General features: G+C 45.9%; 1 protein-coding gene and 1 pseudogene across 13 annotated transcripts; both read left to right on the top strand.

The window, feature by feature from the left end:
- The first annotated feature begins 12,871 nt into the window (after positions 1-12,871).
- On the top strand, positions 12,872-17,264 carry LOC105074772 (evC complex member EVC pseudogene; annotated as a pseudogene).
- Positions 17,265-40,644: 23,380 nt separating this feature from the next.
- On the top strand, positions 40,645-136,243 carry LOC123617716 (uncharacterized). Of its 13 annotated transcripts, XM_074354294.1 has the most exons (33): positions 40,645-53,906; positions 54,573-54,643; positions 55,293-55,346; positions 55,495-55,636; positions 73,945-74,088; positions 76,737-76,866; positions 78,006-78,144; positions 78,762-78,850; positions 79,225-79,363; positions 103,810-103,941; positions 105,294-105,315; positions 106,826-106,914; positions 107,403-107,480; positions 107,569-107,676; positions 109,340-109,412; positions 111,495-111,633; positions 113,010-113,108; positions 113,795-113,855; positions 113,968-114,003; positions 114,079-114,191; positions 114,309-114,403; positions 115,590-115,660; positions 116,021-116,174; positions 117,115-117,173; positions 118,044-118,176; positions 118,475-118,548; positions 120,210-120,363; positions 122,510-122,684; positions 127,845-127,958; positions 128,237-128,365; positions 131,064-131,238; positions 134,069-134,980; positions 135,201-135,434. In XM_074354294.1, the coding sequence occupies exons 8-30, from the start codon at positions 78,783-78,785 to the stop codon at positions 128,250-128,252; spliced, it is 2,202 nt and encodes a 733-aa protein (XP_074210395.1). In that variant the 5' UTR covers positions 40,645-53,906; positions 54,573-54,643; positions 55,293-55,346; positions 55,495-55,636; positions 73,945-74,088; positions 76,737-76,866; positions 78,006-78,144; positions 78,762-78,782; the 3' UTR covers positions 128,253-128,365; positions 131,064-131,238; positions 134,069-134,980; positions 135,201-135,434. The 13 variants fall into 13 exon arrangements, with proteins under 13 accessions (XP_074210395.1, XP_074210396.1, XP_074210394.1 ...); XM_074354295.1 differs by lacking the exons at positions 40,645-53,906; positions 54,573-54,643; positions 55,293-55,346; positions 55,495-55,636; positions 73,945-74,088 and adding exons at positions 56,070-56,443; positions 135,960-136,243 and having other exon boundaries at positions 135,201-135,256; positions 135,356-135,434; XM_074354293.1 differs by lacking the exons at positions 40,645-53,906; positions 54,573-54,643; positions 55,293-55,346; positions 55,495-55,636 and adding exons at positions 56,070-56,443; positions 74,665-74,740.
- The last annotated feature ends 6,762 nt before the right edge of the window (positions 136,244-143,005 follow it).

Raw genomic sequence — 143,005 nt, 5'->3', positions numbered from 1 at the left:
CCTGCGCTCCGCACATGCAGGCCCCTTGCTCCTTGGCAGCCCTGAGTTGGGGGTTAGGTCCTCATTATCCAGTCAGGAGGACTTGGCTCCCGGACGCAGTGTTGCCCGAGGACACCCCGAGGGGCGATGAGGGCCCCGCAGGGCAGGCTCCCTCTCCCCCCAGCCAGCCTGCCTTCCCTCCCCAGGGTGGTTTTTCCAGGCTGATCTGGATGTGTATGTTGAACTTGAGGAGGGGGCACAGGGGATATGATGCGTTATGTTCAATTCTCCATGTCCCTAAGCCGGGGCCTCAACCGTGTCCGTCCTGAGGGACAGCCTCAGCCAAGATTCCTGTCAATTTGAAGCTGAGCGATTGTTTGGCATTTCCTGAATAGTATGAGGAATGGTGCTGATGGCTCCTCACCAGACTTGAAGGCCACCTGAAAGGAAGGCGATGCCTGTGGCTGAGCTCCTAGAGCGCCCTGGCTGCCACTGGCCATGAGACCCCGGCTCTGAGGGCCACTCCCAAACCCCTCAGTGCCTGCTGGGTCATCTCTGCCCCGCAGACACCATCTCCACACAGCCCCAGTGGTGGCACACGGCCAGCCTTGCAAATGACGAGGGACCTGTGAGGTGTCCAGCTAGTTCTAATTTCCAGGGAGCAATCAGGCTTCACAGAGGAGATGGGTGGGTCCTGAGCCAAACTTGAATAATAAAAGAAACGACTGCTGATGGCTGTTGTATCTTGGGTGCCAGCTGCATGCCAGGCATTCCGCACATTTAATCTTCACTGTTTAATAAGGTAGGCATCGTTGCTCCCACCTCACAGATGAGAAAACTAAGTCTCAGGGCCGGGAAGAGACAAATCCAAGGCTGCAGAACCGATCTTTAGATGAGAAGCGTTAGAAGGCGGAGAAGCAGAGAGAGGAGGTCATCTCAGACAAGGAGACTGCACAAGCAAAGGCCCGGGTCTGCAGGCTGAAACAGCACGTACGGGCAGCGACAAGAGCCGGGGGTGGGGGACGGGGAGGGCTGCCCGGAAAATGGGCAGAGGAAATGCAAGGAAGGGACTCAGCACCAGGTCCTGCCTGGGGCAGGGCTGCCACTGGGCTGGGGACTTGAGGTGCCTTGTTCCGCTCATTCCTGACAAGCCCTGAGGAGATAGAAGTCCCCTCTGTTTGTGGAGAGGTGAATGAGTCTCACACGGACAAAAATCACTTACCCAAAGTTACCGAAAGAGTAAGCGGCTGAGCCAGGCCCACATCTGTGTGCCTGACGCCACCCACCACCAGGGCTCTCCTCCACCCCCAGCGCCTCTGATGAGGCTCCGCTGTGCGGCCACAAGAAACACCACTGGCTGGAGACGAGAAGGGGAGGATCTGGTGGCCCTGGCCTTTGTTCAGCTTGGGGAGGCACCTGTTGCCCTGGGCTGCTTCCCTCCACCGTGGAAAGTGGGTAACTTGAGATACTCCACAGGGTCTCTTTCGGCCGTGACAGTGACCGCAGCCAGTGCTCAGCTCGGGAGCTGTCTGGATGCGTGGGCTTCACCCCGCCCGCAGAGCAAGCTTGGACAAGGTGACACGGGTTTTATCCCACGCATTGGTGGTGGAGAAGCACAGGCTGTCCTCGCCTTCCTACAGAATGGACCTGCCTGCCGAGGCTGAAACCGGCCCCAACTAGGAGCTGGTTCATCGCGATGCTAGGCTGGCCTGCTTTCCTATCATTCTTCCTGTTTACGAAATGTCTTCCTTCCGGGGAACCGTGGCGTGGACAAGCATGACCTCACTGTACCAGCCCCACCGGAAACCTGACAAGGACAGGCTGCCACGTGGATATTCTCCTTCAGGGTCTCTTAGCTTTTCTGTGGTTTGGTTTGTTTTTTCCAGACAAGCTTCTGCTGTGGGGGGAAGGGGAGAGTTGCATGGACAAAGAGGAAAGCAGGTGAGAACAATGAGTGACAAGTGGCTTTATCTGCCACAGATGACATCATGGATGAAGAATGGTTTGGGGTGAGGGCAAGTAGAACCACATTCACCCAGTTGGACATCTGGCTGCTGTGCAGTCCCGTCCCAAGCAGATGGTCAAGGTGAAACCCAGGGAGAAGCAGGTGGCTGGACACTAGGCAGACATTTCCGCCAACAGGAGCTGCTGGCAGAGACCCAGAGGTACTCTTGACTGTCTCCTCCTGCGCACTCAGCCCTGGCCCGATTCTGAGCCCAGCCCAGCCGAATCCACAGATCTTCCATGGTCAGCCATTTTTTCTAGAGCCTAAATGTGTCCAGTGGAAGCAAAATGACCTTTTGGGTGATGGAATGAATATGAGTCCACTCCCCTGCCCCCCGATGTGCCAGGTGCCTGTGCTTGCTTCTGGAATCATGGGGATAGTTATGAGCTGATCTGTGTTCCCCCAGATTTGTATGTACAAGCCTAACCCCCAGGACCTCAGAATATGATTGTACTTGGAGATAAGGTCTCAAAAATGGTGATTAATGTAAAGTGAAGTCATTAGGGGGGACCTAATCCCATAGGACTAGTGTTCTTCTAAGAGAGAGAGACATCAGGGCTGCACGCGCACAGAGGAAAGGCCTTGTGAAGACACAGTGAGAAGGCGGTTGTCTATAGTCCAAGGACTCGGGAGAAGCCATCCCTGCCAACACCCTGATCTTAGACCTCCAGCCTCTAGATCTGTGAGGAAGTGCATTCCTGTTGTTTAAGTCCCCAGATGGTGGCACCTTGTCACAGCAGCCCAAGAAAACTAACACAGACCAACAAGAAGCCACGTCGGGGCTCAGAGGCTCCCAGTCCAGCAGGAGACACTGACACCCAGGATGCACGAGGCCCTTCAGAAATGCAACGTGCTTTCCTCTGCTGCTCTGCCCCAGCTCCCACGCTGCTGGGGCCAGGATGCCTTCTCAGGCTGGTCAAGTGTGCATGGAAACTCTCTAGACAGAAGTGAACTGAGATGACCGTGGGGCTTCTAAACCTCCCTTCCATCCTAAAATTGCTAGGATCTAGATACTTCTTACTGGTAACATTCTAAAAGCAATCAACCACTCTCTCCCCATTTTGAGATCTCTTAAAAACCCATTATTAGAGAATGCTCACTCTGAAAACCCTCCAGAATGACTGCTCAGAGCTGTGCTCTGAGGACACCTGTGCGAGGTGAGGCAAACGCTTTTTGGAGGAGAGATTTATAGAACGGACTTGGTAACTGGTTTACTCTGTGAACAATTGAGAAAGATTGGTATTTCTTCAGACCTTGGATGGGATCCCCCTGTCCCTTGGCCTGTAATGTGATTCATCCTTGGCAAACTCCTACACATCTCTCAAAACTGAACCCAGGGTGTCATCTCCCCCAGGTTGAGCTGACTAGTCCATTATTAAAACTACCCCTCCTTGTTACACGTGAAGACCAGGTTGCTATGGATGGAATGTCTGTGTCCCCCCAAATCCATCTGCTAAAGCCCTACCCCCAGTGTGATAGTACTTGGAGGTGGGTCTTTGGGACGTGATTAGGTTACATGAGGTCATGAGGGTGGGCTCACGTGATGGAATCATCTCCCTTGAAGGCAGAGACTAGGCTGGCTCTCTCCACCGTGTGAGGACACAGTGAGAAGGTGGCCCTCTGTGAACCAGGAAGCAGCCTCTCACCAGACACCTGGTGATCTCAGAGTTCCATCCTCCAGAACCTGGAGAAACACACGTCTGTGTTTAGCACCCAGCGCCGCCCTTCAAGTCTGCGTTTGTTCTGGGAGCCCAGCTGACGGAGAGAGTGGATCGGGACCCCTTGCGGGAAGCAGTTGTCCCCTCTGCGTGTGGCACGGACACAGAAGGATTTCTGCAACACCAGGTGAAAGAATGAGCTGCCGGGACTCAGGGGATCCTGCCTGCAGGCCTGAAGCAAACAAGGGGCTATATGACAGAAACTTAGGGTGTTATTGTTCCAGTTTATTCTGGTTCACAGGCAGAAGCAGACAAACCGGTGGCATTTTAGGAGGTGAAGAAGAGCTTCCATTCCCCGTGTGGTAAGAAGACCGTTCTCACAGGTGATTGATGTAAAGTTCAGGGACGCTGGGGAAGTTCTTTCCTCACACCTCTCCCCAGGCCTTCCTGCTTTTCCCGGGACCTCAGCATCCTGCAGGTGCTGGCTGCTGAGGATGTCAGAGCCACAGACCCACTGAGCCAGCTCCTACCGCAGCCCCGCTACTCCCTGGGTGCCCAGCTAGAAGTCACCGCCATGTGCCCAGAAAGCGTTTCTACAGGGCAAGCCACAAAGGTGGCAGCTTTCCTACCCGTCAAGGGATGAGCCCACCTGAGGGGCTAAAGGGATTTATAACCAGCCTCCTAAACACAGTGAGTCCAGAGCCTGTTCTGTGGACCTGGAGGCACAAACAGCTTGGGGTTTCCTGTGGGGGATGGAGAAGCAGAAGGGCCAAATGCAGAAAAACAGTCGAACTGCACACTTCTGACTCTGGTCTCAGGTAGAAAGGAGCTGCTCCTGGCGACAGGTGTCGGGAGCCCCGTGGGTGGCTTCGGCGGAACCCAGAGTGAACTTCCTCCTAGTGGTGAGACTGTTTTCCCGGAAGACTTCTCCCTTTGTGGTCTTGTGATGACACTCAGGGACAGCATCCCAGCTTCTGTGACCTGGGAATTATTTTGGCTCCATTCTCTTTCCCAGACAGGCTTCGAGATTTAGTACATTTGCACTTGGCTTTCTTTTCTCTGTTCCATTGGAAATTCTCTTCTAGATTTGACTACCCTGTTCCTTTCTCGCTCCTACTTTGACTCCCAGCAAAAGTGGGACACAGGGACCCTCTCAGTGCGTGAGAGTCACAGACTGGGGATTGGGTGCCATCTTGTGGCCAGCAGAGAAATGACTGGCCACTGGAGGCTGAAGCTGTGCCTGGAAGTAATGACTGGGTGTGGATCCAAATTGCCGAGCTTAAGTAGGAAGATCAAGAGAACAAAACAACAGTAACACCAACAACAAGACATACTGTTAATGCGAAGGCACTTTGTAGCTGCTGTTGACTGAGAAAAAGACACAATCTGAAAGTTGAGAGTTACGTTTTACTTGGGGCTCATTTTGGAGGCCTTCTAGCCTGGAAAGAGCCTCTCAGATCTCTGTGCGGGACTGCTCTGAGAAGAAAAGGGAGGAGCCAGGATATATACGGATTTCTCAACAAAGACCAGGTAGGCAGAACATCAAAAGACTACTATTAATTAAAAACAAAAACAAAAACCCAAACAGATATCTCAGTTAAGGGATTTAGTGTTTCTATATGTGAGAAGATGCAAAAGACTGGGTTCGTTGACATCATTCCTTTGATTTGCCCTTAGGTGTCTAGGGCCAGCGTCCTGTTCTTCCCCACCTGGAGTCCCCACCGGTGGCGTGGTTGGGAGTGTCTGCAGAGTCTGGGCTGCCTGCTTGCCTGCATCCTGTTTTCCCTCTTGGCTCCCTCTCGGGCTGCACGTGGCAAGGTATGAAGAAGGTTGTGGGAAGAAATGCATTGTGGAATGTTATAAAATGGCTAAGGTCCCATGTATAAGCTGCAACAGATCATCGTTCTTCTTTAAAATTTTTAATTGAAGCATAGTCAGTTACAGTGCGTTGGTTTCCGGTGTACAGCACAGTGTCTCAGTCATACACAGACATGCATTTGTTGTCATGTTCTTTCTCATTATACGATACTGCAAGCTACTGAATATAGTTCCCTGAATTATACAGAAGAAACTTACCTATTTTATATATAGTAGTTAATATTTACATCTCTAACTTCCAGTTTATCCCTTCCCACCCCCTTTAGCCCCAGTAACCGTAAGTTTGTTTACCATGTCTGAGAGTCTGTTTCTGTTTTGCAGATGAGTTCATTAGTCTGTTTTGTCTGATATCAGTATTGCTACTCCTGCTTTCTTGTCATTTCCATTTGCATGAAACACCTTTTTCCATCTTCTCACTTTAAATCAATGTGTGTCCTTCACCTTAAAGTGGGTCTCTTGTATGCAGCATATTGTAGGCTCTTGTGTTATTATCCAGTCTGCCACTCTATGTCTTTTGATAGGAGCATTTAGTCGACTGACATTTACAGTAGTTACTGATAGATGTGTGTTTATTGCCATTTTGAACTTAATTTTCCAGTTGATTTGGTGTTTCATCTTCAGTCCTTTCTTTTTCTTTTTCTCTTTGTGGTTTGATAATTTTATTTTGTATTATCTTGGTTCCTTTTTGGTTTTTGTGATTCTATTGTGTGATTTTGATTTGTGGTTACCCTGTTTTTCAAGTATGTTAACCCATTAGTATGTCCGTTTGCTTTAAACTGATAGTCATAGAAGTTCAAACACATTCTAAAAGAACAAAAAAAAAAAAAAAAGAAATCTATACTTTCTTGTTCCCCTCTAGCAGCAGCATTAATGGTTTTGCTGTCCTCTTTTGCAGCTTTGTGTTTATTCTTTTGTAGCTCATTGCAGTTATCACATCTCCAATTATGGTTTTCTCCTTTCTATAGTGTCCTGCTGCTTTTCTATTTAGAGTAGATCTTTCAATATTTCTTTTAGCATGGGTTTACTATTGCTGAATTCTTTTCGTTTTTGCTTGTCTGTGAAAATCTTTATCTCTCCTTCTATTTTAAAAGATAGTCTTGCTAGATAGAGTATCCTAGTTTGCAGCTTTTTCTCATTCAGGACTTTGAATATATCTTGCCACTCCCTTCTGGCCTGTAGTGTTTGTGTAGAGAAATCAGCTGAGAGCCTTAAGGGGTTTCCCTTGTAACAAAATTCTTTGTTTTTCTTTTGCTGCCTTTAGAATCATTTCTTTATCTTTAACCTTGGCCTTCTTAATTATAATACGTCTTGGTGTAGGTCTATTTGGGTTCTTCCTGTTTGGGACCCTCTGGGATTCCTGCACTTAGATATCTGATTCCCTCCTTAGGTTGGGGAAGTTTTCAGTCATGATTTCTTCATGTATCTTTTCAATCCCCTTTTCTCTTTCTTCTCCTTCAGAGACCCCTATTGTGCCTGGTTGGTAAGCTTTGTATCATCCCCCAGGCCCCTTATACTGCTTTCATTAGTTTTCACTTGCTTTTCTGTCTGTTGTTCTGACTGGGTGATTTCTGTTGTCCCATCTTCTAGGCCACTTATTAAGTCCCTCAGCATCATCTAGTCTGCTTATGACTGGCTTTGTCTCAGCTCCTATCACAACCATTGAATTTTCTGTTTTTAAGTGGCTCCTCTTTATGGTTTCTATTTCCTTTTCACAGTATTCTCTGTCTCTGTCCATAGTCTGTCTTATTTACTTCAGTGCTTCCATCACTCCCCTGCTGAAGTCATGCTCTGTTAGGCTGCCGAGGTCTGCTTCACCGACTGGCCTTTCAGGGGACTTCTCTTGTGCTTTCACTGGGAGCGGTGTCTCTGCTTCTCCATCTCACTTCTCTCTCTGGATCTGTGGGTTAAGGAGTATCAGTTATCCACTGTGGCCTTTTATTAATGGGACGCATTCCTGTGTAGACTGTGTGCCTCTGTCACAAGGTCTGTTCTCAGCATGGATGTTTGTCATGACGTTCTTCACGTGTGTTGGCTGCTACCCTGTTGCCTGGGGATGTGGCCCGTGCTGTGGTGATCAGAGCCCTGGTTGTCGAGTGGGGCCTCCTTTTTATTCTGTGGTTGTCACAGCCCTGACAGGGGCCAGGTCTATTCCCTCTTTGTTAGAATGGAGGCTTCCAGACTCGTCCCTGAGCTACGGCCTGTGTCAGGTGGGATTTAAGTGCTCCGAGTGACTTGCTGATGCTGCACTTATTTGCGGTGTAGCTGCAGAATATCAGTATTCTGCTCTGGTGACCCCAGGTTCTCTGCTTCCAGAGCACATCCAACTCTTGGGTCTGCTGTACTGATCATGCAGTCACACACCTGCATCTGCAGTACACTATCGGGCCAGCACCACCCCCAGCGCCGTGTCTGCGTACAGTGCACAGGTCTGCTGAAAACGCTGCTCCTGCGCTCTCCCACGCTGTGTGCCAGAATCCACTCCTTGCTCATTTGTCTTAGAAGTGCAGGCCCACAAACGCACCCGTGCAGCAAATCAGTCCCTCCTGTCTGGGGCTGCAAGCAACCTCAGTTCCCCCTGTGAAGTGGCAGAGCCCTTCGTTATGGATTCATGTTTCGACCTCATCTCCATCTGAGAGCCATGCACCAGCAAATACGTCGACTATAGCTAAACCCTGCCTCTCTTCTCATGCTGTGGGCCACTGGAGACAGTGGCTATGGCAGAGCCACATTGCACGCCTCCCCACATATCACACCAGGATTGTTGCTTCTTTGATGGGGGACCACCCAGGCTGTTCTGTTCTGTGTACACTCCTAGCCATGGCCCACAGCACACTCCAGCCCCTGAGGCTGCCTCTGTACAGTTGGCCACAGCCCTCTTCCCGGCCAGGGCAGCCAGTCTTGGGCCACCCCCGCCGGCTCCTGTCTAGGGCTGGGGATCACAAGGACCCTCTGTGCTGACCTCTCAGTTCTGTCGGCCAAGCATCTGCTTTGCAATCCTCCCAGACTTGGAGGATCCCCCTCCAACCATGCTGGCCACTCTGTTGGAGATGGGGTGTCTCACCGTAAGAGAACTCTTCCTCTTTGCTACTCCCTTCCACTCGGGCAGGCCTTGCACTCATTTTCTTTTTCTTTTCTTTTTTTTTCTCCTACCAAATTTTGTGAGGAATATTGTCTTTTAAAGTACACAATGTTCTGTCGAAGTTCAGCAGGCGTTGTGAGTGAACGGGTGTGTCCGTGGGTGTCTCTCTTGGTGTGTTCGTGGGAGACGGTGAGCTAAGCGCATGCTTCTACTCCACCATCTTGGCACCCTGCATCTAGGGTCCACTCTTTTACTCTCGTAAAAGCTTATTGTCCTTGTAATAAATCTGTTAAAAATAAAAATAGTGTATTTTAATTACTCCATAGATGAGTAGTGAATGGACCTGACATAATATATGTTTTTAATCCTTTTAAAATTAGTAAAGCAATACAGAAACATTCTAAAAATTGAAATATCATGTAGAGGAGAAAAGAAGAGATTTGCAAATCCCAGCTGCAGAGGTGACCATCAGGGATGATTTGGTGCACATCTCTCAGTCTGCCTCTCTCATTCCGTCTCTTTCTGTCTCTCTCACACACACACACAATCAGATTCATTTACATCTATGCTGACTTCACGTCTGTATGGTCTTACAGATGGGCCCTTGCATGCAAGTGGTGGGTCCAAGTGCATCCACCCTGAGGGCCACCCGGCATCAGGTGGAGACTTTGCACCCACTTCTTCAGCTGCACAGCATTCATTCTTCCACGTGAACAAGAACTGACGGATCCCATCCCCTCTCCATGAACATGAGTGCTGCCGCAAACTCCCTACTACTTTAACCCGTGCTACAATAAAACCCCTGAAAAGTTATCTTTGAAAAATTTTGCAAGAACTTTAGTGGGATAAACTCTTAAGAATCAGCACTGCTAGGAAAGGGATGTACCTGTGAAACTTAATGAGTCCTGCACACTGTTCTCCCAGAGAGGAGTGTGCATTCACTTTTCCCTCCAGGGGATCTGCTGGGGCCTCTGCTTCCTCAGGTTGTCATCAGACTAAAAACATGTCAGTGTGATGGTGACCAGTGCAGTCTCCATAGTGTGTACATCTGCGTGCATCCTCACCTGTGGGTTGAGCATCTCTGACACGCACGGGCCACCTGCACTGCCTCTTGTTGGAACTGCCTGTGTTTGCTCTGTTTCTGTTCAGAACACTGGGTATGAAATAGCTTTGGTCCACAGGGTTGTGAAACCTTTCTCTGACCTCGGGTCATGAGGAACGCTTTTTCCAGGTTGTGGTTTGCCTTTCCAGTTGTCTTTCTTGGCTTTTGTTTGTTCTTTTGTTTGCTTTTATTTTCTTTTGCCACGAGAAGAGCTAAGCATCTCTTCTGTCTTCCGGCTCTGGTGTCACACTTAGAACAGCAGTGCCTCCCCTGATATTGTTACTGAGTCCAAACTTGTTTTGCTCGCCGCAGGACAGGCCAATAAATTGGGAGGTGAGGCGCTGGGGCAAGGAATAGTGACTTTATTTGGAAAGTCGCAGACCAAGAGGATGGCCGACTAATGTCCTGGAGAACCATCCTGCTCCAGTCAGAATACAGGCTCCTTTTATACAAAAAACAGGGGAGAGGGTGTGGTTCATTGTTGTAAACTTCTTGTTGCAGGAGTTCTTTATTCTTGCAGCCGTCCTTTCGGGTCAGGCCATGGTGTCCCTGTAAATCTCCAACAAAACAAAGGTTATTCTCTCCTTTGCAATTTGCCAGCTCTACATAAGCGTGGAAGTGCTGACATCCTTTAAGGTCAGAGCCCTGAGAATAGGCTCTCCTGTCTGTTTCAGGGTAAAGGCAACATTGTTTCCCAAAGGGTGCAGAGCTAGCAAGTTTGAGCCTGGAAAACAGGGCACAGTGGTCAAAACTAAAGGAGCAGAGCCAATATGCAGTCAGGTTTGTTCTCCTCTGTTCCAGTATTATGCACATAGTTACTAAAAGAGCTTCATTTTGTGCATTTCACCTTTAAGCTGTCTGGATTTCCCTTTCCAATAAAAAAATCTCTTCCAAGTAAAAACAAAAAGAATCATGAGTCTCTGCTTAAAATATGTGGGCAGGCACAAAAAGCCACCTTTTGTATGATTTCATTGATAAGAAACATCAAGGAGAGGCAAACACAGAGAAGAGGATTAGGTGTTATCAGGGGCTGGGGAGGATGGGGAGCACGTGCTTTTTTTTTAAAATTTTATTTTATTGTTTTATAGTCAGGTTACAATGTTGTATCAATTTCCAGTGTGGAGCACAATTTTTCAGTTATACATGAACATACATACATTCATTGTCACATTCTTTTTCACCGTGAACTACCACAGGATCTTGTATATATTTCTCTATGCCATACAGTATAACCTTGTTTATCTATTCTACATATGCCTGTCAGCATCTACAAATCTGGGGAGCATGTGCTTTTGATACAGACTTTTATTTTGAAGAATGGAACTGACAATAGAGAGTGGTGGTAACTGCATTGTGAACATCCTTAATGCTCCTGAATTCAAAGTTACTTAAGAAATGACCCATGCGACAGAGACACTTTCCACCTCCTCTGTGTCTTCCTAAAGCAGAAAGTAAGTCTCTCCCATGAACAGTTTATCACCTGTGGGCTGTGAGGTAAGAGCTGAGGGCTGCAGACAGGCTGGTTCCTGCAACTCAGTTCATTCTGGAGAACTTCGGTTGTGACCACCGAGGAGCCAGCTAGCTTTGTGTGACCAAAGACAACTCCTCGGCCTATTTCTGAGGAAAGCCCTGAGCCTGAGCTACTAGAGTCTCAGGATTTCTTGGCACAGGGACTGATCCACATCCTCCCATCCTGCTGGACCCCTTGTACAGACATTTCCACTTGCAGAGTGAGAGTCCTTTCACCTTACCCGGAAAATAAACAGCACCCTCGCCCAATACACAACAAGCAAGCAAACAGGTACCCAGCTGGTCCCCTTCTACCTCAGCCGCCTCGGAGAGCCACTGTCTTAGAAATCCTTTAAGCTCAAGGACATCCTGCCATCTGCCTTTCTCTGGCACAATGCCACCCCTGGATGAGCCCCACCGTGTGTTGGCCAGATGGCACCGCTCAGTGAGCCGGAGACAGTACCTCGAAGTGGGCCAATGGCAGCATCGTGCATTCAGAATGACCTGCAAACCGAAGCGGCCGTGAACATGGTGGTCCAGAGACCAGGGATGAGCATGTGCCTGTGATGAAACCACTGCTCAGCAGACGCCAGCACCTGTCACCAGTCTTCTCTGTGTTCTTCTGACCTCTGCTCTTCCTGTTGTCAGCAGATATCCTGCTAGACCATTCACGAAGTTAGATGCTGTGTGGCAAGAGCAGAACGGTCTTCCCAGCACATGACAAAAGAACAGGCATGGGCCTGCGCCCATCCTGTCCTCCTCTGCCTGCCCGGCCCATGATGTCAGAAAAATGTGTCCCTCCTCCTGTCAGAAGTGAAAACCTTGGGAACGGACTTAGAAGTGAAGGAAACCAGAATACAATTTCAAGCTTCAGTTACTTAAAAAAAGACAGCAAAAAGAAGACAAATAGCTCCCCATCCCCAGAGAAGCAGCAGGTGAAGAAGGGCACGCAGAGCTTTCTCCTCTTTCCTCCTGGAAACAGGAGGCAGCATATCCCCCCCAAACCGCCCCCCCGGAAGACTCTCCCCCTCCTAGGAGAGTGACACTGTTACCGTCCAGGGCAGAAACTTGAGAAGGAGAGAATTCTCTTCAAACAGACCTTGCTTCTCACCCTCCTCGGCCTCTGCACACAGTGCAGTTCCTTTCCCACAGTCGCCTCTCTGTGTTCAACCCAATAGAAAAGCACTTACGTTTTCCACTTCTCTGGATGTTTCTTCATTTCCTTAGCAGGGCGCCCTGTGTCACGCGAAACTTAAATAACTGCGTATGCTTCGCTCCTGTGGATCTGTCTTGTGTCCATTTACCTCTCAAGACCAGCTGTCAACTCTAAGCAGGCGGGGGGACGGTTTTGCCTCAGTGACATCTCTCTTGCTGGCATCTTTGAAATTTGTCCCCTTCATTGGCTTGATTATTCAGGATGCCAAGAAGCTCTCAGCTGCCATCTTCAGAGACTCTGTGAACACGGGCTGGGTCTTTGAAAATGAAACACATTCTCACGATACAATCCTTGGTATGGATGGACCCAGATGAGCTGAATGTTTATGTGTACACAGAAACCTGCACCGGGACATTTAGGGCAGCTTTATGCATACCTGCCAGAAGTTGGAAGCAACCAAGAAGTCCTTCAGGAGGTGAATGGGCACATAAACTGGGCTACACCCATGCAACAGAACGTTCTTCAGCACCAAAAAGAAATGCAGGACACACAGAGCCACGGGGAGACAGGTGGGGCACCTTGGATGCATAGCACTCTGAGAGAAGCCAGTCTGGAAAAATGGCATAACTTAGGGTACCAGCTACACATGGCATTTGGGAAAAGGCAAACCACAGAAAGGACGGAAGGACCAGTGCAACGCCAGGGGCTTGCTGTGGGATGGAGGGATGGTGCGTGATAAACAGGTCGTGCACAGAGGATTTTTAAGGCAGCGAAACTATGCGATGTGACACATTCGGGGTGAGGTACATTTGTCAGAACCCACAGAATGTGCATCACCAGGAGAAAACCTGACATAAGGCCTGGACTCTGGTGCCATGATGTGTTCATGCAGATTAATCAGTCATGACCAATACACAGAATGCTGTTGGGGAGCAGTAGGCTCTGAGCACCTGTGTGTGTGTCAGCGGATGGTGGGGTGGGGTGGGGAGCAGCAAGAACAGAGCAGGAGGGGTATGGGACCTCTCTGTACTCCACCCAATTTTGCTGTGAACTCAAAACTGCTTTATAAAATAATGAAGCCTATTTAAACAAAGACACCAGCATTCCAGTGGTATCCGATGGCTGCTCCTCTTCAGGTCCTCAGTTTGTCTCGGCCACCTGAGAGTGGAACTTTAGCAGACATTGTCCTGTCAGCTTGCACCCTTGCGAATTTTATCTGACATCTCTTTATTTCACTACACTCTTCTTTTTTTGATACTATTTTTTCTTCTTTTTTTTTAAAAAAATTGATGCATAATTAATGGAAAATATTATATTAGTCTTCTGATATACAACATAGTGATTCAGCATTTCTATACATGACAAAATGATCTCCAAGGTGAGTCTAGTTACCATTGGCCGCCATACAATGTTATTATGGACCCTATTATGGGACCTATTCCCTATGATGAACATCACAACCCCATGACATTTGTTTTATAACTGGAAGTTTGTACCTTTCAATCTTTCTCATCTATGGTACCCATGCCCCCCGCCCCGGCCACCAGCAGTGTGTTCCTGGGATCAGTGTGTCCACGTCTGTTTTGCTGTGTTCATTCATTTGTTTTGTTTTGTAGATTCTACATAAAAGTGACATCACAGGACATTTCTCTTTCTCTGTCTGACATATCTCACTTAGCATAATACCATCTAGGTCTGCTCATGTCACAAGATTTCATTCTCTTTTATGGCTGAGTCATAGTACATTCTGTGTGTGTGTGTGTGTGTGTGTGTGTGTGTGTGTGTGTATGAAACCTTATTTATCCATTCATCAATCAATGAACACTTTGGTGTCTTCTGTATCGTTGTCAGTAAAGCTGTCATGAACAATTTTTTGTTTCCTTCAGAATGATACCCCCAGGTGTAATCCCTGCCTCACATGGCAGCTCTGTTTTTAATTTTCTGAGGCACATTCGTGCTGTTTTCCACAGTGGCTGCGCCCATGAATGTTCCCAACAGAAGTGCACGAGGGTTCCTTTCTCTCCACATCCTCGCCTTGTTTGTTGTCCTTTGAATGATAGCCATTCTTTCAGGTGTGAGGGGATAATATCATTGCTGTTTTGGTTTGCATTCCCCTGACGATAGGTGATGTGGACTGTTTCACATGTTTGTGGCTACTCTGTGTATATTCTGTGGAAAAAATGCTTGGCCTTCTGCCAACGATTAAATTGGGGTTTTGTTTTGGGTGGTTGAGTTGTGTGAGTTCTTGGTCTGTTTTGGATATGAACCCCTTGTTAGATGTATTGTTTACAAATATTTTCTCATGTCCATTAGGCTGCCTTTTAGTTATGTGAATGGTTTTCTTTGCTGTTGAGAAGCTTTTTCAGTTGGATGGAGTCCCATTGGCCTCTTTAGTTTTTGTTTCCCTTGCTTGAGGAGACAGATCCAAAAAACATATCATTAAGACCAGTGTGAAAGCGTGTGCTGCCTACACTTTCTTCTAGGAGTTCTCTGGCTTCAGGTCTTACATTGAAGAATTTAATTTATTTTCAGGCTGTTTTTGTAGACTGTGCAAGGAAGGATGCCAATCTGACTCCTGGGCAGGTAGCTGTGCGGGTTTCCCCACACCACTTAGGGAAGAGGTTGTCTCTTCCCCTTTGTATATTCTCACCTCCTTTCTCATAGTGGCATTGACCACACAGGCGTGGGCTTATTTCTGGGTTCTTAATTCTGTCCCATGGACTTACCTGTGTCCCTTTTGTGCCAATACCATACTGTCTTGGTGAATATAGGCTTGCACTACAGTTTGATATCTCGGAGCATGATATGTCCAGATCTGTGCTTCTTTCTTAGTTGTGCTAATTATTTAGGCTCCTTTGTGTTTCCATACACATTTTAGATTATTGTCTGGCTCTTTGAAAAATTCCGTTGGTATTTTGATAGGAATGACATCAAATCTCCAGATTGGTTTAGGGTGTGGAATCCCTTTAGCAGTATGACTCCACAAGCACAGTGTATGTTTCCATTGTTTCTGTTGTCTTAAATTTCTTTCATCAGTGTGTTCAAGTTTTCTGAGTACAGTTATTTCACCTCCTGGGTTCGACGACATATTCCTAGTTATTTTATTTTTGTTAAGGTCTTTGGCAGTGGGTTGTTTACTTTGTATCTGATTCTGATAGTTTGCTGTGAGTGCATAGAAATGCAATCCAGGGGGAGGAGCAGGAGGAAGGGAGGCTGCACTGGCCGGAAAGGTCGGCAGAGCGCACCCCTGCGCCCCTGGCCCCACCAGGACCAAGTCCCGCACTGACGACCTGGCAGGGGCAGTGCACCGGGCAATGCGCGGGATGCAGCGGGCCGGCCGCCTGAGGCCCCCAATGGCCCGCCCTACTGGTCCCCGCCATGCTGCTGGGCGCTGCTTTGGACCCCGGCCTCAGCCTCAGCCTCTGGCTCTGCTGCCCCGCGGCCTGCCCGCGGCCACCACATCAGAAAGACAACACTCAGAGCCTGCTCAAGAATCTGGAGTCTCACGCACAGACCCGCTTGGAAACCAGCTCCCTATTCCGGAGGAGGAAGAGAGAAGAGCCCACGTCCAGGGACAGGAGGCTCTGGACGGATGTGAGCCATCTTTCAATGGCAATATCACAGCGTTTGCACTGAAGGCAAAAGTCGTCCATCTATCCCATCAGAAGTCCCAGCCTCTGGCCGACAGTTCCTCCAACCCACCTCTCCAGGAACACTTAAAAGCCGGTGGTCTTGCCGAACCAGCCGGTGGTGGTGTCCCCTTCCAGCAGCCTGGGGAGCCTGAGCCAGGCGGAGAAGGAAGACTGCAGCTCCTCGTCCAGCATCCACTCAGCTGCCAGCACGACCAGCTCCTCGGCCGCACCTTCCTCTGGGCGAGCAGCTTCCCTGAGGCAGTGACCTGCGAGAGTGTGTACCTTCGCTTGCGCATCTCCAACCTTCACTTGAGAGATGTGCTGCATCTGGACGCCGCGCTCAGGCAGGAGAAGCACCTGACGCTTATGCAGAATTTTTAAATGTGCCTCTTTGATCTTCTGCCTATAAAGAAGTCTGATGATGAATTACACCAGAGGATTCTTTCAAAACAAGAAAATAATTTGGAGGAATTGGAGAAGAGACTTCAGGTCAGACTCTGAAACACGGAGACGTTGGGTGCTGGTGACTGAATACATTGCCCTGGCAGACGTAGAAAAGAAAGAGCACGAATATTCTGAGCAGCTAATAGATAACATGGAAGCTTTCTGGAAACAGATGGAAAACATCCAGCACTTTGATGTGGACCAGTTGAAGTGTTCCACATCAAAGCCCGCCAGCTCCTGACGACTCCCACAGAAAGAATGATGGCAGCCAGAGGGCTTCCTCGTGATTCCCAGGACTTGCAGGCTCTGGACACCCTGGAGAGAACAGTGGGGTGGGCGCACATGGCAAAACCACTGAGTTCCTGAAGCTGCAAATCCAGGAGGAGACCATGTGCTGACTGGCCGCATCTCCCGCGGCCTGGAGCTGCTGACCCTCGAGGGCAGCTCTCCGGGTGGCACAAGGAGGAGCTGCTGGCCCAGCAGCACAAGCCCTTTGGGGAGGAGGCCGAGCACGTCCGCCAAGGCTTAGTCCAGCGAGGTGAAGACCTGGTCCAGGCCTCCCTGGTTCACCAGGCCGAGAGGGCGGAAAAGCTCACGCTGGCTCAGGAGGAGGAACCGAGGCGCATCCTGGCCAGGGGGCCGAGGACCGCTGACCCTGAGGAGTTCCTCCAGGCTTTTTACGAAGTCCTGGAGAAGCAGAGGCTGCAGCAGAGTGACCCAGAAGAGGAGAACATCAGAGCAACAGAGCCGTGGCCATGCTCAGCCAGGTTCGTGACCTCCAGGCGGGACTGGCAGAGAAACCCAGGATCTGGGCATGCATGAGAACCTCACGTCCTCCTGGGCCGGGGACCCCAAGACCCTGGCACTCTTTGGGTGACCTAGACAGAAGCCAGGGAGGTTGGTCCAGGTCATATCTGAGGCCTCTTCCACTTCTGAGATGCTCGGGACCCTCACCTCCAAATGTCCCTCCCTAGAGGCAAAGGTCTTTGGAAGTCAGTTGACCCATGATGGAAATAGGCCGTCTTTTGTGGGCATCGTGAGTGTAGAGCTGTGATGAGGAAGGAGGGTTGGGCTTGAAACAGAGGCCTGGGTTCAAGTGCCAGTGTCACCTCTTTCTCTTTGGGCAACCTCATGCAGCTCCGGAATGAGGGCTGGTTCTGAGAGAACAGGAGAGAGCAGCTGAGCCACTAGGGCTCCCAGGACATGTTGATGAGCAGGACAGACAGATCCCCAGCCTCAGGCAGCACCCAGAGCTGTTGGGAAGGCAGAAGTGGGGACCCAGTCAGGAAGGAAGGTGACAGGTGCCGCAGTGGTGACCAGGAGAAGGTCCAGCTGCACCCAGAGTGCCTGCACTCTGGCTCTCCTCCCTCTTTGCTTGTGGCCTCACTAGTTCTCAGTTTTCCCATCTGTGAAATGGGGCCAGTGATACCCTTCTTCTCAGTGGTGTTGTGAGCATGGAATATGTGTGAAGTCCTTGGATAGCAGCTGACACCCGGGACAATGTGCCCAATCTGAGCTGGCTCCCTTTATAACATCCCTGCTGACAGGTGCAGAGAGGAGGGGCAAGAGATGGCCGGGGGAGGGGCAGGTCAAGGACAGCCCTCCGCAGGAAGTGATGCCTGAGATGGGCTTTGAAGCAGGAGGCAGGCACCAAATGGACAGGAGTCAGGGGGCAGCCCTGGCAGACCTTGCGGAAGGGCAGGGAGTGCAGACCCTGTTTGATGGCAGCTGTGCTGGGCTCAGTGGCATCTGTGAATTTGCTGAGGCTACAGTGTCAAAGCCCCCTGGGTTGTACACACAGACATTGATTTCCTCTCTGTTCTGGAGTCTAGAAGTCCAAGATCAAGGTGTCATCAGCATTGGGTTCTAGTGCTCTTCCTGGTTTGCAGACGGCCGCCTTCTCCCTGCGTCCTCACAAGGCAGGGAGAGAGAACTCTGGTGCCTTCTCTTACAGGGACACCGGTCCTATCAGATTAGGACTTCACCTCGTGCCCTCATTTACCCTCAAGTGTCTCCTTAAAGACCCTATCTCCAAGTACAGTCCCACTGCGGGTTAGAGCTTTAGCATATGCATTTTGGAGGGACATGAGTCCATCTGCAACAGTGTACCCCCAAATTTCACATCCATCTGGAACCTCAGCATGTGAACTTATTTGGAAATGGGGGGCTTTGCAGGTGTAATTAGTTGAGAGAAATCATTTTGGATGTGCATGGGCCCAAATCTAATGACTGATGTCCTTATGAGAAGGTCACTGAAGTCACAGACACAGAGATGGGGCCATCTGAAGACAGAGGCCAAAACTGGGGCGATGCGGCCACAAGCCAAGGAATGCCTGGGGTCACTAGAAGCTGGAAGAGGCAAGGCAGGATCCCTCCAACCTCCAGAGCCCCCAGAGGGAGCTGACACCTTGGCCTCTGACTTCTGGCCTCCTTAAATGCGAGCGGGCCGATTTCTGCTGTTGTGGGGCTGTTACGGCAGCCACAGGAAGCTGACAGGGGAGCCAGTCCTTGTTCAGGGCCAGCCGGTGTTTTAAGTGCTCTCTGAGTCTTTGATCATTTCATCCTCATGAGCATCCTGTGAGGCAGAAAGTACATTTTCTTTCCTTCACAGACGAGGAGCCAGAAAAGGTTTTCTTGAGAAATGGGCAGGGTGGGACTCAGCTTGTCAAAGCCCCAGGCCTCAGGCAGGAAATGATCATCCTCCCTGGAGGAGTCAGGACTCAAATTCCTGGGCTGAGAGTGAGGATTCAGAGTTCCAGTCCCCGCCTGGGTGCTAACATGCTGTGTGACCTTGAGTTGGTTACATAACCTCTCTGGGCGGGCCCAACCCTCCTGCTCAGGTCCTCCAGGCAGCAAGCAGTGAGCTGGGATTTAAAGTAAGTCTTTCTAACGTCATCGCTGGCATCCTCACCTCGAGCGCGGGCTGTGAGGACAGCAGTGAAGACAAGCTCTGGAGCCAGATGGCCCAGGTTCCTGTCCCAGCCAAGCCAGCTGTGGAACTGGGAGCAGTTCTCCAACTTGTGCCTCAGTTTCCTCCATCTTAATAACATCGTGATGCACAGCAGAGTTTGAGGACCGCTGCCTTGAAGGGGCCAGGGTGAGAACCCAATGAGCTAATACTCATGGGCAGAGACTGGTGATGCCCAGGGCCCCATTGCCCACCTGAGCTCTCGTCCAGCAGGGGACAGTGTCCCGCAGGCTGACGCTGCCTCCTTTGAGCTGTGATAAGAATCTAAGGTCTTGGTCAACTAAACCCCACTTTCTTCCTCTGTCAAGCAAGGATAAAACACCCAGTTATTGTTACAAGGAGGCAACGTATGTAGAAATGCCTGGCCAGTCTCAGTGCGTGGCCTTGACTACATCCTTTTCAATAAAGTTTTGTTGGTGATGCAGATGTGACCGCAGCCTCGTCCCCCCAGCAGTGTCCTTAGGGTGTTAAGCATTTGGCTTTACTGTGGGTGGTCCAGCTGCCGGGCCCATAAAGTTTGGACCAAGGAAGTAAATACACCCTGGTGTGAGGGGCGATCCCTGCTGGACTCCGTCCCGGAGGAAGCACTCGGAAATGCCCCACTCTAGGAGGGGTCAGGGGCAAGTTGAGGGAGGACTGGCAGTTCCGTGCATCTGTGTGGGTGCTTTTTAAAAAAAATGGTAGTATTATTGGCAGATAATGAAATCTTGCTTTAATTTGCATTTTTTGATTACTGATGAGATTGAACATTTTAAACATTGTGTTCATGAGCCAGTGCTTTTTTTTTGTGTTCATGCTCCTAGGCTTGTGTCTCTGTTGTGTGTCTATGTGGGTATGTGTGTTTTTCCTTTACTTGTAGAAACATCTACCTGTGAGAGATAAGCTTTTGTCATCGCAAATTTTTTTTTGGTTGTGTTTGACATGTGATTTTACAATTTTTGGTATGGAAAGGTTTCAGATTTTTATGTATTTAAGTGTACCAATCTTCTCCTTGGTAATTTTGTTTTAACTGAGGTTGTGTGGAGACCATGCTCACTGACAGAAATAATTAACTTTGAAAAAATAAAGAAAAAAAAGAAATAGCCCAAGACCTGTGCCAGCTTCTCCCAGAGTTTAAAAAAAAGAAAGAGAGAGAGAGAGGGAGGAAGGAAGGAAGGAAGGAAGGAAGGAAGGAAGGAAGGAAGGAAGGGAAAGAAAAGAAATGCAATCCATTTCTGTCAAGTAATTTTGTATCCTGCAACCAAAATAAATTTTCTGAAGAGATCTATTTGCTCTTGGGTGGTCTTCAGAATTTTCTACATAGAATTATATCATGTCATCTACAAACAGTGACAGTGTTACTTTTCCCTCTTCCATAGGATTCCTTATTTAAAAAAAAAAATCTATTTACTATGGCTAGGACTTCCTAAACCATACTGAATCAAGTTGGCAAGAGGGGTCAGGGTTAGTTAGGTTTGTGTATAACTGGTCCTCTCCCCTTTCTCTTTCTACATCTGTCTGAGGTGCCCAGGATGGACAGGACTTAGTCGAGGCTCACACATGACTCAGGGAGCTGAGCTGGACTATTTTTCTGCCTCCCTTCCCCCCAAGTCCCAAGCATATTTTTGCCTACTATCTTTGTATCTTCTTTGGCCAGGTGTTCATTCAAATCTTTCCCTATTTTTAATGGGGCTGTTTGTGTTAGAGCTCTTTGTATATTTTGAGACAAATCCTTTATTAGCTGTGTGTTTGCAACTTTGCAACTATTTTTCTCCCAGTTTGTGACTTGTGTTTTTATTTTCTGAATAAGGTATTTCACAGAGTAGAAATAATCTTTTTTTAAAAAGTCCATGGTAGTCCTTGTTTTTCTGTCTGGATTGCCTTTTTGTGTTGTGTGCTAAAGCTCAAAGCTCATGATCTGCATGACCAAACCCAAGCTCATGTCGATTTTCTTCTGTTTTCTTCTATAGTTTTGAAAAGTTTTGCATTTAAAATTTGTCTATGAATACTTTTGAGTGAATTTACTGTAAGCTCTAAAGTTTGGGTCTGCCTTCATTTCATGCCTTATGGTTTCCATAACTATTTTGGAAAAGTTGTGGGACATTTGGCTCCATTCCAGTTTGAATTTCCACAGTTGAGTGGGTTCAGCGGGTCGGTGAACCAGTGGTGGATGGTGTCTCCACTGAGCTTGGCCTCCATTTCCCACACTGACCACAGGAGGCGCCAAGCCTGTGCCTCTGACCCACAGCACATGCGCATCTGGCCACAGACTCGGCTCTGTGGGCGACTGAGAGCAAATTGTGTCTCAGGCACCAGCTGGGCTTAGTGTTGGGACTCAGTGGGTCAGCGTCTATGCAGCAGAAGCTCAGTCTCCCCAGGACCCGCCAGGGCTGTGGCTTCAGGACCACACAGGGCTGCATCCACACTGACAGGAGCTGGGTTTCCTGATGACCCAGGTGCTTCCAGGAGGAAAAGGTGAGGAAAAGTGGGGAGAAGGACCCTGTGTTTGGCTGATGGCTGGAAGGGGCCTTTAGGGGACCCGGGAAGGGCTTGGTGTGGAAAACCAGGTTTTACTCAGTTTTGTGTGCACTGTAGACAGCATGTGGGGTCCAGCTTTCCCGTGACTGCTTCCTGTGGGAACTGTCCTCTCCCCTTTGTGAGTTCTTGGTCCCTTTGTCATAAATTAGCTGACCTTGTCCCCGTGGGTTTATTTCCAGTCTCTCTGTTCTGTTCCTCTGGTCCTGGCGCCTGTTTCTGTGCCAATTCCGTGCTGTTTTGGTGACGAGCTTTGTAGTTAGTGTGGAGTCAGGGAGGGAGATGCCCCAGCCTGTTCCCCTCTCTCAGGGCCGCTCTGGCTACTCCGGGTTCTTGGTGAGCAGCTCCGTTTCCCTGAAGAAGGCCACTGGGATTGTGGCAGGGGTGCATTCACTGTGTGCGTGGCTCTGGGTAGAAGGGACATTTTAACAGTATTAATTCTTCCATCCATGAGCATGGACTATCTTACTCTTTATTTGTGTCTTTTTCAATTTCTTCATTAATGTCTCAAAGTTTTCAGTGTGCAGAGCTTTCACGTCCTTTGTTCAATTTATTCCTAGGTATTTTAGTGTTTTTTTTTTTTATGCAGTTGTAAATAGGCTTGTTTTCTTTCTTTTCTGATGGTTCATCATTAGTGTTTAGAAATACAACTGTTCCCTTTCTATGAATTTTTTTAACTTTACTGAATTCACTTATTATTTCTCATAGATTTTTGGTGGAATGATGTGGGAAATTGGAAATTAAAAATCCTACTATTTCTACCACATCCAGACCATCCACAACACAGATGACTGTGGCTCCTAATGTGATCTTCCCACACCGCCTCTAAAGTATGTGTGCAATGGGTGAACCGGATCTCTATGTTGAAGTTCAATGTTTTCCCTTCTTCTCTGGCATGGTACTGACAGTGTTTTGAAAAGTAATTTACTTTCAAGTGATTTCAAACATGCAGACAACTTTGCCTGCATAAAGACAGTCATGTATCTTGATTAAATATATCCCTAAATATTAATGTTGACATTATTCAAAATGGAATTGTTTTCATAAATTCATTTTCAGACTATCTATTGCTAGTGTGTACATATAAGACAGACTTTTCATGAATTGATATTTTATTCTATAACTTTGCTGAATTAGTTGACTAGCTCAAATAATTTTTTCTTGATTTGAGGAAATGTTTTCTATAAGATGATGTGATCAGTGTTCTGTGAATAGCCAGAGTGTTAATTTTTCCATTCACGTGTGGATGCCTTATTCCTTTCCTCAAGACTCTGGGTAGGACTTCGAGCACACTGCTGGCAGCGGTGAGGGCTGGCCTCCTGGCCTTGTTCCTGATCTCAGGAGCACAGCTCTCAGTCTTCACCACTGCGCACGAGGACTGCTGTGGCTTGTAGACTGCTCTTTTCCACATTGAACCAATTTCCTTCTTTTCTTGCTTTCTTGAGTATTTATATCATGAAATAACACTGGATTTTGATGGTAGCTTTTTCTGCGATAACTGATAGGATCGTGTGTTTTGGCTCCACGCCTTTATTATGGTTTGATACATTGCTTAGTTTTAACACGTTGAACAGCCTGGAATATCTGGTGCGGGGGTGCTGGCTTATGGCGTCATCTCTTTAATGTTCTGTTGGTTTCATGTCTCTCTTGTGGGGGATCCTTCCATCCCTGTTTATAAGGGGTGCTGGTGCAGTTCTTTCTGTTACGTTTTGTGTGCGTTTATTAGATTCGGCTGGTATTAGTGGTGTGGGGGACTAGCATCAGGGCAGCCACTGACGTGGGGGTTGTGACAGAGGTATGTTTTGTGGTTTTGGTTACAGTTTAGGTTGTATGCTTATGACTTATTTATGTGTGTGGTTAATGAATACATTTCATGGTTAATGATTATGGTTTTGGTTATGGATATGGTTTTGTTTATTGGCTAAGGTTTATGGTTTTGGCCTCAGGCTGTCAGGGCCCTGAGTTAGAGTACGAGTGTTAGGGTTGGATTAGGGTTAGGGTTCAGGCAGGATATGAGATGAGTTGGGGCAAGGTGCAGGTTTAGGGCACAGGTTAGGGCTAAGGTTAGGTCAGGGCTTAGGGTCAGGGTCACAGGTTAGGGTCAGGGTCGAGGTTGAGCCTGGCCATTGTTTTTCTGCCCCTCCAGTCCTGGGCTCTGATAGACAATGATGAAATGTCTGCTCTGGTCATTCATTGTTTGAAATTGAACTCAGCCTCAGTCAAAGGTCATTAAGGCCTCAGAGATCACTCAGGGTTTCCCTCTGCCTTCCCATCTGGGAAGGGTGATGGTGGCACCTCTCTTCCTGGGCATCCCCAAGTCCAGCACAGCACTGACATGTAGGACACACAGCAGGCATGTTTTGATTTGCACAGGACTTGGTGCATCAAGCTGCCCGTCCCCAGGTGCTGCCTTCTTGAGGGCTGGGGGGCCCTCCTGGGACAGGATGAATCCTTTTCCCATCTGCTTGGGTGTGGGGACACTCAGGTCTCAGACCAGCCCTTGGCCTCTGGCCATCCAGGCAAACATCCATGGTCCTCCAGCTCAGGTCAGCCCTGGCCCCTCAAGCCCCTGTGGCCAGTTACTGAGCTGATTGCTCTGTTGAGTAACTGACCAGCTACCTGGGCAGCTTAGACCACCCCTTGGGATGTTTCAGTTCTCAACATCCATGTTGTTGAGACTAAATCCTCCACCCTCACAGCCTTTTAGCCTTCCAGGAGAAGTGATAACCCTCCAGTTGTTGCATGTAGCCCTGGTCATGACAAGTACATACAGATGGTGGCCCTGTAGTCCTTAGATCTCCTGGTTGTAACAAAGATTGACAGTCATATTCATTGAGAATCAAAGATATGGAAGCATTTGGGTTTCCCAAGAGGCAGTTTGACGTTGAGACCATATGGATGGGGAGCTATGTGCACCCTTGGCCCATACCCTGTGGTCTCTGGAGAGCCACCAACTGTGGTATCGTGTGTGGCATAGAATAATCCTTGAGACTCCCACTGCTTCACTGAGCAAGAGTTTCCTTACCACCCTAGCATTTGGTCTCTGATCTTTGTAAAGTAGGGAGAAGAGCCTGGAAAATGAGCAAATGTGTTCTCAGGTGGGTGACTAATGTGGCCAGAGGGAAGTCATGATGCCTGGGCTCCCGCCTCCCTGGGACAGGAGTGAGGTCCATGTGCCCTCCAAAGGCGCAGAGGCTGCAGGTTATTCCTGGCCAGCCCCTGAGCTGCGAGGGCCTGCTGCCCAAGGCAGGAGCCCTGAGTTTACTCCCCCAGCATGCTGCTTTTTCAGCCGGTGGAAGATATTCTCGCCATCCTGGGAGGACAGCAAGGGCACTGGATGGGCAGCTGCAGCCCTTGCCCCTAAGTGAAATTGCTCCTTCCTTAGGCGTCAGACCTACAGCTGTGCAGTGGGCTGTCAGTGACGTGGAATCTGCTGCTTTCCCCAAGCCGGCATCTGTCCTCAGCACCTCAGCTGCTGGGATTACATCTCACCTCCTTCTGGTCCACACACTGGCACTGTTGATCTCATAGTCCACCCACTTCAAAGATGAGTGTATGACCCTCGTCTAGCCATCCCCATGTTCCATCCTCATGGTGGTCTGATGGGTTCAAGGATGAGATGTGACCCAAGCCAAGCCAAAGGCATGTAAAAATATGAATTTTCATGGAACTCAAGGGAAGAAGCAAACTTTTCTGGTAAAGGGAAGATAAATATGTTTCCGGCTGGGGTTGCTGGGGGCCCAGATGCAGTGACAGAGACTGTATCTGTGAATGGAGCCACCGAAGGGTGCTTAGGAGGACAAATGGACCAGGTCACACTGTGAGAGTGTGACCCCTGTCCCTCCAGGCCCAAGTATTACTTTATTTCTATCTATAAGTACTTCTTGCAAGTATTATTCAAGTTCTGTCACTAAAAATGTACTAATTTATTTTACATCAGTCACTGTGTCCAGCCCCTTGCAATGAAAAGTCCTACCTGACCAATCAGAATCAATCATTGCTGAGATCCACGCACCCCCACAAGGAGTCCTCATCCAGTGGGGCTTGGGGGAAGGGGGTGAAGACAGCGGGAGGGGGCAGGTCTTAGGGCGCTGTCAGACATCTCTGTTCCTTTTCATGTTGGGGGGATACCCCAGAACAATGGGAGGACAACCAGCAGGGATAGAGGCTCCTGAGTGGCTAATTGGTCTGTTTGTATTTTCCTTATTTTAGGTTCATTTTGTTAATGAGTTTTTATTACAAAATCACCCATTTCCTCTACATTTCCAATTTGATACAATGGGTTTATTTTTTTGGCTTTCAATTTTCCTCTCTTTTAGCTTCCTGTAGAATTATCACAATGCATGAACAAGTATTGATATGTTGTTATTAACTGAAGTCCCTGTTTTATTCTGGTTCCCATGGTTCCTCCTGGGTTTGTTCCGGATCCCATCCCGTGCACGCATGACATGCAGTCATCATCTTTGTTTGGGCTCTTCTGGGCTCTGATGGTTTCTCGACTCTCCTTGTGTCTGTGACCTTGACACAGTTGAGGACTAGCCAGGTATTTTGTAGACTGTCCAGCACTGGAATTTACTTGGTATTTTTCTTGTGATTAGACTGGGTTTATGGATGTTGAGGGAGCAGATCACAGAGGCCAAATGCGTTCTGATCTCTTTGTGTCAAGGGAACAGCTCTCAGGGGAACTTATCACTGTTAATGTTAACTTTGGTCACGTGGCTGAGGGCATGCTGTCAGTTTTCCCTGTTGTGAAGTTAACTTTTTCCCTATGTTCACTCTGTGTGTCTTATTTAGGGGAAAGTCAGTATGTGGAGCCCACACTTCAGGGGAGGGGAGTTAGCCCATCTACTTGGCATACACTGGCTGTCTGCTGTGCTTCGAATGCTTCTACATGGGACACTTTTATTCAACCCAACTCCTAAAAAGTCTTTGCAATCATTTATCTCACTAGTGTGGACACCTATGCTTTTGGTTATAAGTCAGCGGTGCAGTATGTGATTGCTTAATTCATTCTTGCTCTGGATACTGAGAGATTTCTCCGTTGTCTCATTTGACACAGTTCCATCTTATGGGTTTTTCTTCTTTTTCAGTTCTGTTACATAGAATTACTACTGTTCGACTTCACATACACATTATATTGCATGTCAATACATATATACGACATACTGCACATTTTTTAGTGTGCATATATATATACCAATTATTATTTCTAAGAACAGATTAGAGCTTTAGCTTTTTTAAACTTACATAGTTATCAAAGGAATAAAGCCAAGTGCAGAATAAGAATTAACAGAATGCGGTAATCCAATCATCAAGGACAGTCAAAGGTTCTTACACAGTGTATTCAAGAAATCAGTCATCTTAGTTACAAATAATAAGTCATTCATTTCTGCCTTTATTATTGTTGTTGTTATTTTTTATATTCCTCATATAAATGATGTCATGTGGCATTTTTCTTTCTCTTTCTGGCCCACTTCACTCAGAATGACAATCTTCAGGTCCACCCATGCTGCTGCAAATGGCATTGTTTGACTCTTTTTTATGGCTGAGTAGTGTTCCATTGTCTATATGTACCACATCTTCTTTATCCAGTCATCTGTTGATGGCACCTTATGGGTTTTCATTTCTTGGTGCTTCTTTACCTTCTGATACTGGCTCATCGATTTACTAGCAGTCATTTAGTAGCAGCCATTTCTTCAAAGGCCCCTGTTTCCTTTTATTAGAGGATGGTATTATAAACTTACATTTGGAAGCTAAATGAACTCAGCTGACCTTGTGAGGGAATAGATGCATGTGTTCCAATCTATGCATGTACACCTAATTATATATGTTTCTATGTGGAACTGTCTTTAATCATGTTAGGCTAAAGATGAGTTTATATACATGTCACCAACCTGATCCATTATTACCTGGACATTGTAACCTTCTCGCTCTTTGCTTACCTGTAACTTCCTGCTTCCATCATCTGTCATTTATCGAATCCACTGCTTTCTCCCTTCTAGGTTGTAGGCATAGTGATTTCAGCATTCTTAGCCCTACCCCCAGGGTAAGAACTTTATAAAATAGAGTCCTCTGTTTAAGTACAAGTACATTTTGCCTTCAGTCTACAGATTCCATTTATATCCAAAGTTATTGAGGTCAGGACATTTTGTCCCACCACCAGAAGTGAGTTTTTTCCATGTATTTCTAAATCAGTTTTCTTTTAGTTCTGTAATGAATGCATCCTGTGGTACTCTCACATTGCAAATAACTAAATTTGAATATATTATGACTTATTTGTTGGGCTGTAAAAACCTATGGGTTTAGACTAATGCATAGTGGCAGGCATCCATCACTAAAGTATCATATGGAATATTTCAAACCCACCTGTTTACCATCTTTCTTTCACCTGTTCCAGAATGTCATATAAATGGAGTCATGCAGTGTGTAGCCTCCTCAGACTGGGTTCTTCACTTAGTAATACGTATATAAGATTCATCCTTGTTTTGTGCATGAGTTGATGCTCAATTTCTTTATATTTCTGAAGACAATTCCATTGCATGTGTAAGGAAGGAAAATATTTTCCTTTGTTCTTCATTGAGATCCCACTGTAATGAAAGGGAGCTAAACCAGAGAGAAATGATCAGAAGTTTAATGACATGTGTACCTCCTGTATGCATGGGAGCTAGCCAGGAAGACTGAGTGACTCCATGAAATGGCTCAGCTCATTGCCTACAATACTATTTTCATCTAGAAATAAAAAGAAGGAAGGGTATGGTTGTTGTGTAGATTTAAGTCTTAGCTTTCTCCACGGGTAAGAGTGTCTTGATATTTAGCCATCCTTCCACCCCTGGTATGGAGAGGGTAACAATCTTTCAAAAGGAGATTTTCCCTATAAATGTAAATTTCCTTTGCAAAAGGGCAACTTTGACATGGTTTTCAGACATTCTCTTGTATCTTCTTTAAAAAAAAAAAAGGCATCAGCTAAGAATAGCCCTTATGCCAACAGGCAAATTTTGGCACATTCTGCTCCCCTTGAAATGGACATGCCCCAGTGTGTTTATGCCTGTGCCGCTGAAGACATCCTGATTTCTTTGAGTTTGTAGCCATTATGAAAAGGAGTGTTATGCTTAATTACATTTTTGATTTTGTTTGGACAAAAATAGTTCTTCAAAGCAGTTGTCTCAGTACTGGAGGCACAGTGTTTGATCCTCAGATGAACCTTGTTTAGCTTTAGAAAAAATTTCCAACATGTCTTTCAAAAGTAGCTGCACATGCGTTTCATCATCAGTGAAGGGAAGTTCCTGTTTTTCCTCATACTCCATGAATCAGCAGTCTTTTTTTTTTTTTTTTTTAGTTTAGTATCTCTAATAGGTGCAAAGTGCTTTCTCATCGCTGCTGTAATTTGTAATTCCCTGATGGTGTATGGTGTTGCCCATATTTTTGTCTGCTTATTTACTATCTGTATATCATCTTATTCAGGTGTCTGTTCTGAGCTTTACCCATTTTTAATGGGGTTTCTTCTACTCTTCTTGGTGTAATTTGAGTGCAGATCCTTTATCAGATATGTATTTTGCAAATATATTTCTTTCAGTTTGTGGCTTGTGTTTTGGTTTTCTGAATAAGATACTTCATAGAGTTTAAAGTTTTAAATTTTTAAAGTTCATGTGTGTATTTTGTGTATAGACTTTTGGAATTTTGTGTCAAACTTCATAACCAAACCCAAGGTTATGTAAATTTTCTATATTTTTATCTACAATTTTTGTATTTTTGCATTTTAAATTTGCCTAATGGACAATTTCAAGTGAAGTTTGGTGTATGTTGTAGTTTGCGTCTAGATATTTGATTGCACATGATTTCCAATAAATTATTCTATAACTGTTTTTGGAGAAGTCAGGGGACATTTGGCTCCATTTCAATTTGAATTTTCAAGTTTATTGAATTCTGCAGGCTTGCCAGCTGGGAGCACAGCCTCCACTGAACTGAGCGGTTGTGGCCTGCAGTTCCCACCTGGCCAGCAGTTGGCACCATGACCACTTCTCTGACCCTCAAGGTGCATCTGTGTCTCACTGATGGAGGTGGCTCCTCATGCGGCTGATGGAGGCTGGGTCCCTTCAGGATCCACCATGGTTTCAGCTTCAGAACAATGCTTGACCGAGTTCATGCAGGCAGGAACCAGATGTCTTCAAGAATCACCAGGGGGCACCACCGCAGGAGTAAAAGGTGAGGGGAAAGTGGGGAGAAGCTTCTTGTGTGTGGTGACAGCAAGGGGGTTCCATTTTCAGAGGACCCAGCAGAGGAAGGGCTTGATGTGGAAAATTATGGATTTCAGTTTTGTGTGTGGTGTTGACAATGTCCAGTATTCTTACCTGGTGTGTGGTGTCCAGTTTTCTCAGCACCTTTTGGCTTGTATTGCTGGTTTTTTATGAGGGTTAGGTAATTAGGTTTCTTTATTTATTTCCGCTTGGAGGAGGTACCGGGGATTGAACCCGGGACCTCTTGTGTGCTGAGCATGCGCTCTACCACTTGAGCTAGACCCCTCCCCCAGCACCTTTTTATTTAGGGGACTGTCCACTCTTCATGTTGTGTTCTTGGCTCCTTTGTCGTGGATTAACTGACAACATAAAAATGGGTTTGCTTGTGTGCTCCCTGTCTGTTCCTCTGACCCACCCGCCTGTTTCTGTGCTGGTGCCATGCTGTTCTGGTGACTGTAGCTCTGCAACGTAGTGTGAAGTCAGGGAGGGCGCTCTCTCCGGCTACGTCTTGTTTCTCAGGATTGCTGAGGCTGTTCCAGGCTCTTTGTTCCTCCACTCAAGTGATAGGACTGTTTGTTCTCTTTTCCTGAAAAATGCCCTTTGAATATTGGAGGGATTGCATTGAATGTCCACACTGCTTCTGTTACTGAATTAAGTCGTATGGACCGCCCCCCCCCCCCCCCCCAGCAAATTTTAGCAAGCCACCAGGAGGGTGGCCTTGGGTCTTCCATTCCATCTGCTGACTCAGCCAGGCTTTGCTCGCTGCCCTAGGGTCGACAAAAGCCAGCTGAATAACTAAGCAGTTTTCCCCAGTCCTTAGCCTATGGGCCAGCAAGGGTCACTGAACTCAGTCTGAGGTGAAAAAGCAGCCAAGGGTGAGGTGGCAGGCTCCCCAGATAAAGACCCCTCCCCGGCATTTCTATGGCAAGGACTGTAGGTTGGGGTGGTGTCCGGGGGTCTGTGACTCAGGGGGCACAGATCCCACTTCACCCAGTAAAGCAGAGGTTGCTTGTAGGGGTTGGCTGGTTAAGGGACAGGATCTTGTACGTCTGGTTGGAGCCAGACCTCTGTGTAGAGGACTGGACAGGGTGACTAGCTGTCTAAATTGAACCAGTCCCCTAGTGGTGGGTGAGACTGGACAGTTGACCATCTGGTTGGACCAGTTCCCTGCAAAGGGGACTGGACTGGACAGGAAGCCCTCCAGAGGCCATCACACAATAGGGGCATCTCTTTGTTCCCTGTGTGTGTCAAGAGTACTAGTCAGTTCTTGATATAAGTGAAGCTTCCATCTCTGTCCTGTGTAGGCTTGTTTGTCCCGCTGCCCTTGGAAAGCCTTGCCCTAACACTTAAAGGCAATGGGGTGCTCACCACTTGAAGACTCCTGTGATAGGAAAAGTCGGTCATGGACTAGGGCAGATGAGCACTGGGCCCCCTGCCAACTGGAAACACATGTCTGTGTGAGGCACACTGTAAAGTGCTCACAGCCCCAACCCCTGCAGCATCCCCATCTGTAGGGTGCAGTCAGAGATCCAAGGGCACATCTCTTGTGTTGGTCTGCCTTACCCAAACTTGCCTTCCCAGGCCAGGGCAGGTCTGTCAGATAGGTCTCCCTGACTACCCTCCACCACAGGTCCCTAGGGATCCCTCCTCTGAGACATGAACCCCTTAAAAATCTTGTTTTTGCCAGATTTCAGGAAGGTCTCTTTGCCTGGCCAGGGCCCTTATGTCATCCAAAGTCCTTGGGCCCTTGTAGCTGAGAATATGGAGAACTGGGCGCATGCCAAGCAGGCCGTCGGCCTCCCTGCCCAGTTACCTGTAATGGAGCAGGGACAAGCCCTTTGACTGCCAGAGAGGTTCTCTGGGCAATTTATCTGACTAGAGGATCCTTATTCCCTATGCCCCCCTCACCCTACCTGCAGGGACTGCTCTCGGAAAGCACCCACCTACGTCGAGTACCTCCTGCAGCCCCAGAGCAGGTCTGGGGATGTCTAGTCACTGACTTAAGAGGGGGTCTTATGACTAAGCCCCTCTTAGACAGCATTGCTCCTCCAAGCCTCCGTGAAGATCGGTTCACGTTTCAGTTGGAGCGCCCAGACAACGTGGCGTGGGCCAGGTCTCGTGGGGTCTGCATCTCCACCAACACTAGGACGAGGTCATTGAGGAGTTGGAAACAGACTAGAAATAAGAGCTCCTAGGTAGGGGTAACAGCAGGCAATCTGTCCTGCTGAAATCCCCACTAAGATGCATTCTCCATAACTGGAGATTCCTAAAGCACCACCCGACAACAAAGAGAGCTTATTTGCTTCTACAACACTGCATGGCCCCAATAGAAACTGGTGAATGGAGACAGCTGGCCAGCTAACAGCTGTCTAAGTTATAATGCCATTTTCAATTGGACCTCTACTGCCAGCATTTGAAAAAAAAAAAATGGGAGGAGACTCCTTCTATCCAGTTTTTCATGCTGCTTTCCCAAAACAAGAGCTTCTATAAGAAATGCAAGATTAGTTGAAATCTTGCCCTCCTGGTATTGGAATCTAAGCCTGAGGATCTTCATGGCTTCCTCCCTCCACCAAGGGTAGCTGCTCCCCCGTCTGACAGCCCACCTAAGACTCCTGAGTCATCTTCATCTACCCAGACCTCTCCTGAGGCCCCAGCACCCTCTTCTCCCTCGGATTCACCACCTCCCTACCTGGTGTCCCCTCCTCCTCCCAAAGGGTGGGCCCCCTCCCCAACTCTCCCACCTCCATCCCTCGGTATGCCTCCCATGGGGACTAGTCCAATGCACACTCATAGCAGCATTCAGCACCAGACCTCTGGAATCAATGAACTATTTTCCTTTCTGGAGGTCCCCAATGGAGAGGGAGACTGACCCCCATGAATGCACCCTTCTCATCCTCAGAGCCATACAACTGGAAGGATCCATCCACAGGTTTGAGGGAAGACCCCAAGGGAGTCCTTAATTCAGTCTGGGGAATATTCTACACTCACTTCCCCACTTGGCAGATGTCCAAACACTCCTGTACACCTTATCCTCCAGAGAATAAAGGGCATTGATTAGAACTAATGCAAGGAAGGAAGCTGATAAGACCAACCAGAACAACCTGGGGCATGCTGTACACCAGCCAGGGTCCAGATCGCTCCCCAGACAGACCCTGGGTGGAACCCTCGAGTAGAAGACAGTTGGCAGGACCTCATACATTTCAGGGACTTAATTCTTAAGGGCATTCAGTTAGCTGGGAAGTAACCCATAAACTGGAGTAGGATTCAGAGACCAAATGAAAATCCCTCAGCCTTCCTTGAGAGCCCCAGGGGGTGCCTCCAAGTGTACAGATGTGAACCCAGACTCAGTAGAAGGGCAGGCCATTCTTAAGTCCCATTTCATTTCCCAGAGTTCCTCAGACATCCGGGGGAAATTACAGAAGTGGGAGCTAAGGCCCCCCCATGCCCACATCCTGGCTGGTGGAGTCAGCATTTTGGGTGTTTGACCACCAGGATCTGGAGGTGGATACAAAGAAAGAGATGGGCAGGACAAACTGCCAGTGTTCTGTCTTTAGCTATTCAGGGTCACCGACTCCCAGGGATGATGGTGGCCCCCTCTCCCCCTGAAGGGGCCCTGCAACATTAATGAATCACCCTGGTTTTCAGAGACCACATCCACCAGGAAGAGAATGACTTAAAGCCTACCAGTGTGTACACTGCATGCAGCAGGACCGCTGGAAGTGAGGGTGCCTCAGTGTCTGGGAGGAAGCGAAGTGGACAGCTGTGTCCCAGCCCATCCTCACTGGTCACACACATGAAGAAGGAAGAGGACTGGACTGGCCCAAGGGCTCCACACAGTGCCCTGGAAATCACCCCTGGGGAGCCATGGCTGACCCTGACCGCAGGGGTAAGAAGGCTGACTTTATAGTTGACATGGGGGCCACCTACTCGCCCTTGAACACCTGACAACACAGAATGCCCAAAGGTAAGTGTAAGATGATGGGTGTGGAAGGGAAGCCACAGGAGCACAGTTTTTAGGGCCCCTTGAGTGCAACTTGGAAGGGACAATGTTATCTCACTCTTTCTTATATGTCCTGAATGCCCAGGTCCCCTAACAGGAAGAGATTTATTATGCAAATTGGGAGCTACAGCTTGTCTCAGAGACACAAACCTTATTATCAAAATCCAAGACTCCCTTCCATCCTGTAGCCCTAGTGCTCCCACCCTCTGTTCCCAAGAATGATGGTGTGATTATCCTTGAGGGGGCAGATCCCTCAGTGTGGCCCTGTGACCCCACTGTGGGCAGAGCCAGGAGGGCACCACCAGTCATAGCCAAGCTGTGACCCGACCACAACCACCCAAGTAACAAACAGAACCCCTTAAGAGGGCTCATTAGACCCTCCCAGTCGCCTCCAGCACCCCTATTCTCCTGGAAAGGAGCCAAGTGGGAAATAGCAGCCAGTTCAGGACCTCCAGGCCATAAATGAAGCTCCTGAGGGGGTTCACCCCATGGTGCTCAACACTTACCCCTTGCTTTCCACCCGAATTTCTGAGAGGATCTGATACTCAGGGTCAGATTTAAAACACACCTTCATCTGTGGACCCTCAGCCCCAGAATCTCAGTACATTCTTGACTTTGAATGGCAGCATCAGACAGCATGAAAACAGCTGTGCCGCTGGTCCAGCTTAAATGTCCATCAACAGATCATTGGATAAAGAAGTTGTGGTATATTTATACAATGGAATATTATTCAGCCATAAAAATAACAACATAATGCCATTTGCAGCAACATGGATGTCCCTGGAGAATGTCATTCTAAATGCAGTAAGCCAGAAAGAGGAAGAAAAATACCATGTAAGATTGCTCATATGTGGAATCTAAAAAAAAAAAAAAAAAAAGACATCAAATGAACATAAATATAAAACAGAAACAGACTCACAGACATAGAATACAAACTTGTGGTTTCCAGGGGGCAGGGGGCCTGGGAAGGGACAGACTGGGAGTTCAAAATTTGTAGGTACTGACAGGTGCATGCAGAATAGATAAACAAGATTATACTTTATAGCACAGGGAAGTATATACAAGATCTTGTGGTAGCTCACGGTGAAAAAGAATGTGACAATGAATATATATATATGTTCATGTATGACTGAGAAATTGTGCTCTACACTGGAAATTGACACAACATTGTAAACTGACTATAAATCATAAAATAAAATTTAAAAAAACATTTTTGGTTAGGGTGACTTTGGAGAATAAAACAGTCTTCGAGAGATTAAAACTGAGACCAACTCAGTGAAAATAGCTTATCACCTGTTGATCCCCATGGGGGTGTCCGGTTCCTATGTGTATTCATTGAGTGTGTCCAGAGGGCACTAATGAGTGAGATTTCCATAGGAGTCAATCCTGGGGACCCTTAAACTGTGGGGTAAGGAAAGAAGCATTGATCAGAGTCCGGAGCAGCCCCAGGGTGTTATTCCAGGTTCCTACCTTTGGTAGGGGTGTTTGGTAGGGGCTGTGGCAGCAAGATGGATCAGATCAATGGCACTTGGGAGTGAGAGCTTTGCATTCATTAGAGAGGTTAACGTGGGGGTGAAGGCCAGGCAGGGAAGCTGAATTATGAATGGGATGTGGACTTCGAGAGGCATAGGCTCAGCAGACCCATTAGCCAAGGTGAGAGTGAAGTTGTTATTCTCAGGGTAGAATGTGATACCTTTAAACTACAGGCATCACTTTGAGGGCGGGGGTGACTGACCCAGCACTGGGAGAGATGTTGTCCACAGGCTGAGGGGTAGGGGGTGATTCCAAGGTGAAGGGTGAGGGGACTACCTCTGGATGGTGGGGGAGGACCCGGGGTGAGGCAGGAGGGGTCAGCTTGATTTGCAGAGGCTGTATCTTAGGACCAAGTGGGGCACAGACTGGAGGTGGGGACATGAGTGTGAGGAGAAGGAGCCTTGTCTTGGGGGGTCCAATGTGGCAGGAGGTGGGGAGGCAGTGACTGGGTGGGGGGTCGGAGAGCAGGGGGAGTGGGGCTGGGGGCTGTGGCCTGGCTCTTGGCCCATGGTGGTTCTGGTTGGGTGCCAGGATCTGACGATGGCAGGATGGGGACCTTAAGGATGATGGAAACCCCGCGGGGCGGGTAGGGGGTGGGGCGGTGCCATCCCACCGCCAGGCCCCGCCCCCCCAAGCCCGGCCCCAGTCGCCACGTCCGTCCGCGCTGGGGGCGGGAGGACGAGGGGCGTGCACGCGCGCGTCAACGGACAGACTCGGGGACGCGGACCCGCCCAGAGCGTGTGGAAGCCGGGCGGGAGCCGGGCGTTCCTGGACCAGCTCCCGGAGGATGAACGCGGCCTGGGGTCTGGGCCGCCGCTTGCTGTGCCTCCGCTGCCGTCGCCGAGCAGGTAAGGGGGCGCTGGTGGGGGCGCGCAGGTCGGGGAGCCGGCGGGTGCGGCCTGGGCTGCGCAGTGGGAGAGGCTCGCGGGTAGCGGTGCGTGGGTGAGGCCCGGGCTGCGCGACCCATTAGGATCCTGAAGTAGGTCGGCGCCACCGCGCGGTTCGTGGTGCCCATCCCTCCCCCCCATTACTAGTCCGTGAGCGCCGCCTCTTCGCTGCAGCTTATACCCGGGTTTGGGGAACCGGGAGCTAGGAGGGAGCCGTTCCGCCAGGGAGCACCTCCTACTGGCCTTCAGGCCATGGCCTGCTCCGGGAGGCGGGTGCGGTGCTGTCAGGGTGCGGGGGAGCGTGGGGGGGGGGCGGTGGCATCGGCGGCGGCGGCGGCGGCACCCCCGCGTCCGGGAGAGGGGTCTGCTTTTGGGAGCGGGGTGTGCCCTTGGGAGCCTGTGAAATTGCTCCTGTCTCCCCCGCGTCCTGTTCTGGGGGCCGGCTCTGCTTCCCCATGTTGGCGGGGTGCACGTCTGGCCGTCAGCCTGCTCCTGGGAGGCGGGCGCAGTGCGGAGAGTGTGCGGGGTGGGGGCGGGGGGTGCGGCGGCAGCGACAGGGAAATGAAAGCAAATGCCCGCGCCGGCACAGGGCAGCCCCAATCCCGCCATCGCCGCCGCCTCCCCCTGACAGCACAGCTCCTGCCTTCCAGGAGCAGGCTGACTTGTACCCTGGGCCCCGCGAACCTGGGGCGGCGGAGGCGGAGGCGGAGGCGGAGGCGGAGGCGGAGGCGGAGGCGGAGGCGGAGGCGGAGGCGGAGGCGGAGGCGGAGGCCAGGACAGGCCGCGGGGTCATTTGAAACAATCCACAGACTCGCAGAGGCGAACCCCTAAACCCGCCGCTGCCGGCACTGCCTCCGACCATGCCGCGCCCGCATCTTGGGAGCAGGCTGACCTGGGGACGCGCCTGGGGCAGCAGAGGCTGCCCCCAGGCCGTGCCGCCGCGGGTGTGGGGGCAAATCGGCCAGTTCGCCAGGGGCAGCGCCCCTTTTCCGCCGCTGCCCCAGGTTCGCGGGTCACTTGTTCCCAGGTCATTGGGCCCCCGGAGGCAGGCGTGGTGCGGTTTGGGGGCGGCGGCAGGGAGGGGTGCTGATCCCCCCCCCCCGGGGGGAGGAGAGATGGACTTGCTCCCATCTCCCCGTGGGCCTGTCTTGGCTGCGGCTTCTGCTGCCCCAAGTTCATAGGAAGCATGTCTTCCTGTCAGCCTGCTCCTGGGAGGAGGGCGCATTGCGGTCAGGGGTCAGCTTCACCGGCGGGCAAGGACTTTACCAGGACTGGGCTGTACTCAGGATAACTCACTCTCCTTTCCTCTCTTGCTTCCTCAGTTGGTGGCTATAGCGGCTTTTCTGTTTTAGGTTATCACCGGGTATTGAACATAGGTTTCTGTGCTTTACAGAAAAAATTTTCTAAAAAATCTGTTTTGTATATCGTGGCTTAAGATTTGTAAATCTCAAATTCCCAAATTAATCCCTTCCCACCCCCTTTACCTGGTAACCATAAGATTGTGTACCAAGTCTGCGAATCTGTTTCTCTTTTGTAGGTGAGTTCGTAGTGTTGTGTTTTTCAGTTTGCACGTATCAGGGGTATCATATGGCATTTTTCTCTTTCTGGCTCATTTCACTTAGAAAGATGGTCTCTAGGTTCATCCATGTTGCTGCAAATGACATTATTTTATCTTTCTTTGAAGGCAGAGTAGTAGTCCATTGTATACATTGGACTTCTTTATCCAGTCACCTGTTGCTTCATTTAGGTTGCTTCCATGTCTTGGCTGTTGTGTATAGTGATGCTATGAATACTGGGGTGCGGGTTTCTTTTGCATTGCAGTTCCCTCTCAATATATACCCAGAAGAGGGATTGCTGGATCATAGGGTAAGTTAATTTTTACAGTTTTTTGAGGCATTTGCATACTGTTTTCCGGAATGGGTACACCAAACTACGTTCCCACCAGCAGTGTAAGAGGGTCCCGTTTTCTCGACACCCTCTCCAGCGTTTATCATTCATGAGCATTTGCGTGACGGCCATTCTGACTGGTGCGAGCTGATACCTCACTGTAGTTTTGATTTGCATTTCTCTGAGAATCAGTGATTTTGAGCATTGTTTTGTGTGCCTGTTGGCCATTTGTAGTCTTCATTGGAGAAATGCCCGTTTAGGTCTTCTGCCCATTTGTGGGTTGGGTTGTTTGTTTTTTGTTACTAAGTTCTGTGAGCTGTTAATATATTCTGGAAATTAAGCCTTTGTCGGTCGAATCATTTACAGATATTTTCTCCCATTCTGTAGGGTGTTGTTTTGTTTTGCTTATGGTTTCCTTTGCTGTGCAAAAGCTTGTAAGTTCAGTTAGGTCCTGTTTGTTTCTTTGTTTGTGCTGTTATTTCTGTTGCTTGGGTGGGCTGCCCTAGGAGATCATGGCTGAGAGGTTACGTCAGTAATGTTTTGCCTGTTTGTTTTCTTCTAAGATATAGTGTCTCGTGTGCATGTTTAAGTCTTTAAGCCACTTTGAATTTCTTTCTGTGTAGGGTGTGAGGGAGTATTGTAACTTCATTGATTTGCATGCAGCTGTCCAGTTTTCCCTACATCTTTTGCTGAAGAGACTGTGTGTACTCACTGTATGTTCTTGCCTCCTTTGTCAAAGATTAATCGACCAAAGGTTTGTGGGTTTATTTCTGGGCTTTCTGCCCTGTTACACTGATCCCGTATGTCTGTTTTGGTACCAGTACCGTGCTGTTTTGACTGTAGCTCTGTAGTAGTATTGTCTGAAGTTTGGAAGGGTTATTCCTCTAGCTTTGTTCTTTTTCTTCAGTAGTGCTTTGGTAATTCTGGGTCTTTCGTGATTCCATGTAAATTTTAGGATGATTTGTTGCAGTTCTGTGAAAAAATGTCCTGGGTAATTCGATAGGGATCGCATTAAATGTGTAGAGTGCTTTGGGCAGTATGGCCATTTGAACATGATTCATTCTTCCAATGCAAGAACGTGGGGTGTCTTTCCATTTCTTTAAGGCCTCTTTAATTTCTTCAGCCAGGGTTTTGTAGGTCTCCACATGTAAGTCTTTGACTTCCTGGGTCAGATTTATCCGTAAATATTTTGTTTTGGGGGAGGCAGTGTTAGAGGGATTATTACTTCCGTGTGAAGAAGTGCCACTCGTTTCTGTATGTTGATGTTGTGTTCTGCTGCCAAATTCTTTTATTAGCCCTAGCCGTTCTCTCTATGTGGAGCCTTTAGGGTTTTCTATATATATAGTGTCATTTCATCCAGATGTAATGACAGTTTTAGCTCTTCTTTTCCACAGTGGATCCTTTTTCTTTCTTTTGCTTGTCCGATCGCTGTACTAGGACTTGCAGTACTCTGTTGAATAGAAGTGGTGAGCGTGGGCATCCTTGTCTTGTTCCAGATCTAGCAGGCAGGCCTTCAGCTTATTTTGGTCGAGTATTACGCTGGCTGTAGGTTTGTCATGAATCCCTTTATTATGTTGGGGACATGTTCCCTGTGTACCCACTTTGGTAAGAACGGGGGCTTAGTGTGGTCAGGGGGCTTGGGAGGATGGTGGGGCAGTAGCAGGGGCAGGAGGAGGGGGGCTGCCCCTTGGAAGCCAGTCATCTGCTCCCATCGCCCCCACAGCGTGACCTGGGGGTGGCCTCTGCCGCCCCAGGTTGACTGGACCCACGTCTTTAGGTCAGGAGGCTGGCATGGTGATGTCAGGGGCGAGGGTGGCGGTGGCGGGAGTGAGGCAGCTCTGTGCAAGCCCTGCGTTTGCTCTCATCTCCCCAGTGGCCTGGCTTGGGGACAGCTTCTGCTGCCCCAGGTTTGCAGGACTCAACGTGTTTAGGTCACCCTCCTCCCTGGAGGCCGGCGTGGTTCGATCAGGGGGCAGCGGGGTGACTGCGGAGGTGGCGTCTGAGGCAGTTGCAGTGGGAGAGGGGGTTCTGCCCTGTGGCAGCCTATGGGTTTGCTCCCCTGTCCACCGTGGCCTGGCCTGGGGGCGGCCTCTGCTGCCCCGGGCTCCCTGGAGGCATGTCCTCAGGTCAGCCTACTCCTGAGAGGTGGGCGTGGTGTAGTCATTGGGGCGGGGCGCGGCGGGGCGGGGGCAGCTGCAGGGGCAGCAGTGACAGTGACAGCGGGAAATGGGAGCAAATTCCTGCTCTAGCATGGGGCAGCCCCAATCCTGTCATCGCTGCCGCTGCTGAGCCCCCCTGACCACACCCCGTCTGCCTCCCAGGAGCAGTTTTTAAAATTTCCAGTTAACTTAATTGCTGCATGTGTGCATGTGTGTGTGTGTGTGTTGAATGGCTTGAATCAGAAAAGGTGGTCGTTGTAATAATAAACGTTAATAATACATGTGAAGTTACTAAAAACAGTGTCCTCGTAGTTTGTAGCTACACTGATTTATAGAATATATTTTAAGTTAACTGGGACTGATAAGTGATTCTGACAGAAATAGTTGATTTGTGTAAATGAGAAATGTTAAATAACGGGACTCTAAGTATTGTGAAGGCTGATCGTATTTTAACAGCGGGAACTAACATTACCTACATCAGTGCCAGGCTTTATATTTATATGAATATAAACCTTACAAAAACCCTGGGAATTCAGTCATGACACTATTTTCTATAAGATGAATTTTCTGAAGCAAAGAGTATTTAAATATTGTTTCAGTATCATTTTCCTAGTTAAAAAAAGAAGTTGTACCTTGATTTGAACCCTGAAATGATCAGTTCCAAAGTTTACGCTTTTTTTTAAGGCTTCTGTTTTGATACTTACATTTTGCCACAGCCGGGAGGGATGATACACAGATTAATTGTAAATGTGGAATCCACCAGTCTGCTGGTTCTAAATCGTTACTGATGGCAGCACGTTCGTTTCTATTCCTTTCAGTTATTTACAACATAATAAAGGCAAGCATCTGTTTGTCAAAATTCTTTGTCTGAGACGTGCATACCAAATGATACGTGAGTATGGAGCACTTGTAGCTGAGTGGTGTCCTAATGTTAGATCTTAGCTGCATTATGTTATTGTTGACTTCTTAGTAATTTTGAGAACTGGTCACTTCTGCAATCTCTCTAATGTTTTACAAGCAATAATAAGCAGAATTTACTGAGTGTTTACTTTATCAGGCACTGTTTTAAGTTATTTGTAGGTAGTATTTCATTTAACCATCGTACTAATTCTGAGTTCATAACTGTAGGCGAATGAAGAGCATTTCCAAAATCTCCTCTGCGGAATCCTAATCAATGCAGTTTTGCTTTCATCCCTGACCTTTCACCCTGTGTGTGAAGTGGCGTTTAAGAACTAACTGTATTGTTGTGAGTCACTGGGGAGGGATGACATTTATTCTTTCACTTTAGACATGTCAGGTCTATGCCGGCTTGGATGAGGGGTACGTAGTTCCTGTAATTTTAGGGTTCTGGTTGTGCCAAGGTTTTTCTTAATTATCAAACAATTCAAGCACACATAAAACAATATGACATACAAATTTACCCACCACCAATGATAGTTACCATTGTATGCTGTTAGTATATACCTAAGTTTTTATTTAAACGGACGTTGTTTTATAATACCAAAGCCCTTTTTCTCTGATCCATTTTCCAGCCTTGCCACTACTTTTATTACTGTATAATGTCTCACGTATATATTTTTACTTTTATTACATAGGTGTGAGTGCATCAATAGTGCACAGTTTTGTGTATTTTAAAACTTTATATAAATTATGTCACACTCTTGCTGTCATTTTGCAATTTGCTTTTTCACTAGTTTTATAGTTCTAAATTTCCCCATGTTTTTTATATAGAGCTAACATTTTTAATTGTAGAAAAGTGTCCTATTATAAAAACGTTATCGTATACTTATCCAGTCGATTGTTGAAAAAGTTACATTAACACTGTCTTGTCTGTAAATAGTACTGCAATGCATATCCCTGGACACACGCTCAAAAGTGTCTCTAGGAAACAGAAAGAAAATTGTTTCATCAGAGAACATGCATGTATTCCTTTTGTAGAGATTGCTCAATCGTTCTCCAAAGTGGTACGGCTGTTTATATCCTCATCAGCCATATCCTCATCAGCCATATGTTACAGTCTCAATTTCCACTTGGTATTGCTAACACTTGTAATAAGATATATTAGTTTTAACAATACCATGGACAGAAAATTGTAGACTATATTTTCATTTTCTCTCTCCTGATTAAGAAAATCATTGCATATCTTTCCATTTCTTTCTTAGCAATTCAAAATTCTTTCCAGGTGAGTTACCTGTGACCAATTTTTTTCTATTGGATCATTTATGGTTTGCTTTCCTTTGTATATTCTGTTTATAAGTTATTTGTTACTGTGTGTTTTGTTAGTGTTGTCCATCTTCATTATACTTAATGGTGTTTTTATCACATAGAAATATTAATTTTAAGTGTAATCACTTACAAAACCTTTCACTTATGTTTTATTGTAATTTTTGTCATATATCAATACCCTATCAGTTACCAAACACTCATCCCCATATCTGTGTAGTCTGTTATCAATCTTATTTGCTAATCTCTTTTATTTCTCAGTAGGTTCTTTATTTATGTACTGAGACCATATTTTTATTAATTTATCCTTTCAAACTATTAATGCTTAATAACCTAAGTCTATCCGTAGTTTTCTTCAAGAGAGTCTTACTGATTTGTTGACTCTATACAATTCTATATTCATTTTAGAATTAACTTGTCAAGTTTAAACACAACTCTATTAGGACTGTTATCTCAATTTACATGCATAAATTAATTTGAGGTGAAAAAATGTCGTTATGATATTGAATATTTCAATCCATAAATAAGACACTTCTCTCTATGGTTTCTGTATGAAGTAATTTCATCAAAACTTTTGAAATATAAATATACAATTAAGTAAATTGACAACAGCTGAAAAGCAAGAATTTTTAGCTAAAACGAATTTAAGATACAAAAGCAAATACTTTTAAAAGAACATAGATAATTTTCAAAATAAGAAAATAGTTGTAAAGACGACTGGCCAAGTCACAAGAATAGGAAGACCCTGAGCTCACCTCCTCCCATGGAAGTACAAAAATTACAACTATTTACAGAGGTGGAAAAGATTTGTCCACAACTAAAGATACAAAGCAGGAACCACAATGAGATGTGTAGGAGGGGTGAAGGCTGGATAAATTCGAGACCTACACCCTTGGGCAGGTGACTTACAAACAGTATGATCATTGCAATTGCAGAGGTTTTCCTCCAGGAGCAAGAATAACTTGCTCCCCAGCCTGGGGGTTCTCCACCAGGAAGAAGAGCACATTTAACATCAGCTTTGAAGGCCAGTGGGACTTGCATATGGAAGAGCCAGAGGGCTGTAGGAAACAAAGATTTTGCTCTTAAAGGGCACGTACAAAATACACATGCTTTAACACCCAGCTCAGAGATGATAATTTGAAAAGAACCTGAGTCTGACCCACTGCTTGATCTTGGAAAGGGTCCCAGAGACTAGAAGGACTGGGATTCCTCCTAGGGACATAGATACTTGTGGCAGCATTTTGGGGTGCTTGTTCTATGACAGTGACACTGGTGCTGCTAAATGCCTTTTTAAAGCCCCCGCTGTAGCCTATTAGCACCTGGTAGAGGCTTATCTACCCAACAGCTGGTCAGTAGCAGTCTTGGGAACACTGGTCCCAATAGCAACCAATGCCATCGCCTGGCCACAACAACCAGTGGTCCAGCCTCAGCCTTGGAACTCCCCGGATCATGAACCAGCCATAGCAGGAGCCAACCGCTCTCACCAGCAACTGGAATCCTCCACACAGGTTAGGGCCTGGCAACCAGTGGGCTGAGGGCCAGCCCCCTCTACCAGCATGTGACAATAGTTGGCTCTACCACAGAAGATCCCAGTCAGCGCACACAGAGGACCCTCCAGGTCACACAGCTCTGGGAAACAGAGAGGAGTGTGCTGCTGGGCCCCATGTAAGACTGCTTTTCCTACATAAGTCCACTTCTACAAGATTGGGAAACATAAATGACCTACCTAATACATACAAAAAAATAGAGACTTATGCAAAATGAGGTGAAAGAGGGATATAAAATATAAAAATAAGACCCCAGAAGAACAAGGAAAAATAGAGATAAGCAATCTGCCCTGACAAAAGTTCAAGGTAATGATCATAAAAGTGTTTACTGAACTCAGAAGAAGAACAGAAGAACACAGTGAGAAATTTAACAAGAGTTAGAAAATATTTTAAAAATCAAGCAGAGCTGAAGAATACAATAAAGAAAAAATACAAAGGAAGGAACTAGCAGTAAATTAGATGATACAGAGAACAGATCAGCAAACTAGAAGACAGAGTAATGGAAAATACCCAAGCTTAAACAAACAAAAAAATACTTTTAAAAATGAGGACAATTTAAGATACTTCTAGGACCACATCAAGCATTCACAGTGTAGGGATCTCAGAAGGAGAGGAGGGAAAGAGGCGGAGAACTTACTTGAAGTGATGATAGCTGAAAACTTCTCCCATGTGGGAAAGGAAATAGACAGCCAAGACCAGGGAGCACAGGGAATCCCAACCAAGATCAACCCAGAAAAACCCACATCAAGGCATATTGTCATTAAAGTGGCAAAATGTAAAAATAAAGAAAGCAAATAAATAAATTTAAAAGCAGGAAGTCAAAAGCAACCAGTTATATAAAAGAGAAATTACATAAGACTCTCAATTAACTTGTTAGCAGAAACTTTGCAGGCCAGAAGGGAGTGGCATAATACATTTAAAGTGATGAAAGAAAAAAATATATATATATGTATAAAACGAAGACTATCTGGCCCAGCAAGGCTATCATTTAGATTTGAAAGAGAGATGTAATTTTACAGAAAAGCAAATGGTAACTAAGTTAAGCAGCATTGCATCAGCCTTCTTATAAGAAATGTTAAGGGACTTTTTTAAGGAGAAAAGAAAGACCACAAAGAGAAATATGAAAATCAAAAAAAAAAAAAAAAAATCCCGCATTGGTAAAGGCAAAGACACAGTAGATGTTGTAGATCAGTCATGTATAATGCTAGTAAGAAGATTAAAAGAAAAAAGTAGTAAAATCATCTATACCCAAAATAAGAGCTAAGGGGTACATAAAACAAAAATATATAAAATATGATGTTAAAAACATTAAATGTCGGTGGGGTAGTAAATGCATGATTGTTAAAATTTGTTCTACCTTAAGATATCATCAACTTAAAATAATCACATATCTGTCTATATATATATATATATATATAGAGAGAGAGAGAGAGAGAGAGAGAGAGAGAATGCTGTATATAAACCTCACGGCAACCAAAAATAAAAAATCTATAGTAATACACATGCAAAAAAGAGAAATGAATCCAAACAAAATACTAAAGATAGTCATGAGATCACAAGTGAATTGAAGAAAACAGGAAGAAAGAAAGAAAAAATAATCCAAAAAAATCCAAGGTAATACAAAAACAAATAACAAAATAAAAACAAGTGTACACCAATCAATAATTACTTTAATGTAAATCAAGTAAATGCTCCTATCAATGGATATAAAGTTCTGACTAAATTAAAAATTACATATATAAAACATATAATTAAAATGATGTATTTTGTGTACACTATTATATGTAATGTATATAAGATAAATAATTATAGGCTCCATTATATACAGCAGAATGTATTTTTTTTCTGAGTGCACATGGATAATCTCCATGAGAGGGCACATGCTAGGTCACATGACGACTCTCAGTAAATTTAAGCAAGCTGAAATCATGTCAGGCAACTTTTCCAAACACCACACTATGAGACTAGAAATCAGCTACAAGGGAAAGGAAAAGATGGGAACATCTTTTGATAATATTTGGTCTCTTGTCCTCAGTTCCTGAAAAGGCTTCAGAGCCATAAAGGAGAAATGGGTGTCTTGTTATTCATGACAAACGCCCTTCAACCACAAATAAATTTATGTTAATGAGGTGACTTTTTGAAAACTCTTAAAGATGGGGATTGTTGCTAGGGGAACAAACCACAAATAGAGGGTCGGAAACTTTCAGCCCCACTCCCTGATTTCTGGGTGGGGACAGGAGCTGGAAAATGAATCAATCACCAGTAGCCAATTATTTAATCAATAATGCCTATGTAAGAAAACCTCCATAAAAACTCCAAAGTAGGGGGTTTGGAGAGCTTCCAGGCTGGGAAACCAGAAGGCGTCCATATACCACCACGCTATGTGGGCCCCAGACTGCGTGAGGACAGAAGCTCCTTTGTTCTCTTCATCCGACCATTGATTTGTGTTCTTCAGTATGTATGCTTTGTAATAAACCAGTCGTCAAGAGTTTCCTGAGTTCTGTGAGCCCCTCTAGCAAATTAATTAAACACAAGGAGGGGTCATGGGACCCTCCAACCAGTAGCCAGTTGGTCAGGAGCACAAGTGAAAAGAGCAGCTAGTTATTGGCACCTAAAGTGGAGGACAGTCGGGTGGGTCTGCGCTGTTACCCAGTGGAATCTGGTGCTATCTCTTGATGGGTAGTCAGAACTGAGTTGAGTTGTAGGACATCCAGCTGGGATAGGAGAATTGCTTGTTGTAAACACACACACACACACATTGGAAATTGGAGTACAGAACACTTTTACCTGCATTATATATGTTAGCTCTGTATTTAATTTCTTGGGGAATATCCATACTCTTTTCCATACAGTGATTAAAAGCTTACATTTCCATTAACAATGCACAAGTGTTCTTTTTCACCACATCCTAGCCAACATTCATCTCTTTCCTATGCTATAGTAGCTATTCTAACAGGTAAGAGGTGATAGAGAAGATTTCTCATTGTGGTTTTGATTTGAATTTCCCTGATGATTAGTGATGTTGAGCAGTTCTTCAAATCTGGGCAATTTGTATGTAGTCTTTGGGGGGAAAAATGGCTACTCAGTTCCTCTGGCACCTTAAAAACAGATTATTTTATTTGCATTTGAATTATGTGAGTTCCATATATATTTTGGAAATTAAACCCCTATCAGATAACATGCTTTTCAAAAATTTTTCCCCATTCGTAATTTGCCATTTACTTTTTTGGTTGTATCTTTGTGTAAGCTGGTTTTTTTGTTTGTTTGTTTTTGGTTTTTAATATTATAGCCTCCCTATTCACTCATGTTTTTGTTGCTTTTCCCTTTGGTGCCATATCCAAAAGAATCATTGGCAGTGCTGAAGTCGAAAAGCTTTCTCCCTTTTTTATTTTAGAAGTTTTATAGTTTCATGTCATACTTAAGTAATCTGTTGCAAGTTTATTTTTGAGTGGTGTAAGGTAGGGCTTTGGTTTTATTCTTTTGTATGTGATTATCCAGTTTTCTCTACACCACTTACTGAAGAGACTATTCTTTCCCAATTGAGTAAATTTGGCTCCACTGTCAAATATTACTTAATCATATATGAGAGGGTTTATTTCTGAGTCCTCCATTCTGTTCCATTGGCCTATGTGGCCAGTACCACAGTGTTTCAAATAGTATAGTTTTTAAATAGTGATTGAAAGAAAGTGTGATGCCTTCAGCTTTGTCCTTCTTTCATGATTGCTTTGGCTATCAGTGTTTTGTGATTCTGCACCAATTTTAGGATTTTTTTTTTCTGTTTTTGTGAAACATGCCATTGGAATTTTTGAATCTATAGATGACTGGGTAGTATGAACATTTTAACAATATTATTTCTTCCAATTCATGAACACAAGATATCTTTCCATTGATTTGTGTCTTTTTCAGATGACTCACTGTTAGTGTATATAAATGCAGCTGATTCTGTATGCTGATATTCAACCCTGCAATTTTCGTATTTGTTTATTAGTACTAACTGCTTTTTGGTGGAATCTTCAGGGTTTTTATATATGAGATAATATCATCTGCAAACAAAGACAGTTTCACTTCTTTCTTTCCAGTTCGGGTGCCTGTTCTTTCTCTTCCTTGCCTAATTGTTCTGGCTAGGAACTGGCTCCCTTGTAGCTATCCTGTCTGACTTTAGTATTGAGATTATGCTGGCCTTATAAAACGAGATTGGGGATGTTCACTTTTTATTTTTTTAAAGTTTGAGAAAAATTGGTGTTAATTCTTCTTTAAATTTTTGATAGAATTCACCAGTGAAGACATCTGCTCCTGGACTTCTCTTTGTTGGGAGATCTTTAATGATGATTAAGTCTCCTTAGTCATTATTAATCTGTTCAATTTTTTCTTGGTTAATTGTATGATTCCAGAAATGTATCCATTTCTTCTGGCTTAACCAGTTTGTTGGTGTGTAACTGCTCACAGCGGTCTCTTAGGATCGCGGTAGTTCCTGTGGTATTAGTGTAATGCCTCTTCTTTCGTTATTGGTTTTATTCATTTGAGTCTTGTCTCTCTTGTTAGTTATTACAGCTAAGGTTTTGTCAACTTAAAAAAATATTTTCAATAGAACCAGATCTTCGTTCATTGATCTTTTCTATTGTTTTCTGGTCTCTTACTTATTTCTGCTGTGATCTTTTTAAATATATTTTCTTCTGCTAAAGTTGTGCTTTGTTTGTTACTAGTTTTTTTGGTCCCTTGCAATGAAAGTTAAGTAGTTAATTTGAGATCTTGCTTCTTGATGTAGACATTTATTGTGATATACTTCTCTCTTACAACTGCTTTTACTGCATCCTACAGGTTTTATTGTGTTGATTTTCCATTGTAGTTTCTTTCAAGACGTGTTTTAATTTCTCTTTTTGTTTTTTCTTCTACCCGCCATACTGGGACAGTCCTGTACTCTGGTCTCTGAGGTCAGAGATGCAGCGCTGTATGGGGAAGTCCTATACACAAGGCTTGAGGTCAGGGATGCAGCCCTATTCTGCGACAGTCTTGCGCACAGGGCTCTGAAGTCAGGCTTGCAGTCCTATGTTGGGAAAGTCCTGTGCACAGGACACTGAGGTCAGCGGTACCACCCTGTCCGGTGATAGTCCTGTGCAAACTACTCCGAGGTCAGGGATGCAGCCCTGTGTTGGGAAAGTCCTGTGCACAGGGCCCCAGGTCTGGGATGCAGCAGTACCCTAGGACAGTCCTGTGCAGAGGCCTCCAAGGTCAGAGTTGCAGCCCTATTCGGCCACAGTCCTGTGCACAGGGCTCCGAGGTCAGGCCTGCAGCCCTAACCTGGGACAGTCCTGTGGACAAGGCCCTGAGGTCAGGGATACAGACTTATCCTGGGACAGTCCTGTGCACAGGGCTCCAGGATAAGGGACATAGCCCTATTCTAGGACAGTCCAGTGCATAGGGCTCTGAAGTCATGATGCCACCCTATGCTGGAACATTTGTGGGCACAGGGCCCCGAGGTCAGTGGTGCAGCCCTATCTGGCTACAGTCTGGTGCAAAGAACTGTTGAGTTCAGGGATGCAGCCCTGTCTTGGGAACATCCTGTGCACAGGGCCCGAGGTCAGGGATGCAGCCCTGTTCTGGGACAGTCCAGTGCACAGGCCTCCAAAGTCAGGCCTGCAGCCCTAACCTGGGACAGTCCTCTGGACTAGGCCTCAAGGTCTGAGACACCACACTTTCCTGGGACAGCCTTGTGCACTGGGCTCTGAGGTGACAGACACAGCCCTATCCTAACACAGTCCAGTGCATAGGGTTCTGAAGTCAGGGCTGCAACCCTGTGCTGGGACAGTCTTCTGCTTCACATTCCGAGGTAAGTGGTGCAGCCCCATCTGGCTATAGTCCTGTGCAAAGGAGTCCTACTTCAGGGAGGAAGTCTTAAATTTGGCTAGTCTTGTGCATGGGGCCCCAGGTCAGCAATGCAGCCCTGTCCTGAGCAGTCCTGGGCACAGGGCCCTGAGAGCAGTGGTGCAGCCCTATCTGGTGACAGCCCTGTGCACAGGGCTCCGAGGTGGGTCCTGGAGCTCTAACGTGGGAAGGTCCTGTGCACAGGGCTCCAAGATGTGGGACAGAGCCCTCTCCTGAGACAGTCCTGTGCATCGGGCTCTGAAGGTAGGGATGCAGTCCTATCCTGGCAAAATCCTGTGCACAGGGCCCTGAAGTCAGTGGTGCAGCCCTATCTGGCTATAGTCCTGTCAAAGGGTCCTGAGGTTCAGGATGCAGCCCTATCCTGGGACAGTCCTGTGTAAAGGCCTCCAACGTCAGAGTTGCAGCTATACTTCATGACAGTCCTGTGGACAGGGCCCAAGGTCAGGGATGCAGCCTTATCCTGGGACGGTCCTGTGCATAGGCCTTGAAGGTCAGGGTTCTAGCCCTATTTGTGAACAGTTCTGTGCACAGGTCTCCGAGGTCAGGCCTACAGCCCTAACCTGGGACAGTCCTATGCCTATGGCTCTGAAGACAGGGATTCAGCCCTATCCGGCTACAGTCTTGTGCAAACGGCTCCGAGGTCAGCGATGCAACCCTGCCCTGGGTCAGTACTGTGCACGAGGCTCAGAGGTCGGGGGCGAATCCCTATCCTGAACATAATCTTGTGCACAAAGCATAGGGAACAGCAGTGCACCCTGTCGTGCAACAGTCTGGTATGCAGGGCCCCGATTCAGAGATGCCCCCATATCCTGGGACAGTCCTCTGCACATAGCTTAAGGTCATGGATACACCCCTATCCTCGGAGAGTGATGTGCACATGGCTCTGAGTCAGGGATGCAGCCCTGTCCTGGGACAGTCCTGTGCACAAAGCCATGAGGTCAGGGGTGCAGCCCTATCCAGGTGGTTTGGGGCAAGCTCACCTGGGGGCTGGGGGAGTGGAGTCAGTGTGTGGTGCTGTCGGGAGGACCTGCAGCACTACACACGGTGTTAGGATATTGGTATTCTGAGGGCAAAACAGAAGCATGTGAAACTCATCCAGGATGTCTCAATTTTATCAGTGAGTTGCCAACAAAGCCATCTTTTCGGGTTAAAGAAGAAAGAGCAAGGTGATGACTGAAAGAGACAGAACAAGTTTACAGAGTCTCCTATGGGGAAAGAGTTAGGAATCCAATAAAAATGGATGAAAATATTAAATCTATAGCCATAAGACCCACCCGAAGGAAGGTCCTTTCCTAGTTAACCCTGTGAACATGAATTTCTTATTTTCTCTATCACACTTAGACGACAGAACAGTTAAGAAATATTAAGTACTACAAAAATCGCATAGAATCAGTTCATGGTGAATGCAGAGTCTTAATGAATAATGTATTTTGTATGCGTGTGTGTGCGTGCGCGTGTGCATATAATAGAAAAGAACAAATCTGACTCCATATTACACCTGTTCCTTTGACTTTACCCCTGTGCCCTGTTCCCTAGGCTTAGTGTTGCTGGCTCTGCACTCATGTAAAGATAACAAGTTGCAGAATAGAGACTAACATTTGTTTTGTTGGAGGTTTTGCAGGAACACCGTGAGCTGGCCCACGTGAACAGCTGCACTAGAAAGAATTCCTGCACCAAGAAGTTTGCAGCAACCAACCACACACACCGCCCCCACCTTTTTTTTTTTTTTTTTTTTTTTTGTATAAAAGTAGCCTGTATTCTGATTCTGGTTGGAGCAGGATAGCTCTGCAAGACATTAGTCAGCCATCCTCTGGGTCGGCCAGCTTTCCAAATACAGTCGCTATTCCTCGCCCCAACACCTCGTCTCCCGGTTTACTGGCCTGTCACATGGAGAGCAGAACGAGTTTGGACAGGATAACAATTTTACACCATGAATGGTTAACTATAATGACAACTCCCCACAGAAGACAGTTGTACATACTGACAAAATGTTGCTTTCCTCTCAACAGACTATGGAAAACACATTGCTTCTTCACTACAACCTTTGACTTTCGGTAATTTTGGTTTAAAATAATTTGCAATTTGGAAATACACACATACACAAACATATCTTGCTAGCTCAGTTCAGGGAAAGCAAGAGTAATTCATAGAAACAAAACAAAAATATGTTTTCAAAATCACAGATGATTACACACATTCATTTTTTTGAGATACAGTATTACAGAGACACTACACAGCAGTGGTTTTCAAACATTTTGTTTCCTGGGATACCTTGACACTCCTAAAATTTATTCAAGACTCAAAAAATTGTATGTGAATTACATCTAACCATATTTACTGCATGAAAACTAAGAGGGTTTAAACAAATATGAATTACTTTGTAAACAATAACAAATTTTATGATGACAGATAATTATACTTTACAAAAAAACCCCACAAAACTATTTTCCAAAAAACAACTAGTGAGGACAATGGCACCGTGTTAAATTTTAGCAAATCTCAGTATCTAGCTGGAAAGGTTTTTCTATCTGCTCTGCATTCAGTCTACTGCGGTATCACAGGGCAGGTAGCCTGTAGAAAACCCAACCGTACACTTGGAAGAGAGTGAGAGTGAAAATGAAAATAACATCGCCTTCTTATGAAAATGGCTTAGACCTCAGAGATCCCTCTGCAGGGCACTGGGAATCCCCAGGGTGCCCCAGAGCACACTTTAAGAACTGATGCTCTGCAGAGCTGTGTGCAATGGCCATCCTTTTAGACACTGGGCACTTACACATCTCCATGCCTTCATCATCATTGTCCACGGCAGGTTTGTCACAGGACTTGTCGATGGCAGCTCTGAAGTTCTCACTGCACCCCCTTCCTCAGATGATCCTCAGCCACGGGTGGTGGAAGGGGACGCCCCATTCAGAGTCTCCTCGGCGACTGCCATCTGCAGACTAAAGAGCTCAACTTCTTCAGAGCCAGGGTAGCCCCATGGGTCTGCTGGGGAAAACCTGGAGGTGTGCAAAGACAAAATGTCATTAGAATCAGTGGTGAAAATGACACACCCGAGTAGCTATGAATTGTGGGAAACATCATGGACATGAATGAATTATGTTTGATGTCAACTTCTGGACTGTGGCTGGCAAGATATAAAAGGTAAAAGGACAGTCAGTCATTTTAAGTTTGCCCAAATATATATTAAATGTGGTCTGTTTTCTTTACTTTTTGTAGGAAAAACTGTTAACATCCATTTACTGGTCAACAGATGAGATCTTTGTCAAATCATTTGCTCTAAGTTGCATCAATAATCTGAAAGAACCAGAATAACCCAGAGGCTGGTGTGAAGAGCAGGGAGGAGGAGAGCTCAGGGACGTGACCAGGAGAAGCTTTTCAACTTGGCTGATACCACTTTTTGGCAGTTTAAAGTTACTGACGACAGAAGGTAAACTTTCATCTAAACGTGCTTCAGGCAGCCTCTTCCTCATTACAGTCAGGTTCACTCAACTCAGCAAATAAGAAAAGCACAAGAGACCACATGTCACCAGTGATGTCAGGGCACCCTGGCACCAGGTGGAACCTAATTCTGGAAATTGGACACGTTCTCTGGGAAGAGCAATACAAGATGTGACCAGGAAGACACACAGGTGAGTAGTTTATATCTGAATCACTATGCTGTACACCAGCAACTAACAGGGCCCTGTAAACCAACCATACTGCAATTAAAAAAGAAAAGAAAAAGAAAGAAAGAAAGAAACTATGTAGGGGCTGTCTCTAGGGAGAAGTACAGGAGGAAAAACCAAAGCTGGATGAGGACTTAGACCCCCAGGCCTGTGAATAACGTCTGCTTGAGAAATGGGGGAGGGACAGGAGGAGGAAGAGCAGCAGTGAGCGCGAAGGCTTCAGCAGGGTGGACGGCAGGGGCGCAGGGGCGACTCAGAGGATTAAAGCTTGGGCTTGGCTCCTGGAGGACCCAACTGCACCAAGCGTTAGGGGACAGTTGAAATGGATTTCTTTTTTTTTTCTTTGTAATTTTCAATTCCAATTTATTGATGGTAGGCCACAGAGATTACTCTCACATGAATTAAGACATGATACTCTCAAGCAGATTTTGTTTTGGTGGTATGCATTTGGTGATTTGCATATACAATGATATTTACTCTATTTTAAAATATTATATTGGACTTTAAAATGGATATTTTTAAAAACCGAAGTATAGTCAGTTACAATGTGTCCATTTGTGGTGTACAGCACGATGTCCCAGTCATGCATATACATGCATATATTCATTTACATATTCTTTTTGATTAAAGGTTATTACAAGATACTGCACATAGTTCCCTGTGCTATACGGAAGAACCTCAAAATGGATTTCTTTAACCAGGTAAGACAGCCTCATACATCGCTGCTGACCTAGCACTCAAAGGTAGATGAATTTGGCCTCTAGATGAGTGAAAAACCAGCAACCACTAGCTGGGCAACCCAGGTTATAGAATGAGTTCTTCACTTATATTGTCAAAATGACAGCTGCAAAGTAACAGGAGCACAGATGAGGCTGGACAGTTTTATCTCTACGTGGGGCCGTCAGCCCACGTGTTGATCAATGACTAAGGAGTAGCCTGGTATGTTACCACCTAGAAGACAAATACTTATGACATGGCCTTTCACATGGCTCAGTGTAAAACAGAATAAAAATTCAGTTGAGAGTCAAGACAGGAATTATCTTTTTAAGCTTCATTTACATGACATTTTTCAGCTAATTTTCACAATAGGGCAGCTGTTAAAGTCAGTATGTTAAAAATGTAACATGGGCAGAAAGGCATATAGATAATTCTAGTGAGGAGCTAATACTCCGTAAATTACTATGCTTGGGAGAGAAAGATGATTTATTTAACTTCCTCAATACCTGTTTGTATATAATTATTTTATGACAAACATTCACATGTAATATTTCTCTCCAGGAGATCAGTCTTACATTTTTCTCTTGACAGTGCTATGATTTTTTAATAAGGCTATGTTTTAAATATCCACAGAAGTCATGTCACAGGAAGGAAAATGAAGTTTTGTTCCTAAGAACTAAACAAACAGTAAGGAATCAGCCTCTCCCTCCCCAGCCTTCCCCGCTAGCAGACAGGACAGCGCATCTGTCTCGCTTTTTCTTATTTTTCCCCCATTTCCCCTTCCTTTGTTTCCCTCTTCTTCTCCCTTCTCCTCCCTTTCAACATTTCCGCTCAGAGGTGCTTCTCCCCGGGCAGGGGCAGAGCAGGTCTCACCCCCTGCCTGTCCCTGACCCCCCGCCGCCCTATGGCAACGGAACTCAGTCCCCACCTGGGCACAAGCAGCAGCCTCAAGTCCTGGTCTTCATGGAACCAATTCGGTGAGTGACCCCCCAGCCGCAGCCATGCCTCTCGCCCCAGTGCACTCGCCCTTGGGCCCCCTTCCCTCTCTTCTCCCTCCCCAGTCAGCCCCTTCCCCCTCCCGTGCACCCCACTGACCCCTCATCACCCCTGTGCGGCCTACAGCTCTGCCAGGGAGGTGAGGGAGGAGGAGAGGGAGGAGGAACATTGAGAATATCTTTTTCCAAATAAGCTGGTGAAGGGTGAGGGGACTACCTCTGGATGGTGGGGGGGGGACCCGGGGTGAGGCAGGAGGGATCAGCTTGATTGCAGAGGCTGTATCTTAGGACCAAGTGGGGCACAGACTGGAGGTGGGGACATGAGTGTGAGGAGAAGGAGCCTTGTCTTGGGGGGTCCAATGTGGCAGGAGGTGGGGAGGCAGTGACTGGGTGGGGGGTCGGAGAGCAGGGGGAGTGGGGCTGGGGGCTGTGGCCTGGCTCTTGGCCCATGGTGGTTCTGGTTGGGTGCCAGGATCTGACGATGGCAGGATGGGGACCTTAAGGATGATGGAAACCCCGCGGGGCGGGTAGGGGGTGGGGCGGTGCCATCCCACCGCCAGGCCCCGCCCCCCCAAGCCCGGCCCCAGTCGCCACGTCCGTCCGCGCTGGGGGCGGGAGGACGAGGGGCGTGCACGCGCGCGTCAACGGACAGACTCGGGGACGCGGACCCGCCCAGAGCGTGTGGAAGCCGGGCGGGAGCCGGGCGTTCCTGGACCAGCTCCCGGAGGATGAACGCGGCCTGGGGTCTGGGCCGCCGCTTGCTGTGCCTCCGCTGCCGTCGCCGAGCAGGTAAGGGGGCGCTGGTGGGGGCGCGCAGGTCGGGGAGCCGGCGGGTGCGGCCTGGGCTGCGCAGTGGGAGAGGCTCGCGGGTAGCGGTGCGTGGGTGAGGCCCGGGCTGCGCGACCCATTAGGATCCTGAAGTAGGTCGGCGCCACCGCGCGGTTCGTGGTGCCCATCCCTCCCCCCCATTACTAGTCCGTGAGCGCCGCCTCTTCGCTGCAGCTTATACCCGGGTTTGGGGAACCGGGTGCCGCCCCGGGAGCTAGGAGGGAGCCGTTCCGCCAGGGAGCACCTCCTACTGGCCTTCAGGCCATGGTCTGCTCCGGGAGGCGGGTGCGGTGCTGTCAGGGTGCGGGGGAGCGTGGGGGGGGGCGCGGTGGCATCGGCGGCGGCGGCGGCGGCACCCCCGCGTCCGGGAGAGGGGTCTGCTTTTGGGAGCGGGGTGTGCCCTTGGGAGCCTGTGAAATTGCTCCTGTCTCCCCCGCGTCCTGTTCTGGGGGCCGGCTCTGCTTCCCCATGTTGGCGGGGTGCACGTCTGGCCGTCAGCCTGCTCCTGGGAGGCGGGCGCAGTGCGGAGAGTGTGCGGGGTGGGGGCGGGGGGTGCGGCGGCAGCGACAGGGAAATGAAAGCAAATGCCCGCGCCGGCACAGGGCAGCCCCAATCCCGCCATCGCCGCCGCCTCCCCCTGACAGCACAGCTCCTGCCTTCCAGGAGCAGGCTGACTTGTACCCTGGGCCCCGCGAACCTGGGGCGGCGGAGGCGGAGGCGGAGGCGGAGGCGGAGGCGGAGGCGGAGGCCAGGACAGGCCGCGGGGTCATTTGAAACAATCCACAGACTCGCAGAGGCGAACCCCTAAACCCGCCGCTGCCGGCACTGCCTCCGACCATGCCGCGCCCGCATCTTGGGAGCAGGCTGACCTGGGGACGCGCCTGGGGCAGCAGAGGCTGCCCCCAGGCCGTGCCGCCGCGGGTGTGGGGGCAAATCGGCCAGTTCGCCAGGGGCAGCGCCCCTTTTCCGCCGCTGCCCCAGGTTCGCGGGTCACTTGTTCCCAGGTCATTGGGCCCCCGGAGGCAGGCGTGGTGCGGTTTGGGGGCGGCGGCAGGGAGGGGTGCTGATCCCCCCCCCCCGGGGGGAGGAGAGATGGACTTGCTCCCATCTCCCCGTGGGCCTGTCTTGGCTGCGGCTTCTGCTGCCCCAAGTTCATAGGAAGCATGTCTTCCTGTCAGCCTGCTCCTGGGAGGAGGGCGCATTGCGGTCAGGGGTCAGCTTCACCGGCGGGCAAGGACTTTACCAGGACTGGGCTGTACTCAGGATAACTCACTCTCCTTTCCTCTCTTGCTTCCTCAGTTGGTGGCTATAGCGGCTTTTCTGTTTTAGGTTATCACCGGGTATTGAACATAGGTTTCTGTGCTTTACAGAAAAAATTTTCTAAAAAATCTGTTTTGTATATCGTGGCTTAAGATTTGTAAATCTCAAATTCCCAAATTAATCCCTTCCCACCCCCTTTACCTGGTAACCATAAGATTGTGTACCAAGTCTGCGAATCTGTTTCTCTTTTGTAGGTGAGTTCGTAGTGTTGTGTTTTTCAGTTTGCACGTATCAGGGGTATCATATGGCATTTTTCTCTTTCTGGCTCATTTCACTTAGAAAGATGGTCTCTAGGTTCATCCATGTTGCTGCAAATGACATTATTTTATCTTTCTTTGAAGGCAGAGTAGTAGTCCATTGTATACATTGGACTTCTTTATCCAGTCACCTGTTGCTTCATTTAGGTTGCTTCCATGTCTTGGCTGTTGTGTATAGTGATGCTATGAATACTGGGGTGCGGGTTTCTTTTGCATTGCAGTTCCCTCTCAATATATACCCAGAAGAGGGATTGCTGGATCATAGGGTAAGTTAATTTTTACAGTTTTTTGAGGCATTTGCATACTGTTTTCCGGAATGGGTACACCAAACTACGTTCCCACCAGCAGTGTAAGAGGGTCCCGTTTTCTCGACACCCTCTCCAGCGTTTATCATTCATGAGCATTTGCGTGACGGCCATTCTGACTGGTGCGAGCTGATACCTCACTGTAGTTTTGATTTGCATTTCTCTGAGAATCAGTGATTTTGAGCATTGTTTTGTGTGCCTGTTGGCCATTTGTAGTCTTCATTGGAGAAATGCCCGTTTAGGTCTTCTGCCCATTTGTGGGTTGGGTTGTTTGTTTTTTGTTACTAAGTTCTGTGAGCTGTTAATATATTCTGGAAATTAAGCCTTTGTCGGTCGAATCATTTACAGATATTTTCTCCCATTCTGTAGGGTGTTGTTTTGTTTTGCTTATGGTTTCCTTTGCTGTGCAAAAGCTTGTAAGTTCAGTTAGGTCCTGTTTGTTTCTTTGTTTGTGCTGTTATTTCTGTTGCTTGGGTGGGCTGCCCTAGGAGATCATGGCTGAGAGGTTACGTCAGTAATGTTTTGCCTGTTTGTTTTCTTCTAAGATATAGTGTCTCGTGTGCGTGTTTAAGTCTTTAAGCCACTTTGAATTTCTTTCTGTGTAGGGTGTGAGGGAGTATTGTAAATAACTTCATTGATTTGCATGCAGCTGTCCAGTTTTCCCTACATCTTTTGCTGAAGAGACTGTGTGTACTCACTGTGTGTTCTTGCCTCCTTTGTCAAAGATTAATGGACCAAAGGTTTGTGGGTTTATTTCTGGGGTCTCTTTTGTGTTCCAGTGATCCGTATGTGTGTTTTTGTAACAATACCATGCTGTTTTGATTGTAGGTCTGTAATACTGTCTGAAGTCTAAGAGGGTTATTCCTCCAGCTTTGTTCTTTTTCTTGAAGAATGCTTCAGTAATTGTGGGTTTTCTCTGATTCCATATAAATTTTAAGATGATTTTTTTCTAGTTCTGTGAAAAATGTCCTTGGTGATTTGGTAGGGATCTGCATTCAGTCTGTTGATGCCTCGGGGCAGGTATGGCCATTTTAACAATATTCTTCCAATACAAGGACATGGGCTATCTTTTGTTTTCTCTAAGTCCTCTTTAATTCCCTTAAGTGTTTTATGGGTCTCTGCATGTAAGTGTTTCATGTCCTTGGTTAGATTTAATCGTAAGTATTTTATTTTTTGGATGCAGTTTTAAAAGGGAGTATTACATTCATGTGAAGAAATGCCACTGATTTCTGTAGGTCGATGTTGTATTCTGCTACCTTGCCAAATACTTTAGTTAGCTTTAGTCATTTTTGTGTGGAGCCTTAAGGATTTTCTATAGATAGTATCATGTCATCTGCATATAATGACAGTTTTACCTCTTATCTTTTAATTTGGACCCCTTTTATTTCTTTTTGTTGTCTAGTTGCTATGGCTAGGACTTCCAATACTATATTGAATAAAAGGGGTGAGAGTGGGCATCTTTGTCTTGTTCCAGATTTTAGTGGCATATTTTTCAGTTTTTCACCGTTAGTACTGTGTTAGCTGTAGGTTTTTCATACATAGCTTTTATTATGTTCAGATATGTTCCCTCTATGCCCACTTTATTATAAGCTTTTATCATAAATGGCTGAATTTTGTTTTGCTTTTTCATCGTCCATTGAGATGAGCACGTGGTTTTTGTCCTTTATTTTGTGAAGTGGTATATCACATTGTCATTTGTATTTTGAACCATCCTTGTGTCCCTGGGATGAATCCAGCTTATGTTGTATGATGTTTTTTATGTGTTGTTGGATTCTGTTTGCTGATATTTTGTGGATGATCTTTAGATGTATGTTCATCAGTGATATTGACTTGTAATTTTCGTTTTTGGTAGTGTCTTTGTTTTGTTTTGGTTTATGGGTGATGGTTCATAGAATGAGTTTAGGAGTATTCTTTCCTTTTCAATGTTTTTAGAATTTGAAAAGGATCAGTATGAGTTCTTTGTATGTTTTGTAAAATTCCTGAGTGAAACCATCTGGTCTGGAGTTTTGTTTGCAGGGGGGTTTTGCTAATTTCTAGTTATTGCTAATTGTTTCATTTCTAGTGATCAGTCTATTCTAGTGGTCTGTTTCTTCTTCTGTCATGGTGGACTGTATATTTTCAGAAACTTGTCCATTTCTTCTAGGTTGTCCAACTTGTTTCCATATAGTTTTAGTATTCTGTTATGATATTTTGTTTTTGTGTGATACTGGTTTTAGGAGCTTAGTTTTTAAATGTTTTTAAGATGGGCCTAGCAAAATTCACATTCAGTAAAGCAATGGTTTATCTCTAGTAAACTGACTAACTTGATTATTTTTACTATCTTGAGCCTTTGCCCAAAAATCTAGTGTGATCCTCACATCCCTTCTGAAAGGTTTTGTTTCAGAGAGGGCTTAGAAGCAAGACAGGAGCTGTGGTTGTTCCTAGGAAAAGACAGTGGGTGCGAATGGACATGCTCATTGAGGGGGTTGTACACAATTCATTCACCTAGTAATTGTGATATGTTAATTTATTCATTGATCTATCTTGATATCATAGCATATCTCTGGACATTTTTTCCTGTTATATTGATGTACATGTCTTTTTTTTTTTTTTTACCAGTACCATACTGTCTTTATTACTTTACTTTTATAGTAAGTCTTGAAATCAAACAGTGTAAGTCTTCCAACTTAGTTTTTTTCCAAAATTGTTTCAACTATTCTAGGTCTAGTCTTCTTTAATTTCTTCCAGCAATATTTTATATGTTTCAGAGTAGAGATCTCTCGCATATTCTGTAGAATTTATTCCTAAGTAGTTAATATTTTCATGCAGTATAGTTGATTTTTATACACTGACCTTCTGTCTTGCAGCTTTGCTAAACTCACATAGTAGTTCTAATACCATTTTTTTGTCGATTTCGTAGAATTTTCTATTTGGGACATATCTGTGAATGAAAGTTTTACATATTCCTTTTATTCATATATATGATTGTGTTGTGTGTGTGTGTATTTTTTAAATTTATTTTTTTGCTTTATTTCACTGGCCACAATCTCTAGTGTATTTTGAATAGAAGTAGTGAGAGGTCCTTGCTGTGTTCTCAGTCTTAAGGGCAAACATTCAGTCTTTCACTGTTAAGTATGATGTTAGGTGTAAGTTTTTCACGTGTGCCCTTTTTTATGTTGAGGAAATTCCTCTTAATCCTAGTTTGTTAAAAATTTTTTTTCTTTTCTAAAGTCATGATTATATATTGAATTTTATCTCATGCTTTTCCCACATTTATTGATAGGATCCTGTGGTTTTTCTTTTAATATGAAATGCATTGATTGATTTTCAATGTTAAACTTACAACCTTGCATTCTTAAAGTAAAATCTTTGTCTGATTTTGGTATTAGAGTAGTCGTAGTCTCATAAAGTGAGTTCGAATTTGTTCCCTTTTCTGCTTTCTGCTGGTTCTGCTTTTCTGGTAGGATTTGTATTACTTCTTTCTCAAAATTTGGTGAAATTCAGTGAATTCAGAGCCTGGAGTTTGTGAAGTTTTTAACTACTAATTTAATTCATTTGATAGACAAAGTGCTGTTACTGGCTTTTTTATTTTTTCTTGAGTGAGTCTTGATATTTTGGGTCTTTCCAGAAACTTGTCCATTTCACCTAAGTGGTCAAGTTTATGAGCATAAAGGTGTTTTATTATTCTCTTTTGAATACATGTATGGTCTGTAGTGTTACTATTTTTATTCCTAATGTTGGGAATTTGTCATTTGTCTTTTTCTCTTTATTAGTCTGGCTAGAGCTATATGATACTACTGATTTCTCAAAAAATTAATGTTTGGGTATCACTGATTTTTCTCTATTGCTTTTATGGTTTTAGTTCCATAATTTCTACTCTTTATCATTTCTTTCTGATTTTGTGGGTTTAATTTGCTCCCCTTCTGATAACTTAAGATGGAAGCTTAGGTCATTTATTTGAGACTTTTTTCTTTCCTAATATAAAAATCAAAAAAATAAATTTCCTGCAGACAACTGTTTTAGGTACATATAACAGTGTTTTTTTTTTTTTTTTAACATTCCATTGAAAATCCTTTTTATTTTGCCTTGTGATTTCTTCCTTGACCTTCATAGTTTATTTAGAAGTGAATTAATTTCCAAGTATTTGGAGTACTTTCCAGTTATTGTTTTAACTTAATCCTTTTGTGGTCAGAGAAATGACTTGGTGTGATTTCAGTTCTCTTTAAATTCATTGAGAGTTGTTGTACATCCTAGAATATGATCTGTCTTGGTGAATGTTTTAAGTGTATGTGAAAAGAATGTTTATATGCTGTTTGGGGTAGTGTATTCTGTAAATGTCCGTTAGATCAAGGTTGTCGGCTTCATTTTCTGACCTCTTGTTTTGTCAGTTATTGTGAAACAAATGTTGAACTGTCCAGCTGTAATTGTGGGTTTGTCTCTTCTGTTCTGCTTTTGCTTCCTGTATTTTGAAGTTCACTCCTGACAGACATTTAAGGTTGTTCTGTCCTCTTGGTCCATTGAGTCCTTTGTTATTATGTAATGTCTCTCCATCCTCAGTATTTTTTGAGCTGATATTAGTGTAGTTGTCCCAGCTTTCTTTTGATTAGTGTTTTTGTGGGATGTCTTTTTTCTTTTCTTGTACTTTTAACCTGTCTCTGTCTCTCTGTTGAATCTGTGTGTGTGTAGACAGCATGGAGTTGGGTCTTGTTTTCGTTGTTGTTGCTGTTGTTTTGATCCAGTCTGCCCATCTCTGCCTTTTATTTGGAGTTTTTTTTTTTTTTGAAAAAGACCATTTTATATAATGTAATTATGATTTGTTTGGGTTTCAAGCTACCCTTAGTGTGACTAGTTTTCTATTTGTCCTGTGTGTTCTTTATGTCCTTTTCCCACTTCCCTGCCCTGTTTTGAGTTAAGTTGTTGTTATTGTTGTTTAAATGAACCCCTTTTATCTCCAATCCTGGCTTATTAGCTCTGCTTCTGTTGTTTCACAATGGTTACTCTAGACTTTGCACATCTTTAACCGATGATAGCCAATCTTCAAATAATATACCAGTTACATAGAGTGTACGATCCTTGAAACAATAAACTTCCATTTCTCCCTTCCTATTTAGTCCTCCTTTACTTCTTCATGTTATGATGCCCCATAATACATTATTGTTAGTGTGCTTTAAATCATCTTTTAAATTTATTAAAAGTGAGGAAAAAATCTTTATATTTACTCAAGTATTGATACTTTCCAGCTCACCATTCCTTCAAATTCACATGTCCATCTAGGTGGTGTCATTTTCTTTTTGCTGGATGAACTTTCTTTTAATGTGTCTCACAGTGCAGCCCTGCTGGCAGTGAATCCTCTAAGCTTGTGTTTGCTTGATATCATATCATCTTCATTTTTACTTGGTGTGGAGTTCTAGGATGATATCTTTCCCCTCCGTAGGTCCCCATCTGAAGGCTCTAGAGAATAAGCCATGGGCTGAACTGATAAACAAGCTGTGAGGAAAGTGACACATCCAGGCTGGATAAGAAATGGGCTACTTAATGTGTCCAGTATGGACGGCTGGCTGGCCAGTGACGGGTGAGATCCTCAGAGGAGGACAACCTAAGACAGGCACGGCCGGCTGGATAAGAAATGGGCTACTTAATGTGTCCAGTATGGACGGCTGGCTGGCCAGTGACGGGTGAGATCCTCAGAGGAGGACAACCTAAGACAGGCACGGCCGGCTGGATAAGAAATGGCCTATTTGAAGTATCCAGTATGGACGGCTGGCTGGCCAGTGACGGGTAAGATCCTCAGAGGAGGACAACCTAAGACAGGCGCAGCCGGCTGGATAAGAAATGGCCTATTTGAAGTATCCAGTATGGACGGCTGGCTGGCCAGTGACGGGTAAGATCCTCAGAGGAGGACAACCTAAGACAGGCGCAGCCGGCTGGATAAGAAATGGGCTACTTAATGTGTCCAGTATGGACGGCTGGCTGGCCAGTGACGGGTGAGATCCTCAGAGGAGGACAACCTAAGACAGGCGCAGCTGGCTGGATAAGAGATGGCCTACTTAATGAAGTTTCGTGACGAACTTTAAAACAATTTGTCCTTGATCATGTAACATCCTGTGCTTACTGCAGGAGCTTGGGGACCTAAATAGTTTAAGATTATTAACATTGTTATAACTTAGAATGATATGTGAGGCAAGGTGCATGTCCTATATAAACCCTTTTCTAAGAATCAATAAACAGGGAACTGCTTTGCCTCTATCGGCATGGTGTTTGTGTGTACTTACCGTGCCCCCGACACCCTCCCTTGTTAAGGATGTCCCTCTGTTGTCTCCTACCGTACATAGTTTCTGAAAAGCAGTTTGCTCTCATTCTGTCTTTATTCATTTTAGTGTGTCCTTTTTTCTCTAATTTTTAAATTAATTTATTTATAGCTAAGTTTGATGTGATGTACCTTTGTGTGGTTTTCTTTATGTTTATTCTATTTAGGATCTGTCGTGTTTTCTTGGATCTGTGGGATTATGGTTTTTATCATTATTTAAAAAAATTTAGCCGTTACTTTAACATTATTTTTCCTATCCTCTCCCTCTCTCCTCTTTCTCACCCCAATGACGTGTGTTATACAACTGAATATTGTCCCACCAGTCGCTGATAATTTGTTAATTTGTGTTTCAGTCGTTCTTGGTCTCTCTGTGCTTCATATTGGATAGTTTTTATTGTTGTTTCTTAAAATTTCCTGATCTTCTACAATGTCTAATCTGCTGTTAATCCCAACCTTGTGTTTTCCTTTGTTGGAAGTGCCACTTGATTCATTTACTTTGTATCTACCATTTCTTTGCTTCCTTTTGCTCTACCATCTTACTACATGGAATATGTTTATAATAACCTTGTAATAGCTTTGTTGAGATCTAATCATATTGGTATATAATTTACCCACTTATACTGTATAAACCAATGTCTTTTAGCATATTAACAGAGTTGTGTAACCATATGCACAATCTAAATTTTAGATTATTTTTATCACCCCTCAGAGGAACTCTGTCCCTTTAGCAGTCTGTCCTTCTCTCCAGCCCAGGCAACCACTAATCTACTTTGTCTCCATAGATTTAATTACTCAGGACATCTCATATAAATGGAATCGTATGTGTTCTTTTGTGACTGCTTTTTTTTCCCACTTAGCGTAATGATTTAAAGGTTCATCCCCATTGTAGCATGCTCAGTACTTCATCCCTTTTTATTGCTGAATAATAGTCCACTGTATGGATATACTACATTTTACTCAATCATCAGTTGATGGACATTTGGATTGTTTCTCCTTTTTGGCTGTTAAGAATAATGCTGCTGTGAACACTTGTGTACAGGCTTTTTTGTGTTGACACAAATTTTCATTTCTCTTGGGTATGTACCTAGGAGTGGAGTTGCTGGGTCATATGATAACCATATGTTTAACCTTTTAAGGAATCGCCAAACATTTCCCCAAGAAGCTATACCAGTATAATATTGTTTTAATGTTCTTGTCTGCTAATTGCATTCTCTCTTGTCATTTCTGAGCCTTTTTTTCTGTTGATTGTTTTTTCTGCTGGTTACGGGTCATAATTTCTTCTTCTTTTGCCTGCCTGATGATTTTTCCTTGGATACCAGACATACATTGTTGGGTGCCAGATTTTGTTGTAGTCCTTCAAACAGTGCTGGACTTTCTGGCATGCAGTTAAGTTACTGGGACTTAGTTGTATCATTTTGAAGCTAGTTTTTAGGCTTTGTTAGGGCAGGTCCAGGACAGCTGTTAGTTTAGAGATGATATAGCTCCATTCCTGAGGTGGTGTCTTCTGAGGATTTTGTCTGATGCCATGTGTATTAGGAATCATTTCCACTCTTGATGGTGGAGCCATGAACTAGTCCTGGCCCTGTGTGAGCTCTGGGCTTCTTAGACCAACTGCTCTCTGGTGCTGGTCTCCCCAGCTTTATTTTTTAAAATATATTTTTATTGAAGTAGAGTCAGTTTACAGTGTTGTGCCAATTTCTGGTGTACAGCACAACGCTTCAGTCATATAGGAACATACATGTATTTGTTTTCATATTCTTTTTCACCATAAGCTACCACAAGATACTGAATATAGTTCCCTGTGCTATATAGTATACTTCTTGCTTTCCCCAAATTTAGATAGTCTCCTCTTGCACAGATCAGAATTCAACCTGACTCTAGGGGAACTCTGTGCTGCCCCCTCCTTCCAGGGGTGCTGTCCTGCCAAATCTAGCCATCTTGGCCTCCCTGAATATTGATCTCTATTGCTCAACTCAGTGTGACTAGTGTCCTCTGAGTTTTCCCTTCTCTGTACTGTGACTTGGAAACTGCCTCCTGGCACTAAATTCAGACAGTCATAAGGCTTGCCTCCCTTTTTTCACTGTTCTCAGGAATTAAGTTCTATGCCCAGTGGTAGAGTGCTTGCTTATTAGCATGCATGCGGTCCTGGGTTCAATCCCTAGAACCTCTGTTAAAATAAACAAATAGATAAACCTAATTACCTCCCCCCCACAAAAAAAAAACCCACAACAAACCAAACAAAAAAGATCTTTTTTTTTTCAGTTTTATTAGGTAGAATTCTGACAATTTGACTGCACATATGTAATATATTGCATATAAATACATACATACAATATATTGTACATATTTTATGTTAGTTTATGTATATGCACTGATCATTGTTTCTAAGAACAGATTAGAGCTTTAACTTTTTAAACTTAAATAGTTATCAAAGGAATAAAGCCAACCACAAAATGAGAATCAACAGAATGCAGTAATCTGATCATAAAGGACAGTCAGATATGCTTACACATATTCAAGAAATCAGTCCTTAAAGTTATAAATAATAAGTTCATTTGTGTCTTTTTTTTCTTAAGATTTCACATATAAGTGATAAATAGCATTTTTCTCTCTCTGGCCCACTTCAGTTAGAATGACGATCTCCAGGTCCATCTATGTTGCTTCAAATGGCATTTTTTATGGCTGAGTAGTATTCCATTATGTGTGTAAGTATATGTATAAATGTGTGTGTATATATGTATGTATGTATGTGTGTATGTATGTATGTGTATATATATGTGTGTGTAGGTATATGTGTATATATCTCTCTCTCACAACTTCTTTATCCAGTCATCTATTGATGGACATTTGGACTATTTCCATGTCTTTGGCTATTGCTGCTGTGAACATTGGGGTGCGTGTGTGGTTTTGAATTTTATTTTTCTCTGGATATATGCCCCTGAGTGGGATTGCTGGATCACATGGTAGGTCTATTTTTAGTTTTTTAAGGAACCTCCACATTGTTCTCCATAGTGGCTGTACCAGTCTACACACCTACCAACAGTGTAAGGTTTTCCTTTTTTCTACACCCTCTCCAGCATCTATCATTTATGGACATAATGATGGCCATTCTGGCTGGTGTGAGGTGATACTGTAGTTTTGATCTGTATTTCTCTCAGAATGAGCGATGCTGAGCTAATTAATGTACCTGTTGGCCAGTTGTATGTCTTCATTGGAGAATTGCTTGTTTAGGTCTTGTGCCCATTTTTAGATTGGGTGGCTTTTTTTTTGATACTAAGATATATGAGCTGTTTTGTATATTTTCTGAATTAGTCCATTGTAGTTCATATCATTTGCAAATATTTTCTCCTATTCTGTAAGTTGTCTTTTAATTTGGTTGATGATATCCTTAAGTGTGCAAAAGCTTTTAAGTTTAATTAGATCCCATTTATTTTCACTTTTATTTGAGTTACTCCAGGAGGTGGATCAAAAATACACCGCTGGGATTTAGTCAGAGTACACTGCCTATGCGTGTGAGTGCACGTGCCAGGGTACCTGATCCTAAGCCTGGTGCTCCCACAAGCACTCCCCCCTCTTCCTGATGTCATCTCACGCTGGCCTCCCCCTCTGTGCGCCTTGTGCGGTGCCTCTGAGGGCGCCCAGGGCTCAGGCACCAGTCATCAAGTGCAGCGGTGCAAGGAGCTCCAGAGGGTCACAGCGGCAGCAGCGGGGAAGATCCCTGGGCTGGCTCACTGACGTGCGGTTGGGCCATGTCCCCGGGCACCTACTAAACTGGAGCGCCCGAGGATGTCTACAGTGAGGAAGGTGTGAGCTGCCGAGATAAAGCCGCGTGCGGACCCGGCGCTGGTCTTGGGAGCCGTTGAGGGTTGGGCACAAGAGGGCTGTGTGGCGGACTGACAGCTGGGGCGCTGCAGGGGGGTGTCTGGGTGGGGGGTGGTGCTCCCGGTGCAACCTTGCGCAGAGCTCTGGCATTGTAGCTTCCCAGGCGTGACATTCTCTGCTTAGACCCTCAAGCTGGTGGACCCTAGGAATCCAGGGAGGGAGCACAGGACACCTAGGGGCTGCTCTCCCCGCTTAGGCTAGGCACCGCGAGGGGATGGGAAGGGCAGCAAACTGCACACGCCCCCCCGCCCAGAGTGTACCGGTAGGCTGACCGCTTCTGGAAATGGCTGGCTGGCTCGCGGAGCCTGGGGTACGCGCAGTGGCGTGATGTGCTGCCGGGAGCCTGAAGGAGTCACTCAGGCCGGTCACGATGTTCGTGTGACCAGGAGGCTGACAGACTGCGCCAGGAGGGTGGCCACAGGCTCTCCCCGGGAACGGGAGGCCTTTTAGGATCGGTTACTGATTGAGGCTCAGGATTCTGTAAGGACCCTCCCCTGGCAGCAGCTGGTTGGCTAAGGGTAGCAGGAAGATGTAATTATTACAGTCTTCCCAGTGAGGGGTTGTGGCGGCAGGCATGGTGGCCCCTTGCTGGGCCAGGTGGATGCCCTGCTTCTGGCACCCCCCCATCACGCATGCTACCCAGAGAGACTTGGAGCGGAGTGCATGCCATCTGGTGGGTCCGGGGAAAGGTGGAGAGGTGTGGCAGGGCACAGAACCCTGGGGCCTGGTGTATTTTCAGGGGGACAGCGGCAAGAACCAGTCCCCGGGGGCCGGGGGGACCTGCTTCTGAAACTCAAGTGTGGCTCCCTTGGAGCTCACTCTCTGCCCCAAAGTGTTCTTCTGGCTGCCTGCCTGTCGCTTCCCCCATGAATGGAGACTTGGTAGATTTCTGGATTCAGGACTTTTCTGCGTGGCTGGCTCCTATGGAACAAAAATAAAGTGATCATCAGGGATTCCTTCTTGTGATCAATGCTACCAGCGCAAGCTGTGGGTGGTTTTGGAGCCAGAAATGTAAAGCGCACCTGTGTTTTCTGTCATCAGAGGAGGACTTCAGACAAGGGCTTTCCTGAGGGGCCTCAGCCCTGGGGGTCCTGGGGCTTTGCTCACAGTAGCCATGGGTCCTGGTGGACCGTGTGTCTGATTGGAACTCGCAGGCCTGGTAATCTGTGACTTCAGGAGGACTTACTTGCAGTTGTGAATTAACTGTATTATTAGAAAATCCCCAGGCATCTCAGCATGGCCTAAAGGAGTCCAAGAGCCTCATCCAAAAGGAGTCTTTCACCCCCTCAAAGCTAACACCACAGAACCCTTTCCCCTTTCACACCTTGGAAGGAACAGCATTTGGATTTGAGGTAATGTACATTAAAAACACCATTTTCATTCTAGTCCCTTTATATTTTCTGCAGAAGATTATAGGTAACCAAAGCAAAAAATGATGAAATCTTGAAAAAATGGTCATTTCTGTCAGGTCAAGTTGTTACTCTCTGGTGTTTAAAAAAAAATGTTATTAATCAGAATTTTCCAATAGACAAATTGTCTGGTGTAGGCAGCTGGGTGACTCACAGATGTGGCTCTGATAGTAATTTTGTAGACTGTGTGACTTTCTCATGGCTTGGAAGAGACCGACTTAAAATATTCTACACCCCACATCTGGCAACATGACCAGCAGGCTGTGGGGAGTACTCTGCCCAAGCACATCTGGGCTGGGAGGGCTGTGGGCCCACTGAACAGGAACAGCATGAAACACTCCAGTCCTGGAACACACTGCCCCTATCCCCCACCACCTTGAGTCCATCCATCTCAGCTCAGGAGTTCCACAAGTGGGGCCTTTATTCTCCCTGGTCACCTGTCAAGGGAGGCTGCTTTTTGTCTGTGAGCCCCTCCTGCCCCCTGTGGCCTCCCCTCACTAATTTCCTCTGTTCTTGATTAAGAAGTGTTGAATGACTTACCCCAGTGATCAGTGTTAGGTTCAAGAGCACAGTGAATTCTTTCTGCAGGCAAAAGCATTCTCTGTGGTTAGGAATCATTCTCAGGGGGTGGGAAGGGATAGACATATTTCAAAACGTAGAATAGATAAACAAGATTATACTGTACAGCACAGGGAAATGCATACAAGATCTTGTGGTAGCTCAGAGAAAAAAATGTAATAATGAATAATTATTTATATGTTCATGTGTAACTGAAAAATTGTGCTGTACACTGAAATTTGACACAACATTGCAAAATGATTATAAATCAATAAAAAAAGTTAAAAAAAAAAAAGGATCATTCTGATCAACCACAGGTTTACGTATAAGTTGTATTTATTCAATAACCGTCTTCCCAGCTGATAGTCAACTTTTCAAGTAGTAGGTGCTATTGTCTTTGGTCACAAAGCTTGATTTGGGTGATTTAAATGTTTATTCACGACAAATGCTCTGGTTCCTGGGAGCTAAGCTGTGAGGCCTCGGGGTTGGATAGTGGTGGTGCAGGGTGCAGACTCATCTGTAACTCCTGCACCTGCTGTTAGAAGGGCAGTTACGTTTACTGCACGAGCCCTTTCTAGGGCTCAACAGCAGCAATAAGCGACAGGTTTTGAATCGGTGTGGCTCTCCTGGAAAAGGCAGTGGGAGTCCACGTGCAGAGCCAGCTTTTTTTTCTGTGTGGTTTGTGCACTGGCCTCACCTGTGATAAGAGTCAGGCAGCCGCTTGAGGGGTCCCTCACTCTCAGACCCCTGTCCTGAGGGTGCCCATTTTTGGCTGTTCCTACACTTCCCATGAGGAGCTTCAGTTGGGTGACTCAGGGAACACGTCTCCAGATTCGGTGCCGACGGTTTTCCATGCTGGGGTGGACTGTGTTTGTTTTTGAAGGCTGTGTCTTCCTTGGAGGGTCTCCAAGGAGTTGAGCTCACCAGTCCAATTAGGACAGCTTCTGTGGCCTGTGCCGTCCGGCCTTCCAGGACAGCTGCACGGTGACGTCTCTGGAGGGACAGCCTGGCCCACTTTTCGGATCTGGCTGTGGAGGGCCCACTCTTGGCTTGGAGGTGGGCTGCTAGTGGCTCAGGAAGTCAGGACCCTACCCCTCTCCCAGGATTAAATTTCCCCTGAGGAACATGGCATTTCTTTGGAGCCAGGAATGGTACCTGCCTTTAAGGGAAGCTTACGAAGTAAATCTGAAGGATGTAGGGCCATCACTGCACAGCCTCTGAAGGTGGGGCAGGGTGGCCAGTCTGGAAAGGAAACCAGTACCCAGGGCAGCAGGGGTTCTGCAGCTCTTTAAAGCAACCAAACAGCACCTCTGAGTCTTCAGTTCATCCACTGGCTTGTTCCTCTAGTGATACTTTATTAAAAGAGTCACAACAGGCACTCAGTTTAAAAAAATGTATCTTCTTTTGCATTATAAGTAGTCCCAGCAATTCCACTTCTGGGAACGTATCCTAAGGAAATATGAATTTACAAGAAATTAGCTAAACGGGTGTTCTCTTCAGCTTTGTTTTAGAGTAAAATATTTGTTTTAGAGTAATATTAACTAGCAATAACTGGAGATTGGATAAATTCATTATGATACAGCATTTTGAAAAAAGATGAACTTCCATCTTTGTACTGGATGTGTAACTATTTAATGCTGTTGTGCTAAGTGGAGGAAGCATGTTGTAAAACAGGATGCACAGTGTGGTCCCCTTTCCCTGAAGCAGCTTAGCAGAGGGCTATCTAGGAGGACCCCCAGGGGCCAGGGAGAGAGGGGCTGTTCACCCTGTGGCATCTGCACCTTGCTGGAGTGAGGGGCCTCCTTTAGAGCAGGCTCCCCGGGGGCTCTCTCTGGGCCATTCCCTGAGCTGCCACCAGGGAGGCTCGGTGTCAGGGCCTTTGCAAGGGCCTTGCCAGCCCGTGTGTGCTCCCGGGACATAGAGGGTCATACCCCAAATGGCACTTCCTCAATGAATGGACTCCATCAGTCCACCTCCCTATCTCCCAGTTGCCGGCTAGTGTAAACAGGGTTTACTCACTTACATATGGGTGTCTGGTCCCCACTTCTGCCAGTGTGCCTGGCATTGCCTGAGTTCTTACTCTGTGCCACGTACCCTTGCGGAACATGGTATGTGCACTTGCTTCTTTGCAGCACCACCCCCATGAGGCCAGCCCCTCGGAAGAGGGTCCAAACCAGGAGGAGGGTCAGTTCTGTGTAGGGTCTGGCTGAGCTGGATCTGTAGCCATTGTCCCCAGGGCCCCTGGCTGCAGTGTCGTGTGTCTGGGTCAGGGTGAGGTGCCGGCCCGGGGACCTGGGTGCAGTGTTTGCTGAGCGAGTGGACACTTCTTATCAAGGGATATGGAGCCTGGAGGTGGTTTTTGGCTTTTTTTTCCTTTTTTTCTATTCACATCAGAATGTGTTTGGCCTCAGGTCACAGAAAGTCCCAGACAAAGTGGTCTCAGCAGGACTGTTATCTCCTAGTGAGGCTGGGACAGAATGTGGGAGAACCCTGGTTCTTCTTCCATTCCTGCTCTGTGGCCCTCGCAGTGGTGGCTTGATCCCCCGCATTGCAGAGGGCCATCACCATTCAAGGTCATCACTCAGGTGTGACAGCTGGCGGAACAGGGGAACTTGTCCCCCTCTGAGGTCCCCGAGCTGCCATATCAAAGATCCTCTGGAGCACGTATGCAGAAACAGAGCACAGGTTGTCCTCAGCTGAGGTCAAGTCAGGGGAGGTTTTCTTGGACCCCAGAGTGGTCATTCTGTAACCTGGCTCTTCCTGCCTTGTGGTTTTGCCCCTGTCACCCTCATCCAGCCCAGAGCAGGGTGAGCTGGGGGCCACGTGGGCTCTTCTGCTCCAGCTCCCTTGGCCTCTGTCCCGTGCGCACTGGCCTCAAGGCCTCAGGGGAGGTGGGAAAGAAGCAGACTGGGTTTGTATTGGGCTGTTTCTGTGAAGCCTTCCTGGTTTCATTTTTGGAGTGAAAACACCTCACCTGGTAGTCTTCAGAAGTGTTTCCCTCCTGTCCCTTCATGCCTGACCAGGTGTAGCAGGAAGGATGGGACTTAGATTAAATCTTAAGGCACCTTTGGGCTGAGCTGCGCCTGGTGCCTTGGCCCCTGGGGGCCAAGCCCACTCCCCTTAGAAGTCAGGATGGGGTGACTGGTTATTACCAACAGTGCCTTGTATGTGGCTGTTCTGGATTTGTAAATTGCCTAGGGCATGTAACACTTGTGTAATTTAACGTCTTAAAGGAAACTTTATGCATCATCCATCTAGTAAAGATTTCAGAAATACTGTAAAGTGAATAGGACAGAGAAGCACCTTCTGAGGACCCACTGAACCCTGTGTTGTGAGTCCCCCTTTGATCCATCAATCACAGGATCATCATCCTATGGATTCACATGTCTGTTCTGCTCATAACTCCCAGAATCTCTGGCTAATGCTAACACCATGGAATCCACAGAATCCACCAGAAGGACCTGGACCAACCTCCATCCTGAGGAAAAGTCAGAGCCCCATGGCAGGCTCTGTGGGAGCCTCTCCGCACTCCATCCCGGCCTTTCTCTGTGAGGTTGAACATCCACAGGCTGCTCTCTTCTACCCTGAGGTGTGCAGGGCACCTGGGTGGAGGTGGCGCTGGGCCAGGCAGACCTACCCAGTCTTCTTCTGTGGCCCCAGGGGATAACCCCGTACCTGGCCTTGCCCCAGGAGAAGACTGGAGTGCAGCCTGGGGGGAGGGTGAGAGTCACCACATCTCAGGTGTGTCTCATACTGTTAGGAGAGATGCCGCATAGGGAGGCGGGTGAGATCAGGGTCTGTGTTGCTGAAGTGCAGGGGTGTCCCCGGAGACCACTTGGATTGTGACTGGGCATGTGCATACCATTCTTGGTGCTGCCTCTGAGCCACTGTCCCTCTATTAGTTTTCCTCTGTTCTAGGTTTAGGGTGTACTTTGCAGAGTATTCAGTGTTTTCCCAGGAAGCCAGAATAGGCAGAACCTGGAGGTCAGTGTTTTATTGTCGGACTTGGTAATGCATTTTCCTTGACTCCCAGATCTTATCTTTGTCATGTTTGTCCCACTTTTGGAAGCTCATCTTCTTTTATCTTACCAGCCTTCCCTGTTTAACAGAGCCTTGTCCATTTTACCTTGCTTGCTTTAGTTGTCTGTCCTTGAACCTTCTCCAGCTTTGCCTTTAGGAAACATGTGACTAGAACCGCACCTGTTACCCTGGGGTCAGGAAACACCAGGATTTTTACACAGGTAGGGTGATGCTTTCTGATTTATTCCAAATACCTCTTTTGATGAGAGGGTTAGCATTTTGTTGATGTTTTGGAGGCTGTCATATTTCCTCAGTTAGCCTTAGAGAGAGAAGTGAGTTATTCACTTTTGATCATCTGACTTGCTGAGCTCCAGCAAATGCATCATACCTGTTACCATGTTGGAGATGTAGCAGAGGTTGATGCTGGCAGTGGTTACAGGTCTCTGTACTGCACAGTAAGTGGATTTAGCTGAATCAGAGACCTCCTGTCCCCAGTGTGACTTGTGAGTTGCCCTGTTGTGGTTTCCATAGAACTAGACTTAGGTAGTATGATATACTTGGATTGAGAATCTGCCTTATAGGTTATCAGTAATAAACTAATGACCAACAGTGATCAGCTGGCTTTTATATAAAAGAAGACACATTTGATGGATTGATGTTTTAATGGCAGAAACACAACTTTGCCTCTTGTCAGGCCAGATTTAGGCAAAGCTTAGCATTTCTGTTACTGGTGATACTGACCCTCCAACTGCTGCCTTGAGTCTCTCTTACTGTCTTTCAGCTGTTTGTCATAATTAGAAGGCATTTCATAAACTTATCCCGTGTAGCATGTTAGCTGATACTCCCTTAAGATTTGTTATTCTTTGGCATATTTGCATTTTAATGCTACTCCAAGAAATAAAGTGACAACTCCCTGGTGCTGGGATGATTTTGGAGAGTTGGATGGGAGAAGTAGGTACACAGCCTTCTGCTTCCTCATGAGGCTAGTTCTACTAAGTGGACACTCAGATTTGTTAAGTAACAGATATGTCGAAGCTTTGCTCTCATAACTTCACACACTAATTTTTTTCGAGTTACTTTTTTTTTTAATTGAAGTATAGTCAGTTACAGTGTGTAAGTGTCTGGTGTACAGCATGTCCCAGCGCATATATATACATACATTGATTTTCATATTCTTTTCCATTAAAGGTTACTACAAGGTATTGAATATAGTCCCCTGTGCTCTACAGAAAAAATTCGTTTTTTAATCTATTTTTAACATTTGCAAATCTCAAACTCCCAAATTTATTAAATTTGTCCAAATTAGCCACTGTAGCTCAACTCGCTTGTTGTGAGGATGAGTCCAGTGATCCACTGAGGTATCTCTGAAACTCAGCCTGTTCGAGTGGATGGTGGTCAGTGGAAACATCTGGACTGTGCTAGTGCATCCAGCCCTCCGCATGTGTACCCACTGTGGGCATTCTGCCTTTTTATGTGATTTTAATTAGTATGGCATAAACAACTGAATTCAGTAGACTGTTAATAAAGCATCCAGATTTTTTTTCAACAGGATAGCTAGATCGCTTTTAAGCAGTGAATTAAAGTAAAACAAAAACAAAAACCTTCAAACTCCGTAATCGGACAATATTGAAAATGCTTCATTCCAGCAGGCTGGAGTCAGGGAGAGGACTGGGAATCCCTGCCTGAGTGTGGCCTGGCAGGGCTCCTGTCATATAGTCTACACAGCTAATGCTGGTCAGGGAGCAGTTATGGAGGCAGGCGGGAAACCAAAAAGCTTTAGGTCTTTTGCTGAATTATTTTAATGTGTTTCTAAAGGAAGTAAAAACCATCTGTAAAAAGGTGAGAATAATACTGAATGGCCTCTACTATTATGCAGATCTTTGCTGTCTTTTCAAGGTCCTTTGCAGCTCACTTAGGACTAATGCCTTTTTGGAGAAGAGAACTGTGAAACATGTTTTGGATGAAATTTTGCAGTGCTGGTCGCTTGCCAGTTTAAATATCTATCTAAGATCATCAGTTTAAGGCTTAAAATCCTTTTTATGATTTAAGGGGCATAGTTTACATTTAAAATGATACCCTAAGATATATTTTAAACTTTCATGGTGGGGTGTGTTTCCAGATGTTGACAAAGGTCTCAAACATAGAAGGAGCTTTTTCTAACAGATGAGTGAGTTGGAGATGGCAAAGCTAACACTTATTATCCCTGTTTTACTCCAGACCAGGATAGGCTTACGACAGAACATTGTGGTCTTGCAGAAGCTGAAGCCCAGTGCCCCTCACACCATCACCCTGTCCTCCCTGTATCCTGATGGGGAAGGAGGTCAGATGACAGGAAGAGGCAACACCGGTAAGTGAACCTGGACTCCTGTGGCTTTTTTAGTAACCATCATGGGGATGGAATCACATATTCTGCTGGAAACACTGGAGTGACAGAGTTTTACTAAACTTTTAGAATGCTTGTTAATAATGCTCTTCATTGTTTTTTTGATTTTTTTGTCTCTTTTGGAGGTGGGGGGCAATTAGGTTTTATTTATTTATTTTTCAATGGAGGTATTGGGGATTGAACCCAGGACCTCGTGCACACTAAGCATAGACTCTAACCCTGAGCTATAAACTCCCCCCAAAGATCTTAATTGTTTTTAATATCCTTACTGGAGTTACCTGTCTCTGGTCTTGGAGTAGGGTGTTTATTACCTTCTAGGATAACACAGACAGACAAACTATGCTCTGAGGCCACAATACCTTCCTTGTGGAGGGATGAGACATGTACCCGATGATCACAGACATTTTTTCCTTTATTCACTACTTCAGTGGGTATTTGTGGGGTGCCTGCTACAGGGGTCCTGTGTTCTAGGGTTCCCGGGACCCCTCAGTAAACCTGGGCTTCGTGTGTGCTGGGTTGTTAGGGTCACGCGTGATGTGCTTTCTGTGCATTTCAGAGTCTTTGAATACCATGAGGAAACTCAGTGCATGACCCTTCAACCAGCACTTTGACCATTTGCTGGGAGTGAAATCCTCCTCAGTACAAGCTCTTCTGTGCACCAACAGTGGGTGGTCCAGAGGAGCTGGTCATGATTTCCTGCAGGGAAAAGTGAATGTTAGTTTCAACTGTAGATTGCAAAGTGGAGATCAAGAGTTAACCAGTTCACCACAGAGTTGAAGGAGTTCATGTTCCTTCAGTAGAACCTGACGGAGGGTAGTCGGTTGATGCCTTTGAAGCCTGGGTGATGGGGGCTTCTGGAGGATTGGGACTGGGGGAATCGAATCATACCAGGGAGTTTTCAAGAAGGAGCGAGAGCATGTGCGGAGAAGTCTTCATGAACTTTTACAATAGTTTGTATGGGGGCACATCCTTAGGTCCCAATATTATAGAAGCTACTTCTTGACTTGGTCTTGAGTTAATATTTTGAGTATTTTATTGTTCAAAGTGTTACTTCTTGTATATGGTTTTCAAATCAAGTATTTTACATTTTATTAAATCTTTAGGTGCCAATCCCTGGGAATACCCAATTATGCCATTCTGAGGAATCTGCAGCCGGATACCTACCCCATACACCATTACAGTGGTTCCCATTTATCCTGAGGGTGATGGAGGGCGTACACCAGACACTGGAAGGACATGGAAGTAAGAAGGCAGAAAAATTCTGCATTTTGCTTTTTAGAATAGTGTAAAGTTTAAAGTATAAAGAAAATTTGGGAAATTCATAATGATGGAATAAAAATGTAATAATTACACATAGTTTACCTCCCAACCTCCACCAATTGTTGTTAATAAATAAAATTGAAATAAAAATGTATAATGACATTCTTCTGAAGTGATAACTTCAGGATTTATAAGTGTGTATACAGTTATCAGTATTCTCTGTCACTGACAAGTTCATGAGCTTTGCTTTCTGCTTGATAAATTTGTGTGAAGCAGTGTTTTGTCACTGGCTTTCAGTGTCAGTTGTTGTAATCTGTTGGTCATGTTACTTAATAGCACATTTCTCAAGGCTTTTGGTGCATACCTCTAAATATTCTTTTGGCTTAAAAATATACGTGCTGATGGCTAAAAGAAAGCAAGTATGGATGACTTCTTTTGGTAGTTAGTGGTCTAGAAAAATGTGTTATTGGCTAAACTGGAGTTTGGGGTTAACACATGGGTTTAATCTGCATGTCTTTCTAAGTCCCTATTGGGGCAGTTAATTGAGAACTGAGTGTATCTTTGATTTCTCCTTATGTTGCCTTTTCTTTGAATCACAGAAGACATTCAGTGTCTGTTGAATGAGAAGAAATGAATGGTTGAAACCAGCTAACCTAGCTGCCTGGATTCGATGGGCGTCCTCGGTGTTGTCAGTTCTCATTTAGAGGCAGAGATGATGGAATCCTCTTGTCTGTCTCTCCATGACCTGTGCTGGAAAACTGAAGCTGCTTTTCCAGTTTCTCGCTCTTGCTCCTTGTCCTTTTGTGGCCAACCCAGTGCTACTACTTTTACTCCCTTGTTTTTATTGGCACCAACTTAGCTTCTGTAGAGACCAAGGCCCTAGTTGGCTAAGTTTGGCTAAGTGTGGATTTGGAGAGTTTTCACCTGCTTTTGTTTGTAGATAATTCAAAGTTTAAGGAAGTCAGTATTTTTCTCCTACTACAGAGCAGAAGCTCGGGGGAAGTGATAGCTTGACATGTGTAAGTAGACATACGAAATATGTGATGGCTTTTCTTTTCTCAGTGGTGAGAGGACTGGCCAGAAATGTCCAAGTGTACAATCCGTCCCAAACAGCTGGGACGTTGGCTGGACCCCGCCCCTGGCTGGTGCAGCAGCACCACGTGTGTGTGCTCCCCTGGCTGGCACGAGGCCCCTGGAACCTGTAAGTACTGTTGTCAGCTCAGAGCTGGGAGAAGAATTTTGTAGATTTTACGGCGCCTTCTGCTGTAGTTGCTGGTGCAGGGCAGTAGGTGAGTTGGTGTGGCCCTGGGTCACGTGCACACTCATTTCCTGATGAACTTAGTCTCATGTTTGTGTCATGCTTGGCAGCCTGTGAGAATGCAGGCCACAAACATGCCCGTGTACAATGCTTAAGTGATTGCTTTTGATGAATTAAATCGTAAGGGTATCAACTGTAGGATTAGAAAAAAAAATGCATTTGGGGAAAATGCAAATGCTGTATGAGTTATAGCACTTAGCTATATGAGTTAAAAAACCCCAGTAGTAAATGCAAATCATTCATAGGACTTGTCAGTATGGGCTTTTATTATAACACACACATCTTTGTTAGGAACCTACCTGAAAGTTTGCCTTCATTGACTCTTAACAGATTGCCAATCTACCTTGGTACTATTCCATTTTCTAAGTAGATTAAATAACACAGAGAGCAGAAATTACTAATTTGAGTAGGAAGAGTACAGAACACCTGAGGGAAAGTAAATTTACAAGAATACAAAAAGAAGCAGGGACCATGAACAAAGATAAACACAAGTTGAGCCTGTCCGAATGTTGATTTGCATCCTGTGTGTGGCAGGACGTGTTCAGACATTGCCTTTATCCATCGCATGGAGCAGCTATTTTAATAGAAAAACCTCTCCCCAAGAAGTGTATTTTATGTGTACATGCCTCTAACATTCGGGATGCTTTGGGGTCACTGTCGTAAGCCATGGATGTTGTATGTGAGAACCTTCCCCAGGAACCTAAATGGGAGGTTGCTGAAGTTGCTAAGGGTCAAGTGTGAGCTCACACTTAATGGAGAGGGAATTTATGAGGGTAAATTACATCTAACGCTGTGGCCTGGGCAGATCTCACAAGGTAGCACAGAGGTTGGCTTCTGCTGTGTCTGGGCTCAGCCCTTTACTATAAATGTTACTATGCTGACTAATAAAAGACTCGGTAAGCATTTGGGTTGTCGACAGACAGAATTTGTCAGGTCCTCCCCTCCAGATTGTGGTGCCAGGAAACACCCACACGGGGCACTTGGAGCAGCTGATTCCAGAACATCATTGCCCTCCACTTGGATGGAGGGGGCATCCCAGCCCCGCCCAGGGCACCAACACATGGGGCTGAAATCCTTTCCACCCAATTCCCTTGTGATTCAGTGAGAAAGGCTGGACAGCTGTGTGGTGAGGGAGGGGTGCTGAGAGCTGCCTCCACCTTGCGCAGGTGAGAGGAGGGTTGGCGCCTACTTCTGCCCGGGTTCCCCACGTTCTCATTCAGGTTGAAGGCCCTCTGGGGCTGAGTGAGTGTCACTGGGCCGTTTTCTCATCTGGGACCTTTGTTAAGGAGGTTCCTTCCCTTCTCCTGCCCTGCGGTGGGTCTTCTCACCAACTGGGCACTTTTGAAATGTGAGAGCTTGGCCTCTCTTTCATTCAACAGGAAGTGGTCACAGTAGTTGAAACCCCTTTTCTCTCCCAGTCTGTACATTTAGGTTCCAACCTAGTCTTTGTCCCTGAAAGATCAGCACGTAACCATAGCTCTGAATGGAACACTTTATTTTTAAACAATTTTTTCATTCAGTTATAGTCAGTTTACAGTGTCAATTTCCAGTGTACAGCACGATTTTTCAGTTATACATGAACATACATAATATTCGTTGTCACATTCTTTTTCGCTGTGAGCTACCACAAGATCTTGTATTTCTTTCCCTGTGCTATACAGTATAACCTTGTTTAATCTATTCTACATATGCCTCAGTATCTACAAATTTCAAACTCCCAGTCTGTCCCTACCCACCCCTCTCCCCTTTGGCAACCACAAGTTTGTATTCTATGTCTGTGAGTCTGTTTCTGTTTTGTATGTATGTTTTTTTCCCCGGATTTCACATATGAGTGATCTCATACGGTATTTTTCTTTTTTTCTGGCTCAGTTCACTTAGAATGACATTCTCCAGGAGCAGCCGCGTTGCTGCAAATGGTGTTATGTTGTCATGTTTTATGGCTGAATAGTATTCCATATTGTAGAAATAAACCGCATCTTCTTTATCCAGTCATCTGTCGATGGACATTTAGGCTGTTTCCATGTCTTGGCTATTGTAAATAGTGCTGCTATGAACACAGGGGTGCAGGTGCCTTTTTGAAGTAGGGTTCCTTCTGGTTATATGCCCAGGAGCGGGATTATTGGGTCATATGGTAAGTGTATTCCTAGTCTTTTGAGGAATCTCCATACTGTTTTCCACAGTGGCTGCACCAGCAGTGTAGGAGGGTTCCCTTTTCTCCACAGCCTCTCCAGCATTTGTCATTTGTGGACTTTTGAATGATGGCCATTCTGGCTGGTGTGAGGCGATATCATTGTAGTTTTGATTTGCACTTCTCTGATAATTAGTGATAATGAGCATTTTTTCATGTACCTGTTGATCATTTATATTTCTTCCTTGGAGAATTGATTGTTTAGGTCTTTGCCCAATTTTGGATTGGGTTGTTTGGTTTTTTCTTAAGTCATATGAGCTGTTTATATATTCTGGTGATCAAGTCTTTGTCAGTTTCATCTTCTCCAAAAATTTTCTCCCATTCTGTAGGTTGTCATTTTGTTTTGTTCATGGTTTCCTTTGCTGTGCAGAAGTTTGTACGTCTAATTAGGTCCCATTTGTTTATTCTTGCTTTTATTTCTATTTCTTGGGTAGACTGCTTGAGGAGAATATTTTTGAGATGTATGTGAGACAATGTTTTGCCTATATTTTCTTCTAGGAGGTTTATTGTATCTTGTCTTATGTTTAAGTCTTTGATCCATTTTGAGTTTATTTTTGTGTATGGTGTAAGGGAGTGTTCTAGCTTCATGATTTACATGCTTCTGTCCAGTTTTCCCAACACCATTTGCTGAAGAGACTGTCTTTATTCCATTGTATATTCTTGCCTCCTTTGTCGAAGATCACTTGACCAAAAGTTTGTGGGTTCATTTGTGGGCTCTGTTCTGATACTCATTCATTTGAACATTTTGTAACATGTTGCCTGGTTGGAGGATGAAGTTAAGCTTTCTTTAGGAAGTACTGTGATGACAGTTGAGTCTTGTCTCTTGTGTGACAGTATGATAGTGTGTCCTGTGCTACTCTCATGTGACAGTCACATTTTGTATGACTTTTTCTGACCTGGCCAATCAGAATCCTCCCCAGCTTGGGGGTGGTGACTTGGGGCTATGCTTGGCAGTGCAGTGGGGGCCAAGACTGAGGCAGGAGACCTGGAGCCCCCACTGGAAGTCCTGGGCCTGGGACCCTCCCCCACATCAGGGGGTGCTGTTACCTCCCTGGTGGTCCTGCCTCCTGGCATCTTGTCCTGGGGCCCTGCTGGGATCCTCTCACCTGGCCCTGCATCAGGAGAGTTACCTTTCAGGAGTTCTGTCAGGCCTCTTGGGCTTATTTTTCCTCGTATGGTCTGCTCACTTTCCTGTTGGTTCTTTGTGCTTTTCTTATACTGATCTGAAGACTTATTTTTAAAATTTCTATTACCCAGAGCCCCTGGGCTCAGAGGCGCTGGACATCTGACTAGGGCCAGTAGCGTGCGAGTGCCAGCTATACAGGGAGGCCGATATTGGGCCCCTGCCTGGCCTGTGCACAGTGCCCTGCAGCCTGGGCTGGACCCAGCCTGGCTGGGGAGGACTCACGGCCCCTGAGGAGAGGGCAGACCAGGTGCAACAAGGCGTAAAGCATTATTTTTTAATGTTGTGCAAGTTAATCTTTTATTGATTCTTTTCTCCTGTGGATACTCATTTCCTGGTCTGCTGTTTGCAGGTTAATTTTATTTTGTTTCTTGCTTACAGGCAGAAAAATTTGCTTGATTTTATACTGATCCTCAATCCAATAACCATGCTTTAATTCATTAATTATAAATGTCTTTGGATTGTGGTGGATTTTCCATGCATATGATAATGCCATGCACATAAATGACCGTTTTCTTGCTTAAAATTTGATCTTTATGCCTATTTTATTGTTGTTGTTATTGCATTATCATCCTGACTGTCTTCAGTACATATTGAATAGAAGGGGTGAAAGCTGGCATCTGGTTCCAGTTACAGGGAAAACTCTTTCAATATTTGCTCATTAATTATATCATTTGTTATTGTTACTGAGTCCAAACTCATTCTGCTCAGTGCACAACAGGCCAATAACTCAGAAGACAAGGCGTTGGGGCAATGAATAGTGACTTTATTCGGAAAGTTGGCTGACCCAGAAGATGGTAGACTGATGTCCTGGAGAACCATCTTCTGCAAGTCAGAATTCAGGCTCCTTTTATACTAAAAAGAAGAGGGGGAATTCTTGGTTGTTGCAAACTTTTTGGTGTAGGAATTCTTTGTTCTTGGAATCCTGTGTTCTTGCAGCTGTCCCTGTGGGTCAGATTGTGGTGTTTCTGTAAACCTCCGATGAAACAAATGTTATTTTCTGTATTGCAACTTACTATCTTTATATAAATGGAAACATGGTAATATCCTTAAAGGTCAGAACCTTGAGAATAGGCTCTCCTATACATTTCAGGCTATTGGCAACATTATTTTATAAAGGTGCAGAGCCAGCAAGAGGAAGCCTAATAAACCGTGCAGGGTTAAGTCAAAGGAACAGATGTAACATGGAGTCAGATTTGTTCTTTTCTATTCCATTATCAGTTCACTTAGATAATCAGATTCAGGAAGTTGCTTTCTTTCCTTTTTGTTTTCTTTATGGTTCGTGGTGTTCCGAGTGTGTTTCTTCCTGTCTGGATTCTAAACATTACTGGACTCATCACGCTCAATCATGTTAGATTCATTGTTCTGTTTCCTTCCTCTGCACCTTGCTTTGCATTTCTGTCTAGTAAAAAGCCAGTTTTCAGTCTATTTCTTCCCAGAGAATTTGAACAATGCTGTTAATGGAATTTCTGTTGGTAAAGAAAGAAAGATGGCAATCTTTACTAGAGATCTTCTACTGCAGGGGGAGGAGTAACTACAACTGAAGTGACCTGGGGTAATTGCAGCCTCCTGCAGGACCTGCCTGCACGGTTTCAGGTTTCTGTAAAGCAGAATGGAATTGTCACTTTTGTTTCTGAACAAAAGGCGAGAACTTGCCGTCTTTTTATGTTTCTCTCCTGTGCTGTTTGCATTTTCTTGGACTGCTGAGTGTGTGATTTCAGTACTTGGGCACCTGGACTCTGAAACTTAACGTCTCGTGCAGGATGCCTTCTCTTTATTCCCACGTTGCTCATCCTAAAGTGCTTGTGCTGACTCATCAGGATGGGGTGTTAGACTGGACATACCTTACTGTGCTGTGGAGTAAGCCCACCCCCTGCCACCCCCACCGTCCTCACCCACTCCGGAAATAGCAAGAATAAGTCCCAAAGTATATTTTTGTTACAGAACCACATTTTATAGAGAGTTGCTCAGAGTTCATAATAGCAGCCCTCTTCTATGTAGCAAAACAAAACACACACATCAAACCCTCAACAGTTAATGAGCTGATTCTGCATGTGCTGTACTTTAAGTTTCACTTAGGCATCTTCCTGCTAAATAAAAATATCTAAGAACAATGGAGTGTCTAATTTTTATCTTGTGTGGAGACCAGAGCTACCCTGTGCTGATGCTCTTACCAGGCTGCTGTGGCTGGTGCTGCCACCACGCTGTGACCACTGCCTGTCTTCCTGGTTTTTATTCATCTTATTACAGTTTTCAAAGCATCATTAACCCTGTTCTTTCTCAGTACAGCTTTGCAGGATAAGCAATGCAGGTTTTCATATCCTAAGTTTTATATGTAAATGAAAATTGAAGGTCAGAGACTTGAAGTGGCTGGAATCAGAACTGATTAAGTAGTAAGATGTAGTCTAGTTAGGATGAAGGTCTGTGCACTTTTGTTTTGGTTCCAAGACAGGTCTGAGTCCTGGCTCTGCCTCTTGCTGTCTTGGGAAAAATTGCTTAACTTCTCCAAGCCACAGTTTCATTCTTTGTAAAATTACCTGTGGAACAGATCTTTTTACAATTGATTGTCTTATAAGTGAGATAATGTGAATTAAGCTCTTAACACAATGATCACCAAAGGATGTACCTAAGGTTACCATAATTATTACTGTTGTTGCTGCTGCTGCTGTTGTTATTGTTACTACTAATGTTGCTAAATGTTCAAATTATCCCAAATATATCCTTTTACAAATTGCATAGCAGTTTGGTTTGTTTGTTTTTATTGAGATATAATAGACATACAACTTTATATTAGGTTCTGGTAAACAATGTAGTAATTGATTTGTATATATATTGTGAAGTGATTACCACAGTGAATTTACTGGACTTCCATCATTATATATATTTACACATTTTTTCCTTGTGATAAGATTCTACTCCCTTAGTAATATCAAATATTTTATGTGGTATTATTACTTACAGTCACCACAGTGTATGTGTCATGACCCCATGTTATTTATTTTGTAAATGGAAGTTTATGTCTTTTGGCCGCGTTCACCAGTATTGCCCCCCTCCTCCTCCCCACACCTGGCAACCACCAGTCTGTTCTCTGTATCTGTGAGCTTGTTTTTGGTTTTGTCTTAGTTCCCACCTGTAAGTGAAACCATGCATGTTTCTCTGTCTAATTTATTTCATTTAGCATAATGCCCTCAGGGTCAATCCACATTGATGCAAATAGCAAGATTTCATTCTTTCTAATGACTCAATAGTGTTTTGTTAGATATATACAGGCATACCAGATTTTCTTCATCCATTTCATCCACTGATGGACACTTCAGTTGTTTCTGCATCTTGATTATTGCAATTAATGCTGCAGTGAAGATGGGCCTGCAGATCTCCTCTCAAATTAGTGTTTTCATTTCTTTCAGGGAAATAAGAATGGAATTGCTGGGTCATATTGTAGCCCTATGCTTAATATTTTGGGAAACTTCCATGTGGTTTTATATTGTGGCTCCTCTAATTTATATTCCCAACAGTCACAGGGTCCCTTTTCTCCATGTCTTCCCAACACTTGTTACATCTTGTCTTTTTGATAGCAGCCATCCTAACACATGGGAGGTGATACCTTGTTGTGGTATTGATTTGTTTCCCTGATGACTAGTGATATTGATCCTTTTCATGTTTTAATCAGATTGGGGTTTTTTGTTTTGTTGTTACTGAGTTGTAGGAGCTTTTTAATATATTTTGTATATCAGCCCCTTTTCGGTTGTATTGTTTGCATTTCTCTTCTCCCGTTCAGTAAGGTATTTTTTCATGTTTTTTAATTTCCTTTGTTGTGCAGGAGCTTTTTAGTTTGATACAATCGCACATGCTTATCTTTAGTTTTGTTTCCTTTGCTTTTGGTGTCAAATCCAAAAGCTCATCACCAAGATTGATGTCAGGGAGCTTACTGCCTATGATTTCTTATAGTAGTTTTATGGTTTCAGATCTTACATTCAAGTCCTTCATGCATTTTGAGTTGAATTTGGGGTATGGTAATAAGATAGGGGTCCATTTTCATTCTTTTGCACATAGCTATCCAGGTTTCCCCACACCACTTAGTGAAGAAACTGTGTTTTCCCCATTGTATATTTTTGACTCCCTTGTAAATTATTGATGATATGCACGGGTTTATTGATGAGCTGTATTCTGTTCCATTGATACACGTGTCTGTTTCCAAGCCAACGCCAGACTGTTTTGATTATTTTCACTTTGTCATGGAAGTTGCTTTCTTTTACAGTTTTGCTAAGAGTTATTTTCATGACTGATTGATGAAGTTTATTAAATGCCTTTTTATATTTATCCTACTTAATCATTATTTTACCATTGCTTTTCTGCTAATGGGATAATTTAGTTATTTTTGAATCTTGACTAGTATTGCATTTTCCAGTATAGTCTACTATTATTGTTATGTTTACATAATGGCTTAATTATACTTCATTTGAATATGTACAGCATAGTTCTTTAGTTACATATATTATACATATATATTCCTCTTCATATTCTTTTTCACTGTGGTTTATTACAGGATATTGAAAAGGTTTTCCTGTGCTATACAGAAAGACCTTGTTTTTTTTATTTATTTTATATGTAGTAGTTTGTATCTATTGTTGTTTGTATCTGCTCATCCCAAACATCTAATGTATCTTCCTTCTTGCTTTCCACCTGGTAATCATAAGTTTTTTTTTTTGTCTCTGAGTCTGTTCTGTTTCGTAAATAAGTTCACTTGTGGCATGTTTTAAATTCCACATATAAATGATATAATGTATTTATTTTTCTGTAACCAGCTTACTTAGTGTAATCTCTAGGTCCATGCATGTTGCTGCAAATAGTATCATTTCATTCTTTTTTTTATGGCTGAGTATACTATTCTAGTGTGTTTGTGTATAAAATGTATGTATATGTAAAACAGTTCTTCTTTATCCATTTACCTGACAAGGGACATGTGGGTTGCTTCCCTGACTTGGCTGCTGTAAATAATGTTGAACATTGGGATGCATATATCCTTTTAATTTAGTGCTTTTTCTCTGGATAAGTCCAAGAATGGGATTGTTGGATCACATGGTAGCTCTACTTTTAGTTTTTTAAGGAAGCTCCATGCTGTTTTTCATAATAGTTGTACCAATTTGCAGTACCACCAGCAGTGTAGGAGAATTCCCTTTTCCCAGTATCTCCAGCATTTGTTATTTGTAGACATTTTAATGATGGCCATTCTGACTGGTGTGAAGTGATATCTCATTGTAGTTTTGATGTGAATTTCTCTGATAATTAGCAATGTTCAGCATCTTTTCATACGCCTGTTGGCCATTTGTAGTTTTCTTTGGAGAAATGACTGTTTAGGTCTTCAGCCTATTTTGGGGTTTGAGTCATCTGTTTTGTTGTTGTTACTGAGTTTTATGTGCTGTTTGTGTATTTTGGAAATTAAGCCCTTTTTGGTCACATTGTTTGCAAATATTTTCTTCAGTTTCATAGTTTGTCTTTTCATTTTCTTTATGGTTTGATGGTTTGCTTTGCTGTGTAAAAACTTACAAGTTTGATTAGGTCCCATCTGTTTATTTGTGCTTTTATTTCTTGCCTTGGGAGACTGACCTAAGAACACATTGCTATAATTTATGTCAGAGAAAGTTTTGCCTGTGTTCTATTCTAGGAGTTTTATGGTGTTATGTCTTATATTTCAATCTTGAAGCCATTTTGAGTTTATTTTTTATGTATGGTGTGAGGGAGTGTCCTAACTTCATTCATTTACATGCTGCTATCCAGTTTTCCCAACACCACTTGCTGAAGAGACTGCCTTTTCTCCACTGTGTATCTTGCCTCCTTTGCCGAAGATGAACTGTAGGTCTGTGTGTTTATTTCTGGGCTCTCTATTCTGTTCCATTGATCCAACACCACACTGTTCTGATTACTGTAGCTCTGCAGTATTGTCTGAAGTTTGGAGGATCATTCCTCTAGCTTTATTCTTTTTCTTCAGTAATGCTTTGGCAATTCTACATCTTTTATGATTCCATATAAATTTTAGGATTATTTGCTCTAGTTCTGTGAAAAATGTCCTGGGTAACCTGATAGGGATTGCGTTAACTCTGTAGATTGCCTTGGACAGTATGGCCATTTTAATAATATTAATTCTTCCAATCCAAGAATATAGGATCTCTTTCCATTTCTTTAAGTCATCTTTCATTTCTTTAATCAATGTTTTGTAGTTCTTCATGTATAAGTCTTTCACCTGCTTGGCCAAATTTTTTCCTAAGTATTTTATTGTTTTGGATATGATTTTTTTTTAACTTTCTTTTCCTACCATTTCATTGTTAATGTAAAGAAATGCAGACTTATTTGTGTATGTTAATCTTCTATCTTTCTGCTTTGCCAAGTGTTTTTGTAGTCCTTCTCTGTCTTTCTTCCTTCATATTCTTCTCTTATGGTTAGTTGATTTTCTTTATTGTTACATTTGTGTTTCTCTAGTTTGTTTTTGCACATCTAATGTAGGTTTTTGATTTATGGTTACCATGAAGTTCATATACTTTGCTCCATTACAATATCTGATTGTCTTAAAGTGATTGTCATTTAAGGTCATATAAGTTCTAAATGATCTCCTGTTTTACTCCCCCACCCTTTTTTTTTGTTTTTGATTTCATATTTTACATCTTCATATGGTTCATGTAAGTGTTTACTGTAATTATAGTTGCTTTTACAATTTTTGTTTTTGCCCTTAAAGTGGGATTTTCCCCTTCACACAAGTTCTTATGTCTTACTCTGTTTCACATAAAGAAAACCTTTTAATACATCTTGTAAGGTCAGTTTAGGATTGAAGAACTCTTAGTTTTTGCTCATCTGAGAAGCTCTTTAACTGTCTTTCAATTGTGATTAATCTTTGCTGAGTAGGTAGCCTCAGTTCTAGGTTTTTCCTTTTAAGTAATTTAAATATATCGTGACAGTTCCTTCTGGCCTGCAATGACTCTGTTGAAAAACAGCTGATTGGCCTCCATGACCTCTCCTCACAACTGCAATGAAACAACTGACTGCTAAACAAACATCAAATAAAAGACTGGAACCTAGCAAAAAAGATCTTCAACTGGAAATATAAAAAGGGAGCCACAGCAGGACGGTGTGAGAGGCATTCTCATGATATAATCAGGCCCCATACCCCTCAGGGTCTGTGAACCAGAAGCTGAAGAATAAATCACAGAGACCCTTCCACCGGACTGAGTTCTAAACCCCACGTCAGGTTCTGCAGCCCAGGATTCCATCATTGGGAGGTGGAGGAGACCCCAGGACATCTGGTTTTGAAGGCCAGTGGGGCTTAGCTCTAGGAGCTACACAGGACTGGGGGGAAACAGACTTCATTCTCTTGGGAAGCATACACACAATCTCATGTGTGTCAGGTTCAAGGGCAGAGGTAGTGATTTCATAGGAACCTGGGCCAGACCTGCCTGTTGGCTTTGGAAGGTCTCCTGGGGACATAGAGGACATCTGTGGCTCACCCAGGGGACATAAAAGCTGGTAGAAGACATTCTGGGAGTGTTCATCTACACGAGCTTTCCTGGAGGCTGACATCTTGATTGGATTGTTAGAACCAAGACCAGCCGCACCCAACAGCCTGTAGGGAAGCCTCAGGCCAAATGACATACAGGGTGGGAACACAGCCCCACCCATCAGCAGACTTCCTGAACCACAAAGGCTTCTGAACAGGGCTCTACCCACCAGAGGTCCAGGACCGAGCTTCACCCAGCAGTGGGCAGGCACTGGCTCCCCCAGCCAGGAAACCTGCATAAGCCTCTAGGTCCAGCCTCATCCACCAGGGAGCAGATACCAGAAAGAAGGAAACAACAATCCCAAAACCTGTGGAAGGAATCCACACACAAGCCAGATTCCACACTGGGACTGGCTGGACCTTGGCCCTTGGGTGACAAGAGAGGAGCATACTACTGGGACACATAGGACATCTGCCACAGAACGCTGCTTCTTCAAGGTCAAGAAATGTAACTAAACTACCTAAAAATACATACAGAATGACAGAATGAGGCAGCAGACAATATCTCCCAGGCCAAGGCACAAAGATAAAATCCCAGAAGAAGAAATCAGTGATGAGACAGGCAATTTTTCTGAGAAAGTTTTTAAAGTGATGATGGTGAAGATGTTTAGAGAACTGAGGAGTACAGATGCACAGAGCAAAATTTTTAGCAAAAAGTTGGAAAATAGAATACCCAAATGGTTGAAGAATAAAATCACTGAAATGACTTTAATGATCTAACACACTAGAAGGAACCAAGAATAGACTAAATGAAGCAGAACTGATGTGAGCTAGAAGACAAATTAGTGGAAATCACTACTGCAGAACAGAAAAAAAATGAAAAGGAATGAAGACAGTTTAAGAGAACCCTGGGACAACATGGAGCACACTAATATTCACATTATAGGGGTCCCTGAAAGAGGAGAGAGAGAGAAAGGACCTGAGGTAAATTTTGGTGAGATAATAACCAAAAACTTTCCCAGCTTGGGAAAGGAAACAGTCACCCAAGTCCTGGATCAACACAAAGAGGAACACACTAAGAAGGCACGTAGTCGTCAAATTGGCAAAAATTAAGAATAAGGAGAAGATGTTAAAATCAGCAAGAGAAAAGCAACAAAAGAACACACAAGGGAACTCACATAAGGTTATCAGCTGATTTCTCAGCAGAAAGTCTACAGACCAGAAGGGAGCAGCACGACATATTTAAAGTGATAAGAAGAGAAAAATGTACAATGAAGAATACTCTATCCTGAAAGGCTCATGTTCAGACTTATGCAGAAATCAAAAGCTTCACAGATAGACAAAAGCTTAAAAGAATTCAGCACCTCCAAACCAGCTTTACAGCATATGTTAAAGGAACTTCTCTAGTCATCAAACCACAAGAAAAGACAACAAAAAAGAAAAAAGCAGGAAAGAAAAAAAAAAAAAAAAGACATATACTAGATTGTTTTGGCTATTAGGGGTTTTTTATTGTTCCACATAAATTTTGGAATTGTTTGTTCTCGTTCTGTGAAAAATGCCTTGAGTGTTGACAGGGGTTGCATTGGATCTGTAGATTTCTTTGGGTAGATGGCCATTTTGATAATGTCGCTTCCAATCCAAGAGCATAAGATTATCTTTCCATTTCTTTGTATCATCTTCAGTTTCCTTCATCGGTGTTTTACAGTTTTCAGAATATACGTAACCTCCTTGATTAAGTTTATTTCTAGGTATTTTGTTTGTTTTGATGCAATGGAAATGTTTATGCCAGTTCTAAAATTCTGGGTTTTGAAGTTAAAAATGAATGAAGGCCAAAAAAGGAAAAATACACTTCTCTCTTATGGGTGAATTGTATTCCATTACCTACATATGGTGAATCTCCTTTATCCATTCATCTGTTGATGTGTACTTGGGATGCTTTCATGTCTTGGCAATTGTAAATAGTGTTGCTGTTAATAGTGGGATGCGTGTATCTTTTTGAATTTTTATTGTGTTTGGTTTTATTCCTTTAATAACTACATAAGTTTAAAAAGCTAAAGCTCTAAACAGTCTTAGAGACAATGAACAGTGCATATATGTAAACTTTAAAAATATGTGCAGTAAAGACAGCTGATAGACTCATGAGGGATTTCCTTTTCTGTGACACTTTCCTTTTTTCTTGCTGCCTTTGGAATTCTATCATTGTCTTTAAATTTTGCTTTTTGAATGATGATATGTCTTGATGTGAGTCTGTCTCAGTTGATCCTGTTTGAGACTCTCTGATTCCTGTGCCTGGATATTCGTTTCCTTCTTCAGATTAGGGAAGTTTTCAGCCTTAATTTTATCCAATGTTTTCTCAGCCTTTCTCTCTCTCCCTTCAGGGGCCCCTGTAATGTGAGTCTTACTATGCTTGATGCTGTCTCAGAAGTGCCTTAAACTCATGTAGCAGGCCTTTTCTTCTTGCTTTTTTGATTGGGTGTTTTTCATTCTGTCTTCCGGATTGCTAATGGATCATCTGCATTGTCTAATCTTCTGTACTACCTGCAGTTCTGCTCTGATTGGTTCTTTTTTATATTTTCTAGTTCTTTTTGAAAATTCTCCCTGTGCTCATCTGTCCTTTTTCCCAGTTCAGTTATCATTCTTGTTGCTATTGCTTTGACCTCTGTCAGGTAAATTATTTATTTCTTTTCATTATGTTTGTTTTGTTATTCTTTCATTTAAAACATGTTCTTGTCTCATTTTAACTTTCTGTATTTCTGTGAAATTAGGTGAAACAGGTACCTACCCCAGAATGACAGGTGTCCTTGTGTGAGAGCACTCCTGTGCAGTCTTCTGTGCCCAGCGGGCTTGTTGGGAAGAGCTGGACCTGAAGTGATCCTGGGCTGCCCTCTTCCCCCGGGACGTGCTGGCAGCCGCTGAAGTGGGGCGGCAGGCCTGGAGTCAGAGGGACTGGAGCCAGTTCCAGGTTGAAGCAGGGGCTTCTCCTCTGCTCAGTGACTGTTCCAGCCCTATCAGGGGTGGCACTGGGTCCCATGGGGCTGGAGCAGGATCTCTGTGGGAGTGGGGTTCTCCTGGGTGTGGTGGCAGTCTCTGCTTTGGTTTGGGATGTGGCTGAGGCCTGAGGGCTTGCAGTGGCCCTTCTGTACTGGTTTTACCTTTTCCCCAGTGTGCACACCTTGGCTAGAGGGTGGGTCGGGGCCAGAGAGATTGGGGCCGCACCACTGAGCTGGCCCCACCCTGTCAGGCGTGCACAGGAAAGTGAGTTCTGGGGATGGCAGGCCCTGCCCTGGTGCTGGTGCTGTTCCCTGCAGAGTGTGTGCGGGGACACTAGCTGGCCGTGACTGCCGGCCGCCTTCTCAGAGGCAGGGCCGCACCCAGGCCAGCGCCACTTTCTCCCACGGTGTGCACGCTCACTGGCAGTGGGGGCCTCCGCCTGAGTGGGGAGCAGCACCAGAACACGGAGGGCGGGAGCAGGAGCCTGGGGGAGTCCGGGGGGTCCCCCTGAGCCAACCCTGCCAGCCGACTGGAGCCCCAGGCAGTGTTCAGCCTACTGTGTCCCTGCCGTGACGGGGAGTCAGCGGGTCTCTGCACAGGCTCTTCAAGAGCAGTGGCTCCGTGTCTTACAGCGCCCCAGCAAGCTCGCTGGTTTTCACCCCAGATGAGGGGGCTCCTCGTCCCGGTGCTGAACCCCGTGCCTGGGTGCCTGACACATGCTTCAGACCAGGACATAAGGCGTGGGTTGTTGTCAGGGCTGGAGCACCGCTGTGACACCATGCTGTCTGAGCACAGATGCCCACAGCTCCTGCTGTGTGTGGCTGGTGGGGAGCCCTGCAGGGAGCGGCTGTACGTCTGTCCGGCACAGACAGATGGGGCTTGTTATGATCATTCCTCATAAAGATAGTATAAGGACAGGACATACCATCTGGTTTTCCAAGGGATTGAATATTATAATGTGTGATGTGCCCCAGCTGCCTAGTGTGAGCAGCATGACTGCAGGTGCTCTGGGTCCAGGAATGCAAACTCCAGTTATGCCCTTGGGAACCAAAGGAGCAGGTCCTAAAGGGGTCTGCTTACTGTAAATGTTCTTACACGTGTCAGTCATAGGGAAACACCAGATTAGGAAATGGATGCTGCCTGAGTTTAGTGTTGAATTATTATGAAGTGTTAAGGAACCTACAAGATTCTGGGTAAAAATTAGTGCAGTGACAAGTGGAAGTGATCCAAGGAGTACATACAGTAAGAAACAGAGTCCTGAATTTAATCATCTTGTCTGATTTTCTCAGTGGGTAGTAAATAATTAGGGTTTTGACTCATGTTGTTTTGATTAAAACTCTAGAATGTGGTCAGTTGTGAAGTGTGAAAGTCTAAGGATGTTTGTAGTATGGGTACTTGTGATGATACAGTTTCGGGGGTTAATGATTGCTGGGATGGATGAAATCGGCTGGCTGTGTGTGCTGGTGGAAGAAGAGACGTTGATGCAAGTGGAGGCACTAACAGAGAGGAGGCTAGTGAAAAGTGGAGGCTGTGTCAGTTGATTCAGGAACAATAAGCTGATAAGTCTGGTTAATAGGCCATAAGGTTTAGTGTTAATTCAGAGGATATAATTTTTGATAATCCTGTTAATTGTATTACTATAATGTTTGGAATAATGAGTTTTAGCCTTGAAGAAGGTTAAGATTTTGTACATAATCAGTACCGCAGGCGCTGGATCCCACAGCTATTAGTGACGGTCCCGGTGCAGCCGCACAGGCGGGGAGCACTGATGGCAGGTGTTATGCCAGCTCACGTAGAATGGGTGCTGAGTGTGGTGACAGCGGCTGTAATGAAAAATGATGATATTGTGCCATCTGAGCATAGTAATGGGGATGTTAAGTGTGATTTATATAATAGTGGCCATATAGGGTACTGTAAATGCAAAAAGGATAGTAATGTAGACTAGTGCCATTTGATAATTATGAAGTTAATTATAGTTTTATGAGTCAAAATGTTTTTGTTTAAAGTAATTATCATATGTTCATTCTAATCCTTTTAAATTCATTCATAGGCTAACCTTATGGCTACTAGTAATGCGATTACAGTTTGTGCCATGTGAAGAGTTTAGTTTTTAGGTTACTCTTGAGATGCTTAGGGTAAGGGTAGGAGGAGGGCAACTTTTAGGTCAAATAATAGGAAAGTAGTGACAACTGAGAGTTAAGTAAATGGAGAAGGTGGGCGTGCTGGCCCTACAGAGTCACATCCACACGTGTGTGGGCTTGATTTTTCTGGACACTTATTAGAGGAGGTCAGAGTGAGGTCAGGACAAGCTGTGAGTCTGGTAGTGTATTGGTGAGTGACGTCAGTGTAAGCTTTATTAGTGTTTCTCCAGTTACAGGAAAAGCTGTAGATTGGAAGTCAGTTGTTCTACTTAATACTAAAAGAATAAAATGCTCATCGATAGATAGCGATCTGTAGGAACAAAATCACACTTTACCTTACCTACAAAATGCACTATCAGGCCACTGACTGAAATCCAAAATAATTAGATGTATAGGGAAATTTTAGTTGGCATAGAAAGCACAGAACAAGAAAAGCAGAGCCAGTAATTTTGTGTAGTCAGTGGAAGCATTTAACCATGAAAACTACTGAGCCAGAAATTCCATCTGAAATTGTGAATTGTATATTCTTCTGACACTTGCAATAATATAAGTTCCTAGAAGAACTGTAATGAGTCAGACTTGAAGTATTGTTTATGATTTCTTTCTGTTAGATGATGGTGAGCACAAGTGAGGGGAACTTCAGAGGCTCATAGAACTGAAGTATTAAGAAGTCATTATGGGACTGTGTGTGTGCTCAGTGTGTTGTTAGGTGGTGTGAGCACATATCTTTGTCTTTTTTTCTGATCAGAAGGTAAGATGGTCATTTTAGGATCTATGTGCATTTATTTGCCTTTGTGTGTGTGTGTGTGTGCATGTGTGTGATGTGTGTTTGCATGTGTGTGTGTGTTGAGAGTTTGGTCATGAGGAGAAGCACTGTGAAATTACCCACCCTGTACTGAGAGCTGTAGGACCCCCTTCCCTGCTAAAAATGACCCTGCTCTTGTCACCACATCCCCACCCATGACAGCACTTCTTTGTAATGAATGTACGTAATGTCCTGTTTGTCATGGACCAATGCAGTGCATCCATTTATATAGTTCATTAAGTTACTTATATTTTAAATTAAATACTCACATGTATGATGGATTTTATGTTTTTACTCTTATTTACCTTGGTGCCTGAATTAATGATAGAAGACCCATTTCCTGAGACAAAGTTGACTTGCTGTTAAGAGTCAGGATCCCTCGTGAACACATCCTCACCGTTTGTCCTGACTGATGCATGACTTAATGTCATTGCAAGAGGAATTTCCCAAGGAAAAGCCAACAGTCTTCCTCAGAACCTCAGGGAGCAGGTCACAGGATGGGCTCCAGGTGGATCCCTTTCCAAGGTAGACCTTGGTTCAGGGTAAAGTTACAGTGCTCGCCAGCCCCGAGACCCTTAGGTGATTCACACCCCTTCTGTCTTCTCGTCCATAAAATGGATTATTGAGAATGTTGTGTAGTTGGAACACTGCACTTTGAATTTGGTCAGATGGCACATTTTATTGCTTAGTTTGAGACCTCAATACCTTTGACTGATGTTAATTGATTTATAGGGGGTCCCGACTCGTGAGAGTTGGAAGGAATTCTGGTTGACAGTAGGAGGAGACCCAGGGTCCCTGAAGCCTGCTCACCCTGGATGGGACTCAGTCCCTCCAGGCCAGGGGATCCTGGAGCCAGCACAGCGCCTGAAGCCCAGCTGTGGGACCAGGAAGGCCCAGCAGTGCGGTTGGAAACGCAGCCCCACTGGGTCTGTGAGGAGTCGGGGTCAACGCCCCACAGGGCAGGCTCTGGAGTTTCCTCCCCAGGGGCAGCCCATTCTCCTGGACGTCAGCCCCGACAGGGACAGACACAGAGGCTGGTACCAGCAGTCCCAAGAAAAATGGGACGTACCAGTCTTTGCAAGTACAGTGACCCCTGGGGAGCTCAGCTCCAGGGAGGTGATGCCAGGATTCCTGCCTTTTCTGCCCCCTCCACTCTGGGCCCCTTCCCAGAGTCAGGCCACCCTGGCCCTTTGTCCCCCACCATGCACTGTGGGCTGGCTCCCTCTTTCCTTCTTGCCTTGTCTTTTATCTGCTCTCCCTACCCTGTTCCCCCCTGTCACTGTCTGCCACTCTCTAGGACTTGACTTCCACCTCTCTCTGTCATGCACTGTCTCTCTCCCTGCCCGTCTCTCTCTGTCTCTCCCCCCAGGCCCTCAGGCCCTGGGCTCTGGTCCAGCCCTGTCCAGGGCCATAGGGCCGCACCTCTCCCAGCCCTCCCACCCTCACTGCCACATTTTGGCCCCGGCCCTGCTCACAGTGGAGGAGCCCGGTTACAGAGGCTGCTCCTGCTGGTACTTACTGCTTCACTGCTGTCCCCCCTCTTCCTGGGCAGCATAGTCATACCTTGACCTGTTGGTGGCCCTTGACCAGTTGGCCCAGCCTGGGCCCCAGAGCTGCTGCAGAGCTGGCCACCTGCCCCAGCTGGAAGGCGGGAGGGCCCTGTGGGGCTAAGGGGCTCCTGGGGGATTGGATTGAGGGACGTGTAAGGAGCCAGGTGTTTTCACCCAACTCCTCTTTGTCAATGGCAGAGCGTCCCAAACCACTGACTGCCCCCCTGCCCGTTTCTCACTTAGAGCCCTGGGCAGACTGTGGGAGCTCCTGAGACTTAGGAGCGAGCTGCTGCCCTCAGCACCCATCAGAGTTTGCCTGGAATTGGGGCTCCTGGGGGAAGCTGGCAGGGCTGGGGCCCAAAGCCTGGATGAGTGCGGGGCTCTCTCACTGGACTCTGGTGACCACTCCAGGCACCTCATCCCTTCCTCACTGTCAGCAGTTGGCCACTTCACGGGGACAGATATGAGGGTCTCTGTGACTCTTGAGACTGGCAGGCCCCGTGTGCTCAGTATTTCTTGATTGAGTGAACACAACCACCCCCCATATCTAGACACCAAGTCTTCCCACCACCCCAGAAGGGTTTCTCAGGCCCCCTCACAGCCAGTACTGCCCCAAAGCACAACTTTGCTTCTGTCCCACACGGGTAGTTTTTGCCTCCTTGAACCTGGGTGTACGTGAATCACCCAAATGCAGTGCAGGGGGTGTGACAATATATAATTATTTTTTATAGCTTTATATATCTTTGGCAAAAATCATAGGGCTTATTTTTATGCATGTAACATATGTACTTAAAATTAATGTGTCACCTACAGGTGTACTACAGATAAGGATGGCCACATGGGTGTGGCGATGTGATTAAGATGGTGTGCTGTTAAGATCTTCTCCGTCTTGTGGACGTTCTCTGCACTTTGTGTGCAGTGCTGAGCGAAGGGGAGTGAGGACCTCCCACCCTGCCTGAATATTTGACTCCTCTTGGTTCTGTCATTGTCTACCTAATATGTTTTTCAGCCACTGCCCAAGGGAAATCCTGGGAATTTGGAAAAGGAGGAGGGAGCATCCCAGAAGTAGAGGGCAGGGGACATCGGTTGTGCAGGACCAGAAAGCATATGGTCAGAAAAGTTTGCAGAGAGGACCCAGGGTTGGCTGGCAGTTGGTGGTGGGGGATCAGTTAGGCGGGGCACATTGTAAAAGTGAGGTCACCCAAAATGTCCACTGTGAGGTGCCAGGGGCAAAGGCAGGTGATTGGTCAAGAGAGGTCATAAAGCACTGGCATTGCTAAGGCAGCGTTCAGACAGGAAGGCTTGGAGGGAGGCGTCTCGTCCCCTCCAGCTGCTCCTGAGAGTCCGCTTGCCTGCTGTTTGTTTTCCTGACCTGCTGACCTCCTGACCTGACTGAACCCTCTTTCCTCCCCTCAAGAGCTTGATTGGCCCTCATCCTTTCTGTGACCCCCCTTCTTCTCCTCTCAAGTGCCCAACCCCTCTACCTGTCACACTCCCTCCCCACTCCATCCCCCACCCCCTCCCCTCCCCTCCCCTTCCCAACCCTCCCCTCCCCTCCCTTCCCCTCCCCCCCTCCTGCCTGGGGACCTGAGGGCCCTGAGCGGACCAGGACATGGAGGTGATGAGGATGTTCTGGTCCCACGTGCTGGGGTGCACTGGATATGAAAATGCAAATGTGAGTAAACATCGGGCATCAGGTGTCCTCCTTTTTCCTGGGCTCTTTCACACTGTGGTTAACTAGCTGCTTTCTCATGGGGTCCTTGATGGGAACGCATCGTTGGTGAAGCCCGAGGCTCTCAGGACAGGTCTCTTGACCAGTCTAGAGCGGCCCTGGCCACCGGCGTCCTCAAGCTCTGAGTCCTGTCAGGACCTCTTGGACCAAACAGCAGGTTGACAGGATGAAACCTGAAATAGTTACTTTATTGCATCAAAGAAGGAAGTGTGAACATCCTAAAAGCCATTGAGTTGTATGCCTAAAATGCGGGAATGGGGGGATTTTATCTCAGTAAAGCAGTTTTTTAAAAAGTGAGAAACTCTTCTTACTTACTACAAGTCATAGTGAGACTTGCTCCCGGAAAGCTTGTCAGGATCCTGCTTCAAGTTGTGTGTGTTCCGGTCCCGTCCCCGTGCGGTGCGCTGTCCTGTGCGTGCGCCCTTCCTGGTGGTGACGTTTGGCAGTCCTGGGAGCAGTGGGGTCTCAGCACTGGGTTGGTGCTGGTCTGTTAAACAGGGAAATGTCATCTGTGCTCTGTGCTTTCTGGTTTGTTAACTTACAGCAACTTTGTTTTCTTTGAAGTGTATTCTTTTCAGAAATTTTAATGTAACAAAAATACTCAATAGCCCTATAAATTTTAAAATATTTTTATTGAAGTATAGTCAGTTTACCATGTTGTCCATTTCTCGTGTACAACAGAATGCTTCAGTCATATGGGAAAATACATATATTCATTTCCATATTTTTTTTACCATAAATTACTACAAGATATTAAATAGAGTTCCCTGTGCTGTACAGTGTAAACTAGTTGTTGTCTACTTTATATAGATTAGTATCCATGAATCTCAAACTTCCAATTTTTCTCTTCCCACTCCCTTCTCCTCTGGTAACCATAAGTTTGTCTTCTATGCTGTAAGTCTGTTTCTGTTTTGTAAATAAGTTTGTCTTTTTTTTTTTTTTTTTTTGATTCCACATACAAGTGATATCATACGGTATTTTTCTTTTGCTTTCTGACTACTTCACTTAGAATGACATTCTCCAGGTCCATCCATTCCCTGTTACTGCAAATGGCATCATTTTACCATTTTTATGGCTGAGTAGTACTCCATTGTATGAAATATACCACAGCTGCTTTTTTTTTTACATTTTTTATTGAGTTATAGTCATTTTACAATATTGTGTCAAATTCTAGTGTAGAGCACAGTTTTTCAGTTATATATGAACATACATATATTCATTATCACAATTTTTTTTTCTCTGTGAACTACCATAAGATCTTGTATATATTTCCCTCTGCTATACAGTATAATCTTGTTTATTCTGCATGTGCCTGTCGGTATCTACAAATTTCAAACTCCCAGTCTGTCTCTTCCCACCCCCCAGCCCCTTGGCAACCACAAGTTTGTATTCTATGTCTGTGAGTCTGTTTCTGTTTTGTATTTATGCTTTTTTTTTTTTTTTTTTTTTTGGATTCCACATATGAGCAATCTCATATGGTATTTTTCTTTCTCTTTTTGGCTTACTTCACTTAGAATGACATTCTCTAGGGACATCCATGTTGCTGCAAATGGCATTATATTGTTTTTTTATGGCCGAATAGTATTGCATTGTATAAATATACCACCTCTTCTATGTCCAGTTATCTGTTGATGGACATTTAGGCTGTTACCATGTCTTGACTATTGTAAATAGTGCTGCTATGAACATTGGGGTGCAGGTATCTTTTTGAAGTGGGGTTCCTTCTGGACATATGCCCAGGAGTGGGATTATTAGGTCATATGGTAAGTCTATTCCTAGTCTTTTGAGGAATCTCCAAACTGTTTTGCACAGTGGCTGCACCAACCTGCATTCCCACCAGCGGTGTAGGAGAGTTCCCTTTTCTACACAGCCTCTCCAACATTTGTCATTTGTGGACTTTTGAATGGTGGCCATTCTGACTGGTGTGAGGTGATACCTCATTGTAGTTTTGATTTGCATTTCTCTGATAATTAGTGATAATGAGCATTTTTTCATATGCCTGTTAGCCATTTGTATGTCTTCACTGGACAATTGCTTGTTTAGGTCTTCTGCCCATTTTTGGATTGAGGTTTTTTTTTTTCTTATTTAGTTGTATGAGCTGTTTATATATTCTGGCAATTAAGCCCTCATCAGTTTCATCTTTTGCAAAGATTTTCTCCCATTCTGTAGGTTGTCTTTTTGTTTTGCTTATGGTTTCCATTGCTATGCAAAAGCTTCTAAGTTTAATTAGGTCCCATTTGTTTATTTTTGCTTTTACTTTTATTGGACTTCTAGCAAATTCTTAGTTATCCCTGTCCTTTTCATCTTGGCGGCTGCCCCCAGGGACTCTGTGTCCAGCTAAGTTGATGGGGGAGCCCTGAGAGCTGAGCTGATGTGAAAATCAGTGGCTGCAACCTGCTGTGATGTTTATAATGAGGAAATGCTCAGGAGGGATGTGACCAGGAGGTGGACAAGTTGTCTTTTTTTTTTTTTTTTAGTGACGTGTCCTTGTGAAGAATGTTGATTTCCCCAAAGCAGAAATTGTCCTTCATGTCCTTAGAATGGTCCAAATATAAAGAAAATTCAGATACATGCTGTAAAATTTTTACTGTGTCAGGAAAAATCACCTCCACACCCTAAAAAAGACAGACTGAGAACACCTCATGGATTTAAGTGGGTTTGTTCTGACAGGCTTCCACCAGATTCTTACAGACCTTTAAAAACCGAGTGTCAGGAACAATCTTTGCACTGAAGCAGAATCAACGCCACACGAACACTCCACCCAAAGAAGAGTCTGTTCTGTTTCTTTTGAGCCTACTAAGGGAGGGCATTTATAGGTCATCTTTGTTTGGATTTTTTCCCTCAAAGGGAATGAGGCTGAGTTCTCACAGGTTAGTCAGCCCTCTTTCCCTACCACATCTTTGAGCATTTGGATAAACTAACTTGTCCTTCTCCACCGTTGCTCATGGCCGCTGACAGAACCTGAGTCCATCAGCCCTGATGGATAGACTCTAGGTAGGAGGCAGCTGCTGACGTCAGCGCTCAGACAGTGCCGTGTGTTACAAGCATGCCCATGGCGGAGGGGGTTTTACCAGTTAGTGACTAGATGGTGTTTGTTTTTGTGCCTTTGATCTGCGTGTCTCTCCTTTGTGCTGAGACCCACTGCTCTCTCAGACGGCAGCTATGCAAAGACGGTGCATGTTTTCCACCAGCACACATTTTACTGACCCCAACTGTGAGAGCTGACAATGACAGTGTTACTGATTTCAGAGGCTGCTTTCTAGAGAGGTTTTATTTGCACAAGACTGAAACTTGGTGTCTAGATAAAGTACAAATTACATTGTGCATTTATTCCCTCCTATAATACTTATAAATCTAGTTGTTACAAAACTATGTGTTTGGCTTTTGTTTTGGTGACTGTACATTCCAGAAATACAAATTAATTTTCTTGGTGGCTGTTAATGGACGTAGGTGCAGTACTGTGAAATATGCATGTAAATTATTTGTACTGATTATTTTGAGTTCTCTTTTTATGTAACTTCATTCTTTGAGTAATCTTGTACAGTATGATTAAAACTCTTATTATACAAATCCTTATTTATTTCAGAAGTCTGACATTACGTGCTCTGGTTCAGAACCAAAGTGAATATTGAAGAAAACCTCCATGGTTTTTAGATAGTTGGGCTAAAATATATCATTAATTTTTGCTGGAATAGTAATTTTGACATTATTCTAAGAGCTGGTCTGCTTTCTCACTCATGTCCAGTCTATAAATGTAGAAATACATCTCTGTACATCTCTCTATATTTTAACACATATCTTCATTGCTCTTTCCCCATACATGTTGGGTGTATTTTTGGGGACACTTCATAGGGGTTTGTCCAGGTACTTCATGAACATCCAATAGAAGATGGAGGTGTCCCATGCCATGTAGGTTTGTGTTTGCTTATTTTCAATTTCAAGTTGGCTTCTACATTCATAAGTTAAGTTCTGTTAACTATTTTAAAAATATTTGCAATGTGCCTGTCAGCAAAGTCAAATCTCTAACATTTTGTTTATCAGGTATTTGACGTATGTGTGCAGCAGTGAAACTATTACCAAATGAAGGCAGTAAACATGTCCACACTCCCAGGAGCTCCTTTGAACTCAAGTGTCCCTTCTCGCCTCTCTGGAGCTATTTGAGGATGTGGTTGAGGGTTTCTAAAGATGATTCTCTGTGACAGATACACTGCTAATGTCTTTGAGGTTCCTCATTATCTCCAATATCTTTTCAGATCCTCCACACTCTGATTCTCCTTATCCATCCTGGGTCTGATGTTTATGAACTTCTGTGGAAGCTTCTTCTTCTTGTTGTCGCCTGGGATGTTTCCAGTTTCCTCTTGTTTGTCTGGAGGACCATCCGTTCTGTGAGTATTACTAAAGTACCTGACAGTGTCCTTTTAATCACACCTAACAGGAATTTTTATAGTCACTGGACATTTTATTTGCCTGCCTGGGCCAGAATCCAGGAGTCTTTTCTTTGTTTCCTTTTAGATTACTAACTTGAACAGAAATTAGTTTTGAAATGGAAATTTGTTGCCAAATCTTTATAGTAAGAACTCATTGAGCAAGACAACAGTATATTCTCAATGAGACAATGGCAATTCATAAACTCTTCTCTTCAATAACAAAACAGGAAGGTTAAGTATTTGGTGAGCCCATCTCTCTCCCCACCTGCATGTTGGGTGACAGGGGACTGGGAAGCTCAGTGTTCCTGAGCAAGTGTGAAGTTAAGGGAACATCTGTGGTTTTCTGTTTGCCCTCCATGGATGCATTCTTCTATTGCCACATTATTGCCACTGGAGCTTCGACACTGTGATGATGCTCCAATATCTTGGCAAGGTTAGGGGCTGGCCTCAGTCTCTGATCATCACTTAAAGTTTTGAATGAAGAAATATGTGTTAAGGGTCAGGGAAATGTGTCTACGTGGTATTACAGTGGAGTCCTGCCTGGGTTTTACTGAGCTATTACTCCGCAGATGATGACTTGTGTCTGAGTCAGGAAGCACGTTCGCTTCTTGAAAATGGTCGCTGTCCGTCCTGCTGCTGCGTGTGCTTTTACTACAGCCATTGCTCACTTTCATTCTCGTCTGATGTCTCATCTGATGTCCATTTGTCTTTAGTGGTCTTGACAAATCTTACGACCTCATATGTTACAATTGCTTATCAATTCAACAGTCAACTCTGTAAAAGATTTCAGAAAACCTTTCAGTGAATGAAAGGGGTTCATCTTAACCTTAGTATAAAGATTTTGCCTTTATTTTTCTTTTAGTTTTCTCCTCTCTGTCCCTCTCTCTCTTTTGAAGATTATACAACAATCCAGGTTCTGGACTTAAGTGTGGATGTTTGGTTTGACAAAAAAAAAAAAAAAATTATATAAATGATGCATTACAACAACATATCATGAAAATAATATAGTTCAGTGTTGTTAAATATGAATATGCATTATGAAAATTGAATAGAGTGGTGTTTATTTAATAGAATGTAAACAGATCTTTTGTTCTAAAATAAGTTATTTACCATTGTGCTATCAGAAATGGTGAGTGAAAGATCATGCCTTAAGTAGGAAATTCTGATTTTTCCTGATTTTTAATCATATTGTTATGCTGAACCAAAATGATAATTGTGATTTCAATGATTAGTTTTGATAGTTTATTAGAAATTATAGATTTACTAATTATCTGTTTTGACTTCAGATTTATTGTTTCTTCCTCTCCTAGGTAAAGCCTCGTGCATCTCAAGGTAAGATATTAGGGTTTAGTTTCCTTTGTAATATTTTCTCAATACAAGGATTCAATGTGGATTTTAATTCAACTAAGAGTAAACACAATGACTTCTGATGTCTAACTGATTTCTCAACTCTTGAAAATTTTACTCCTGCGATGGTGTCTAAATGACATCGTAGAGGAAGTTGGCATCTATTGAGCTAAGAGACCAGGAGGGCCACAGGAGTAGGGAGACTAGGATGAGTTTAATTTTGCATAGCAACTTTTAGGAAGCAGGTGATGAGAAGTCTAATGTTCGGAGTGAGTCCCTAACATGAGCTGGCTCTTGGTGAAAAGTAAAGATGCTGAAACACTACTTGAGCCTGTCAGGACCCTCCAGGCTGAGGGAGGGATGCAGATGTAGCCAGGCAGTGTGTGTCACAGCAGAGGGGAAACCATGGGCTGTGACTTAGACGTGAAGGGAGCCATTCATGGCAGTGGGGACTTAATGGAGGTGATTCAGCCTGAGGATGATGCTTTCTGTGCAGGCTTCACAGACTCTGCTGACCGAGTGGGGCTGTGCGTGGTGGGCAGGGTGGCTGCCCGGTGCTCAGTAGGCCCTCAAGGGCTGCTGTTGGTGACAGTTGATGCAGAAGGGCTGGTGCTGAGAAGAGGGATCTCAGCATCAGAGCGTCCCCACTGGGCAGAGAGAAGACGCGTGTGCGCTGTGTGGTCAGATGAGGGACTTAGATGCCCGAGAGAGGAGTCTGGTTCTGAGGGCTGCGTTCTAGAGCTTCACACGTGGAGTCGCCTGTGACTGGCTGTTTTACATGTGCTGCTTTCCTGAAGCAGTGATGGTAACATTCTCATCCTGGCGATGGAAAAGCTTGTCATTTAGGGCCTGTGTGTTATCCAGGTCCTCCAGTGACTAGGTGGGGAAGCCCACATGGTACCAAAGCGTTTAATTCCAGTGACCTTGTCCTTCAGGGCCCCCAGCATGGTTTTCATGAAAGACGATCTGCCAGGCAGCAGGAAGACACTGGAGGCCTGTGCAGGCCCAGTCAAGGCGACGTTTTGAACTTGCCTTCTGTGGTGCTGCAGATAGGGCCTGGCTGTGGGGTGAACCTGCGTGGGATAAGGGTTCTATTTTTTTTTTTTTTTTTAAAGCAGGGGCATGTTTACTTACCTTAGTAATTGGAGGAGAGAATGTTAAGGGGACAGGATGCTTGGTTTTTCTTTTTCATCTCTGGTGATGTCAGAAGTATTTGAATGAATTTTCTAAGAATGGTGCTTATAGCTGGGAGGGAATTTAGGGGAAGACTTTTTATTGTGTTTCTGCATCTTTGAAAAAAATTAAACTAGGAATCTCAATGATCTCACATTTAGAATGCCACTAAGATTTGCTTCCTTTAGGCACAGTAGTAAAGCTAAAAAGTTAATTATACTCATAGTGCCAGCCAGATATGTCTCTACTGCTAATAAATCATGATAATTCTATTCTACTGGGTTTTCTTGCCAATATGAGAAATTGCTTTATCTCCTTTTAGTTACTTTAAAGCAGATGACTGAGCAGATCAAGAATTTGGAGAACGAAAAGAGAGAACTTGCAGAAACTATATCTGCTTGGGTGCAGAAGGTATCCTGGTCCTTTTGCTATTTTTTGTGTGTGTGTGTGTGTGTGTGTGTGTGTGTGATTTCACCTTCAGTTCCTCCCCCCTCTGGTAGTTCAGTTATTTGGCTCTCTTTTCCTTCATCCTACTGTCCTGTTCCATATGTTCCATAAGAGGTCTAGGTTCAAAGCAAGTGTCCTAGATAAAAAAAAAAACCAAAAAACAAATTTCTTCTGTAGAGCACAGGGAACTCTACTTGATGTCTTGTAATCTATAATGAAAAAGAATGTGAAGACAAACATAGGTGTGTATATATGTGTGTGACTGAAACATGCTGTACACCAGAAAATTGACACATTGTAACTGACTATATTTCAGTAAAAAAAAAAAGCAAGTGTCGTAGATGTAAAGCACCACTTTCTGTATTAGTGGAAGGGGTCACACACAAGATAGGTTCAGCTAGCAGTGTAATTAGTATTTGTAATTCTGTTTCCTTCATTACATTTTTGCATAGACCAACAATGCAATGAAATGCTTAGAGGAGACCATCAGGCAAAAGAAGATGCCCTCTGAGGAAGCACTGAAGTTTAAGGTATGAACCTCTTCTCTTGTTAGATTACATTCTGAAAACAGAAATGAAAGTAATGAGTAATTGTTACTAATTCAATGTTTCCTTGAAGGAGAACTTGAAAACCACTGAGAGGGTGAATGAACATTTGAATGACGTTCAGATTGCTCGAGCTAAGCTGCAGGCAGTGAGGGACCAGAATGCCAAGAGTCCACACTTGGTAAGAGCTGCCACATTGACCATAGCCGGGCTTCTGAGGCTTTTTGTGCCCTGGGCGAGCTGCGCGCTCCCGCTTCTCCTGCTTTTGGCCACAGCAGAGTGTGAGAGCCCAGGAGCGGAACCTCTCTGTGAACAATGACCCAGAATTTTATGGACTAAAACCTTCGTGACTTTTCCTATTTCAGAGACTAGGAAATATGTCTTATTTTCACAACCTAGAGAGTTTTCTCACCACTCATACTGCCCTCCAAGATACACAGAAGATGCCAGGAAATACCTGAGAGGTGAAGGAAGTTACTAGACTAGGTGCACAGCTCCTTGCCCTGTTGATGTTAAACAGAGAACTTTCCATGTGAATTTGGGTAAACTTTGTTTATATTTTACCAGGGACACTCATTTGTGAGCTCTTTGACATGAGCAGTTTCCCACCCTTGCTTCCCCCTGTCGTCCAGTCGTGCCCTCCATTGTCCAGTGAGGAGGAATCCTGTGGAGGCGAGGAAATATCTGCGCCTGGAAGTCTCTTTTTTCTGCATTTCTTTATGGGCTTGACATTTGTCCTGGGCTCAACCTGGATCAGCTGCCATCACAGGAAACTTAGGGGTAGTTGTGGATACTGGCTGAGAAGGGACAGGATTCCAAAAGGGTTGAAGAGAAGCAACTGCCCATCAGAACAATCGAAGACTTTCTGGAAGAGATTGGCAGGCTGGCAGTGGAAGAGGACCAGCTGAAGAAGGAAATGCAAGACGCAGGGGGTCAGAACAAGCTGCTAGGACGCCCAGTGCTAGAACTTGAAGGAAGAGGCACTGTCTGCTGTAAACTCTAAAATGGAGCACTGTCTTCAGCCCCAAACCAAAATTCAGGGAAAGTCCCAGATGCTTTCAAGCATGTGTAAGGGAACGTATAACACTTGCTTTCCTTTCTTTGTAAAATGTGTATGTTCAGAATCATTTCACTGCCTTAATATCTTCTGGAGAGAATGCTCACCAAAGTCTTTGGACATGCACCAGGGCTAATATATTTATTTTCTGTTGTTTGTTTTGCAGTTAACAAAATACTTTGTTTTTGGGAAAAAGAAAAGTTACACTTTTTAAGCATATCACCCTGAGTTTTCATTGAAATCTTAGTACATACTTTATTTGTGTCCTGTGTGAAGATACTGGAAAAAGGAACATCTCCAGAGAACTTGAAAGGTGCTGTTTCAATGAACACTTCAGGAATTTGAGGTAAATGCCTCCAGTTGCAGCAGGATTTCCACTGTACACATTAGCTTTCACAAGGAACAACAATCTCATGTTTTAGAAGATTAAATGTTGATATCTACTCAAATTATTTTTCTTGGGAATTTAGTCATCAATGAGAATGTTTTAGGTTGAAATTGCCCTTAATAAATCTCACGTCTGTGAAGCCACAGTGAAATCTGAAGAATTGCATGTGCAGGAGGACGTTCAGCTCAGCAGCAAGAAGAGAGTAAGGAATGTTACTCACCCCCAGAGATGCTTAGCTCAGCGAACCGAGCATCAGTGTGTCAGAGTTTAATTGTGCTGTAACGCACGGAAAGCAGATGGCCCTTCTTAGCTGATTCCAAGCGTACGATTCCTCTCGTGTTAAGTATGTGCACATTGCTGTGGATCAGTACTTCTTGAATGTCTTCTCATGTCTTACAGCCAGGTGTTTCGAAGACCAGATCTGAGGGTTCGATGCAGCGAGCTGTGACAACTGGAGACTGCAGCCTGGAAGGTATGTTGCTTGTTGGGAAGAAAACCTTACATACAGGCTTCCTGGGAGATGTTGTGGCTTCAGTTCTAGACCCCTAGAATAAAATAAATATAATTAAGAGAGTCAAATAATTTGTTTTTTTTTTTTTTTTTTTGGTTTTCCAGTGCAAATAACAGTTAAGTTTACACTATACTGTAGTCTATTAAGTGAGCAATACCACTGTGTCTAAAAACCCCAATGTTCATAACTTAATGAAAATACTCTTTATTACTAAAAACTGCTAGCCATCATTGGAGCCCTTAGTGAGGTGTAATCTTTTTGTTGGTGGATGGTCTTTTTTTTTTTTTTAACTTTTTTTTTAATTGAGTTACAGTCATTTTGGTGGATGGTTTTGAATTAATGTTGGTGGCTGCTGACTGGTCATTGTGGCAGTTGCTGAAGATCGGTGTGGCTTTTGCAATTTCTTAACATAAGACCACAGTGAAGTTTGTGACAGGATTCTCTCTTCCTTTCAGGAACAAGTCCTCTGTCGCAGGCAATTTGACACATTTTACACACAGTAGAACTTCTTTCCAAATTGGAGTCAGTCCTCTCAAACCCTGCGGTAATTTATCAGCTAAGTTCATACGCTCTTCTAAGTCCTTTGTTATTTCAACCTTCTTCACAGCATCTTCACCAGTAGATTCCATCTCAAGAAACCAATTTCTTTGCTTGTCCATAAGAAGCAGCTCCTCATTCATGCACATTTTATCATGAGGTTGCAGCCAATCAGTCATATCTTCAGGCTCCACTTGTAACTCTAGTTCTGCTATTTTCAGCACATCTGCAGCTCCATCCTGCACTGAAGTCTTGAGCCCCTCAAAGTCACACATCAGGATTGGAATCAATTCCTTCCAAACCCCAGTTCATGTTGATATTTTGACTTCTTCCCATGAATCACGAATGTTCTTAATGGCATGTAAAATGGTGAATCCTTTCCAGAAAATTTTCCATTCATTTGCCCAGACCCATCAGTGGTGTCACTGTCTATGGCACCTAAAGCCTTCCAAAATGTATTTCTTAAATAATAAGACTTGAAAGTCATAATTACTCCTGATCCATGGGCTGCAGAATAGATGTCGTGTTAAGCATGGAAACAGCATTCATCTCATGCATCTCCATCAGAGCTCCTGGATGACCTGTGCATTGTCCATGAGCAGTAATATTTTGAAAGAAAATTTTTTTGTGTTTTGTTTTGTTTTCTGAGCAGTAGGTCTCAACAATGGGCTAAAATATTCATGTTGTAAATAGATGTGCCGTCATTCAGGCTTTGTTCTATTTATAGAGGACAGAGTAGATTTCACTTGATTCTCATGGGACATAGGATTTTCATAATGTTAAATGAATATTGGCTTCGTTAGCCGCTAACGGGAAAGTCAGCCTGTCCATTGAAGCCTTGATGCCAGGCGCTGACTTCTCTCCAGCTGTGATGGTGCTGGGTGGCCTCCCCTTGCAGTTCTCTGCATTGAAAATCTGTTGTTTAGTGCAGCCACCTTCATTAGCTGTCTTAGCTTCATCTCCTGGAGCACTTGCAGCAGCCTCTGGGTCAGCTCTTCCCGCCTTACCTTGCACAGGAATGCAGTGGAGATGGAATCTTGCCTTGAACTTCATGGGCCAACCCCTGCTGGCTTCACACTTTTCTTCTGAAGCCTCTTCACCTCTCTCAGGGTTTATAGAATTGCTGAGAATTAGGGACTTCCGCTGGATTAGGCTTTGCCTTAAAGGAATGTCATGCCTGTTGTAATTAAAATGATAAAGAACGAAATATTTCAGGAACTACCAAAATGTGACACAGAGATAAGAAATGAGCAAATGCTGCCAGAAAAAAATGTCACCAATGGAATTGCTGTACTCAGGGTTATTACAAATCTTCAATTGTTTAAAAATATGCATTACCAGGGAGGGCAATAAAATGAAACATGCCTGTAATAGCAATGAATTTGCACTGGGAAGGTAAAAAGGGGGTTCCTGCCTTCAGAATTCTCTCCTTTCTCCACTCCCCAGCACAGCCAAGCTCTTGAGTGCACATGTGCACACACAAAGCCAGTTGTTTTATGTTTATAGAGGGTAAAAAGAAAATGCAAGACCACCATGCTGCATCAGGATCTCCGAAAGAACGTGAGGAAGACGGTTTCCAAAGGCAGGTGAAGAAAGTACGCGTCCTTGATGAAATCAGTGGACAGAGATCTATGGACACTGAAGGGTAAGACGTTCCCGTGTTAAATATGACAATGTGTGAATGAATGTGTGGAGTTATGTGGATATTGTAATATGTTTCAGAATACTTACCACCATATTTTCGTTACCATATTCGATCAGTACAGATGTGCATTTATTTTTCAACCTTGATTTCTGTAATCTGCTGCTTCTGTTCATTCTAACTGGTTACCAGAGTCTTGTTTGTATTTAGTTTGAGATTTTAGCGGGTTCTTGGACCAGATTTAGTCACTTCATTATCTGGATCCCCCTAGGTCCATTTTTGTTGTCCTTAGGTTTCAACCACATCAAAGTGTCATGACCTGCCATGTGTCTATCATTTTTAATAAACTCTAGACATTGGGTAGAAAATAGAGAAAACTTGAGGCCTCGTGTGAGGTTAACTTGCTGCAGAGAAGGTGGGCATTACAGCTGGCAGGTGGTCAGGGCGCCAGCAGCGCTACATCCTGTTAACCCGGTTAGCAGCTGAGATCAGTCAGTGCAGCCAGCCCTCGTGAGGCCCGTGCGTCTCCTGTCCACCTTTGTTTCTGGCATGTAGCTCTCACGGATCCCAGCTAAGTCCTGCGGGTCTTTCTAGGGATCACCTTCGCTGACGGACCATGAGCTCCAGCTGCCTGACTGCGGTGCCCTTGCGTAGGGGGCACCGGCTGCCGGGCTGCTCTGCATCTCAGTGGTTTCCTCTGCAGTTACCGGGTGACCCCCGGGGAAGGTGGGCCCAGTCCTGGGCTTTCTTCTTCTCCATCTTGGCCTCATGTCCCTTTCTGGATTGTTAGCAATTTGGTACATTCGATCATGGATTTCATAATTTGTCCAGAGTTTCCTGTCATTCTCAGGGAGAGGTCATGGACATCACACCCATTAACCCGCTTTCAAAAACAAACATTTCCTTATATTTCCTAAAGGATCAGGTTTTGCTCCAGGTTTTGACTGAAATCTGGGCTCTCTATGGGAGAATTCAAAGAAGTCATGAACGCTTGCTTTACCCTAATGTGTTTGGTTGTGGCGACTTGGTCAGACCCTGATTCCCACGTTGAAACACAGTGAGCTCGCGCTGTCCCAGGCACAGGAGCCTGAGCCTGGTGGGGGGGCGCAGAGCACACCTCACGTGGGCTTTTCCTGTGTGTTTACTTTATGCACAAATGAGTAGGGGTGGGGACGCTGAAGGGAAGCCCAGATACCAAACACTTGCCAGAGGCCTGAGTGTACTTTTTTTCATATTTATTAGTGGGGGTACTTTAATTCTTTCCTGTGTGTTTATCAGCCTGAGCATTTATGGGGAAGGGCGAAAGGAACATGGAATTCTTCCCTTCCAGTTTCTGGGAGGGAAACTGGCAGAATTTCAGAGTTTCTTTCCCCTCTCAGGAAGGTGGACATGAACGGATGTGGGCTGGTGGGAAAGCAGCAGCTGTTGGCAGCAAAGGAGAAGGCAGAATTGGCTGAAGAGGAGACAAGATGGTACAAGTGAGTTCAGCTCCTCCGCACATGCGGCTTTGAAAACACCTGTTGGATTTTTTGAAAACTTTTCTAAAATGTTTAGACACAGTATCATAAACCGACCCACACAAAAGACATTTGTATACATGGCTTCACACAGGAGGAAAAGTGTTAAGTTTTACACATGTTAAGTTAAACGTTTAACTTTAAAAAGTATTAAGTTACTAAGAATTTCCTGGTCCCCAGTGCTGGCCAGACTGAGAGGAGAGACGGTTCACAGAGATGTTTCTGAAGGTGCTATAAACCGTTGTCACCCTGAGGATAGCAGTTTAGTGTAGCGTCAGTCGGACCAACACACATTCCCGTGCTGCTGGGGAGACCCAGGGGTAAGAAGTAGGGTCAGGATGTAAGGAAAGGAAGAATCAAGCTCTGTGATGAAAGATGCTCAGCACAGGACACGTGAGGGAAATGCTGAGAACGGGAGGGGGAGTTGTGTCCGCGCAGAACCGGGCAGGCGTTCAGTAACAGTGACGGAAGGAGTGGCTGCAGCGACAGCTTTGCACCTGCCGTGCTTCTGCAGCCGTGTGCAGTGTGTCTTGAGCGGTGAGATGATGTGTGTGAGTGTGCAGTGCAGATAACGTGGACTGGGGCAGGTTATTTAACAGCATACCCAGCATTGTGTCTTCTCTGATGGAACAATTTGTAACTCATAGGATAAGACTTGAAGAATGTCACGGGCAAATGCGGGAAGCAGAGATCACTTCGAGACACCAGGTAACCTGCCTTCCTCCTGACACACCGAGTCCTCAGCACCTAATGCAGACAGTTATTGTGGCCCTGAGAACCCCTTGCCATGGGGTGTTTCTTGATGTGTTGACTTTTTCAGGTCACTCTTGCCGAGAAGAAGGCCCAAGACAGCTCGGTAAGAATTTGTTTCCTTCCTTCCCTTTGTGCACAGTCGGCCACAACTGAACGTGGATGTGTTTTTCTCCCACAGCTCAGGGCTCAGGAGCTGGAGAGGGAAATCTCTGAATTGAGAAGGGAAAACTCTGAGCTGAGAAGGGAAAACTCCTCTGAGCTGAGAAGGGAAGTTGCCCACCTGAAACAGAGGTACAGAATTTTGACACATTTTTATGGGTGTTTTGAGATTTTTAAGGACTGGTTGTTTTGTGCCTAGTAGAGGAATTGGTGGTGTAATTTGTATTGAAGCCATCCTTTATCTTTAAGATTGGATGCAATCTGCAGATGGAGGCAGGCAGAGGAATACATGAGGCAGGAGCCCACCCCAGGAGGACCGTACAGGCTGCACCCTCCCCTGAGAGGTAAGGAGCGCACTGTGAAGTGCGGCAGCTCCATTTCTGCAGCAGGAGCTGCCCAGTGGGCTGCTTGTCCCCATGGGTAGTTGTCGGGTTTCCTGGACACCACACCACACACTCACTGTGGGGAACAGGTTCACAGCTGGGTGACAAGATGCTGTTTTCTTTACATGCCACCAGCCAGCAGGGCTCTGTCCCCTGTGAGCGGTGGAGCTCACGCCCCTCCAGGGACTGTGGGCCACCCCCAAGTCTCTTGGATGCCTGGCGTGGCTGGCATGGCTGGTTTCTGTGCACTAGAAGACATGAGCGTCAGCCCTCTCTTCCCGCCTGGACACGGTTTTGAAGGCTGAATTTTCTTCTCATTTCAGGAAAATAACATGGATGACGTTTTAGAATGAAGGCAGTATGTCATAACGAGAAAAACATTTTTCTTCATTTGCCTTGGTGGATAAATATTCTATTCAAGATCTGCTTTAAGGCAGCAGGCATTTCTTCACTAATTTTGCAGGTCCCTTCGTTCTTATAAAAAAGCTTGCACAGTGACCTAGAGTAGCCAGGTAGTAAGTGACATGACTACGTAGCCTCCCTCTCCCAGAGTTAACGTGTAACGCGAAAGTCTCCCACCAGCTACTCCATGTAACTCACCATTCTTTTGCCGATTATTACAACATGAGTCACTGAGGCCACTTCTTTCATAAATGTTTACGTGACATCTGGTCACTTATACAAGACATGCGCTGTCAGAGAGAAGGCTTTTAACAGTTTACCAACAGGCTGAGGAGGAAGAGGTTGAGCTCACAGTCAGGGGTTGTTGATACTCTTCCTACGAAAGACCCTTCTTACTTTAATGTGTAATCTGCATACAGACTGATTTGCCCTGAAGTGTGCTGTGAGTCCACTGTGTAAGTGTTGGTTGACAGGGATCTGAGCCTTGAGACCCCATCCAGGGTGATTAGCTATGAAAACACCTGAATCAAGGCCCTGTGGTGTCCTCGTCATGGGACAGGGGTCCAGTCTCCCCTCGTCCTCGTGGTCAACTGAGGTGTGAGGGAGACCTGCGGCCTCTGTGAAGAGCCCGGGGCACGGGCGGGAGTGAGAGCTCCTGGAGGAGGGCACGGAGGGCTCGGCTCGTGCTTCCCCCGCACGGCAACTTCAGATAGAATCCGCCTTCAGCGCTGCTCTCCCTTTACAGCTTCAGGGCCGGGTGGCACCCCTGTTAGGAATGGCACCGCCTTTCCGGCAAAGGAGGCAGAGGAAACCAAAGTAAGTAATTTTACTCAGTTGTGTTCCAGTGGTCATTTTGTATTGAATAATCTCTGGAACTAGCATTTTCCTTTTGAACAAACCATTCCTGGCTTTGCCTGTGGATTGGGAATTAGGGGATAAGTATGCCCAGGCATCACAGTGAAGTTTGCTGACACTATTTTATCCCCAAAGCCTCCTGAGCAGCCCAGGCTGCAGGCAGGCCCAGGGCTGAAGGAGTGGATGCAGCGTAGCTGCCAATTGGGCACCCAGTACAGGGGAGGGCGCACGGTGCCGACCGCTGCTGCGTTGGGTTTCGGCTCCTGTCGGTGTTGGCGCTTTTGTCTGTCATCCAACCCAGCCCTCCCTTCTGTCCCGCAGGTCACCCCGTGGGCCGGAGGGCCCCAACCTTTCCAAGAACCAGCCTGCGTGGCCTGTCCCGGGTGCGGCCCGTCGTCGCCCAGCTGGGCACCTGCACCTGGTCCCCCTTGGTGCCCTGTGCAACCTCGCCCCCCACCGCCAGCTGCTCCGCTCGGTAAGAGGAAAGCATAGTCCTCTGTTTCTTCCTTGAGTCACTGCAGAAGAGGGGCAGATCGCTCTCCGGGGCTTCCCCGTGCACGGGCGGCCCTGACTGGGCTCACGGCCGTGTCCCTCTGGTCCCTTAGCAGACGCACTTGATGGACCGCGTCTTCCCCGTCCTGCCCTGGGGAGGGAGGTGTCTGTTGTAGAGGGAAAGAGGGTCCTCTGACGGAGGGCAGACGTGTCGGTTCTGCACACGGGCCTTCAACAGACACCACGTCCCGGGCTCCCTGGAGGACAAGCCCGCCCCTGTCGCTGTCTGCAGCGAGGGGAGCCCTGACCTTCCACAGCCGATGATCGGTTATGGAAGAAACACCCGAACCCGGGGCCTGTGGTCTCTTCAGTCAAGGGTCCTGAGACCTGTCTCCCACTCGGTCTGATGTGAGACTTAGTGTGATACGGGGAAGAAGGCCTCCAAGATCTTTTGCGCTTCAGCGAATTAACATGTTTTGTAAGGTAGTTGCGGTGAAAGAGTGTTTTGTGTTTTATTTTATCTATGCCGAGGAGCTAGTTGACTCGGGGAAGGACACAGGTTAGTGGTAAATAGAATGCTTGCTTAGCATGCAGGATTCCGTGTGCTCATTCCTGTTACCTCCGTTTAAAAAAAGAAGAAAAGAAAAAACAAAAACAAGAACAGACTTCGAATGTTAGAGATACACAGTGCGCAATCCCAACTTCCATATCCATTCTTTTTACGTGTTTTCCTCGTACTGCTTGGTTTGAAATATATCCCAACCGTGACTTAAGCCTTTTTTTCAGAAAATGCTCTAACTCTTTGAAAGTCTCTTCTGCCACTTTTGTTTTGACACATCCACGAACGGAGATAGACGCACATGGTGGTTTTAATATACATTCGTGAATATTCTCATTAATGTACCTGTAACTACATTTTACAGATGGTGTGTCAGTGCAGCACTTTCCAGAAGAGAGAGGAAGAGAATCTTGCTGGGACGAGGTACTGTCTCTTGTTGTTCATGTCCTTGCGTGGCTATATAAGTACCAGGGGATTCTGAGACATAAGCCGGGGGTTGGTGTGAGTGTGCATTTTCACGTTTGCACCTGCTGATGAGAATTTCTGACTTATGTTTTGAACTTACAATTTAGGATGTGATTCTGTGCTTAATGCCGTAGGACTGGATAATGCACTTGTGTTCATTTTCCAGACTCACCTAGTGAAACCAGTGTCTGTATGGGCATTCTTTTTTTCAGGGTCTTTCCCTTACAGTTCATTAGAGGATATTGAAAAGAAATTCATCCCTGGGAAAGTTAGGTGTATCTTGGAGTTGGTTCTTGTTTTAGCCGTCCTCACTTGAAATTAATTAAGTGACGTTTCATTTTCAAGGCAGCATGTTTTGTCTTCCCATTCCACCGCCAGTAACAGTGGTCTAGTTTCCTTAATGCCTTACGCTGTTTCCCACCTGCTCCTTTTACTCAGGCTGCCCTTCCCCAAAGCCCCTCCACATCCCCTCTCTGCGCTGGCTCTCTCTTTTACGAAACAGTGCGGTCTTCCCAGCGTTCCCTGAGCTGTCCACGTGCAGCGGACTCTCCTGTCCTTTGTGGCGTTACTGTACCCGTTCACCTCAGTTGCAGAGCTGTTGAAACTTTTCTGTGCTGACTTGTTTTCATGGATCCTGTGCCTCTGGCAGAACAGAGAGGAGAATCTGCCTTTTATTTGTACCGCCAGCTTCTCCCAGGATAGGGCTTATGTTCTGATAGCTTCGGTAAATCACTCTTGTCTACCTGACTGACTGACTGACTGACCAAGCGTATGCACATGATGGTTTCTGAAGTTCGGTTCTTGTTTTATCTTGTTTTGTGTTCCCAGGAAGGGGCGGCTGAGCCCGAAATCAGAAAACCGGAATACGCTAGTGGGGCTGTAGGAATGGCTCCGCAGGAGCTGACAGATCATAACACACTGACCTCAGATGGTGGAGCACACGGAGCTTATTATACACTGGGTAAGTTAGTGAACGTGGATGGCATTTCTTGTCCTCTGTGCCTGGAAACTAGTGTGCTCTGGGGGGAAGGGTGTATGTAGCTCAGCAGTAGAGAGAATACGGGCTTAGCATGCAGGAGTTCCTGGGGTCACTATCCAGTTCCTCCAAGAAACGAGTGTGATACGGGGAAGGAAGGAAGGAAGGAAAGAAGGAAGGAAGGAAGGAAGGAAGGAAGGCAGGCAGGCGCAAAGGTTTTGTTTCGCTTCAGCAGTGTCTTCGCAGGAAAGCCTAATCCTCCATCCTTTTCTGTGGTTTTTAGCCGACGTGGGACCTGGCCCGGCTCCGGTGTGGCCCGGCAGCGCCCGCCCACCTGCGGCGGCCCCGGAGGCCCAGGTAAGTGGCGTGGTCATGCTCTGTTGGACCTCGTCCTGGGAATGGTGATCTTCCCGTTTTCCCGGCAGCCGTTCCTGGCCTCGTCTGCAGTTTGTGTGTCCTGTGACGGGTCTGGCGTGGCGTGTCGCTGCCCTTTTCAGACTCAAAACTCTTGCCCAGGAGCCAGTGGGCTGCTTCTCCCGGGAGCCCGTCGCCTTGGCTGGTGCCTGCAGGAGCCATGAGGGAGTGCTTAGGAGCCGGGGCCCGCAGACTTTGACTGTGGGTTTCTCGAAACAGCGTGAGGAGGGTGAGCCCTCGCTCCACACTGACTTCTCCTGGCTCGGCTGACTCCTTCCTGACCTCCTGCACCTGGGGTTGCTCCTGGGTCACTGAGACGGATTTCTGTGTCGTCGTTCTTTTGACTGGTTTCCCGGCTCAGGCCAGGTGATTCTCCTGTTTAGAATGTCCATTCAGATCCTGGTAACTGGAAAAGGGGCAAAGCCCTCCCTCCAGCTTTGTACGGTGTGCTTTGTGCAACTTTGAGTCTTCCTGGGTGTGGTAAACGTCACAGCCCGTCACTGTCTTTCCTCGGGAGGTAAGTGTGTCTTGGCCGCTGCCTCCAGTTGTACTCTGGGCAGAGAAGCCTGGCTCTCGGAGATGGTGCGCTTGTAGTAGGGAATAGAGGCTGGAAGGGAAAGAGCCCGCCGTGGAAATGCCTCCTTCCCTGCGGGGGAGTTCCGATGCGCACCAGAGTGCGTACGTTGTGTTTGTCCCCCACCCTGCGCCGGGTCGGGCCTGCCCTGGAAGCTGTCAGAGCTGCTCGTCGGTCTCATGGCACACCGTGGGGTCTTGCGCACGAGCTGGTACAGTCCCTTTGGTGTCAGATGTGGGGTTGAGACTCCCCACGTCACTCTCCTCCCGTAGCACGCAGGTAGGGTGCGTTCCGTAGCGAACGTGAAATCCAGACGTCCCTGAGGATAGGGATGATTGTAGCGGAGCCTGACTCCCTTCTGAGGACAGCCTTGTCCCCTCAGGAGCCCTTGGCCAGCTCCGCCGCAGGACTCCGGGATGCCCAGCTCCCCAGGGCTCTTTGCGCCCAGGGGCAGCCCCTGCGGGGCGGAGGAGGGCCCTTTGTGAGGAGGGGGCAGCGAGGGCCCGGCAGGGTCCTGCAGGCGGAGCCCTGCAGGCAGAGCCCTGCAGGCAGAGCGGCGGCCCAGGTGCGGCTCTGCTTGCTCGTGTGGAGAATGAGCTCTTCACGTCCGTCCCGTCTCCGTGTTCCTGGTCCGCGCCGGGCAAGCTTGCGTGGAGCTGGGGAAGGTGGCGGGGAGGGCCGTCCCGCCCGCCCAGAGCAGAGCGGCTGGCTGTTGGGAAGGCGCTAGTTTGCCCGTGTGCTGGAAGCTCTGTGTGCAGCCTCTCGGGCAGGAGGACCCTTGGCTTCCTCCACTTGGAGACAGCGGCGGCGACGTGCGGCCTCAGCGTCGTGTCCCCGTGTCCTCGTGTGCGGCCCAGGCTGCAGGCAGGCCCCAGAGGGCTGGGCGGAGCGTGTGGCGCCGTGCTGCTCTCTGGGCACCCGGTGGAGGGGAGGGCGCCCGGTGCCGACCGCTGCTGCGTTGGTTTTCGGCTCCTGCCGGTGTTGGCGCTTTTGTCTGTCATCCAACCCAGCCCTCCCTTCTGTCCCGCAGGTCACCCCGTGGGCCGGAGGGCCCCAACCTTTCCAAGAACCAGCCTGCGTGGCCTGTCCCGGGTGCGGCCCGTCGTCGCCCAGCTGGGCACCTGCACCTGTTCCACCTTCGTGTCCTGTGCAGCCTGACCAGTCCCCGCTAGCTGTCCCGCCCGGTAAGAGGAAAGCAGAGTCCTTTGTTTCTTCCTTGATTCACTGCAGAAGTGGGGCAGGTCGCTCTCCGGGGCTTCCCGGTGCACGGGCGGCCCTGACTGTGCTCACGGCCGTGTCCCTTTGATCCCTTAGCAGACGCACTTGATGGGCCGCGTCTTCCCCGTCCTGCCCTGGGGAGGGAGGTGTCTCTTGTAGAGGGAAAGAGGGTCCTCTGACGGAGGGCAGACGTGTCGGTTCTGCACACGGGCCTCCAACAGAGACCACGTTCCGGGCTCCCTGGAGGAGAAGCCCGCCCCTGTCGCTGTCTGCAGCGAGGGGAGCCCTGACCTTCCACAGCCGATGATCGGTTATGGAAGAAACACCCGATCCCGGGGCCTGTGGTCTCTCCAGTCAAGGGTCCTGAGACCTGTCTCCCACTCGGTGTAATGAGAGCAATTGTCATACGTGGAAAGAAGGCTCAAAGTTTTTTTGCTGGAGTATTGTTAACTCTGAAAAGCCTAATCCTCCATATTTTGTGTGGTTTTTTTTCCGATGCAGAACCTCGTGCAGCTGCGGTGTTCCCTGGTAGCTCCCGCCCGTCTAGGCGACCACACAGGCCCTGATAATTTGGGAGATCGTGCTCGGTGGAATTCTTTCTGGGATATGTATTCTTTTTGTTTTTGCAGCAGCCTCTTCTGGCCTCGTCTGCATACTGTGTGTTCTGTTACGGGTCTGGCATGTCTTTTTGTTTTCAAATTCAATGTCTTGCTCAGGGTCCATTGGCTTTTCCTCTCAGCCAGTCACCTTGAGTGTTGCTTGCAAAAGGCATCAGCGAGGGAGTGCATGAGGGCTGAGTTCCTCAGGCTTTGACTGTGTGTTTCTTAAAATAGCATAAGAATGGTGAGCCCTTGCTCCATACTGACTTCTCCTGGCTCGGCTAACTCCTTTTTACCTCCTTCTCTTGTGATTGCTCCTGGGTCACTGAGACCGGTTCATGTTGTCATTCTTGAATGGTTTCCTGATTCAGGCTGGGGGATTCTCCTCTGTAGAATGCCCATTGAATTACTTGTAACTGAAAACTGAGTAAAGCCACCCCTCCAGCCTTACACCGTGTGGTTTGTGCAACTTTGAGTCTTCCTGAGTGTGGTAAATATCACAGCCCATCATTGTCTCTTCTGGGGAGGTAAAGGTGCCTTCCCCGCTGCCTCCAGTTGTATTCTTGGGCAGAAAAGCCTGATTCTCTGAGATGGTGCATTTGTAGTAGGGAATAGAGGCTGGAAGGGAAAGAGCCCACAGTGAAAATGCCTACTTCCCCGCAGGACCAATTTGCACCACAGTCCTGGCATCATGTTCTCCATCCCGCGCTGGGTCGGTTCTGCCCTGGAAGCTGTCAGAGCTGCTTCTCTGTCTCATCACACACCGTGGGATTTTCCACATGAGCTAAAATCCCGTTGGGTGTTATTTGCAGGATTGAGACTTCCCCCTTCCCTTTCCCATAGGGCAAACGTAGTGTGCTTTTCCTAGCGAACTTAAAATCCAGACATCCCTGAGAATAAGGATGATTGTAGCGGAGACTGACTCCCTTCTGAGGACAGCCTTGTCCCCTCAGAAGCACTTTGCCAGCTCCCCCACAGGACTGCGGGATGCCCAGCTCCTCAGAGCTCATTGCGCCCAGGGGCAGCTCCTGCATGGCAGAGGAGGGCCCTTTGTGAGCAGGGAGTAGAGAGGGTCTGGCAGGGTCCTGCAGACAGAGCAAGTACCCAGGTGCGGCTCTGATTCTATGTGTGGGAAACCAGGCCTTCATTTCCTTTCTTTCTCTGTTTCTGGTTCATGCAGACCATGCTTCTGTGGAGCTGGGGAAGGTGTCAGGGTGGGTTGTCCTGCACAGAGAGGCTTCCTGTTTGGGAGGTCCTACTTTATCAATTTGTTGGAACCTCTGTGCATCATCTCAGGCAGGACTCTCGCCTTCCTCCACTTACAGACACCGGCGGCGTCGTGTGGCAACAGTGTTTTATCCCCAAGGTCGAGTGTGTGGCCCTGTGCTGCTGTCTGGGCACCCGATGGACGGGAGGGTGCCCGGTGCTGACAGCTGCTGCATTGAGTTTCAGGTTCTGTAGGTGTTGTTCCTTTTGTCTATCATCCAACACAGCTCCCTCTCCTGTTCTGCAGGTCACTGTGGAGTCCCGAAGTCCCGGTTCTTGGGCAGGATCATTTGGTGTGTCTTGCCCGATGGGACACCCAGCATCATTACTCAGAGGGTACTCGTCACCGCCGCCCCCACCTCTGTTGTGGCCAATTTGGTCTCAGCCACCACCACCCCCACCACCACCAGTTACAGCAGTCGGTAAGATGAGAGCATGTGCTTCTGCTCCCTTGTCGAGTCTTTGCAGAAGGGGAGATGGCACTCCAGGGCCTTGCGATGCCTGAGGAAATCTGACTTGGGACATCGTGACATATGTCTAGCTTCCCAGCACACACATCTGATGGACTGTGTCATTTCCCCGTCCTGACCTGGGAAGCAGGTGTCTCTTGTGTAGAACAGAAGAGACTTTTGACAGAATATCAAGTGAATTTGAAGTCCCAGTTTGGCAGATGTGCCTCTTGCATGGACCATGTGATGTGCTCTGTGAGGGGTGAAGCACAGCCCTAACTTCAGGGGCTCACGGGGTTGCCTCGAGGGGTGAGGGAGCGAGTGAGGGAGAGAGACATTCACAACAGACAGCTTGTCACCATAGCAGATGTGCCCGTGCAGGGCCTCAGAGTGCAGAAGAGGGACACGTGAGCCACCCAGGAGTGAATAGGAGGGTGTGGAGGGGAAGAAAGAAATTGAGGGACTGCCCAGTGGGCGTTTGTTGGGTTCACTCAGATGGATCTGGAAGGTCACTCCTGGCAGGGCGGGCAGTGGGCAGTTCAGGCGGGCCGTGTGAATGCAGCGTGAGGTCCACTCAGAGCCACGTGTGTGTGCAGGGGACTCAGTGCAGCCATGCACGTATCCCCTTCAGAACCCAGTCCCTCTAGAAAGCCCTCAGTTTACAACCTCATGTAAAGATGATTGTTCTCTTGAGTTTCTGAAAGTTCTGGGTCTGGATGAAATCTCTGGGTATCAGAGAAACTGAAATTTAGCTTGTTTTTTTCAGGGTATTTTGTGTGGCTGAAGTTTTCTTTTGCCCCAGTGATTTGAAAAGTGCAGGCAGGATTTAGATCAGCTGAGCAGGTGCCTTGCCCTTCAGCATGAGGCAGGTTCTTTGGGGGAAGTCAGGGGTGATCAGGAGACCCCCTGGAGGACCCCTGTCCCCACACCCCTGCTCCCTCCTGGCACCATGCCCAGTGTCAGATTGGCATCTCCACATTTATGTCACAAGATCCAACTTCTGATTCTTTGAGTTCTTGCAGTTCATCCCCTAACACCAAGACTCAGTGGGGCCCCCACAGGGTCTCAGCATTGTTGTCTGTGAGCCGGGGGGTAATGCTGGTCCCTGACATCATTGTGAGGAGGGTTGGGTCAAGCAAACACATTGTTTTGCAAAAAGACTGGGACATACTTCTCACTCAGCATTCTCATACTTTAAAAGAAAGTGTCTGCACACAGAATCATCAAAAGAGACCTCAGGAAGTCCATTAAATTAAACTGAAGATATAAGAGCTCAGGCCCAGAGCTTACCATTCTCTGCTTTAAAGATAAGGTGAAAGGCCCCTTTCTTCTATTAAATCTTAGGTCCTACTAGTTAAAGAAGGAAATACAACAATGAGAATGTGCACATTTTGAGATCTGTGTCTGAGATGTGAAAACAATTATTTTCATTCTGTATAGACACAGAGATGCACACACAGATTACAGTGTCCGTCAGAGGCCATACATACATTAGAGAAGATAAAATCAAGAAAAAATAAGATCCTACTAAAATAAATAACTCTTTTTGCCTTACCGCACAGTCAGTTTGGCAACTGAAGGGGCCCCTGAGCTGTGACAATGATGTGTTTAGAGAAGATGTCGGAGGTGCATTACGGCCCGAATGTTTCCCTGCTCCATCCTGCCCCCTCCGCTGTTTTCTCCTATTGTCACCCCTAATGAAATTGTCACAGTTCTCTCTGTGTCAGTGTCTGCTTCCTGGAGGACCAGTGGTCACACTCTCTTGAGGGCACGCAGTGATTCACAGGCACACAACTCACAAACCAGCAGGAACTAAGATGACAGGGCAGATGCAAGGTTACCCCTTTAGAGCAGCAGTGACCGCAGGGGCCCCGGGGCTCCTCCTGGGTGGTGCGTACAGCCTGTGTCTAGATCTAGTGATGGCTGTGCTGCTTCAGTCTGTAAACACTCACTGGGCATGTGGGGCCTGTCAGTCACAGGGGTGTCCGGTCGTGAGCTAGATGACCAGAATGAAGTGGCCGTGTCTCATGGTGAGGAAAGGATGAGGTGCAGGAGGGGGCCATGGGCGTCCAGCGAGAGGCCCTGCACTAACCAGGCCCATGTCCCCGCCCCGTGTCAGCTGCCCGGCAGCCCCAGCTCCAGGCAGACCCTGAGGGGGGCTGAGGGCGGCAGTGCTCTCAGTGGGCCCCATGAGCACCCTTCATCCTCCTACAGCCTCCTGACTCTGAGGTGGGTGGGGCAGGGTCAGTGGGTGGGGCGCCACCACTGCCAGGGAGGTGTTGGGTATAAAAAGAGTCCAATCCACTCTGCGCTAGCTGTCCCTGGAGCCCACGGGGCCCTCCCTCCTTCCAGGTGGGGGAGGCAGCCAGCCCTGCAGCAGCTCTGGGGTCCAGGCTGGGCCACAAACAGGTCAAGGTGAGACTGCTGTGCTGCCCGGGAAGTGAGGGGAACAGCGATGCAGCAGTAAATGCCAGCAGGAGCAGCTCTGTAACTGGGATCCTCCACTGTGAGCAGGGCTGGGGCTGGAACATCACTGTGAGGGTGGGAGGGCTGGGAGAGATGTGGCCCTGTGGCCCTGGACAGGGCTAGACCTGAGCTCAGGGCCTGACGGCCTAGGGGAGAGTCAGAGAAAGACACACGCAGGGAGAGACTGTGTGTGAGTGAGAGAGAGAAAAGTGGGGGTCAAGTCTTAAAGAGGGACAGGAGGTGACAAGAGAGGGACACCAAGTAGGGGGAAGCAGAGAGAAGAGGAGGCAGGAAGGAAAGAGGGAGCCAGCCCAGGGTGCGTGGTGGGGGACGATGGGCCAGGGTGACTGGGAAGGGGAGTTGGCCCATCCTTCACCAAGCCCTGCATCTGCCACTGTTAGGGCCGCAGGGACCAGCAGCCCGCTCAGCTAGACAGGCACCACTGGTTCTCAGGACGGGGCTGAGAGCCACGCCTAGGGCCCTCCGGCCATTTCCCAGGTAAGGAGGACCAGGAGGGCTCTCCCCAGCACCACAGTGGCACCACCTCTAGCTTCACAGAGACCCTGTGAGCAGGCACCGTCCCATTCCCGTTCCACAGAAGGGAAACAGAGGCTCAGACAGCCAGCCGACTTGGCCCTGTCTGCAGGGTTATTCACTTTCCCGATGCTTCTTTCCCAGGCAGGCAAGTGCCCCTGTCCTAAGAAGGGGGCCTGTGACAAGCCCAAAGGCTTGGGTCCCACCCGAGTGCCCTCTGGGTCTGGGTGACCTGGGCAGGTCTCTTCCCCTCCTTGGGCCTCGACTGTATGACCAGGGGCCCTTCTCCCCATCTTCCTGGGAAGTGGGACCCCAGCAGGGCCATCGCTCCAGGCCTCCCAGGCCCCTGGGTGGTTGTGGGGTGATCTCTGGCTCTCGGGGGAATTCCTTTCTGGGCAGGGCGATGGCTCATGTGCGCTCACCACTTGTTACGGGGTCACATCTTGCTATTTCCGTCTGGAATGGGACTTAACCTACCATAGAGCCTAAGACTTGGTTTTTCACGTTTTTCTAAATTGGCCCTTGTGCAGAAGAGCAGCTTCCCTGGCCAGGGTGACAGACCCAGTCCTGGTGAGGGGGCCCTTCCTACTCCCCTCACCTCGCTGCTGCTGGTCACCCCCAAACTCCAGAGCCATGCTCACCCCCTTGGATTCCCTGCTCCCCCTTCCCCATGCCAAGCCCAGCCTCTCCCCCTGCCCCAGAGATCCCTTCTCCTGAGGGAAGTTGTGGGGCCCTTAGGGTCAGGACTCCAAGCCCTGTGTCACGGCAGGGAACACCCCAGCTGATTGGTGACAGGCCTGGAAGCAAGGGTGGGGCCCTGAGCCCCCACGGGCTGTGTGGCCTTGGTCAGGTCACAGCCTCTCAGCCCAGCATCACAGCCTTGCACCCCCCTCCAGGCCCACGTGCCTGAGATGTCACTCAGTCACACACACAGGCTCCAGCCCCACTACCCACCCCCATGCAGGCACATGGAGGGCACACATGCACACACAGGGACATGTACACACATACAGGAACATACACACATGCACGGGGACACACCCACAGGCTCATCCCCCAGCCACCAGGATGCCACTTCATTATCTTACGTGTCGCTGCTGCAATAAAAAAATTAAAACATGAATATTCAAATGGTACATGCTGGAGAGGGTGTGGAAAACAGTGAACCCTTGTACACTGTTGGTGGGAATGTAGTTTGGTACAGCAATTATGGAAAATGGTATGGAGATTCCTCAAAAAACTAAAAATATACTTACTATATGATACAATAATCCCACTCCTGGGCATATATCCAAAGGGAACCTTAGTACAGAAAGACACCTGCACCCCAATGTTCATAGCACTATTTACAATAGCCAAGACATGGAAACAGCTTAAATGTCCACCAACAGATGACTGGATACAGAAGCCATGTCATATGTATACAATGGAATACTACTCAGCCATAAAAAATAATATGCCAATTGCAGCAACATGGATGGCCCTGAAAAACGTCATTCTAAGTAAGCCAGAAAGAAAGAAAAACATATGACAACACTCATGTGGAATCTAAAAGAAATTAAAAATAGAAAACAAACTTATGGTTACCAGAGGGGAATGGGGTGGGAAGGGATGCACTGGGAGTTCAAGATTTGCAGATAGTGACTGGTAAATATAGAGCAACAAGTTTATACTACACAGCACAGGGAACCATAGTATCTTGTAGTAGCTCATGGTGAGAAAGGACATGAAAATGTATACACATATGTTCATGTATGACTGAAGCATTGTGCTGTACACCAGAAATTGACACATTGTAAACTGACTATACTTCAATAAAATAAAAATTTAAAAACCTGAACATTTAAAACGACCCTTGAGAGAAATGGCCCCATCTCACCAAAGGCAGGAAAACGCTGGGACACTACGGGGAGGAGGAAGCGAGATGGCGCTGAGAGGACGGGGGAGCAGGAGGGCAGCTATAGAGGGGCGCCAGGCAGGGGGCAAACGCGGAGAAGAGGGGACAGTTGCTCTGGCTCAAGGAACGCTTGCCAGCCAGATGCGTGACGTGGCCCTGTGGCATTTGGACAGGCCAGGGTGGGGCAGGGCTGAAAATGGTCCATGGGCTGACCTGGGCCTCTTTCTGGCTTCCAGCTGGGCTGGGGATGGAGGGACACGTGTGACCCAGCCTCCCCTAGCCAGTGTGAGCTGTGGAGCAACCTGGGCACAGGCTCAGCCGGGAAGGTCTGAAGCTTGGCCCCTGCCTGGGTAAGCTGTGTGCTTTCTGAATGCTGGACCTCTCTTGTCAACGTGCCACCCCACGCTGACACACGTGCGTACACACACACACACCCTCCCAGTAGAGTGCCTTGTAGGAGATGCTCCATGTGGGGCCACCAGGTGACACAAGCTGGCAGTTGGGAAGAGGTACACACTGTGTTTTTTCCATTTGTACTTTTTGTTTCTTTGGTCAGGTTGGATATATTATCATTTGTTAATGCTCCTCTTCATTTTTATGTACTGAAATTTATTTATTTTTTGAATAGAAAACATGACGATTAGGCAAGTTAAATGGCTGAGAGGTGACACACACCCTGGGGTGCATCATGAACCTCCTGGATCTTGGCTAATGATGGAAGTGGACACATGAAGGATTCCTGGTGTGACAAGTGAATGTAAGCATCTTGAAGCCCAGTCATGTGATGTTTCTACCTTAATGTTCTTTGAAATAAATGATTGCTTCCCCATGTTCCTGCTTTACTGAATTACCCACTGCGTTGATGAGTCAGCCTCAGATACCAAAACCTGCAAAGTAACATACCACATCATATGCTTTCACTCATGAAAAATAAATGCATTAGCTTCCTTTTTTTGAAGTAAGTCATTTTAAATTTGCATCTTATATTTGGTTATCAAGAGGCACGCAGAACCCTCCTATTTTAATGAGAACAGTGCTTCTGTGTCTTTTTATCACATACCTGCTTAATGTTAGGTGTGGTATTGCTAAGTCAGATCCACATCTAGTTTTTTTTTTTCAGCATAATAGGAAAATCCTGCTTCACACAGGTGCATGGTAGTAAATGAAGCAGTACACAACCTGCATGCCTTGCAATGCTTGTCTACTCCTGATTCAGGCTGCTCCAAAAATCATTTCATGAAAGTTCAGTGAAATTTTGCTTCACCTGGGAATCAGATGTTAAATCAGTCAGGCTCTCATAGTCCCATGACACTAATGAGGTTGGGTTAAGTTACTGTAAATAAATTTCTAACCCAAGCATTATTATCCTTTGTTACAGGAAAATATTAACAGAGTAGAATGCAAACCCCTGCGGTGCTGCACAGTGGCCTTGAAAGTATCTCCATCAACCATAGGATTAATTTCAGTCAAGTCACTGAGTGTAGGAACACAAAGTTTTCTTTTAATGACATTTTACCAAATACTGTAAAAACTATCACATTTTCCCCTTGCATTGACAGATTACACTTGTTTCTAGGGGAAGAGTTGACAGCATCCTCTCCCCAAGCATTCCCAAGGCCAAGGGGTTCTGGTGCCAGAGAAAATGAGTCAAAGCAGTGGAAACCCCTGTAAACTTGGAGCAGGCTGGGCCCACCAGGGCTCGGAGGAGGGGAGAGGAGGGGATGGGAAGGTGGGAGCTTGTCCTCCTGAGAAGGAGAACAGGGTGGGGTGGGCGGGGCACTGAGCATGCGGGATTGAGCAGCTGCAAACCAGCCTTGTGGCTAACTCATGCTCCATGTAGGAGTCTCAGAAGTGTCAGGGAGATGATTTGAAGAGGCCTCAATTTGGAGATGTAGCCTTAAGAGAATGGCTCAAGCACAAAACTATCAATTTATAAAAAGATGAAATTATATCCCTACATTATGCCTAGTTTAAAAAAATTAACCCCAGATGATTCAAGGATTTAAACATTAAGATAGAAATGCCAGCATTCTTAGTGGAAAGGAGAGTGAATGTCTCTAGCCCTCAGGGAGGGGAAGGATTTCTTAAGCAGGACAAGGAGTGCACTTACCATGAAGGCTGATGAACCTGACTATATTAAGATTAAGAACTTTATTCATCAAAAGACACCTTGGGGGAGGGTGTAGCTCAGTGGCACAGTGCGTGCTCAGCATGCATAAGGTCCTGGCTTCAATCCCCAGTGCCTCCATTAAAAGATAAATACCCCACTTGTTGGCATGTGAAGCTACCGAGCCCATAAAAACTGGCAACACCATGCCTCGCTCCCTCCATCACTCCCTCGTCTTCCCAGACCACATGCGCTCTGCACTGTCTATGGAGTGCACATTTACTCTTACCTTAACCTGAGCACCCAACCCCCACATCTCATGGCTTTTCTCTCGCCTTCTGAAACAGCCTGCTTTCTGTGCAGTATGTATTTCTCTAAATCAAAAAAAGATAAATAAATAAATCTAACTATCTCCCTCCCCCAAAACAAACAAGACACCTTAAAGAAGGTGAAAAGCAATTTAAACTAAAAGATATTCACAATACATAACAGTTGAAAAAAAATTAGTTAAGAGACTGAGACTTACTTTATAACCCCAAGAATTTTTTTACAACTTGTATGCATTATTATGTTGATTTTTAACATTAAATTGAAGAAATAAAAATCTCCAGTAAAGTTAGTTAAATTATCTCCTCTCAGATAACTGTTGGAGCCTAGATGATGTAATGAGGGAATTCAGCGCATTAAAATTATCCCCTTTATGTAAATGACTGACACTCTCCATTTACAGGATCTAAAAAAAAAAAAGCAAACACATCATAACTAATTATACGAACAAAACTGTTTGCATATCAGATGCCATTTATTCTAAAACAATTGTCAAAGAATATTTCTGGAAATGCACTGGAGAAAGTAGCAGAACATACATGGGAGACACACACCAACTTCAGGACAATGACTCCCTGTGGGGAGGGAAAGGAAAGATGCTTTAGTGGTATCTATTTTAAAGAAGAGAGAAGTGAGGCAACTGTGGAAAATGCTAACATTTTTAAGTGAAAGGGGGTGGTACATGAGTCTTTGTTATACAACTGTTTTGAATGTGTGAAATTTTTCATAATTTAAATTGGGGGTGGGGGGTCCAGGGGTAGGTAATTAGGTTGGTTTATTTATTTATTTAACAGAAGTACTAGGGATCTGATTCCAGGGCCTCGTGTATGCTTAGCATGTGCTCTACCACTAAGCTATAGCCTCCTCCCCTATAATTTAAATTCTTACTTTAAAATTAAGCACACTGGGAAGAAGTGTGCATCAACACTAGTTTTCTCAGGATATTGGAAACAGGATTTGTCTACACTGGCTCGTTTTCTAGAATGACCAACTCTGATGTTTATATTTTAAAACATGTCAGACCTGTTTGAATGATTATGAATTGGTAACAAAGCAGAGAATCAGAAGACAGATCACAGGTTGCAGAAGACACAAGATGTAGAATCCGCAAGCCTGCCCTCCGCCTGCCCCACCTGCTGACTCTACAAAAACCTTCATGCCGGCACTGATGGTGACTGCCGTCCCCTTTACCCCCGGTAACCATAAGTTTGTTCCCTATGTCTGTGAGTCTTTCTGTTTTCTAAATAAGTTCATTTGTGTCTTTTTTTTTTTTTTGATTCCACATATAAAGTGATATCATATGGGATTTTTCTTTTTCTTTCTGATTTACTTCACTTAGAATGATGATCTCCAGGTCCACCATGTTGCTGTAAAGGGCATTATTTTATTTACTTTTTTATGGCTGAGTAGTATTCCATTATGTATGTATACCACATCTTTATCCATTCATCTGTCAATAGATATTTAAGTTGTTTGCATGTCTTGGCTGTTGTAAACAGTGCTGCTGCAAACACTGGGGTGCATGTGTCTTTTCAAATTATAGTTGTCTCTGGATATATGCCCAGGAGTGGGATTATTTATTTATTTTTAATGGCAGTGCTGGGGACTGAGCCCAGGACCTCGTGCATGCTAAGCAGGCACTCTACCACTGAGCTATACCCTGCCCCTTTATTGACTTGAATTGTCTGAGAGACCATTGTCCAGCCCTGTCTCTTCTTTGTAGCAATAGATTGAGAAGAGAGGCTGGTAGATGGCCAAGCCCACAGACATAGCCTGGTTACAGATCCTGCAGGTCGGGGGTGGGGGGGTAAGGAAACTGCTTCTCTTTCTCTTTCCTGAGACAGGGGTTACATTTATAAGAAAAGTTTATCTCTACTTCAGGGAATTGATAATGGTGCTTTTTTTTAATGTGTTAATAAAAACATGACAAAGTGGAGCTGGGGAGGGTGTAACTCAAGTGGTAAAGCACATGCTTAGCATGCATGAGGTCCTGGCTTCAATCCCCAGTAACGCCACTGAAAAAAATAATAAATGAATGAATGAATAAATAAACCTAATTATCTCCCCCCACCAAAAAAAAAAAAAAAAGTAAAAACAAAACAAAACATTACAAAGTGGTCAACAGGATCATGAATAGAGCAAATTAAATCTTTTTAAAAATTCTTTAGGGGAGGTAATTAAGTGTACTTATTTTTTTTTTAATGGAAGTACTGGGGATGGAACCCAGGGCCTCATACATGCTAAGCACGTGCTCTAGGCTGAGCTGTACCCTACCCCCAAAGCAAGTGAAGGATTTTGAAGGACACTTCATTTCCTCATCCCCCCTCCTCTGCCCTGTGGGATGCAAGTTGAGTAAATCCTGTTTTGGAAGGGAGTGCGTGGCTCCAGACTTGATGTCCTGCTCTTCAGATTGTTATTTATCAAACTCTTTTTCTCACATACGGGAAGGATTGTCACCTGGGGAATGGCCATGGGTCTCAACCCGTGGGCTCCAGCTAGTTCAAGGGCTTCCTGGTACAAAAGCTACTTAAACCCCTGGCTCCACAGAAGGCAGCAGTCACCACGGTATTCTTTTATGATTCGTGACAAAAGCAAAGCAAAAAGAATGACATAAATGACCAACAACAAAAAACACCCTGAACTCCCTGGCACGTTCATCATCCTGGGCAGCTTTATTCTCTGTAAATGTCCCTCGTTGTTGGACTTTTTCATTTATTAAAATATCTCCCCAGAGGGGAGAGGGTACAGCTCTGTGGTAGATCACGTGCTTAGCTTGCATGAGGTTCTGGGTTCAATCTCCAGTACCTGTTTTAAAAAATTTTTTAAATAAAAATAAGTATTTCCCCAGATTTCATTATCACCTTCATGGATCACAGTTTAGGAGACTGGCAGGGAGGAGATTTACTTTCCCATTGCATCTAAAAAGGATGTATTTTATTTAAAACAAAGCTTTTCCTGAAACAAGAGGTGATTTTTTTTTTAATGCGGTCAATGTGCATTCCACACTGTTCCCCGCACGTACTAGGTAAGCCAACCACACTGCTAAAACAGAAGGCGGGAAACTCACGGGATTTATGGTCTGCCTATTACACAGAAGCCTATTACTCTGTTTAAGGAATTAAAAAAGATATCTTGAGATTGGAGGATTAACTAAAAATGTCATTGTAGTTCGAATAGACTTTCTTCCTTTGTAGGAAGTGTGCCAAGTTATCTAGTTAATGTTGTATTTTAAACACACACATGCAAATATAAACAGTATGGAAGGATAAGATGACAAATGATACTCCCTTTTCTAACTAATTTTCATAACATACTCTCAGACTTCTTTTTTTTCCTTTCCCATATCTGGGCATATAGATTTAACTCATTCCTTTCTATTAAACTTTCTGTTACAAAAAACAGATCAAAAGGAGGTAGAGAAACAGTGTAAGGAACCCAATCTATCTATTGTTCAGCTTCAAAATAACCAGTAATCTAGTTTGTATTTTATTTTCTACATTTACATTGTTCAGAGGCAAAGTCTAGATGTATCATTTCATTTGTAAATATTTCCTAATCACCGTTGACCCTTGAACACCACCAGGATTAGAACCGACACGCCGAACAGTGGAAAATCCACTGATAACTCACAGCTCCCCCCCCCCCCCGTATACCGGGTTCCTCCCTGCCTGCCACCAGGCAGGTGGAGTCAGCCAACTCCCAAGTGTACTTACTACTGAAAACATCCACGCCCAAGGGGGCCTGTGCAGTTCAAACCCGTGTTGTTAAAGGGTCGATTGTATTTAATTTTACTACTAGATCTTAACTTTTTACAGTAGTGTTAGATTAATAGAAAAATTGAGCAGATAGGAGAGTTCCATATTGTATCTTAGCAGTTTCCCCTGTCATTGTGTCCTTTATAGAGTGTATTACATACACTGTTGATAATCTGTAAAGTCAACAACCAACAGTGACATTTTACTATGAAGCAGTCCCTACTTATTCCCATTTCCTTAATTGTTACCATCTATCCCTTTTCTGTTCCAGGACCCTCACATTGCCTGTCATCATTGCCACCTCCTTAGGCTCCTCTTGGTTGTGACATTTTCCCAGGCTTCTATAGGTTTTGATGACCTTAACAGATTTGAGGCGCACAGGATGCCCCTAGTGGAAATCGTGTAAGGTTTTCGCCAAGATTAGAGTGAGATTATAGGTTTTTGGGAGGAATATCAGAGGTCAAGGACCATTTTCATCACATCATGCAAGTTTTCCTCTCTCCAAACAAGTTGTTTCAGGTGTTGGAGCGTGCGTTTTCTGGAAAGAGGTCTTGAATGGTGGGGGCAGGCACTCAGCTGGGGCTGAGGGTCCCACCTCCCGCTCCGTGAGCAGCTGCATGGTCCCCCAAGGTGGGCAGGAGTGGTTCCTAGGGCTGGGGGAGACCTCATCCTGGAGAGAGGGGCCTTCTAGAAGACATGGAGGACGGTGGAGTCTTCCAAGCCCGCGTGGGTTCTGTTCTTCCGCCGCCCCACTTCGTCCCCTGCTCCCATTCACGGATTCCCTCCGCTTGGCACCCAAGGAGCCCCATCTGTGCAGCCAGCCAGAGACCCTGGCAAACTCCAGCCTAGCAGGCCTGGGGGGTGTTCCAGGCCCCTTAGCCCACAAAGTTGGTGACTGACAGCGTTCCTGCTCGGGGATCGCTGGTTCGGAGAGGCGCTGGGACACGGAGGGCCCCGGGGATGCGGGTCTGGGCGCGTGGAAGGGGTGGGGCCAGGCAGTAGGAGGCCGCCTTCCCCAGCTCCATCCCTCCCTCCACCCCGCGACTGGCAGATGCTGCTCCCGGCACTGCTCCGGTGCCTGGGGCTTCCTCGCGCCCTAAGTCTGAGATAGATTCGAGACGACAGGCAAGTCACAACCCAGAGACCCTCTACGTGGAGCTGTGGATGCTGCCCATGCTGTTCGGTGAGTGAGCCGGGAGCCCGCGCCCTTGGATGCCCGCAGGTCGCATCCGGTCCGGTTCTGCCCACGTCACTACTCACTGGTGGGGCTCTGTCGTGCCCCTGAAGTTTCCCGGAATACTGGACCCTCCGTGGGCCAGTCTGGGTGGACTCCGGACCCGAAGGCCCCTTCCCTTACTGACCGTGGTCCTCGAGGCTCAGCACCCCTCCCCTCCCCTCCGCAGGCCTGGAAGGTGAACTGATGATGGCGCTCCACCAGTGGTTCCGGGTCTTCCTCGTGGTGAGCGCGGTCCCAGGATGCGGAGTCCTGATCTTCATTATTGGACCGCCCTTCTACCAGTGTTTTACAATGCTCCTCATCGTGGCGATGTCTTTCCAGCTTCGGATCCGCGACAACCGAGATAGGGGTTTCAGGGGCCCCAGCAGAGAATGATTCCTCCACCCAGGAGCCCGGGAAGGTGAATTTCGTTCCCCGCATCTTTGAGGCTCATTCCAGTTCTTTAGTCTGGGGGCCTGGGACAGTTTCGAAAACAGCCACCAATTCTTAAAAACCCCTGGGTGTGGGTCCAGGCTCCCCAGCAGGGAGAATGATAAGTTTGGGAAGGAGTCTGTGGCTAGACCCAAAGGTGAAAATCTAACACATCTGTGCACTCTGGGGCGAGGGTCCTCGGAGCAGCGTCTTTAGGGGATGTCTTCCGCAGAGTCTCCTGCGGACCTGCCCTACCACTTAGATAACCAGGACAGCGGGTTTCCAAGCTTAGTACCTAGACCAGCGGAATCCGCATCACCCGGGAGCTTGTTAGAACTGCAAACTCTGGCTCCCATCCTGACCCATGGAATCGGAAACTAGGGGTGGCACCGTGTAATCTGTGTTTTAACACGCCCTCCAGGTAATTCTGATACACACCAGAGTTTGAAAACCATCACTCTAGGGTCATCTCCTCAAGGCCTGCACCCAACTTGCTGCTTTCTTTTTATTTTAGCCAGAGCCCGGAGCAGACGGGTGCTAATTTCTTTGCGGGCCTCGGGCGTTCGGTTTAAGGCTGGGGCCGGTGCTGAGTCCCTTATCCAGATGTCTGCTGGTGGCGGACCTCACCACAGGGACGGCATTTCTGCTAGATGGAGTCCAGGAGGCTAAGGCGCCATGAAAGACGCGATGACGATGGGTGTGGGGACCACCATCCTTAATTCTGTTACCTTCAATTTATTGCAAGCTTGAGCTTTTAAGGAAAGTTTCAGTGGTTTTATAGTAAATGATCTTTATTGATTTTGTCTTTTTTGTTTTAAGTGAAAGCAAGCTTACTTAGAGAGACACACACTCCATAGAGAATGCCAGTGGTCTCAAGGCAAGAGAGAGAACAACTCATTGGTTTCATCTTGGTCAGTGTTCTTTCCAGGTTATGATGGAGAAAGGAAAAAAACAAAACAAAACAATTTCAAAAACTGGTTTCATCTCCTCACAGTGTTGGGAGGGGGTGATGGAATCTGAGGAGTCCCCAGTACCCTGGCTCTGGAATCCAGCTGGCCTTTCCTGCCTGGGTCCCCACCAGGAAGAAGGGGGAGCATCAGGGAGGGAGATGCCTGTTTTGGGGAGTGCAGCCCAGCAGTCCAGGCAGGTGAAGGGAAACAACTATTCCTTGGTTGGTGTACCCCCGCTCTCTGTTAGCTTTTCAGGAACAATTCAGCTGCAGCTGTGAGCTCTTCAAAGCCAGTTTGGAGGGAATTGAAGAATTTAAATGGAAACGTGTGTGGAATATGTCTAGTGGTTGTGTTTGGCAAGTGAAGTTGATGCTCCTGGATAGTTACAGCTGGGTAATCTTTGTAGAGGTGGAGAACAGAGAAATAGCTGGTGATGGAGAGGGCACTGAGTCAACGACCAGTTTATTTCCCCCTGTAGAATAGGATGGGATGGTGTCTGGGTGTGATGCTGGGGGAGGGAGAGGCTCACAACCTAGAGGCAGATGGGGATGATAGTGGCCCTCAAGCCCTGTGAGAGCAAGAGGGAGGCAAACCCAGGGCCCTGGAGGAGGGGCCAGCTTCTGGAAGGTGGAACATATGTAACAGGAGGCCCACAGGGCGGGGCTCTGGGAGCCTTTTGGAGAGATTCCTTCTGTCTGAAGAGAAAAAATACTCACTCTCTCTTTTTTTTAATTGAAGTATAATCAGTTTACAATGTGTCAATTTCTGATGTACGGCATAATGTTTCAGTCATACATATACCTAACATATATTCTTTTTCATACTCTTTTTATTATAGTTTACTACAAGACATTAAATATAGTTCCCTGTGCTATATAGTAGGACCTTTGCTTATGTACTTTATATATAGTAGCAGTATCTGTAAATCTCAAACTCCCAATTTATCCCTTCCTACCCCCTTTCCCCTCAGTAACCATAAGCTTGTTTTCCATGTCTGTGAGTCTGTTTCTGTTTTGTAAATAACTTCATTTGTCTTTTTTTTTTTTTAAGACTAAATACATAAGTGATATCATATGGCATTTTTCTTTCTCTTTCTGACTTCAGTTAGAATGATGATCTCCAGGTCCATCCATGTTGCTGCAAATGGCATTTTATTTTTTATGGCTGAGTAGTATTCCATTATATATATACCACAACTTCTTTATCCAGTCATCTGTTGATGGACATTTAGATTGCTTACATTTGGCTATTGTAAATAGTGCTACTATGAACATTGGGGTTCATGTGTCTTTTCAAATTATGGTTCCCTCTGGGTAAAATGCCCAGGAGTGGAATTGCTTTATCATATGGTAAGTATATTTTTAGCTTTTTTAGGTATTGCCATACTGTTTTCCGTAATGGCTGTACCAAACTGCAAAGAATACTCTTATTTACACTTTTCTTGACCTCTGATTGCTTAATCTATGACTATTAATCAACATTTCTCTAAGGAAGAAACATTAAATGCTTGTATACTACTCTCATACCTAATAATCCCAAGCTTAACACTTTTACAAGTGTAATTTGCTCCAATTTTTAAATGAATGTATATATTGAATTAAACTTGTAAAATTTAACTAAATCACAAATCTGATAGATTCTCTTAAATGCTAAAAGTGGCTAGAACATTTAAAAAAATATTTGCTATCATCTGAGAGCTTAAGTACCAGGTCCTGTTCAGCTTTAGATATGTGATATTATCAATATTCAAAACGGCCCCATGAAATAGATCCTCTGATTATGGCCTTGAAATTCAAACATGGAAAAACGAAGCAACTTGCTCACGGTCACACAGGCAGCTGAGATTGGAGTCCAGGGTCCCATGCCATGTGCCCCTTTATCATTGTAGTGAATACCGAATACATTGTAACAGTTTCATTAAAACCAGTTAGAGAAATGCTAATATCTTTTATAGTAATCACTTCCTTGTCTTTGTTTGTAGTTTTATCATCTAAGCATTTGCTCCTGCACGTTATATGTAAGTTTTACTTTATTTCTGAAAAAGTAGAAAAATACATATTGGATGATGTTGTGTCCAGCACTATTTATTCAGCACGGTTTATGAGATTGATCCATTTTGTTGCCTGTAGTTGTGTTTCATTCGTCTCCTTGTTGTGTAGGCGTTTTTCCTTTATTTTTTATTTTTAATTGAAGTATAGTTGGTTTACAGTCTTGTGTTCCTTGTTTTGTAGTCTTTCACTGTATTTATGTTCGTATATATACATTTATATCACAAATCATTTATCCTTCCTGATATTGATGGGCTTTTGGGTTTTCTCCAGGTTTAGGCTAGTGTAATGAATATGACACTGAACAGTCTTGTGTAGGTTTCTGTATTTGTCAGCTCAGGATACAATAACAGAATACCACATTTATTTTCTCAGGATTCTGGAGATTAGAAGTTCAAGTTCCAGGATACCACTGTGGGTGGTTTCTGGAGTGACCTCTGTCCTTGGTCTGCAGATGGCTGCCTTCTCCCTGGGTCCAAATGGCCTTAAATGAGCTGAGGAGGAGGGGTGGAGGGGTTGGGGAGGGAGAGTTTCTGGTGTTTCATCCTAGAAGGACACCAGTCCTATCAGATTAGGGCTCCACCCTGAGGACTTCACTTAACCTTAATTTGGCCCCCTCTCCAGGTACAGCCCCACTGGGGGTGGGGCTTCTACAAAGGAACTTTGGGGAAGGATACAGCTCAGTCTGTAACAGTCTCCTGGGGCACACGCATGTAGTTTTGCCCTTTGCATTTAATATATAATTTACAGGCATATGGTGTTTTATTGTGCTTTCCTTTATTGCACTTCAAAGATACTGTGTTAGTTTACAAATTACAGGTTTGTGGTAATCCTGCCTTGTCAGATGATGGTCAGCATTTTTTAGCAAGAAAATATTTTTATTTATTTTGGCAGTTTTTTGGGGGTGGGAATTAGGTTTGTTTGTTTGTTTGTTTATTTGTGGAGGGACATGGGATGGAACCCAGGATCCGTGCATGCTAAGTATGAGCTCTACCACTGAGCTCTACCCTCCTTCCACCAGAAAATACTGTTAAATTAAGGTGTGAATGTTGTTTTTTTAGACAACTCTCTTGCACATCTATAGACTACAGTGAAGTATAGGGGTCACTTTTACATGCACTGGAAAGCCAAAACTTTGTGTGACTTGCTTTATTGCAATATTTGCTTTATTGCATGGTCTGGAACTGAACTTGCAGTATTTCCAAGGTCTGCCTGTACCTGGAATTTAATAGAAGATTCTATTGAGTTAATTGCAGCTTCCCATGCAGTTTTAAGAAATAGTCCAGAGGGGGAGGGGATAACTCCGTGGAAGAATGTGTGCCTAGCAAGCACGAGGTCCTGGGTTCAATCCTCAGTACCACAATTAAAAATCAATAAATAAAAATGTAATTGCCTCCCCCCAAATAAAGTAATAAATAAAAAATATAATAATAAAAATCTAGGATTCTTTGTTCACTTCTCCCAGTTTCACATAATGGTGACATTTTGAGGAACTGTAGTAAACCATCACAACCAGGACATTGCTATGGGCTTTCTTCCCTAGTTTCATTTGCACTCATTTGTGTGTGTGTGTGTGTGTCTGTGTGTGTGTGTGTGTGTGTGTGTGAATTAGGGTCTACACAATTTTCTCACCTACATAGGTCTGTGTGTCCACCGTCACAGTCAGATCCTCGATGTTGTCTTCTTCATAAACACAGCTGCTTCCTTGGCCCCCTCTCAGCAGTTGATTTTTTGTATGAGGTAGCGTCACATTTGTTTCCATTTCTTTTTTAAGTGATCTGTATTCAGTGGTCCTGGCATCCTTTATTCACAGGATCATCCTTTCCCCACTTCTCCGAAGCACCACCCCTGCTGTAAATCGTCTCCACGTATGTATGAGTCCACTTTACAGTTCTTCCATTCGTTGGTCTGTTTCTTTCTTCTTACATTGGAACCGCGCTGCCTTAATTACTACTGCACCTTTAAACAGATGTTGCTATCTAGTAGAAAAAGCTCTGTTTCTTATTTTTCTTCTGCAAACATTGTCTTGGCTTTTCTTGGCCCTTTGTATTTCTGACTAGTTTCCAAGGCGGGGGCGGGTATAGCCCAGTGGCAGAGCATGTGCTTAGCATGCATGGTGTGCTGGGTTCAATCCCCAGTCCCACCATTAAAAATAAATGAACAAACCTAATTACCTCCCCCCAACCCAGAAACAAGAAAGCTGACTAGTTTCTGAATGAATTTTCCACAGCAGGACCAGTTTTGACCTCTCATTCTCAGAGCTAGAGCGAATTCACACTGTCGTTTCTTCTCTCACAAAAGGGGGCTTCAAGGCAGCAGCTGTGTGTTCCCCATCAATGTTGTCACGTTCATCTGACCTCAGGCTCTGGTCTCTAATACACTCTGGAAGGAACTGGGACACTGGGAGGATGGTTCTTACAAACCTTTGGCTCTATAACCTCCTGCCATGAAATGAGGAGTGCAAAAGCCAAGCTATGTCAAATTTAGATCCCCCCTCTCCTTTTCTGAATATAATTAGGTGACAGGGCTGTAGAAACTAGTCATCTCTGGTGGAACTGAGCTGGGAGCGGCTATTGGGAACCTCGGGCCATCTTGCCTCCCGTGTATTGCAGTGGGTCCCAGGATCAACATCTGATCGGCAGCAGAGTGAGAAGGGATGAAGCTCTCAGGCTGGAAGGGCCTTCTGGAATTGTCCTAAGTTGGGGCAGGAAGGCCGAGCCTCAACCCCCTACATCCATCCGTTACTGGGGGTGGGGCTGCTCCAGAAGGGAGCAGGACCCTGGGCGGAGCCGCCATCCTCAGAGGAGGTGATCCTTCTGACTGGCCTCTGAGAGCTGCTGCCTGGTACCTGTGCTGCCTGTAGCTGAGGGATGTGCTCCGGGATCCTGGAGGGTGGTCTGGGAGGCACCGTTCAGATCTGCTTCCCAGGTGTGCACTGGGAGCAACAACTCCAGCACCCCGGGGGGTCCTCATGTCTTAGGATAAACTTAGAAGGGCTTATCCATATATGGACTCATCGTCCCCTCCTGTTCTGTCCTTTGTACGGTCCCCTAAACCTCATTTGGCACCTCCGCTGGTCTCAGTGTCTTGCCTGGATGTATTACCCTGACCTTCATCCCAGAGAGGTCAGCATCCCCTTCTTGGGTCTTGCCTGCTGTACATTTCCACGCAACCAACACAGGGCCAGAGAGCAGCAAGAGAAGGCCAAGCAGAACCCGAGACCGCACCCTTCCCTGCCCGCCCTGTCGACACCGAGTCTCCCTCCTCCCGGCCCTCGCGGTGAGTCATCCCTGTCCAGGTGCTGACCTGCAGTTCCCAGAGGGCTCAGGCAGCAGCTGGAGCACCATGTGCTCTTCTAAAAGTGTTCTCACCTTTGTGAACCAGGGTGGGAAGCCAAGGCTGCAGGGACAGGAAGCACCAGGGCCTCACGTGGGTTGCTCGGTCAGGGTAGGGCCTCCTTTCACCTTTCTGCTCCTCTGCCCTGAGTTCTGTCGGTGATGGAGCGCTACGTACATGTGACTGACGTGAATACACACAGCTTCCTGGGGGAGGGCAGCTTGTCCTGGGCCAACACTGGATCATTCATGGAGGTGTGGGCCTGACAGCTGCTTGGTGCCAGGTCATGTGATCGGACCCGGTGGGTCCCCTGGCCATGTTGCCCACTCCTGCTCTTTTTGACATAAAGTGGGTCCCTTGGTCTGAGGTGATACCATGTGCGACCCTGTATTGGTGGTTTCAACATTGTTTAGAGATGCTGGCTGAGGTCCTGTGGGCAAACTTATATCTATAAAATGTGTGTATTCCCATCAGAATTAACTGCTGCCCCTATCAGGGTAGAAGGGACTCCACTGTCATCAGCTTTGTTGATGCTGCAACAAACAGGGGACCGTTACCCAATCGGAACTTGTTCTGCTTGCCACACGACAGCCAAGGTGTTGGGGCAAGGAATAGCAACTTTATTTGCAAAGACCGGCAGACCCAGAGGATGGCAGACTACTGTCTTGGATAGCCATCCTGCTCCAGTCAGAATGCAGGCTCATTTTATACAAAAAACAAAACAGAACAAAACAGGGGAAGGGGTGTGGTTGGTTGTTGCAAACTTCTTGCTGCAGGCATTCTTTGTTCTTTCAGCCATCCATGTGGGTCAGGTCATGCTGTCCTTGTAAACCTCCAACAAAACAAAGGTTATTCTCTGGTTTGCAACTTGCTATCTCTATGTAAATGCAGAAGAGCTACCATCCTTAAAGGTCAGAGCCCCTAGAATAGGCTCTCCTGTAGATGTCAGGCTAAAGGCAACATTGTTTCACAAAAGGTGCAGAGCTGGCAAGACTAAGCCTGGAAAGCAGGGCGGGCACAGTGGTTAAAATTAAAGGAACAGATCCAATATAGAGTCAGATTTGTTCTCTATTACAGCACTAGGAAAGCCTTTGCTAAGCATTCACTGTTAAAACACTGGCTATGATCCAGCATCCAAGTAGCCTGGGAATCAGCAGTTCTAGATGTCTCTTGCACTAGTCACCACTAGCTTCACTCACTGCATGTAACTTTTTTCAAGGAAAGAA

Source organism: Camelus bactrianus, chromosome 27 (assembly GCF_048773025.1).
Source record: "Camelus bactrianus isolate YW-2024 breed Bactrian camel chromosome 27, ASM4877302v1, whole genome shotgun sequence".
Classification (NCBI taxonomy): domain Eukaryota; kingdom Metazoa; phylum Chordata; class Mammalia; order Artiodactyla; family Camelidae; genus Camelus; species Camelus bactrianus.
The sequence above is the reverse complement of the archived record's forward strand: the minus strand, read 5'-3'. Positions and strand labels throughout refer to the sequence as shown.

What these genes read in the sequence shown, in the direction of transcription:
- LOC123617716 (XM_074354295.1), top strand. Translation starts at nt 78,783, where the DNA reads ATGAGAAGAAATGAATGGTTGAAACCAGCTAACCTAGCTGCCTGGATT. An exon ending in CGGAGCTTATTATACACTGG is followed by an intron (nt 118,177 to 118,474) that starts GTAAGTTAGTGA and finishes TGTGGTTTTTAG; the next exon opens with CCGACGTGGGACCTGGCCCG. An exon ending in CGGCGGCCCCGGAGGCCCAG is followed by an intron (nt 118,549 to 120,209) that starts GTAAGTGGCGTG and finishes TCTGTCCCGCAG; the next exon opens with GTCACCCCGTGGGCCGGAGG.